General features: G+C 41.1%; 1 protein-coding gene across 1 annotated transcript; it reads left to right on the top strand.

The window, feature by feature from the left end:
• The first annotated feature begins 24199 nt into the window (after nt 1-24199).
• IL17REL (interleukin 17 receptor E like) lies at nt 24200-78800 on the top strand. The gene is made up of 17 exons (XM_068402219.1): nt 24200-24301; nt 47718-47745; nt 53532-53681; nt 54444-54553; nt 56052-56166; nt 57232-57276; nt 58095-58234; nt 58398-58469; nt 63171-63225; nt 67615-67778; nt 70127-70174; nt 70833-70890; nt 71234-71379; nt 73966-74025; nt 75048-75105; nt 77775-77829; nt 78773-78800. The coding sequence occupies exons 1-17, from the start codon at nt 24200-24202 to the stop codon at nt 78798-78800; spliced, it is 1434 nt and encodes a 477-aa protein (XP_068258320.1).
• The last annotated feature ends 38436 nt before the right edge of the window (nt 78801-117236 follow it).

The raw sequence follows: 117236 nt of genomic DNA, 5'->3' as shown, positions 1-117236 counted from the left end.
TCACAATGAGCCAAATTCTGTTGAGAATGAGACACCTGACAAAGAGCAGGTATTTGCCTGAAGGCTAGCAGAAAACAATGCCAGTAAGTAGTTGTTTATGCTGGAAAGAACTTGGCATTGTATAAGTTCAATATGCCATTTTGTGGTAAATCAGTCATGTATAAAGGTAAAAAGGATGTGATGCCCTTGCCGAATCAGGTGTTACATACCAGATTGAATTGTATGGGTAAGTACAGAGCTAGTAATGATGGACAAATTTGCACTTAATTTGCAGCAGTTAAGCAGTGAGCTGATGTTACGTACCATCCAAATCAACATCTGTGGCTCATGCCTTGTCTTATTACATACTTGCAGAAGCCAGTGTCAGTCACCCTGTTGTCTACAATGGGAGATGGAAGTTCTTCGCATATTTTCTAGAAGTGAAGATTCATTCTGCCTGGAGAGTGGGCAGAACCAAGAGAGTTCCTCTGGCAGTACGGAGACTATATAGACAGTACAGTGAACTATATTGTATTATAAAAATTAGATTGATCTTGTTTCGTAGTTACAATATGTAAACATAAACTGCTGCTCAGGTGCAGGTTTTGGGTGAGCTTAAGACCTGAATAGGGAGGAGTAGGAAGGAGAGATGGTTTGAGTCCTCTAGGTATGTTTGGGCCTACACTTAGCCCAGATGTTTGCCACTTTCCATGACTGGCTTTGTGAGAGTATTATGAGGCTTATGATGGCTTGACAAGTGCCTTGGGATCTTTTTTTTAGAGAGCACTCTAATGTTGTATGGCTCAAAGGCAGGTGAGATTTGTGTGTAGCCTAGATTTGGGCTGTCTTTGTAAGTGTGTATCTATATGTGAATAATCTGGGCATCCTGCATCTTCCAAGGTGAACATGTCTTCTCTAGCATTGACTGCTGTGCACTCCTGAGTTAGTGCCCCATGTACCAGAGCTCTTAAGGTGTCTTGTAAAGACAATCTAATATTCCATGGAAAAACATATTCTGACTAAATGATTGCAGTAGTCCATCCTTTCTGTGGCTTTATACAGAAATAGTGTGTAAAACTCTTTTGAGTCTAATAATGGTATACTTAGTAATTTCCAAGGGTTTAAATCTGCATGATGATATTACAAATTCTCTTTTTATATCAGTCTAGGATAGTAAGAAATGAAGATGTCTCTTTGTGCTTGATGGTAAGAAAGGATGCTGGTGACTGCCATACTTGCATTATAACCAGATGTTGAATTATTATGACAAAACTGGCTCCTTCACAGCTAAAGTAGGTAGGTTGCTGAAATCACGTGGTCTCCAAGTTGCAGATGGCAATTACTGGTGCTGCTAGGTTTCATAGAAAAGGATCCAATTTCTTTGTAAACTTGATCACCAGTGAGAAAAGAAGTGACAAGTCCTAAGAGAAATATAAATATATTCAGCTTTACTGTGCAGGACCCCAGTCAGCAGTTGGATCTTTACATCAGTATGGAGCACGTAGAATTATAAATAAGATCTGTGTGAAACTTCACATTTTGCTAAGCTTATGACATACTCATAATTAATCTTTGGAAAGAGGGGAGAGATTGAAAGAAAGTTATCTGCTTATTCTCATTTATAGCTGTAATTGTCAAAGGCACAAGGGTTTTTTTCTAATATTTATATCAGCTTTTTGTATTTGAACATGAATGGAAATATTGCAGAGGTGTCTGAAATGCTCCTAAATTAGATTCCCAATTACATGAAAATGTTCTTGCACAAAGTAAAGTATGTTAATATGTATGGTGAGATTTCAAGTAGCTTATTTGGATTTGGCTTCAGAATTCAAAGTTGACTCTGTTGTTGGCTTCAGATAGAAGACAATAATTTAGGTGCTCGGGAAGTTAATTTGCAATTTTAATATCTCAATAACTGTTTAAGTAACAATGGCAGAGAAGTAAGGACAAGAGGAAGATAGCAGCTATAAATAATGGAATTCTAGGGATTAGATTTTATTTTGCTTTAAATCTTTTCTTGGCTTAGGACCTATTTTTTTGAGAAAGCATGCCAACATTCAGCCAAATTGCTATATGTGCAAAGTGCTTGAAATGATTATTCTGTGCTGTGTGAGTGGCAGTTAGGTGGCAAGAGGCTGAGGCTTCCCAGCTCTGGGACTTGCCTCAGCGCTGCATTATGGCTTTTGGTCATATTGTGAAACTTGTACCCAGGTTTGGAAACTAGGCTCTGCCTCTGGGTGGTGAAATGGGAGAAGAGGACCTTCAGAGGGCTTCAGATTTTATCTTCCTCTGTTCACTAGGAGGGTAGTCAAAGGAGATTGGTTACATACTGAGGCTGTAGTTTCGTGAGATAGTTTGAACCGAGTTAACTGCTGGATGAAAATTTAAAGCTCTGTTCTACCTGATGTGCTCCCCTTCCCCAGCTTCCAAACCGTCTTCCAAACATGTAAGCCCACACATATAGAACTTTTAAAGTGAGTTTTAAAGTTTTTTAAGTGGCATGTGAATAGCATTCTGTCTCTTAAAATGTATTACTTATATATTTATATATATAAATGTTTGATGACATAAGGAAGAGGAATTTGGCACAGTTTTAATTTTAGAGATTGATATAGTTCAGATAAATGCCTCAGAGTAAGGAGGCTGGTTCCAGTCCACTACCCAAACTGAGTATCTTTTTCTATACTAGGTTGAGGGTTAGTCAAAGGATTGATTTACCAGTGTTTCATTTCCAGAGGGCAAGGAAGCAGTGGAGTTCCTTTACATTTATAAATGGATTGATTAGATTTAATGAAACAGAACTTACAATAATGTGATTTATTTTAGAGGACTTCTGGAATACAGCAGCTTCTCCTTGAGTATTCTCCTTCAAATGGGTTGTTTAAATGCCAGCAGTAGAATACCACAGGAGGCTGAAGAAAAAAGCGGCAAGGGAGATGTAGCCACAGATAAAGGTATTTCTTGAGTAATATTATATTTTTGTTTTGTTTTTAAAAGTAGACAAGGATCAGCTTGTAATGAATATGTTTTTTAAGGGACAAATACTGTTGTTTGGGGTTTTTTTTTTTTTCCACTGATGTAACCAAAATTGTTGCAATTTGAATTTATTGTCGTGGCAGCCTCTTACACAGCTGTACACATTTACTTATAATAGTTACAGTATAACTGTAGTGATGGAGGAAAAAGTATTAGAAAAGCATAGTAAGGGTCCTAAATTCCTATTATAATTCAGATCTCATTTTTAAAACAGAAAGGTTGACTATACCATGAAAATGCCTCAGGATATTTTTGAACCAAGGAAGAACAGTTTTGAGTCAAATGGGGCAGATTTTATTCTTGGATAGGACTTTAAGCCATGGGTGACTGAAGCCAACATAAAGTCAACCATATTGCCTTCAGCCTCAGTCACAGCAAAATTATGTAAGCAGGTACAAGAAGATACAAACAAGGTCGTTCTCAATAGTAAAAAAAAAAAAAAAGAAAAAAGCAAGGATCCAGAAAAATTTTAATTTCTCTGGAAATGGGTATGAAGGATATAGCATTATGTTGTGGTCAGGAAGAGCTCATTCTGGAAATTGCTTTAAAGTCTAAGAAATGTTTTATTGCTATAGTACCTTCGGTTTAAAAATTGACTTAAGTCAATTGTATATGACTTGTGTATGTGTTTAAGAGAATATTCCTGTGAGTTCATATGAAACTTGACAGATTCCTTCTTCCAGTATCATACAGGTCTCATGAGAATGATTTGAAACAGTTGGGGTCCCCAGAGCAAGGGATGTTGAAAATACCTTAGACACTTGATTAACATAGATATACAAAACAAAGGGAAGCTTTTACAATTTGAAGAGTGGTAATGGCTGTAAGATAAGGAGGCTCCAGGACAGTCTCACTTCAGATGGCTGGGCCTTGGGATGAGCGGATGCACAGGAAGACAGAGATAAGGGAATTTGCAACCTCAAAGGACGTGGCCTACCTGATCCACCGGCCTTCATCTGAAGACCCCGACGACGACTGCGCATGCGAATGGACATTTGCATATCTCTTGGCTATGTAAATGAGTTCTCGGAAATCCTATGACTATGTATAACTTTATGGTATATAGTCTCTGAAAATTTACCAAACCGGTGGAGCACTCATGGTGGATAATCCCCAGTGCTGCCCAGCGCTGCAATAAAGAATGCCTGCTTAATAACACACTCTGGTGTTATTGAGTTTTCTTTCGGACTCCTTACCCAGCCGCACCTGGCTTCCCACTTTGGTGAGGAAAGTTAGAAAGCAAGGGGGTTTGGAGGTCTCCGATTTTTGTATCAGTTTTGGTGAGCCAGCCAGGAGACTCTCTGTCCGGCTGCAGGACCCCTGGGTTGGAGACTCCCTTGGCCGACCCCAGAGACTTCTCTGGAGGGACTCTCCGATTCAGCCGATCCGTGCGGGGACAGACAAGGACCACTGGTAAGAAAAGGCATTCTTTCTGTGTTTGTTTTGTTTTGTTTTGGTTTTTGTTTCTGTTTTTGGGACTGGTCATTTGGAGCTCCTCATAAGTCGCGGTTCGTGAGAACCCTGCCGGGTGGCATTTGGTTACATATGCGTAGTAATACGTATATGTTTGGTATACGCGTATTTGAACATCTTTGAATAACCTATGTCGACATTTGTCATCTGAGGAGTAGCAGCTGCTGTTGTTAACTTTGTGATCTCTGTACCTTTGTTAGTCTCCCCGAGGTTTTGGCGGGGGGGCGAGTGAATGTTCAGAGGAAAATTTGTTTATTGTAACTTGACTTTGTATCTGAACTTGTGTGATTGTGTGAATGAGACGTACAAATACGTACGAAGCGAGTGCGGAGTCTGGATCCGCGGTTCTGTTATCCCGCGAGGGAAACAGCCGGAGAAGGACAAAGTGATTGATAAATGTGTGAACCTGAAATACTGTCTATAGTAATTGTTAATCGTTGTCTCTGTGTGTGTAAGTGTTCGGGCCCCAGTCCCTGTCTTTGTGTGTTATAAATTTTTGAATGGGAAACCAACAGGGTGGAGTTTTGAAAAAGAGCCTTTTGGGCTGCATTCTGACTCACTGGAAAGATATTGGGGGACCACCTGGAGGAAGTGCGAGTTGTAAGACTCTGATAAAATATTATAATCAGTGGTGGCCTTTATACAAGTTATATGATGGAGAAAAATGGCCTGTTAATGAAACTTTAGATTACAATACTTTGTTACAACTTATGTTATTTTTAAGAAGGGAAAGAAAATGGGATGAAGTGGGTTATGCAGATATGTTCTTGACTCTGTGGAATCACCCAGAGTGGCAAAAGGAATGTGGAATTAATTTAGCACCCCAGGACCCTATGGTCCTGGTGATAGGAAAAAAAAAAAAAAAAAAAAGCAAAATGGGAGGTTAAAAGGATGTTGCTTGGCTTGTAGTATTGTACAAAAGTATTTAAGGGTTGGTGCACAGAATGAAAGATTAGATAGAGAAGGAGATGCTGCTGGGAATTATCAGGATGATCCTGAAAAGGTTGCGAAAGGATCTGAACTAATTGTGAAAACCCAGGAGCCTGACTGGGAGGATGTGGATGCAATGTTGGATACTGCGGGGAATGCGGTGTTTGTGAAAGTGGCCAGAGCCCAGGTGCAGGCTCTGATTCTGGCTGGAATTCTGCAGGGAACAGTGGATCTCTGTTTTTGGGACAATCGGCAGATGATATTAGGAGAAAGCTACAGAAAGTGCAAGGAATGGATGCGAGAGATTTAGAGAGGTTGCTGGAGACTGCATGACAGGCGTGTCGGAATAGGGAGATTCGGAGGGGGAGAGGTGAGGGCGGAGCGGCTGCCGGTGCTGCAGTGGCTGCTCTGCGCACCGCAGGGGCCAGAGACCCTCTCGGAACTTACCGGGAAATAACACTAACGCTGTGAGACAAAGTGCAAGTGCCCCACCGAGGGGAAATACACCCCTTCTGAAAGATCAGTGTGTGTATTGAAAGCAGATGGGGCATTGGAAAAGGATTGTCCGAAACTGAAATTGGTAATGGTTTCTGGTATAGGAGCTGACTGACTGGAACCAGGGGAATCTTCCCTAGCAGAACCCTTGGTAAAAATGCAGCTTGGGAAAGGAGAGAAAACTGTAGAATTTCTAGTAGATACAGGTGCCACCTTTTTCAGTATTGAATCAGACCTTATTGTCAATAAGCAAACAAAGTGTTAACGTTGAGGGAGCAACTAGGCAGGCTGAGAAAGCTTTCTTTTGAAACCATTAGAATTAATTCATAAATTTCTCTACCTGCCTGATGCTCCTAGACCACTTTTGGGACGAGACTTGTTAGAACAAATGAATGCTGAAATAAAAATTTAAAAATGGAGAAATTGAGTTTAAAGTACCAGAAAAGTATCACATTGAAATTTTGTTTGGCTCTCACTGAACCCCAAATTAAGGAAGAAATTATACACAAAATAAAGAACCAGGTATATCCAGGAGTGTGGGCCTCAGGAACGCCTGGAAAAGCTAAAAATGCAGAATGGATTGTTGTTAAACTTAGAGAGAACACAGCCTGTTAGGATGAAATAATATCCCCTGAAACTGGAAGATAGGCGAGGAGTGAAAAGTATTATAGATGACTTGCGTACTCGGCAGGAGCCCTTAAAGCGACAGTGTCGCCCTCCAACCTGCTTTAAACTTCAGCTTGCGCCCTTCGCCTGCTTTAACTTTGGCTTGCGCTTCTAATCTGCTTTAACTTTGCCTCGCTTCTCCTGTGTACCCCGGATAGGTCTGATCTGTATCACGTGTCTGTATTATGTGTTCACCTCTCAGGGACGTACGGGGTGGGAGGTCTTGTGTGTGGAGTTCCGGTTTTCTGTGTGTGCCTCTCAGGGACGATTGGGGTGGGGGTTGTGTGACGAAAATCCCTGTTTAGCCAGAGCCTTGTGAAGATTTACGTGCCGCCTCCCTGAGACGATTACCCCACCCCACCCCCGGCTTGTTGTGTTTGTAGACCAGAACTTCATCAGAACTTTGTGGCTTGTGTGCCTGGATTGTGTAACTGGTGCATCCGAATTCTGTGTGGAAAATTGCTTGGTAACTAGGATCTTGTGTGAAACCTGTTTGTGCATCGTGATTGTCAGGGTCCTATACTTACTTGCAAGTATCCTTGATGATCAAAATAACATTGCTAGACATAAAATACATATCTAAAGAATATATCTGTTAGATCTCATTGCACACGTTTTTCCCCAAACCACGCATGCGCCTTCCAGCCCTTCCGGGAGAAGGTGCTGGAACATTCCTTATAGGGTTGGGGGTGTGGAAATCCATTTTCCTACTGCGTATACAGACCCCAACTCCATCAGACCAGGGCAGCGTGGCCACCAGTCTCTCGGTCGCAACGCAGGCAGCGAACTCATCTGCGAATAGCCAAATGAATCGTAAGAATTAAAAAGGACAGAATGTGGCTGTCACCAGGAGCTGCAATTACGCTTCTGGTTGCACTCTTCCTTTCAACTTTTATTTTAATCATTCTTGGAATACTTAATCTTCTGGCTTTTTATGGTTATGATTTATCCTGTAATTGTCATTGGCCTTGTGTTTGCAATTGTGGACAATCACCTCCTTCTTCTGATCCCCCAGAGCCATAAACCTCCAACATGGCCTGAGATACTTTCTATTATCTTTCAGTTGTTGAGATATTGTTAAGTTTCTGTTCTCTTTAAACTGTTGCTCTTTAGATTGTTAAGATATTGTTAAAAATTTGCCAAGATTGTTAAAATATTGTTAAGATAATTACTATGTACATATCAAGACGGTGGACAAAGCTGTCCACCCGGTATGTAAGTGTGTCCTGTTTTATTTGTTATGTGGAACAATATTTTAAGTTTGCTTTATTGTTAAAATACAAATTTCCATATGAGGGCTCCCTGTTTTTCAATATAACTTTCATGAGAGAGATAAATAATGTTTGCCTACAACTTTCTGTTTGAAAAAGCAATAAGCAGTATTTTAAACTAAGGTCTGAAGACTAATTTTGTTTGAATTTATTTCTGTCTGACAAATTGTTGATTGATATATTTAAGTTGTTAAACGATGAAACAAAGAGGCATTGCCTTTGTGTAGTATTCTTTTCATGACTTCCAAGTGCCCAGTGAATTAAGCACATTCTGTTTTAACATGTTATGTGGTTGTGTAATGTTGTTGTCCTTATTGTGTATTGTCACCGTTAATACTGTACAACTTGTACCTACCTCATCACCAGGTGGCATTGAATACACCAACCAAAGCCATCCGTTGTACAAATTGTTTGAATCTGTTGATTGTTTGCATTTTAGGATTATAGCCAACTGATTGTAAAAAAGTTCAAATGCTCTTTTCCTACTTTACTATCCTTTTCTTCTCCCACCACCACGGGATCCCGAAGACAGCGATCTGGGACAACATAACAAACTTTGAGCCACGGGGTTCTGTGGAGGACCATAAAATGGACTCTTTGGGGCAGACAGCAGGTGCGTTTAGTTATTTTGGGATAAGTGTGCATGTTCTATCTGCCAGCGACAAGCTCTGTTACCGAGGCCTGTGGACACGCATCCATTGGAGGAGACCTCCATGGAGACACATGCCCATTGGACAACACGACTCCATGGGCTAGCCGCAGGATCCTTACAGCCTCCCTGCTTCCCCCCCTGCTGCTGCTGCTGCTGCTGCTGCTCCCTGCCACCGCCTGCCTTCTTCTCCGTGCGGTGCCTACTTCTGCTTCTTCGTCTGTACACCCCCCCGCCACCGAGGAAAGAGGACCGACGGCACACCACTGGATCTGTGGTGGTGACTAACCCTGCTGCTCTCTCCACTCTCCTGCTTAGTTTTCTCCTCTCACTTCCTACCTTTCCTATTGCTTTGTTTTCTCTCTGCCCTCTCGTTCAATAAAGCGGTCTGAGTGGCAGCATCTGATCTCGTTTATGCCTTAATGTCTTTCTCTCTTCAGAGTATAACACACCTATTTTACCTGTTAAAAAACCTGATGGCAAAACTTATTGATGGGTGCAGGATTTGCGAGCAATAAATTAGATAGTTAAGGGTTTGTATCCAGTAGTGGAAAACCCATATACTTTGCTGACCACTTTAAAGGAAACCTATGAATGGTTTATGGTCACCAGTGCATTTGTTTAAACCTGGGAATTGGGTTTACGTTAAAAATATTTCAGGTAACCCTCTCGAAGAGAAATGGAGCAGTCCTTTTCAAGTTTTGCGGTTGTTACGACCTGGTCGCAACTAGTTCATAAATCCCTTGGAGTAAATTAAGGTGAAACGACACCAAATAGCTGGTATGAAATTAAGAACAATTTATTAATACAGGGAAAGTTGCATGGTTGTAAGTGTCTTGGGTTTCTAAAGGCATTGAGAAAAGAGAGAAAAGGAAAAGGGAAAAGAGAAAGAGGATAGAGACTATGAGAGAGAGAAAGAGGATAGAGACTATGAGAGAGAGAAAGAGGATAGAGACTATGAGAGAGAGAAAGAGAGATCACCACCCTTGGATCCAGCAATGTACGTTGTCTGTAGAGTTGGTAAGTTGCTTGCAGAGTTGCTCCTCTGGTAAATCGCTTGCAGGATCGGTCCTCAGGTGGCTGGCGGGAGCGCGCACCAGCATCCCAAGTGAGAAGGTCTAAATACTTTAGGTCATTTGCATGCAAGATAGGAGAGGGTGGTAACATCCCTCTTGTCTCCCCTCTCTGCTCGCTTCCTATGCTAATTGGGACGCCTGTGCTTTGTAGTCTTAGATTGTTCTCGAAATGAGTAGGTGGTCCCCCAAGGGGTGTCTGGTGGTCGTGATCCCCCCTAGTTGTGGTGTCCGCTGTATGACCCCGCTTCGGCACAAGCGTGGTTGAGGCCTTGCAAAGTTGTTGCACATGTAGGCTGGCCCCAAGGAAAAGATACCATCCTGCCTCCGCAGGATTTATCTCTTCCTTCAGCCAGAGTTGTAAATCACAACAATTAAGGCACAGCAGGGGTATTGTTCTGTTCCCAAGGCCCTTATCTCTTGCCAGACTTGCAGGCCTCTGTAGTACACATACCCTCCTCCAGCCAGAGTTGTCAAACAAGTTGTTTAAGGCATACAAACTCTGTCTGTCACAGTGGTCAAGCCTGAGAAGCATGTTGCCTGGATCCACTACTTGAGAATCAAGAAGGCACCCGAAGGACCATGGAAATCCCAGCTCACAGAACCCACATCCGTAAAGTTAACTCGAGACTGCTAATGATTATATTGTGTTTCTGGTTTTGACACCACCTCTGATATTATTAGTGTTTGTCATTATACTAACAGCTTTAAATTGCCTTTTATGGTATAAATTGAAGAAATTAGCTATGGAAATTTGGATCCTACCTAAGGTAATGAAATATGAAAACTTGGAACCTTTGTAAAAGAAATTACAAGTAACAAGTAAAGGGGGGAATGAAACAGTTGGGGTCCCCAGAGCAAGGGATGTTGAAAATACCTTAGACACTTGATTAACATAGATATACAAAACAAAGGGAAGCTTTTACAATTTGAAGAGTGGTAATGGCTGTAAGATAAGGAGGCTCCAGGACAGTCTCACTTCAGATGGCTGGGCCTTGGGATGAGCGGATGCACAGGAAGACAGAGATAAGGGAATTTGCAACCTCAAAGGACGTGGCCTACCTGATCCACCGGCCTTCATCTGAAGACCCCGACGACGACTGCGCATGCGAATGGACATTTGCATATCTCTTGGCTATGTAAATGAGTTCTCGGAAATCCTATGACTATGTATAACTTTATGGTATATAGTCTCTGAAAATTTACCAAACCGGTGGAGCACTCATGGTGGATAATCCCCAGTGCTGCCCAGCGCTGCAATAAAGAATGCCTGCTTAATAACACACTCTGGTGTTATTGAGTTTTCTTTCGGACTCCTTACCCAGCCGCACCTGGCTTCCCACTTCGGTGAGGAAAGTTAGAAAGCAAGGGGGTTTGGAGGTCTCCGATTTTTGTATCAGATTTCAAGTGAATCAGTTATTTCAGAACTCTGTAGTGAGTAGTTCAGTCCAAAAATCTTTGTTACAGTGGAAGACATAAAATATTTTTTCTGTGCTTTGAATCTTACAGAGGATGTTATTAATTGTATTACATTTTTAGTATTTGTTCTATGTCTCCATTCATTTAATTTACTTAAATGTAGAATTTAGTTGTATTCAGTTTGTGCAACTGAGTTACTGTATGGAGACAGGAGTTGTTTTTACTAGTTTCATTACAGTTGTGTTTGGGAAGCTAAATAAAAGATGTAAGTCGCATTGCGCTGGACACACTACCAGACCAATACCAAAGGTAACAACCACTTGCTGAAAACTTACTTACTAGGTGTAGGAAAAGATGCAACAGACAGACAAATATGTCCAGAGGGCTTGGTAGAATTAGTTAGCAAGAAAGCTGATACTTTACAGGGGTTTTTTTGGTCTTATTTTGTGTTTATTATGTACTTATGTTCTTAAGTTTGTAGGTTTTCCATATTGTCTGTCATGCATTTAGAGTTAGTGTATGAGACTGTACAGTGTTTAATATTTTGAATCTAGCACTGATCTGTCTCTTTGTCTCCAGACTATTTTCAATCCACCTTCAATTAATGTTACAGATCTCAAGACAGAAGGCTTTGTCCACCACTAATGTTAACATTACAGAATCAAGGATACCTGAGAGTCTTTCAACCAGCTGCTGAAAGCAAAGACAGTCAATGGTACCTTTAGATTATGACAAACAAAACTGTTGATATGGAAAAAGAAAAAATGTTCATTGTAATGTACAAGATTTCTCAACTAGGGAAAAACGTGAAGTAAAAGATGTGTGCTCAAAGTATTTTGTCTGCACCTATTTCCCCAGCTGTCCTGTACAATCTACAGAGAGTATTCCAGATCCAAAACTTTTCCCATCTATTAATAAAAGCAAAGCAGAAAAAGATGCAAATTTCTGGAAAATAGATCACGTATGTCTTCCCTTTCAAAGAATGCATTCTTTTAACTGGCCTTTACATCAGTTTTCTAAAGTACCAGCTAGTATCCATTTAGCAAATATTTAACTGTAAGTGTCATGAACAGTATTTTTATGAGTGTAATGCTAATAACACAGTATAAGTCTCCAGTTGATTTGTCTACTTTATTGTATGTCTGTATCATATTCACCCTTTTTTGCTTCCTCACTTCTCTGGCTGGCTCCAGTCTTTCCAGCTTTTTCTTTTAAGGCGGTCTGCTAATACTAGCTGAAAGTTACATTTCCTTGAGTCTAGGAAGAACTGGGTGGTGGTCTTCCTAAAAGCCTTGTTCGAAGAGCATGTTTAATGCAGTGTTTTGATCAGGTCCCATTTAAAAAGTGTCTGTGACTGCTTTAAATAAAGTGCTGATGCCCATGTTTTATGTACTAGCCTGGGGGTCAGAGCACTCATGTGAGAGGATGAGCACTTCGAGGCAGTGTTGTTCTCAGCTTGGAGGGGTTTTTAAAACTTGTATCTTCTGTCTCTGAACTGTCAGTTCATAGGCGAATAGGCTGAAATAGATGAATCATGTAAAAGTGGAAGCTACTGTGGATTGTGTATGTATCTAGGCTTTGCTTTGGTATAATTTGTGTGTGATTTGGTTTTAATCCAGTCACTATTAATGCAAAATGCTCTGCTTTATTTTTCTTTCCAAAGTTTAAGTGCCTTAGGAGAAGATATAATTGCCTTTAAGAGAAGAACTGTAGGATTTGCAAAGTGAACAAAGGCGTATCTTTGCAGTCATGAACTCTTGAGGGGGCAAAGGATTTAAGCACACCTTTCTTGTTAGCATTTCCCAATAGTCTAGCACTAGGCAGTTGTGCTTAGAATGCTTGCAATTCTGGACCCTCTTCTCAACCTCTGCACGCTCTCCATGCACTCTATAGAGAGCCCTAGTATCTAACTTGGCTTCAGATTCCTTTCTGAAAAAAAAGTGCCTAAATTTCAGCTTAAGCAGCTAAGGCATTGAAAATCTAAGAGCACTCACTTATATATAGGCCGTCATCATCCAAGTATACTGTGCATCTCTATAACGAGCATTTTCAAGCTGAATTTCAAGTAGAATTCAACTGAAATGAGATTTCATGACTGCTTTTTTCCTCTCTGAAGGTATACAGAATAATAAACAGAATAAATGTATCTGGAAACATTTTAAAGTGGGAGAAAATAAGTAATTGCTGCAGGTCATTTTGCTCAGCTATATTGCAAATAGAGATAAATATAAAAAATATTTATCTATGAATGCCTGGCCCAATCCAGAAAAGATGGACAACAAGGTGATAAGTGATCGAAGTGTTTTCTGTCCATACATCTGAATTCATTAAGAACGCTTTAGTCTTTGAAAAAAATGTGGGGTTTGTTTATTTCTGGGTTGTTTGTGTTTTTTAGATAAATAGAATTATGCAAGACTTGAATAAAATGGTGTTGAAGATGATTTGTCATTCACAACTAACTTGTAATATTTTAAACAGAACTCTTAAATGTTTAGCACCATTATTAGTGCAAAAACTGAGCATTGCTGACTGGCACAGAAGGTGGCAGATCTATGAGTCAGTAATTTGCAGCCAATTTTCTATGTATGGAAAGCTCAGAATACAGGCAGTTGTACTTTTCTGCAGGTTTAAAGAGTTCAGTCATTTTACTGAAGTGTCAGACTAGTGCCGCTGGGAGCCTGCAGAGGAAAAGCAGCACTGCCCCTTCAGCTGCAAGAGTTGCTCAGCTTGTCTTACCCAACCCAACCCAAGGCTGTTTCTATAAACAGATCTAGATGGAAAAGAATGGTAACAGTTCACAGATTCTGTGGGGATAAAAAAACCCCACCAACTGGCAGTCCCTTAGTAAGTCAAAAACTTCATGTAGATAATTGTGTACATATCAATTAAAACTATTGATTGTGCTAAATGTCTGTTAAGGGAAGCGTTATAAGGGGCTGCCCCTCCAGCAGCTCTGGGGATGGGTGTACCTCCTGCCTGGCTGCTGGAACCCAGCCCAGGGTGTCCTGAGGCCTGGAGGTCTCTGTCCCAGGCTGATGGACGCAGCTGCTGCTTTTCTGTTTGTAGGTTCAATCAGCAGCGAGGCTGAGCATGCGTCCCAGAGACACACACACACACACAGAACACTGACACAGCTGGCTACACACACTGCCCTGAGGAGGCACTGCCTTCAACAGCACCCACATATAGTACTGCCAGGACTCAAGCAAGTGCAGACAGCCAAGTCCCCTCGTCCTATTAAGCCTATCAGGATTGAAGCTCACCAGTGGAAGCACACCCACCCACTACTCACACTATTCACAGGGACATTCGCAGATCTCTCGAGCATCAGCACGGCTTTTCTATCCACCACCCCTGCCCAGATCCCAGGCCCTCTTACCTGCTCCACAGGACTCCTACTCACCATCTGTTCCAGCTTGATGTGTGCAAGCAAACACATACACACTCATCTCACAAGCACCCTACACTTATGGGTCCTCTCAAATACCAGCATGGACCCCCTGCCAGTCTGATATCTGTGGTGGGTTAACTTTAGCTAAGGGCCAAACTCCAGCTGCTCACTCCCCTCCTCAGTGGGACAGAGGGGTAAAATAGGACAAGAAAGTTCTTGGGTTGCGATAAAGACAGGGAGGTTGCTTACCGGTTACTGCCTCAGGAAAAACAGACTTGACTTGGAGAAAATTAATTTATTGACAATTAAAATAGATTCAAGTAGTGAGAAACAAACCTTAAAACACCACCTTTCTTCTCCTCCTGTCCCAAGCTCAACTTCACTCTTTCAGCCCCAATTCTTCTACCCAGCCCTGAGTGGTGCAGGGAGGATGGCAGGGGTATCCTGGAGCCAGGCTCTTCTCAGTGACATCCCTTGACAGGACAAGGGGCGATGGGTGCAAGCTGGAACACAGGAGGTTCCACATAAATATGAGGAAAAACTTCTTTACGGTGAGGGTGACCGAACACTGGAACAGGCTGCCCAGAGAGGTTGTGGAGTCTCCTTCTCTGGAGACATTCAAAACCCGCCTGGACGCGTTCCTGTGTGATATGATCTAGGGAATCCTGCTCCGGCAGGGGGATTGGACTAGATGATCTTTCGAGGTCCCTTCCAATCCCTAACATTCTGTGATTCTGAGATTCTGTGATTCTGTATGGTTGGTACGCAGCGGTATCTCTCTCTTTCTCCTTCTTTCTCGCTGGGCTGCAGGAAAATAGCAGTTCCACCATGGTCCTCTCCATGGGCTGCAGTATGGATACCTCCTCTGCTGTGGTCTCTCTCTGGGCTGGCAGGGGAATCTCTGTGCTGGTGCCTGGAGCACCTCCTCCTCTCCGTCTCTGACACTGATGGTCACCGGGCTGCTGTTTTTCACGCTTTTGTCTTACTCCTCACTGCGATGCAGTGTTTTGCCCTTTCTTAAATACATGTTCCCAGAGGTGCCACCACTCATGTCCGTCCCTTCCAGTAGCTGTTTTTCAGGACACACACCATTCCTGCCCCAGGGCTGCAGCCAAGCCCTCCACCTGCTCCAGGTGCTCATGCCACTGGCCAGGGGTGCCTGCACCTTGGGGCTGACTCCAGTTCCTGGCACCAATTGCAGTCCTGCCTTCCTCTCCTAGTGCTGGCACCTCATCCTCACGGTGCTCCCACATATGGGGTAGCATGAGATGATGGAGAGATTATTAAGAAAGGATTCAATAAGAAGATAGGACAGACTAGGCTCACCAAGCTCAGAGCTTGGTCAGGTGTATTGACTGGATACTCTTTAGATGCAACTGGCTCCTTTCTGTGTATTCCCCTTCTGTTCCTCCCTGATATCCTTCACCTGCACATTCTTTACTGAATTTTGTGTAGTCCCATAGGCTCCTCTGAAATGTCTAAAATCCTCATGTTCCTCTTGTTTTCCCCTTCTTACCAACTACTAAGTCCAGGTTTGCCCTCTCGAAAGCTATGTCTACCTATCAAGCAGATGCTCTCACCTTCGGTGTACCTTTGCATTATCCTTTCCTCAAAAAGGGAAGATTCAGAAAAAAATAAAAGGATAAGCATAAACTAAATGCAGTTTTGGTATTAAAACAAGTATCTGAAAAGAAGCAGAGAAACTGGGACAGAAGAAACTAAAACTAAAGTAATCAGACACAGGAAAAAATCCCATGCCAATTAGAGGTCATCATCTTTGAGAATAATCCTGACTGTAATAAGTAAAAAACTGTGTTAGTGAATATGATACTGCTGATACCAGTCCAGAGGAGCAACGAGTCTGTTCAGGTCAGTGCACTTCACTGAAAGTACTTAGCAGATGAGTGTGTTAATGTGGGTATTTGTATTGGAGGAAGAAAGGTGAGGGCAGGGCCAATCTTTCAGCGTGCTTCACCCATTCCTGCCTTTTTCCTGGCACTGTGGGTCGTGAGAGGAGCAGTAGATACAAGGAGGAACTCTTGATTACTCACAGGAAAAACTGGCTTGCTTTGACAGGGAAGCAATATCACTGGACACAATACTATGACTAGTAGTTCTACCTGGAAGTAAATCACTTCTTAACTAGACATTGCTGCCTAGAAACAGTATACATGATTTTAATAGTAGTTGCATACATAAGACTTAATCCCTAGGTGTCTGGTGCACCTGACCTCCCTCTGCTTAAGGCCATATTTTGAAAGTTGCATTTTCCAAAGGGGACCAAATGCAGGATAACTGCAAAAACTGTGTAATCTCATCAACATTGGGTCTAGCTACAAGTGCCTGCTTGTAGTACAGCATAGGCCAGGTGAAATAGCAGCCTTCTGGCATCCCACTGAGCATTTCATTTGCCCCTTGTACTGCAGACTTGCGCATGAATGACTTTTCCAGCCTCTGCCTGCAGTTCTGGGTGTGTTTTGACTGCTTCTACAGGTTGTAGGCAATGCTTCTAAGATGCTACCTACTGTAATGTTTGCCATTGTTGCTGAATACTTGTCACTCTTGTAGGAAAAGGATGGGGGAAGAGAGTGAGGGTCCCCTTGGATCATGTAGATGAAATAAGGAGTGATAGTTTTTGGACAAAGAAGCAGTAACATGCTGGTTACAGGAGCACTTGGGCAGCTGCTGTTTCACCAACCTGTCTTGTGGCTCTGTGGGACTTACATGCCCTGCTGGTACCCTCTGCTGAGTACCTGCCTTGGCTGTGCAGACTCAGTCTGGACGGGAGACATAGGCACACTCCTGGAAAAGTGCAGCTCCCAAGTAGTTCTGAATCATTGTGAATATTTTGTTGTGATGACAGTAGCACCCCACACGGCTCCGCTCCAGAGCTTGCCCAACGTGACAAGAAGCTGTTCAGTTATAAACATTCAGCTGTCCTGTGGTTGATGTGAGTGGCCCTAAGGCAAGATTTCTGTTGCCTGGTGCAGGCAGTACAACTGCACACTAAGTTAAAAGAAGAGCCGTGGGACTGTGCTGGCCATGGCCCTTCACCTCAACACAGCTGGAATTATAATAAGATATATGGGCCTGTCTTGATGAGACATGAAAGTATGTAGTGCTGTACCACAGGATACTCTTGCAAAATGTAGTGTGAATGTGGCTATTGTGCTCCAAAGAAGGCTGGGACTTCTCCAGTATGGATGTGTCAAGGACATGCCTTCCAGCCTAGGCATTGACATATTCAGCTTGACAAAGTCCGTAAATATTTAGCCAAGGTAGAAATCTATGTGAAGTTCTGTGCCTAAACTCCTACACAACAAGTCACCAAAATGCATGTCTAGCTGCTTAGGTATACATGGTGATACACCTGTCTTAACTTTTATTTCCACGTAATGCTCCTTGGACACACTTGAACAATGGTGGAATTATATTAGTGGTCTCTCTTGAAATGGGCCAAGTGTGTAGCCAAGCATGCAGAATTTGAGAAGCCAGAGAGCAATTAAGAAGAAGGGACCTGGACTGATGGTTCAGAGATCAGGCTTGACCCAAGAGAAAATGGAGAATGGAAAGTACTGGATTTTGCTCTGTACTCTAGGGTCTACCTCTGCATTTTATTACAAAAACCTGAGCAGCCAGGCTGCCGTCCTGAAACGTGTAAGATTTAGACTCAAACCTTCTTGGACTGAGAAATGTTTAGATTTTGTTTTTTCTATATCCTTGACCAGTGCTCTAATAAAGCTTTAGGGCACAAAGTGTCTATATTACCAAAGTGCAAAATGAAGCACTTCCTATTAAGTTTTTTTTTAAGAGTCTGTATTCTTAAGATGGAGGGAATGTTGGTAGAAGCAGGGTAGCATATAATTTGCTATCATCATCTGTTCTTCAGGGGTGAAGTAATAAAAACTTAACATCAAACATGAGACAAATGTTGATTAAAATATAGGTAAGGTGTAGTGAGGAACAAGGAATAAAAGAAATCTGTTATCAAGAAATTATTATTAAGAATTGTTATCAAGAATTAGAGTCCTGTTTGAGTAGGGAGCCTGAGAGCTAGTGCCCATATAAATTTCACATGCAGAGATGCTTGTACCTAAATGACAGTTTTAAAAAAACATAGCATGCGTCTATTATACTGCCCTACTGTTAGAGCAGTGCTACTAACCACTTTATTCTGAAGGTGACAGAGGTGTGCTAAGAAATACCAGAAACAGTAAGAGAGAAGAAAACTTAATAAGTGAGCGACATAAGTCATTTCTATGGAAATTGGAGGAGTGTTACCTCAGGGCTTGAGGCAGAAACTAAATTTGTAAACACTACAAATGACTGTTGCTTGGATCAAGTAATCACAGACCCCACAGGAAGAGAAAGAACTCTTGGTCCCTTTCCAAGCAGCCACTCAAAAATCTGCTCTTTAGTAGTGGCATAAGTTTAACATCCAAAAAAATGTGCTATCTTAATGTATCAGACTAATATCTGAAACCGTATTCTACAGGATCCCATAAATTGCAATTGAAATTGAAGTTGCAAAGCTACTAATTGTGGTGTGTGCTGAACTGATTTGCTTGCAGTAAACATACTGGTAAAGGATACACTAAGAAAAGTCAAAATGGCTTTTTGGTAGAGGGACATCATGCTTCTGATGGTTCAGTCAACATTATGCTATTGTGTAAACAATCCTTGATCTGCTTGCTCCTGAAGAGTGTGTACGGGACCCCCTATCTTACAAAACAATGTAGTAAAAATAAAGAGGTATATTCTTAATATTAAAAAAAATAGGGGAGATATGCTAGAAATCAATAAAATTGTGACTGTTTTGGCAAAGGTGAGATGAGAATGCATATTTTCCATTTTTTCTAAAGCAAGAACAAGGGGGGAACCCAACTGAACAATTTGGAAGCAGTTTTAAAATCGAAACAAAGCAAATAAACGTAATTTAGTTGTGTAACTCATTGCCACAAGAAGCTTTGAAAATCTAAAGGATAAATAGATGCAAAGAGTTGTTGTTCAAATTCATGTATGAAAGGTCCAGAAACAGCTATTAAAAATAGTGATGTGCAGATGCCATTCAGTTCAGGAAATCCATAAGATCCAGGTCATTGGTATTTGGTGGCATAGAGGTTAAAATAATCCATAGAAGTAGCATATTTAACTTCTTTATTATTTTTCCTAAGCATCTGCTACTCATCCTGTTAGGAACAGAGAGTGGACTGGGCTCATCTTTGATCTGGTGTATTTTTATGTATAGAGGACAAAATTTAATTGTTGTTGTTTTTTAACCAAAATAATTCAATAACAATTTGTTCAGTACTGTGGTTGGTACTGCTCTTTATCTTCCAAAAATAAAGTCTCATTGGAAAATTCACAAATTGGACCCACATGAAAGTATCTAAAATGCAAGTATATTAGATAGTATATTCCAGACAGGTGGGGAAGAAGCTGCATCCCGTAGTCTGAGGGGGATGAAGAAAGACTACAAGGCCCTAGGATGGTTGGTGAAAGAGTCTGGGGCACAAGTTGTTTTCTCCTCCCTCCTTCCATTTTCAGGTGATGACGTGGGATGGAATAGTAGGATTCTTTCTATTAATGCCTGGCTACGAGACTGGTGCTACAGGCAGGGCTTTGGGTTCTTTGATAATGGCTGGTTTTATAAGACAACAGGCGTGACTGTAATACATGGGAAAGGCTTATGTCGTAGGGGCAAAAGGGTTCTGGGACAGGAATTAGCAGGGCTCATTCGGAGAGCTTTAAACTAGATTCGAAGGGGGATGGGGTAGTAGCTGGGCTTGCACCACTGGGGCAACGCTCTAGTGTTGAGGTAGACCAGGAGGCCTCCCATCCCCCTGGGGTGAAATCGGTGTGCTCAACTCGCTCCCTGAAATGCCTGTACACCAATGCACGCAGCATGGGGAATAAACAGGAGGAGTTGGAAATCCGTGTTCGGTCGGGGGGCTATGATCTAGTGGCAATTACAGAGACTTGGTGGGAAGCCTCGCATGACTGGAATGTGGTCATGGATGGCTATGTCTTGTTCAGGAAAGACAGGCCGCTAAGGAGAGGTGGTGGAGTTGCTCTTTATGTGAGTGAGCAGCTAGAATGTATTGAGTTCTGTCCAGGGGTGGTTCAGGAGCGAGTTGAGAGATTGTGGGTGCGAATTAAGGGGCAGGCTGGCACGGATGATACTGTTGTGGGTGTCTATTACAGGCCACCGGATCAGGATGAGGAGGGTGATGAGGCCTTCTACAGGCAGCTGAGAGCAGTCTCACAATTACAGGGCCTGGTTGTCGTGGGGGATTTCAACTACACTGATATTTGCTGGGAGGCCTACTCAGCCAGCCATCCTCAGTCCAGGAGGTTCCTCCAGTGCATTGGTGATAACTTTCTGATGCAAATGGTGGATGAGCCAACTAGGAGAGGAGCGCTGCTGGATTTTATCCTCACTAACAAGGAGGGTCTGGTTGAAGAGGTGAAGGTTGAGGGCAGCCTTGGTTGTAGTGACCATGAGATGGTAGAGTTCAGGATCTCATGTGGCAGGACCAGAATAGCTAGCAGAATCGCAACCCTGAACTTCAGGAGGGCTAACTTTGGCCTTTTCAAGCAATTGCTAGGGGAAATCCCATGGGACAGGGTACTAGAAGGTAAGGGGGCCCAAGATAGTTGGTTAGCATTCAAGGACTGCTTCTTCCGAGCTCAAGATCAGAGCATCCCAACAGGTAGGAAGTCAAGGAAGGGTACCAGGAGACCTGCATGGTTAAACAGGGAACTGCTGGGCAAACTCAAGTGGAAGAAGAGGGTGTACAGATCATGGAAGGAGGGGCTGGCCACTTGGGAGGAATATAAGTCTGTTGTCAGAGGATGTAGGGAGGCAACTAGGAAAGCTAAGGCCTCCTTGGAATTAAACCTTGCAAGAGAGGTCAAGGACAACAGAAAGGCTTCTTCAAATGCATTGCAGGTAAAGCCAACACTAGAGGCAATGTAGGCCCACTGATGAATGAGGTGGGGGCCCTGGAGACAGAGGATAAAAAGAAGGCGGAGTTACTGAATGCCTTCTTTGCCTCTGTGTATACTGCTGGAGGCTGTCCTGAGGAGCCCCGGACCCCTGAGGCCTCAGAAGAAGTCAGGATAGAGGAGGAATCTGTCTTGGTTGATGAGGGCTGGGTCAGGGACCAATTAAGCAACCTGGACGTCCATAAATCCATGGGCCCTGATGGGATGCACCCGCGGGTGCTGAGGGAGCTGGCGGAAGTCATTGCTAGGCCACTCTCCATCATCTTTGCTAAGTCGTGGGCAACGGGAGAGGTGCCTGAGGACTGGAGGGAAGCGAATGTCACTCCAGTCTTCAAAAAGGGCAAGAAGGAGGACCCGGGTAACTATAGACCGGTCAGCCTCACCTCCATCCCCGGAAAGGTGATGGAACAACTTGTCCTTGGTGCTGTCTCTAGGCACATCAAGGATAGGGGGATCATTAGGGGCACTCAGCATGGCTTCACCAAGGGGAAGTCATGCTCAACCAACTTGATAGCCTTTTATGAGGATGTTACCCAGTGGATAGATGATGGTAAAGCTGTGGATGTGGTCTATCTTGATTTCAGTAAAGCGTTTGACACGGTCTCCCACAGCATCCTCGCAGCTAAACTGAGGAAGCGTGGTCTGGATGATCGGGTAGTGAGGTGGATTGTGAACTGGCTGAAGGAAAGAAGCCAGAGAGTGGTGGTCAATGGGACAGAGTCCAGTTGGAGGTCTGTGTCTAGCAGAGTCCCGCAAGGGTTGGTACTGGGACCAGTACTATTCAATATATTCATTAATGACTTGGATGAGGAATTAGAGTGCACTGTCAGCAAGTTCGCTGATGACACAAAACTGGGAGGAGCGGCTGACGCGCCGGAAGGCTGCGCAGCCATTCAGAGAGACCTGGACAGGCTGGAGAGTTGGGCGGGGAGAAATTTAATGAACTATAACAAGGGCAAGTGTAGAGTCCTGCATCTGGGCAAGAACAACCCCATGTACCAGTACAAGTTGGGGACAGAGCTGTTGGAGAGCAGCGTAGGGGAAAGGGACCTGGGGGTCCTAGTGGACAGCAGGATGACCATGAGCCAGCAGTGTGCCCTTGTGGCCAAGAAGGCCAATGGCATCCTGGGGTGTATTAGAAGGGGTGTGGTCAGCAGGTCAAGAGAGGTTCTCCTCCCCCTCTACTCTGCTCTGGTGAGGCCGCATCTGGAGTATTGTGTCCAGTTCTGGGCCCCTCCGTTCAAGAAGGACAGGGAACTGCTAGAGAGAGTCCAGCGCAGAGCCACGAAGACGATTAAGGGAGTGGAACATCTCCCTTATGAGGAGAGGCTGAGGGAGCTGGGTGTCTTTAGCTTAGAGAAGAGGAGACTGAGGGGTGACCTCATTAATGTTTATAAATATGTAAAGGGCAAGTGTCAAGAGGATGGAGCCAGGCTCTTCTCAGTGACATCCCTTGACAGGACAAGGGGCAATGGGTGCAAGCTGGAGCACAGGAGGTTCCACATAAATATGAGGAAAAACTTCTTTACGGTGAGGGTGACCGAACACTGGAACAGGCTGCCCAGAGAGGTTGTGGAGTCTCCTTCTCTGGAGACATTCAAAACCCGCCTGGACGCGTTCCTGTGTGATATGGTCTAGGCAATCCTGCCCCGGCAGGGGGATTGGACTAGATGATCTTTCGAGGTCCCTTCCAATCCCTAACATTCTGTGATTCTGTGATTCTGTGATTCTGTGATAAATTTGCGGAGTAGACATTGGCTTTTACGTGTTTATTAAAAAAAAATATTGGTAAAGCCAGATCCTAGCAAATGGTGTTAATTGTGTATGCCCTGCTCATGTAAAAGGTATTGCAGGAGCACTGAGACTTGGGTTCTGGCACTGTCCTACTGAAAGATGTCTCTCTCACTTGTGTGCAAGCCCTCTCTATGGAGGAATAACTCCCTATTCTGCCTATGGGCATAGCACACCACATATAGCCTCCATATCAACCATAGCCTCCATAAGAACCAGAAAGTGTTTTTTTGGAATGCTTGTTCCTCGTGATAGGTAGCGGGACTATGCGAGGTAGCACCCAGAAAGGCATTCCTGGGCATTGTGTTATGCTAACAGGCATTTAGGTGTTGTGACTCACTTGCACCCTGCTTTCAGAGCTGATGGTGTTCATCTTTTTCTTTGGCAAAGCGTGCGTACTTCCCAAGTGTGTTGAAAATACAAAACCTGGAGATATGCTATAGAACAAGAGGCTTCTGTTGATACAGTTAAATAATAAGTGAAATTAGTTAAAGGCACAGATTTCTAGAGTAAAAGAATCTGGTTTTCCTGCTGATGAAAAAGCAGAAACCAGTCTTCCAAGACTACCCACCTCAGCAAAGCTGTTTTTCATTTTATTCAATACATTAGAAAACCAGGAAAATAAGTAGACATAAGAATGCACTTGGATTCCAGTGAACCTGTCTGGTACATCACTCTAGAAACAAAATTCCCATTTATACATAGAATTTACAGAAAATAAATTTGCTAAAACTGATCTAAAGCTGACATGATGAAATCCAGAAGGAAAAGGCTTTTACTGTGATTGTCAAAAATTCACGTTTCCCATTTTTCACTATGGAACATAAGAAAGGAGTTGAACATGCTTTATATTTCCCACAAGTAGCAATTTTCTGTCTTTGGAAAGTTTTAGAGGGAGGAGCTCCGAGGTGCTGTGGGAGGGACTAAAATTCATATTAAAGTTTAGGCATGAGAGGGAGAATTGTCAGAGTAGAAAGTTTCTTCTGAGGTTTTGCTTTTTTTTTTTATTTAATTTAGGATGATAAGTGTTCATGTTCAGATTCTTCTAATAATTCTTTTTTGGAATTCTGATTGTCAGATTATTCCCAGGATTGAAGAATGTGGACTTTCGTGTTCTCAGGTAATCTCTTACTTGTTCCTATTTGCTATCTATTAATATAGTAGTTTTATGCTGCCAAAATAATTGTAAGTGAAGTAAGAAAGCAAAAATAGAAAAATATTTCAGCTGTCCTGAACATTCACTTTATATTGCTGTCATTCTGAATTAAGTATCCAAAGTGGCAAAGATGACTGTTAGGGAGGGAATAAGAAAATGCATCTTACACTATTTCCAACTGCTGTTGTTAGTACCTTTTAAAATGTCTTTTGTATTTGAAAAAAAAGATTTAGTTCATATTCATTACTTTGGAGAGTCAGTTTTTACAACAGCGGTGCCAAAGAGATGAGGGAGGGAGGAAGAGAAGGTTTCAGAAATTGCTAATTATGTTAGGAATATACAAAACGCTGACTTTGCTGTGAATAAATGAATTAAACTTGAGAAAGAGTAAAACCTGCTTTTCATTTTGTGTGATGAATGTAACTGTAGTATTAAATTTAATGACTTATATATGTGCATAAACGTGGAGTGTGAACCATACCATCTCTTTAACAGCTTTGAATTTTGTATGTTTCCAAATATCCCCACAAAGGGGCAGTGTGGAGATACTCTGCTTCTGTTGGCATTCTGAAACTTTAAGAATCAATTGAAAGATAAATTAAAAAAGGATAAAATAATAGGGTATCTGACTGTCAGTCACAGTAGAGGATGATAACTATGTGCTTTCTATAGAGAACTGGAATTGATGGCATGAAAGAATTTGGCTGTCTGTACAGACTTCAGCTTGAAGATGTCAGTGTTTAGGACAGGCAATGAGACATAATAAAGATTGTCTAAATGTGGTGGTACTACCCAGATATTAAGTTAGTACATGTTACAACAATTTATTCTATATTTTATACGTGTATTCTAGAAAAGACCAGGAATGAAGATGCTTATAAAATACTAGATTGAGGGAAAAAAACACCTCCATGTTTAAAGTTGTTTAATATTCCTTCATTCAAATTCTATAGTCTCTACCCACTTAGATAATATTTTTAGAATAATAAAATACAGTCATAAGAGATTGATCTCTAGACGTACCTGAGCACTCTTCAAGAATTTGTATGTACTTATGTTTATGAATGCAAAGGCACATGCATTTTAAATAATTTATGCTCTTTGGTCTGCTGCAATGAGTTTAAACCAGAAATGATTTACCGTTCTAATTTATTCCTCCAAAGAGTGTATGACAATCAGACTTAGAGTGTAAAAATGAATAGCAACCTTTTTTGGTGGGATTCAGTCTAGGGGACAGGATTTACCTCTGGGGACCTTAAAGGGCATCTTTCTCTGTCATACCTTAGATATGTACAGTATGAAGACTGATTCACTAGATGCCTAAGATACAGACACCACCCTGAGGTTTAGTAGGCTGGATCCCTTTCCTTGCATTCAAGAGTTTGTCTTATAACTTTTCCAATACTGAAGGTTGGACAACTGAGAAAGGTGTACTTTTTTTAATTTACAGGGGAAATACATTGTTTCCAGTATAAAGGAATCCATCAATCATTTGTAATGTTAAAGATAGCATTCAGTTCATGTTCTCTATGTAATGTGTAATGTTTCTGCTAGTTGTATTCAGTAGAATCTTGAATGCATTAATGACTTTTTAAGACAAAAATGTTTTCTCACTGGGAACAATAATGATCTCAACAGGATAAATTACTGCCAGCGTAGCATATTCAATGTAGTGCAAAGCATTTTAGCTACATGAACTTTAGAGTTTCATGACTAGCTTGTTAGAGAAAACTCCTTCTTCCTTTTCCTTTGGAAGTAACTTCAATTTCCCTACATAACCGACCACAATTTGTGGCCTCAATCCCATTCCTACCTGAGTTACTTTAAAAGGGAGCAGTTTATCTTCATAATTTATAACTGAATGGTCTTTATAGGGACACTAACCAGGGGTTACAGTTTGTCTTTGTCTATGTGCAATATATATGTGCTGCCTTCTGCTATAGCACATCAGGTCATGAAGTAGAGAATCAATACCTTTTTTCCTAGCAATTTGCTTAATGTGATAATGAGATACTGTAATTTTAAAACTATTGGAAGTTTTCTGTAGCTGCCATTGCTACAAGTGAGTATTACAGAAATTTTTTTTTCTTTATGAAGTTTTTCCCATAGGTTTTTATAGCGGATTTCTCTTCTGCAGAGTCAACCCTGAGGTTGTGTGGTTCTTCATAAAGCAATAGGGGAATGAAAAGCAATTAACTTGCATTTTTCTGCGTTTTTCAAACTGTGGGTATTGTCAGAAGGTTTTGAGTAGGTTTAATAACAGAAACTGTTGAGTTTGACCAGCAGACTACATTTTAAGGTGGCAGTGGCCCTTTAATATTTGTAAGCAGTTTTGACCTCCTTGGGTACTCCTTATCAGAGTAAAGCATTGGTTGTACTTAAGAGGGAAATGGTGACATAACTGTTTTCAGGTATGTAACCTAAAACCCCTTCACACTGAACTGTTTAGATTTTGGATCTTATTACAAATTTATGAATTGTTCTTAGTTTACCGTGAGTATTCAGCAAGACATCCTTGCATTGCCTTGTATAAGGCAATATCCAGGTTTCATTACTATACCACAAACTCTACTTCTATCCAGTACAGGAAAGGGAAAAACAAAAGAATATTGGATGTTTATGCAAGTATTACATGAAAATTTAAACAGCATGAAAATATACAATTGTGGGTTGCGTGATGGCAAAGGAACAACCAAGCTTTTATTATGTGTTATGATTTATTTCTCCTTCCTTATTTTAATGGCTTGGCTTTAGAGCTCACATGATATTCTGGTATTCAAAGGTTAAATATGATGGACTTGGTCTCCATGCCTCACCCGATAGCAAACACAGTTATCATCAACCAAGTTCCCCTGTAAAAGCATAGGGAAATCCCAGTCTGCAATTGAAATTGGGTTTGTGCCCTACTCATTTTACAATCCACATTGTTTGCAGGCTGTACACAAAGAAACAGGCTTACGCCAAATTTGACTCAACAGCTGGTAGAGATCAAGAGCACTACTTTAAAAAAAACTCTTCAGAAAACTATGAAATAGTATTTGTATTGTCCGCCATTAAATGCAGTAATGTTTCCAAAGTTCATAGATAAGGAAGGAAACCCTAAACTGAATCTGGGATTTCCCTGCAATTATAAAGGTTATTGGCAGCAAATTCTTGATATAGCTGCTGTTTGTTCATGCTATTCATAGTCGAAGTATTTGGTGTTTCTTTACTGGATATTTATGCCATGGATCAGACCATTCTGGCTGAATACTACACACTGCAAAACCACTGATATAATACAGCCCTTGGGCCACTAACTCAGCTGACATAAGCTGGCATTCTTTGTTCATTATTAAGGTAAGCAATTTGTATTTTAAAAGTGAACCCAAGCCTCTAAAAAATGGACATGATAATCTAGATGACATAATTCAGTTGTTCTCTAAAACGTGTTTGAAAAACTAGTTTTAGACATAGAAAATATCTAAAGAGACTGATCAGAGACCTGGCTTCCTCAGACTGAGAGAGAGAGATATACAGTGTGAAATCCCAACACAGGAAGATAACTCACCACAGACTTTTTTGTGTATGCATCTATATACCTGATGACTGGAGGAGATGCATAAAAATAAGAAACATAACCTCTGCTAATATTTGCTGAGATGCAGTACAATCCACAAGAGCATGCCCTAGATAGAGAGCCTGGGTTTTGCATCCCTGCCTGTCATTGACTCACTTGTGTGGCCCTATTCAAGTTATTTCCTTTCTCCAGTTTTCACAGTTACAAAATAGTGCTGACCTTCTTGTGTGGTGTATCTTAATTATGTATTTTAATTAACTGCTTTGAATACTATAATTAAGTATTAAGTACTCATTAGTCAAAGCAGTCATACTTAAGGGGCTCAATCATGTGGAGTCACTGTATTAGAGTGACTGCTGCTTGCTTTTTCTGCTGTAGTCAGGAGAGCTGCAGTTTAGCAAGTTTAGGTGGCTTATCTCTTGGACTGTGTTTTACGTTTGCTCTTAGGGTCAAAAATATCTTGACAATGACATGAGACACTTAGCTTCCATGTTTCTTGCTGTGTCTTATGCCACAGGTTGGGTGCCATACCATTTCCTCACCCCCTGAGAAGAAAACAGCCAGTGACAGGTACAATCAGGGACTTAGAAAACTCCCCAGTTGGAGCATTTACCACCACTTCTTTCAGGAGAGGTGGAAATGGAGAAAGCTCTGCAATTCAGAACTTGCAAAAATGCAACAGCAGCTCTTGTTCTTTTCTTTCTCACTTCTCCCTTCCTCAAGAGGTCTGGAAAAAGGTTACAAGGTCTGGAAAGAGATAAACCACGGGAGTAGCAAGAGCAGAGGCACTACAGATAGTCATGAAAGTCGGGGACGCAAAATTAACAGATGTAGGAACTGGATGTAACAAAGTGTCCTGAAACTGGAACACAAGGCAGTGCTAGAAGCTTCACCACCATGAGATGTCAACATAAGTATGTGCAATCAGTACACGTAGCAGGAGGTAGATATTAAAAAAAAAAAGGACATATAAGCAAGCTCAGCACGAGGTGGGAGCAGCTGATCTTTATCGTTGGCAGCGAATTTTAGCTCACAAGTCTCTCGCAGCCCTGATCTTAGGGAGGGAAGATATCCTTCAGTTCCATTTAGACCCAAAGCTTAGTGGTGAACATTGAGATTTGGGAGTAGGTGCTTTCCACAGCTGCAGAATATTCCTGTCTGACTGCTTTGCAGTTGAAAAGCTACTTGTAATTTGATCAAATCTGGTCAGAACAATATTTTTAGGAGAGGTAATAACTTTAATGAGACTGTGTGGTGTGACCTAACTGGAATTGTTGCAATAAAGTCTAGGATTAGCTTAATTTGTGTGCTGGAGCTGGCAATGCTGTAGCTGTTATTTTGTCATTTGTCTATACTGTCCTGTTCTTTCTCTCTTGCCAGAATGCCTGTGCATGGGAGAGAACCAGGGATGACAAAAATGAGAAGGACCAAAAAGAGATTTTAAAAGACTTCTTTCTGAGAATAGCTTTGGATAGTCTTCTGGCTTTTTGGCTCAGCATTGAGAAGCTAGGCTTCACTCCCAGATAGGTAGGTAATTTGGACCTAAGGAAGGAGTTTCCTCCTATCATTGACTGAAAATTGTTTAATTTCTGGGAACCATGAATTCCTATGTGCAATGCTGTGGCTACTAGGCTGTTCAAACCAGGAACCCACGTTTGAAGTTCTATGCATTGCGTTACTATCACCCCCACAAGAGATCCCTGGGGTTTATATATCAGCTTTGTCACAGATGTTTTCATAGTAGTTTTTGTACTCTCGGGAAAATATTTTTCCTTGTAAAACTGTTTTTCTGATTTTGTTAACATTTATTGGCTGTTTTTTGAATACCAGGAAATTACTTGCCATCTTAAAAACACACAACAGAAAATATGCCCCGAATAGCACTGTGTGGCTGAGTAAATTCCAGACCAGCTCTGAACTACTTGGCTAGGAATGATCACAGAACGGGTAAATTCATGTATACAGATGTGATACAGACACATCACAGCCCTGACCCTGCCTTCACAACTGTAGGAATTCACTGGGCCAGAATTTTCTGAGATCATGAATAAGCTGGAAAGTCACAGTACCTAATGATGCTGAGCACTGGAATAGATTGTCTGTGGAACTCATAGAGGTCTCTGCACCTGCTAAACAAATATCTCTCAGATATGTCTCAGATAAAGATCATTCTTCCTAAGGCAGAAGTGTAGAGTAGATGGCGTCTTGAGTTCTTTTCTAACCCTACTGTCTCTGCTTTCATGCATCATTTTCTCTTTTGTGGAATCTAAACATGTTTTTTCAAGTCATATTTAACTTATTTCTTTGGAACAGTCAACAGAGCCAAAGAACTGTCATGCGATATTGCATATCCTGCCCTTTCAGCACACAAAAAATGGGGGTCACTGTGAAAACTGTATGGGACATACAATCTTATTCAGGACGTGTCTATGCAAAAATGAAGAGACTTTTAGTTTTACTTTGCAAATTACGTGTGGCTCATTCTCTTGCAAGAAAATATGTCAGCATAGTTGTTTTGAATATGTGTGGTAAATTTCAATAATTTCTGGAGAACTGATTGTCTTGGAGTTGCCTCTACTTGCCTACATATTTTCAGAAAGTATGAATCATATAAACAACATTGTACAGTACTAGATGTGCATTCATTGTCTTTTCTTGGAAAAACTTTGAGGAAATAGAATTTATTGCAGTTAATACATTTCACTGTCTCCAGTTTTATTTTTCCCTTTCATCCCTACATATGCAAACTTCCTTGATCTTTTTCCCACTTCCTCATCTCCCTGACCTGTTGTTCTTCCTTCCATGACTGCAATGCTAGATTTCTCCATTACTTTTCAAATTTTGATATCTTTGTATTATAATTTTTTCCCATTTGTGGTTTGGGTTTTTTAAATTTATTTTTGCAATTCTCATTATAGTATCATGCTTCATGCTTAGTTTTGGTCAGTAGTATGTGTTCTTTTAATTTTTTCCCTCATTTTCAATATATTACATTTATGTATGCTATAATAGAATAATTTTTAGAGCATGGTCACATCTGTGTTACCATTCAGTCTGCCTTTGTAGTTTATTTTCTCTTCCACTTAGGGGGGAAAAAAACACATACGCTTTTTAGGCGAATGTGTGACATAGGTGTTTTTCAGTGAGTAAGGGCTGTCATTAAAAATGAGACATAGGGTGAAGCAACATATGAAGGTACTGAACACTGATGGATTTATTAAGCTGAGGCCATGCCCAGGAATTATTGCTGCCTCTGGGGACAACAGCGTGATCAGGAGAGCCAGGTGAAACAATGCTGCTGTTGTAAAGTTGGTTGAATCCTGCCTCTTTGGAAGCCTTTCTTTTGGACCTCTGCCTCCTTTCATTGGACTGTGCTAACTTTAGCAACTACAGTACATGGAAAATACACAAGATAAAGCCAAAGTATTTGATTATTCCATAGTCTGGTTTTTTTTTTTCCTTTTTTTCATGCCCTAAAACCCCCCCAAAATTATGAGTTAACAGTAAAAAGAGAAATAGACTATGTAATGACTTTTCGAGTAATTATTTTTTATTTTGTATTTTATGATTTATTCTTCCATAGAATTTCCAAATTTACTCATAACTAGCTTCTATATCAGTTATCTCACACTGCAAATGTTTCAGCTGGAATGTACAGTATAGCTATTTTCAGTAGGGCTTTTCTACATGGCAAATTTTGAATGTTTTTTAATTTTTCATGTTCTTACACTCTTTCAGGGAAAGGTGTTTTTGGCTTTTGTTGGTCTTGATAGGAGAGGAAAGGCATGTATGCAGGGATTGTGGTATAAGATTTGTGATTGACTTTCAGATGCCATAATAATACAAATATGAATAGTTAGGAAATAATCCTCTCTCCAAAATTTTCAAGTATACAGCTGTAAAAAAAAGTTTTTCACCTACGTGTACTAAGATTTTCCTCATTTTGCTGGGGCTAGAGTGTTTCTGTAACTGAAGCAAGCACAATTAGAGCTAGTAGGCATCTTTATCATTAAGTCTTTAATGGAAGCAGTTCCTTGACTGTTACTGTGGCACCAGGAAGGAATGCAGTGGCCTCTCAGGATTGCCATCCGAGACTACTCTACCACTGCTTCTAGCATGGCCTGAGGGATCATTTGTACGGCCTTACATCCTTACACAACAACATAACAAGCTAAGGATAGAATAAAAGCAAAGTCAACATTTAAAAATATTTTTCAGCAGGAAGAGCTATAATCAGGGGTAGTTCCAAGTTTATTTAAGTTTGAGATTTTTCTCTGTTTAAGAAGACGGATAAACACAATTTTTATGGGAGCTACAAAACCCAGAAACATGTGCTCCTGCTTTTCTCTCCATGGCTTTGAAGGGTGTCTCAGCCCTGACACATGGCCTCCAAAGTCTTGAAACTGTTATAAGAAATTATTGCCAAGTGTGCTTTGTTGTTCTAAATTTTAGTATGACACTGTGATCCATACTGGTAGAGTTGGGATTAGCAAGTTCATTTTTGTTTTTCAAGCCCCTCTGCCACCAACATTTCAGGATAGTATCGGTGCAACATTCACTGATTCTATGACCCTGGTCCTTTCCTATGGTTCCAGGTTGTTAAATACAGATTAAATGGAGATCATGAGAAAGCATTAGTGACTTGTCAGGGCAGTATGAGAAACCTGCATGCTCAGCATGTTGCTGCCTCAAGTTAGGCAAGGGAAAAAATTAAGCACTGGGTTCGTCTGAACTCCACTCTCTAGAGCCCAGGCACCTGAGTTATGAGCCAGAGTTTGACGTTCTCTCTTCAGAGTAGCTGCTGAGAGCCACTCTTCCAAAGTTTCAGTTTCTGTTTTTTTTTTCTGATGACTGCTTAAAATAAAATGTAAATGGCCTTTGAAGTAGGAAACAGATGTCCCATTTGAATGTTGAAAGACTCAACTTTAAAAATTACACTGCATTTTGCCTGTCCTTCTTTCAGGCCATCATCCTTTCTACACAATATCACTGCTTTGACATGAGGCCTGGGAAGCCCTCTTATTTACTGGGCACCATGGCAAACAGACAACTTAGGGTTAGAACTGCTTCAGGTTAAGGAGGATGTTGAACCTCTCTGTCCCTTGAGGTAGGGACTTGAAAGCTGGAGTATAAAAGCTGGAACATGCCTGTATTCTGCTTTTCTCTTCTAATATTTCCAGTTCGAAAGAAGCTAGGCTTGAGCTTTGTTAGTTTGACCTCTGTTATTATTAAATCTCCTCCAGCCACCTGCTACACTGGAGGAGGTGGGTGTCTCACAAGTGAGTGTATGTTATCCCAAAGAGCTTTGGCACGAGCTAGGTGTTATTCCAGCTTCAGTCTGGTCATGAACTACATGCATCCAGGGAGCTTTCAGATCAGAAAGGGGGGTGCCTAATAAGCTTACATGTCTCTAGTGTTAGGTGTCAATTAATAGCGCATTATGGATCACAGTGTTCGGCTGATATTACCACAATTTGCTTAAATCATGTTTCAGGTACATAAATTCTTTTTTAGATTTGGCTGACTTAATCTTATTTTGCAAATAACTGCAAACTTTGGCTTCATTTCACTACCAGTAATAATGCAAAATCTACACAGAGAAATTGCCTTACTTGGAAATGATGTGACACTTTTCTCATGGGCAAAGCTGAAGTTTGTATAGGCGAAAAATTTTTCCCCACTTGGGTCAGAATCAAAGTTCATTCAAATCAGTGGGAAGAGTTTCATTCATCTACAGTCCTCCACAATTTGTGAATGTGAGCAGGATGGCATGTGAAAGAGCTTTAAACTAGATTTGAAGGGGGAAAGGGATAAAACCAGGCTCGCTAGAGATAAGCCTGGGGGCAGCATGCCAATGTTTGTGGGACGGTGTGCTAGCGAGGTCCTTTGGTCTGCTGTCTCAGTGGAGGTAGAGGATGGAGATCCATGTGGCAGCAAACACGCAAGTGTTATTGATGTATTAGAAACCATGTAAGTGCCTGAGAATGATCATGTAGGAATTAGAGCTTCACACTTCAAAAAGGTGGTGGGATCAGTAGCCCAACTGAAGTGCATCTACATCAATGCACACAGCATGGGCAACAAACAGAAGGAGCTGGAAGCCATTGTGCAGCAGGAAAACTGTGATATAGTTGCAATCACAGAAACATGGTGGGATGACTCGCACAACTGGAGTGCTGCAATGAGTGGCTATAAACTCTTCAGAAGGGACAGGCAAAGAAGGAGAGGCGGTGGGGTTGGCCCTGTATGTTAGGGAGTGTTTTGATTGTCTAGAGCTTGATGATGGTAATGATGATAGGGTCGAGTGTTTATGGGTAAGAATCAGAGGGAAGACAACAAGTCAGATGTCATGGTTGGAGTCTGTTGTAGACCACCCAACCAGGATGAAGAGGCGGATGAAATATTCTATAAGCAGCTGGGAGAAGTCTCACGATCAGTAGCCCTTATTCTCGTGGGGGACTTTAACTTACCAGATGTCTGCTGGAAATACAATACAGTAGAGAGGAAACAGTCTCGGAGGTTCCTGGAGTGTGTGGGAGATAGCTTCCTGACACAGTTGATGAGTGAGCCAACTAGGGAAGGTGCCCTGCTGGAGCTGTTGTTTGAAAACAGAGAAGGACTTGTGGGTGACGTGATGGTTGGAGGCCGTCTTAGGCATAGCAATCATGAAATGATAAGAGTTTTCGATTCTTGGAGTAGTGAGGAGAGGAGTCAACTGAACTGCTACCTTGGACTTCCGGAGGGTAGACTTTGGCCTGTTTAGGAGCCTGGTTGACAGTGTCCCTTGGGAGGCAGTCCTGAAGGGCAAAGGAGCCTAGGAAGGCTGGACACTCTTCAAGAAGGAAATCTTAAAGGCGCAGGAGCAGGCCGTCCCCATGTGCCAGAAGACGAGCCGGTGGGGAAGAAGACCGGCCTGGCTGAACAGAGAGCCTTGGCTGGAACTTGGGAAAAAAAGGAGAGTTTATGAGCTTTGGAAGAAGGGGCAGGCCACTCAGGAGGACTACAAGCATGTTGTGAGGCTATGCAGGGAAAAAATTAGAAGGGCCAAAGCCCAGCTAGAACTTAATCTGCTACTGCTGTAAAAGACAATTAAAAATGTTTCTGTAAATACATTGGCAACAAGAGGAGGGCTAAGGAAGATCTCCATCCTTTATTGGTTGGAGGGCGAAGCATAGTGACAAAGGATGAGGAAAAGGCTGAGATGCTTAATGCCTACTTTGCCTCAGTCTTTAACTGTAAGACCAGTTGTCCAGCCCTCTGAGCTGGAAGACAGGAAAGGGGAACAGAATGAAGTCCCTATAATCTAAGGGGAAATGATTAGCGACCTGCTACACCACTTAGACACAGAAGTCTATGGGGCTGGATGGGATCCCCCCAAGGGTACTGAGGGACTGTGGTGGGTTAACCCTGGCTGGATGCACATGGGTAGGGGCAATCCCAAGCACAAATACAGCCTGGGCGGAGAATGGATTGAGAGCAGCCCTGAGGAGAAGGACTTGGGGGTGATGGTTGATGAGAAGCTCAACATGAGCTGGCAATGTGCACTTGCAGCCCAGAAAGCCAACTGTATCCTGGGTTGTATCAAAAGAAGCGTGGCCAGAAGGTCGAGGGAGGTAATTCTGCCCCTTTATTCCGCTCTCGTGAGACCCCACCTGGAGTACTGTGTCCAGATCTGGGGCCCCCAACATAAGAAGGACATGGAGCTGCTGGAGTGAGTCCAGAGAAGGGCCATGAAGATGATCAGAGGGCTGGAGCACCTCTCCTATGAAGACAGGCTGAGACAGTTGGGCTTGTTCAGCTTGGAGAAGAGAAGGCTCCAGGGAGACCTTATAGCAGCCTTCCAGTACCTGAAGGGGGCCTACAGGAAAGCAGGAGAGGGGCTTTTTACAAGGGCAAGTAGTGATAGGACGAGGGGTAATGGTGTTAAACTGAAAGAGGGTAGATTTAGATTAGATATGAGGAAGAAATTCTTGACTGTGAGGATGGTGAGACACTGGAACAGGTTGCCCAGAGAAGTTGTGGCTGCTCCCTCCCTGGCAGTGTTCAAGGCCAGGTTGGATGTGCCTTTGTGCAACTTTGTCTACTGAAAGTTGTCCCTGCCCATGGCAGGGGGGTTGGAAGTAGATGACGCTTTAAGGTCCAATGCAAATTGTTCTGTGATTCTGTGGTTCTATGCCAGGTGCCCACCAAAGCTGTTCTGTCACTCCCCTCCTCAGCTGGGCAGGGGAGGCAAAATATAATGGAAGGCTTGTGGGTCAAGATAAGGACAGGGGGCGATCACTCAGCAATTCATGTCATGGGCACAACAGACTCAATTTGGGGAAAATTAATTTAATTTATTACCAATCAAATCAGAGTAGGATAATGAGAAACAAAAACTAAATCTTAAAACACCTTCTCCCCCACCCCTCCCTTCTTCCTAGGCTTAACTTTACTCCCTATTTCTCTACCTTCTCCTCCGAGTGGCGCAGGGGGACGGGGAATGGGTGTTTGGTCAGTTCATCACATGTTGTCTCTTCTATTCCTTCCTCCTCAGAGGGAGGACTCCTTGCACACTTTCCCTGCTCCAGAGTGTGGTCCCTCCCACGGGACGAAGTCCTCCGTGAACTTCTCCAACTTGAGTCCTTCCCATGGGCTGCACTTCTTCACAAACTGCTCAAGCCTGGGTCCTTTCCATGCGGTGCAGTCCTTCAGGAACAGACTGCTCCAGTGTGGGTCCCCACGGGGTCACAAGTCCTAACAGCAAACCTGCTCCAGTGTGAGCTCCTCTCTCCATGGGTTCACGGGTCCTGCCAGGAGCCTGCTCCAGCGTTGGCTTCCCATAGGGTCACAGCCTCCTTCGGGCATCCACCTGCTCTGGTGTGGGGTCCTCCATGGGCTGCAGGTGGATATCTGCTCCACCGTTAACCTCCATGGGCTGCAGGGGCACAGCCTGCCTCACCATGGTCTACACCATGGGCTGTAGGGGAATCTCTGCTCCGGTGCCTGGAGCACCTCCTCCTCCTCCTTCTTCATTGACCTTGGTGTCTGCAGACCTGTTGCTCTCACATATTCTCACTCCTCTCTCTGGCTGCAGGTACCCTCACGTTTTTTCCCCCTTCTTATATATGTTATCCCAGAGTCACTACCACTGTCACTGATTGGCTCAGCCTTGGCCAGGAGCGGGTCTGTCTTGGAGCCAGCTGTCATTGGCTCTGTCAGGCATGGGGGAAGCTTCTAGCAGCTTCTCACAGAAGCCACCCCAGTAGCCCTGCCCTTGCTACCAAAAACTTGCCACGCAAACCCAATACAGGGAGATAGAGGACGCGCTCACCAAGCCGCTTTCCATCAGTAAAGCCTTTGACACCATCTCCCGGAGCATTCTCCTGGAGAAGCTGACTGCTCATGGCTTGGATGGGCGTACGCTTCACTGGGTAAAAAACTGTCTGGATGGCCGGGCCCAAAGAGTTGTGATGAATGGAGTTAAATTCAGTTGGTGGCCAGTCACAAGTGTTGTTCCCCAGGGGTCTGTATTGAGGCCAGTTCTGTTTAATATCCTTATCAATGATCTGGACAAGGGGATAGAGTGCACCCTCAGTAGGTTTGCAGATGACACCAAGTTGGGTGGGAGTGTTGATCTGCTTGAAGCTAGGAAGGCTCTGCAGAGGGATCTGGACAGGCTGGATCGATGGTCAGAGGCCAACTGTACGAGGTTCAACAAGTCCAAGTGTCAGGTCCTGCACTTGGGTCACAACAACCCCATGCACCGCTACAGGCTTGGGGAAGAGTAGCTGGAAAGCTGCCTGGTGGAAAAGGACCTGGGGGTGTTGATCAACAGCTGAATATGAGCCAGCAGTGTGCCCAGGTGGCCAAGAAGGCCAACAGCATCCTGGCTTGTATCAGAAATAGTGTGGCCACGAGGACTAGGGAAGTGATCATCCCCCTGTACTTGGCACTGGTGAGGCCGCACCTTGAATACTGTGTTCAGTTTTGGGCCCCTCACTACAAGAAAGACATTGAGGTTCTGGGACAAGTCCAAAGAAGGGCAATGAAGCTGGTGAAGGGTCTAGAGCACAAGTCTTATGAGGAGCAGCTGAGGGAACTGGGGTTGTTTAGCCTGAAGGAGGCCGAGGGGAGACCTTATCACTCTCTAAAACTACCTGAAATGAGGTTGTAGCAAGGTGGGTGTTGGTCTCTTCTCCCAAGTAACAAGTGATAGAATGAGAGGAAACTGCCTCAAGTTGTGTCAGAGAAGGTTTAGATTGGATATCAGGAAAAAATTCTTAACCACAAGGGTTGTCAAGCATTGGAACAGGCTGCCCAGGGAGTGGGCAGGGATGATGGAGTCACCATCCCTGGAGTTATTTAAAAGACATGTAGGCATGGTGCTTAGGGCCATGGTTTAGTGGTGGACTTGGCAATGCTAGGGTAATGGTTGGACTTGATGATCTTAAAGGTCCTTTCCAACCTAAATGATTCTATGATTCTACCATGTATAAAGATCACAGTGTGCAGCAGAGCACTGTTCTGCTCCTGGGACTGACTCTAAGCATAAGCAAAATGAGTAGTTGCCTAGAGCAAAACAGTGAGGGCTTCACTGTGTGTACTAGAGCACTGTAAAGCCAGGCTTGCAACATATGTTCCCTCTTTTGCTAAGCAATAGTGTTAGGATATATGAGAAGACAGTAACTGGAACAGAAAAAGATCTTCAGGCCAAAAGAAAAATGAGTATTTCCAAAAGTAATAATCACTGCCTCCAGCAGCAGCAAGAGGAGCAATTCTATCCTGAAGAGTCTCTTCTCATAATCTTCACTTCAATTCTTGCTTTTTTTCCCCCCCTTTTCCTTTTCTGTGGCAGTCTCATGGTCCACTGGTTCCAGTCACTTCTGAGGCTGCAAGTCTCAGTGCTGTCAGTGCTGCTGAGGGATCTTGACTAAGTTTTTCTTGTAACTTCTTCTGTGCTTCAGAGATCATTATACCATCCTAACTTCAAAGCATGAGATACTCATGGCTGTCTGGAGAGTTTACAGAATCTATGTCCTCCATTTTTTCAAGAAATGGCCAAAGAAATGGCTGACTTGATCTGATGTTGGTGACAGTACTGCTTCTAGCAGGAGGCTGGACTTGGCAACCTCTAGAGACCCATTCCGCCTAAATCTTTGATTCCATTTTATCATTCTCTGTATGAGATCTCCAGTCGTTCATTGAAATAACCATTAATGCTGTGTTAGAATGTCTCTGTCTCATTGTTAGACTGGAAGTGCTGATTTGGTAGATTAGTTGTCCTTTCACGTAGCTGAGTGGTCTGAAATTTTTGACAATCTATGTATGGGATGGTGCTGATTTATACCAGCTGAGGGTATGGCATTCAAAGTGCATTTTAATTTTACTTTGTCTATTGTACACAATTCTGTTTTGTTAACAACTTGTATTAATATTTTAGGAAACATGACATCAAAATGATTGACAATTTTATTTTATTTTATTTTTTTTTTTATTTCTTAAAAAAAAAGCAAGAGCATGCTGTTGCTTCAAGCAAATTCTGCTTCTAGTCCTGGAATTGAAGCATACAATAGAACAGGCAGCTTTTATTTCAGACTGTCATAGCTCCCTTTGGTCCAATAAATTTAAAAGCAAGTGGTTTCTATGTACGCCTTCTTTGTATCACAGCATTATTTTTACATACAATTCACTTAAAAAAAATACAAGGGGGGAATATTCTTCCCAGTTGTGAAACCTCAAAGCAATATTGTTTTGACTGGACATTCACTTATTGGATAAATGGATGTCACTGCAAAGAGTTCCCAGAAATATAATTATGGTGCTGCCAACTATTTCACATGTTCTGCTCTGTAAAAGGGATACAGCCATGCAGCCACAGCAATGGTCAGAAGATGTTATATGCCACATGCAGTCCAGCTAAAGTATGGGATAGGTCAGTTAAAATATGGGAACAGGATTCCTCTGCGTCGATACAGTGCAGGAGGAAGTACCTACTGACTTGAAGATGGAAATCTCTGTTATACCTGAATAGTAGCAGGTAAACAGAAGGACAAAAATCCAAGGGGCCTGAGGGTCTTGTGTTAGTCATGTGCTTCTGCTAGACTGCTAGACTGTAATGGAAGTGTTGGCCTTGTGACAAACAGCAGGTTTGAAGACCAGGGTCCATACATTTGCATATACATGTGAGATGGCAAATGGTGCAGGAAACAAAAATTGGTAAAAGGCTGTGCTTTAGACCACTGTGAAGCCTTACTGAAGATTGTCCAATAATCTTCAATGAACCCAATAATCTATTCTCTCTTTGTTCATTGTCAGTTCACTGTTAAGTTGAGAGCACATCAACATGGCTTTAACACAGTTCAGCTCTCATCCAAAAAGTATGTGACCTCGTTAACACTGTACTGAGCCAGAGCTTAATGTCCCACTTCTCAGTAGCACTCTTCCTCTCAGGTTCAGCACTGCGCTAATGTGATGGGATTATTTTTGTTCAGCTTGGAACGCATGCAGAGAGGCTTGGAGCTGGATAATGCACAGGCATGACTCAGATGTTTTGTTTTTAGCATTCTGTAAAAAAATCTAGCAACATCCAGACGGTCTTGTAGAAGCAGCAGTTCAAAGTAGTCCAAAATAATGCTTTGCCATAAGTTCAGGTGCCTATTTCTTTTCTGCATGGATAACAGTCTAAATGTTTCCTTCTACGATTGCTTAGCTGATCCCATTGCACACTGTTCACGTGTATCTGATTACTACATTGTCAGTAAAAGTTGAAGAACAACCTTGTGGTTTGCCAAAAATTAAAAAGGATCATCAGTAAGATAGTTTTACCTTGGCAATGAAAGTAATTACATATCACATCAAAACAAATACAGATTCTCCTTTTGAGAAAAGGTCTTCTGGGGACATTGTATCAGCAGTACTAACTATGAATTTTTAACAGTTCTAAATTTTCATATTATGTGTATTACTGATTATAATTCCTCTGGTTCTCACTAAATATAACCACAATTTTATTCAATTGCCAAGTGTATTCTGTAGGCCTATTATTTTTTCTTCTCACTCATTTCCAATAACATGCTTTTTTGTATAAGTACTTGACCTTGATATAGTTAAGACTTTTTTTAGTGGGACAGGAATCATTATATTATTTCTGTGCTTTCTCTTACTATAAAGAATTCTGTTTCCTTGTGTTTGGTAAGATAAATACAGGGGTGACCTTTATAAGAATAGAATGAGAAAAGTCCTGTGAGGTTCCAATCCCCACCAGCATCAAGAACATGTAAAGTGCAAAGCCATTATCTCCATCACCTATGAAAACAGCTCTGGAAAAAGCTAAAGCATACTCAGTTGTTTCCATTTGTGAAGTTCTCCCTAGATATTTTCTGGGGCTGAATGTCTCTATGAAAGAAATTACAGTGATTTGTTGATAGTCTGAGGAGCTTATAATACAGCTCTGAATCCTCTCTGTTTCCATCCAAAGTTCTTAAATTGTATAGATCCATAGCACATTGACTGTGGCTATCCACTGCTCAAAGACCTTTTTCTTTATGGAGGTGGTTGAGATCACATTAGCATTGTCAGGTTTTTCACTAGAGGCCATGAGAAATCATTTAGGACTTTTATGGCCCAGCATCTGTAGGCTCTTTCCTCTGTGAATTGAATGGGGTGAGCAGATGGAGAAAAGAAGGCTGCTGGTGGATTGCCTGCACTGAAAGGGGTAAGTAGCTCCCTCTCTGTATTGGAGGATAACTACTGATTTGACATGGTTGTGGTGCTCCCAGTTGAGACAAAGAATATTCCCACTTCACAAGGCACCAAATAAACCCTAGTGGGAAACTCTTCAGAACTGTGTGTGGTTCTGGTCACTCCATTTGGAAAGATGCATTAAAGTAGAAATAGCTGCTGAGAAGGGTGATGGTAAGAAGGAAAGCCTGTTTTATTAGAGAGGAATAAAAGAGCCTGGCTTTTATAGGCTTGCAAAAAAACTGAGAAAAGGTATATTACTGGCTGTAGCTAAGTGGAAAGTAAATTCCAGAGTGGAAAGCATCTATTTAAGTGAAAAGATAATGGGCACAATCAGAAGTCAACACAAGCTAACCATTATCCTGTTTACGTTAGAAATTAAAGATTTAGTGCTATCAGAGAACAGGGCTTTGGTCCAATAGCCTTGGCTATTGGAGCAGTACACATGAAAGCCTGACTGATTTTAAAATGAAGCTTCACTAGTTTTTGAAAGGAATTAGATGATTTGGCACCTGTGGTTATCAGGAGACTAGACCCAGTGATCTGGGAGATCCTTTCTAATTGTGTGCAGAAGAAGATGGATTTGTGCAGAGCATTCCCTCTCAACTGGAAATCAAAAAGAACATGATTAGATTGATCATTTTTATCAGGCTTTTGGCTACAATTTGTGCATCGGTTATTGCAAGACCACACCACATTAAGACAATACTTTCCCTGTGTTGTAAGACTATGTACAGTCCCATGCTTGCTTTTAATGGTGGTCAAAGAACAGAAATTGCTGGAATAGAGGGAAACATCAGAAGATGATCATGTTCCTTTTTCTCTGCCCTCTCTGACAGTTGAACCTAAAGTAGGAAAGTAGGTAATAGCTTTGCTACTGAGGATCTTTCAAAAGGGGGGGAAGACTGTTCACTGTACATTCACTGACTTTAATGTAGGCATCTTAATGAATGAATGTTAAGTGTCTGACAACCTAGTCCCAATTAAAGAATACATTTTAAGACATTTTCAGGCGTATTATTATTCCTTATGGAATCGAGGAAAAGCTGCCACCAACTCTTCTATGAACGAGGTACAACAGAGCTAACAGGTAGACTGTGAAACCAAATTTGCCTCAGACTCTTTCCTGCATGACAGGACATTCAGGGAAGAATTTCCACACTTCGGCACTTGATTCAGTGCCTGGAGATATGAGAGGAAATGGGAAGCAGGTCTAATCTTTGTTTCTTGGCAGTTTTAATTCATGGAAATATTCTCTGTGCCCCCAAATCCAGGTCTTCCTCTGCTGATCTCACTTTCTTCTCTACAGTCTTTAAACAAAACAATGTGATATTACAATTGGCTTAGATTGAGGAGAAGTTGCTGTGCTAGCTAAAAAGTTGGCACCACACCTTCTATTCAGAATGCTGCACGTTGGTGGTGTCTGTTCAGATAACCTCTAGCTACAGTTGAGTAATACCACAAATGGGGAAAACCCTAGAGAAATAGGAAAATCCCTAACTGTTTATGCATTGTGTAAGTATATTTTGCTTAGGCTCTTTGCCAAAGCAGATATGAGTCAAAGATACTCTCTGTATAGGAGTAAAATGTACTATCATGTGCAGGATCTTATTTTTGCATAAAAAACACCCACAGCGTTTGTGAAAGGGGAAGAAAATTTCCATTCTGGTTTTAGTGTGTTATGTTTTTCTATTGCATTCATCTCTGAAAATTCCTGAAAACAAAAGATATAGAAAGTGGGAGGGGAACTTGGTTAATTTATTTGAGTTCTTCTTTGAGACAAATGGCCTCTTTTGACTATTCTGCAAAATGAATATAAAAGAAAATACCACCCCATTTGGCATTGTACAATAAAAGGAAACACTTATTAAAAAAAGGGAATTGAGCTATGACCAAATGCTCGCTGTAACTGGCAAGTGTTTGTGCAAATGTTTGATTATTTATGTAAACCTTCCCAACAGCTCCTCACCCAGAACAAAACCAAGTGCTCAAGAATGACAAAACATCTCCCTACCCTAACAAAAATCACTGACAGATATGTTTCTTTTTCCCCATGGAGAAGATGAGAAAAGAAAAGAAATGCAAGATGGTACTGGAAAGTGCTCAGATGGTAGGATTCATTTGAGCAATAGTGGAAAACAAGATTTAATTAGGATAGACTAGAAGATATAGGAGGATTTCTGCATTGTCCCACAGCCCCACAGAAGTGGGTGGGTTTTTTTCATGTTTATAACTTAAGATAATTTATTTACATATGATTTGCATTTTTAAGGTGTCATAACAGAGACTCCAAAGCACTGGCCTTCTTCAAGTAAAAGGCTGAATCCTCTGGGTTTTGTGAGATTTTTATTGTTTATTTCAATGGGATCTTGATTTTTTTCTAATGTATTTTTACACCATGATTGTAACCAGAAAGAATGGTTAGAGAAGTTTAAAAATTATGTTCTAAGAAATTTTGACTGGCAATTGGGAACTTTCTCAAGCCACCTAACCAAAATATTTTCAATAGTCTGGCTGCAGAATGGGAAGTTAAAAATCCAGAAGTAATTTGCTAAATTATCAACCACACGAGATATTAATTTCTTCCAGTAAGCAGTAGCTCAGCATTTACTTGATCCAACAGTTAGATTTTCTCACCATGAAACTAGCTCACTAACTCATTCGCTCACTGTTTTTCAGTCATTTTCTATTTTTGTCTATTCTACTGCCTAAGGCCATGGAGAACCTCAAGTAAAGAAACTGGATTCAAATTGTCCTTCTGCATGCTCCTGCAGGGTTTGATTAGAAATAATTCAAAATTAGGACTTTGAAACAGCAGTTAAAATTCCAGTGCATTTTTATATGAGCTGGCATGTTCCACTTTTATTGGTTTAGAGTTGCACTGAATTATTCAGAAAGCTATAGTCTTCTCCTTTCTATTGATGAATCTGCATTGGGAGAATCAGCAAACTACCAATGAAGCTTTTTTTGGGGGGGGGGCGGGGCAGAAATAATTCATAAATGACAAACATTTCTATGAACACGTTGCAACAGAAATGAGGTCACATCAGTTACATTTTTAAATCCTTCAGGGGGATTTGAGGAATTTATGAAACCACTGAAATACAAGTACCCCAGTTATAGAACAGTTATGTAAAGAAGTTTGATTTCCTATAGATTTCCTTTGAGTGTTGATGTAGTATTGTCTAAGAAGCAGCCAAAGTAATATCTTTAACAATGTCACAAAAAATTTTTATAATCTTCAGTCTGTGAAAGTATATGACCATCTCTGTCTTATTATAAAAATTGGTTTAAAATACGACCTTTTATGCATCTACACTTTTATGAGTCATAGTGACAAACTGCCAATTGTAAAATATGACAACTTATCTCCAGAAGTTATTACTAAAAATAAAAGTGCCAAACGGACAAAGTAATGAGAACTAATACAGGTTAGATACTGGTGACTGCTTTTCTAAAGGCCTTCTTCACACGATAACCAGGCGATCAAGCCCAGTCAGCATGGGTTTATGAAAGGCAGGTCCTGCATGACTAACCTCATCTCCTCCTATGACAAGGTGACCTGCTTATTGGATGAGGGAAAGGCTGTGGATGTTGTCTACCTAGACTTCAGTAAAGCCTTTGACACCATCTCCCGGAGCATTCTCCTGGAGAAGCTGACTGCTCATGGCTTGGATGGGCGTACGCTTCACTGGGTAAAAAACTGTCTGGATGGCCGGGCCCAAAGAGTTGTGATGAATGGAGTTAAATTCAGTTGGTGGCCAGTCACAAGTGTTGTTCCCCAGGGGTCTGTATTGAGGCCAGTTCTGTTTAATATCCTTATCAATGATCTGGACAAGGGGATAGAGTGCACCCTCAGTAGGTTTGCAGATGACACCAAGTTGGGTGGGAGTGTTGATCTGCTTGAAGCTAGGAAGGCTCTGCAGAGGGATCTGGACAGGCTGGATCGATGGTCAGAGGCCAACTGTACGAGGTTCAACAAGTCCAAGTGTCAGGTCCTGCACTTGGGTCACAACAACCCCATGCACCGCTACAGGCTTGGGGAAGAGTAGCTGGAAAGCTGCCTGGTGGAAAAGGACCTGGGGGTGTTGATCAACAGCTGAATATGAGCCAGCAGTGTGCCCAGGTGGCCAAGAAGGCCAACAGCATCCTGGCTTGTATCAGAAATAGTGTGGCCAGCAGGATAGGGAAGTGATCATCCCCCTGTACTTGGCACTGGTGGGGCATCACCTTGAATACTGTGTTCAGTTTTGGGCCCCTCACTACAGAAAGACATTGAGGTGCTGGAACAAGTCCAAAGAAGGGCAATGAAGCTGGTGAAGGGTCTAGAGCACAAGTCTTATGAGGAGCAGCTGAGGGAACTGGGGTTGTTTAGCCTGAAGGAGGCCGAGGGGAGACCTTATCACTCTCTAAAACTACCTGAAATGAGGTTGTAGCAAGGTGGGTGTTGGTCTCTTCTCCCAAGTAACAAGTGATAGAACGAGAGGAAACTGCCTCAAGTTGTGTCAGAGAAGGTTTAGATTGGTTATTAGGAAAAAATTCTTAACCACAAGGGTTGTCAAGTATTGGAACAGGCTGCCCAGGGAAGTGGTGAAGTCACCATCCCTGGAGGTATTTAAAAGATGTGTAGATGTGGTGCTTAGGGATACTGTTTAGTGGTTGACGTGGCAGAGTCCAATGGTTGGACTTGATGATCTTAAAGGTCCTTTCCAACCAAAACGATTCTATGATTATATGATTCTTTAAAAAAAAGCTTATCTAGCTAAAAGCTTAAAAGCAGTGATGAAGGACAGAAAACACAGTTCTCAGGTACTCTAGGCAGCTGCCACAGGGTAGCTAACATGCTGTCGTTTCTCACCTGCTGCAATAATATGATTATGCTTTACAGCTGTGTTTATGAAGAGGACAGAATTACCTGTGGATGAAAGCCTCATGGAAGACCAAGCAATAGTTATTTTATGATGTGCTAATGCTTACCCAGGCTGCAGCCTCTGTGTTTGTCTACAACTTGAAAACTTCCAAATGTCCACTGAGACACACTTGCTCGCTCTAAAACTTGCATATTGTTGGCTTATTGACAAGATCATAAAATGTTTTAAAAGGACTGAGAGATGCCAGTCCATTTGAGAGTAGAGGATGGTGCCTGCTTCTTTTGTGGGTGTGACAAAAGTCTCTCTGTGAATGAGACACTGATTTTAAAGGAAAGCCCAGGGGAACATATATGCCATATGCAAAGGAATACTGGTATAAGTGCTATGTCAGAAACTTGAATGCCAGAACAGCAGAAAACACTATTTGCTGGCTAAATAATAGCCTTTCTTTAGAATGTCATGCATAGTGGTCAAAATAAGATACTCTACAGAATTTTAGTGTGTAGTTAAGTGTTTATTTTACTGGGAAAATGGATGTAGTCTGTCGGAAAGATAGCTGGAAACTTGTTAAAATCTCAGGGTCAGGTTCACTTTTACAAAAGTGTTTCTCTTACAAAAACACTTTCCCACTTGAACATGGTACATACTGTGCCTGAGTAATTTCATTTGCAGGATTCTGAGCCAGATAGTTCTCAGAAATAAAAAGGCAAGTCCTATTTCTTAACTTCATTTGCAATTACTGTAATAATTCCTTCCATTTGCCTAGTGTGATCTTCTAAAAATCATATAATATTCAATAGTGTTTTAGATATCTTCCATTAAAAAATCGCTTGGTTTCTTTACCCTGCTATGAAGCAGTCCATTGTAAAGTTTGACAAAACAATAAATAAGGTATTGGTCAGTGTGAGTGGCAGTACCTGATAAAGTGATGTCTGTATTTGATGGAGCTGTTAAACTTGTTACAACAATTACACCTCAGTAGAAATACATGATAATAAGGATAATGCTGATCTTGTGTCCCCATATGTGTCAGGCTGTCATAGGCAGTAGTGATGTGCATTTTCACTGTATTTGAAAATCTTTTTTTTTAATCTTGAAACTGATTTCTGTTGTGGACTGTGAATATGTTTACTCGTTTAAGGTATGTTTATATTTGTGTACAATGATTAAGGATTATTTATTTTTATTGTTACCTAAGTTTTTGTAATATTTTTTTTTCTGTTTGCAGGGGATTCATTGTAAAAGCAAACCTTACAGTGAGTATACACCATTCACATTTTTGCTACATTTGTTTTTGAAAGATAAAGATAATTTGTTGCAGATAATAAATCCACTTTCCTGGTGACATCAGGTCACTGTCATTTGACGGGGTATTTACCACCACTTTCCTTGTACAAAACACTGGAAATTAGTAAGCTCTGATAAATAACAGGTTAATAATGATTGTGCATTATTGCTTTATAATTTTCCTTGCCATAGATTGTCATTGGGAGAATTTGCTTAGTCATTTCACATGTTTTTATTGCTTCTACTTATTATTATTGCCTACAGTAGTAATACAGTCTCTTGAATTACCTGAACCCTGAAGCCTCCATCAATCACTCCTCCAGTGCACACAGTCACTTGACAGGGAAGTACGAGGCAGCTGCCTTGCAGGCAGCCCCCTCTGAGAGGACAGTCCTAGCCGGAGGCCCAGCTCTGAGCGCTGCTTGTCTCCACGGTGCCTGGATCTGTGTGGCAGTGCATCCACGGACAGGGAGAAGCTGCAGCACTGAGCAGCAAGCGTGTGAGTTGCTGATGCTATGGTGTGGGGCATGAGCCGAACATCAGCTGCCACGAGTCTTACTCTGAAAACATGGCATTTATGGGGCATGTGTTGAGGTGAAGAGAAAGAAAACGGCTGTGGAAGTGATGCAATTAAAAGTCCCACCTGAAAAAGCCTCTAGACTTCTACCGGTGAGCAGAGTGAACCATCGGTGGCTGGTGCAAGGACTGTGAGTGAATCTTTTTAAGATTAGGCAGCTGAGCTGCTAGTTACACAAACTACATGGAAGAAATTGTAGAAGAGGAAACGGGGTGTTGACGTTTGCTCTGCCTAGCTGAAGCGTGCCTTCATGCCCTTGGGCAGCACAGGGTGAGGAAACCAAACCCTTCAACCCTGGTCTCAAAAGGAAGGACACCTGCAATACTGTTGGTTATGAGTTAAAATCTGTGCTGGCTATTACACAAATGCAGATCTAGATAGTGCAGACTCACTACATGTACCATGAGGTGGTGATTCATTCCACCCATCTTAGGACAAGGTGAATTATGTGCTGGAAGGGAGATGAGAGGGGTTCTCCCTCTCTGTTGACTGGCAGAGGTATTTAGATGATGCACATAAGCTTAAACCTAGATGTTTAGCTCTTAGCTGGATATAGACTTTGGGCACTGAAGAGTTTGTAAACTAAAGATCCTTATCTTTCAAGATGATATACATGAAACAGAGGTGGTTGTAGGTTTTCAGTGCTGCCTGAAAATGACTTATCAGCTATCTACAAGTAATATGTAGGATGACTCAGCTTTATAGGGGTGATGAAAAAACGTTTTTTTAGTCTTCATCCTAATTCACTTGTGCAACAGTGGGTGTATACTCATTTCCATACTTCCTTTTCTATAGATGTTCTTTTAATTATTTATTATTTACTTTAAATATTTATTATTTCCCTTCCTAGTTATTAATTACCTTAAAAGACCTTAACTCTATAATAGAGCACCTTTGCAGTAGTCACTGCTTTTAGCTGCAACAAAAAGATGTCTTATTTCCTAGAGTTTGCAGCTACCAGCTCAGTAGTATTTGGCAGCATAGCTTTGACTCTGCCTTCTCCCTCCTGCTCTTCTAGACTATTAGTAGTAGAAAAGGGCTACTGTAGTATTTGAAATTCACTGTAATATATCCACACATTGATATCAATATATCATTGATTTTAAAAAAGCCTTAGATTCTTAGAAAATGTGTTTGGCACAGTATATCACCATGTTGTCCATTATCCTTGAACGTTTGAAATACTTTCTGACTGTACAACTGTGAAATCCTTCTAATTTACTGTGCATTGAAATCTGTTGTGAAAGAGAGGCTGTCATCCTGAAATTTAATCAATTACATAATTGGTGTAAGTACTTTTAAGTCGCAAATTTTGGTATTTATTAACTGAAATGCACCATGTGGTTATCTTAGGAGAGCATATCTAGTTTGTTTATGAATTTTGTTGAATCATCATAATCACAGATGCAGCAGCTACTGTGGTAAATCATATGCAAATAGGTTTGAAATGCTACTGTAATTTATACTCATGGAATGCTGCTCCAGTGAAGCAATTTTAGCGTGCTTTAAATATGCTCACAGATTTAGCACTGTCAATATCCTAAGTAGCTCAGATTCTTACAGTTCTTGTAGGGAAGAAATATCAGACAAAAAACCAGTTAGGATTTTCTATAGGGTGTTGGCCTGGGTCTGTTATTGATGGGTTTTCTCTGCTTTTTTTTTTTTTTTCTGTTCTCCAATTTAATCTTCTTGCCTAAGCCTTCAAATTATCCATCTAATCATTTCTATTGCATATTCATTGCTCAGCTCTGGCTTCTATTATCCAAGTGTACATAAGGTGTGTTTTGCTGTCATGACAGTTCTGGGTTGATTGCTGCATCATCAGATAAAAAAAATAATCTGCTGTGGTTGAGCTGATGGCAAAGTACAAGGAAAGTGTCTACATGCTGAATAATAAGCCTTGGCTTCTTTATGGCTGGGCTTATACGTGTCCATAATTAAGGAATCTTCTATTACAGCAACAATCCCTCTCTCATGTAGGGCTAATTACAGTTTTAATTCATAAACATAAAATTTAGGCAAGATTTACTCAGCAGATGGTTTGTGTAGCAAGATGTATCTTTATGCCTTCTGGGGTATAGATCAAACTACTCGTGAGAAAAGGGAAGACGTGTATGTTCCAGAGGAAACTATATAAGGCGGGGATTAGAGGATGATAAGGTAAGAGTTTACTGAAGAATTAGTCAGAAATGAGTCTCATACTGTGATGGTTTATAGAATGAAAATTATTTTCTATCAGCTCTTCCTTGTATCATATATTTATTGTGATCCAAAACTAATATCCTCATGCATGATATCCATTTAAATTATTATTAGTGAGTTCTGCAGAATCTTTTGCAATTCTCAAAATGTATAATAAAATTAGTGGAAAAAATCCAAAGTGGAAGAGTCATTTCATTTTATCCAGTGTATTATTTATTTGTTCTCATTTTGAAGATAGAAACTGTGATCAAGGAAGACAGTGTCCCTGCTTATGGACAGATAGTAGTCCCTAAAACTGTGTTTGTGCATCTGCGTGATAAAGATCTAATGTCAGTAATGCACATAGGTATGACTTAGGATTCTCCTGAGATAGTTCCAGGCCTGTGACATCTGGTAATTCCATACCTCAGGCAGTAATACCTAAGGACCAAATTCAATTAAGTTATAACAATCTCTCCTAAAAATAAGTAGGGTCAAATAATATGGTCAAATTCATCCAAAGAGAATACTTTGTGAAGGACTGTCAGCTTTGACAATGTATATATATATATATATATATATACATTGCTCTTCCCTTAAATCATTTCTACGTAGACATGGGAATAGGCAAGATTAGGCCTCGATCAAGAAATGTACACCAACAACCAAGGAATTAAGCAGAAAGTGGATACCATTTGGTACCCACAACTGCATGTCATATGATGCAGTCAAGAAAATATCTTTTTGAGCAAAGAGTCAGAGCTAAAACTAATAATCACTTATCACATTATTAGTAATAACTATCAGGTAGTTCTGCAATATAATAACCTCCCAATTAACTGTGGGTGGATTGTTTGGGTGTTGTGCACTAACTCTCCATCCTGAGATACCTTCAGGATTGTTACACCACCCATTCTTGGAACAAGGAATGTAGTGTTCACATCTGGCTGCTGTGCACTGTACTTCTGAGGGCTGCCTCATCTCTGTGGAAACACGTTTACAAATTCTTCAAAAGTCAATGTACTCCACTGCTCTTAAAGCCTAATTTGCATATTCTGATTGATCTGTGTTTTTTATTTGGTTTGCACAAATTGTGTTCTCTCTTTGCCAATATTGCCTTGGATAATTGAGAGTTGACACTACTGTCAGCTGAGGTAAAGTGTACTTGTTTTTCCATTCTTTTCCACTTAGTTCATATCAGCATATCCTGCTGCCTCTAAAAGGTGCTTAATGGCACAAAACCAGGATAATGGAGTGGAGGTTCAGGTCTGAAGGGTTTGTCTTTTCTGACTTTTGATATATATCACACAGGATTTATTTCTCCTGATACCAAGTGTGAAGGCAGATTGATTCTGCCCTGACAGACTCAAGCCAAGGTAGCACATTTATGTCAGCCTGTCTTCATGTCCTGCATATATCAATATCCGATCCCTGACAATGGGCTTCAGCTGCAACTGGACACTGTGAAAATGACGATCTCATAATATAGAAAGAGGTCCTGTACAGGTTAATACACTTTCAGTCTTTAAATTTAGAGCACCTTCCTTCACTGGAGGGGTTGGAGGAGTAAAGAAGGGTAAGTTTGCCTTTCCTCGTCCTCCACATCCTGCCTTTTCTCTGTGAGAACTGTGGATGTGTCTTCCATGTGAGTCAATGGGCATCCATGCTTGACAACAATTCTTGGCTAGACATTGAGGGATGCACCTTTCCCTGATGATTTAAGAGTGTTATCATGTATTTTATGGCAAGCACTGTATTGTGGCACTGCTGTTTCGTACTATGCTCTTTGCCATACTAGTTAAACTCCTCCTAGGAGTATGTTCAGCAGTATGACTAAGAGTCAAATTTTTTTTTGTTCTTCCAGCCTCTCCCCAGGGGGAGGAGAATGTGCAATGAGATACTCTATTTTACTTGAGTGTCTTAAATTTCACACAATGTACTGAAGTGAGAAGGGTAAGAAATATTTCAAAGAAATTGTTATGCTGTAGTTACAGCTAAAAACGAGGTGTGCTTCATTGTACACCACAAAGCCAAGGGACAAAACCCAATTCCCTGGCTATTTGTTCGGATAGTTTCTTGAACTCTTAGTTTTTGGAACTGCAAACAATGTATGTGAGGTAGAGAAGCCCAAGGAATTCATTGGCGATTAAATCTACCCTACCAAAATAAATTCATAAATAAATAACCAATTTCTGTGCAGGGCAGTCTGAGAAGTAGAAAGAGATGAAATATGGCTAACTGATGAGATTTAGGGCCTTAAGACTGTTTTTTTCTTTTACATTAGCCTACAGAAAGTATCTGTGCAAACCTAAGGCTTTGGGATGACTAAATTTGCATAGGAAAATAAGATGAGACATAGTAGCTGTGTTCTATGCCTACTGGCCTACTGTTTACACATGTAAGAAGGCCTGGATAATATTTTTATGTTCTTGCTGTTCTGGTCTAAAGGAGAAGGCAATCCTGTAGGTGTGAGGGATTTTTCCATGACTGAGAATGCAATGGTGCCCTCTTGTGTGAAAATGATATTTTAACAGCAATTGAGGCCATCAGCCAATCATAAAATTAAAATACTACCTATGAGAGTGCTTGCAATATACAGGTAATGGTTTTGAAGAAAAGTTTAAATAAACTATTAGTCTAGCCACGATCTAGCAGATCTGATTATTTAAAAACATTATTAGTCTAGGTGTGCTCTGCTAGCCTTAACTGTTAGAAGTGTGATTCCTTCCTCTCGTGGGTTAACACTTCCCTAAGCCAGGAAATTTATTATCAAACCCCATCTGTAATGTAGTTCTTTACAACCCCTCTGCGTTGCTTGTGAAGCCAACTAACTCTCTTGGCCATGTGAAAGTCTTAGGTAAAGTACTGGCTTTGCTGAAGTCAGTGGTGACTTTCCTACTGATTTCAGTAGAACTGGAGCTTCACCTTTGGTGCTTTCTCTCCCCCAGATATCCTGTGCACAATGAGATTTCTCTGTCTTTGTATTTGCGTTTGCAGGTGGCATTTTTAACAGCTTCTGCTATGATCCTCCTGCATCTTTATCTTCTATGGTACTGAAAAGCATGAAGATCTCAACAGTGATGAAATGTGTCCAAGGAAGCCCATGCTCTCTTCATTTAAACGTTAAAGCAACTCTGAGTTTGGATGGTAGGAAGCAGATTTGCTACTGAATTATTTCTGCTTGCTTTTTGTTTATAACTGTTCAGCCCAATTTTGTTCCATATTGCAGTATTTGTGTCCAAGCTGTTTTCATGTAATCATATCAGAAAGATATTTTTTGTGAAACCGTTTTACTACAAACCAGGATAAAGCCCTGGCCCTTCTCAAGGAAATGAGAACTAAGATAATTAACTCAAGACAACTAAATTTTTATTTCCAACATAATACACTTAACTTGTCCTCTACCAGTGCCCCAAGCATCCTGCCGCCCTTTTCTTTCTTGCTCTGACACATGTGCATGCACACACACGCTAATTCTGTCTGCCCTGGTAACTCAGACATGAGCAACTGCCCCAACAGAAGGAAAAACAGTTTATGTGTCTGAAGTTACAATTCTGCACTAAAATAAAGTGAAAGCACTCAAACTTTTTGGGCATCGATTATTTTTACTAACACCCTGCCATTCATGTGCTTAGTGTGTTACCATTTAGGTATTTCCTGGTGTGCTATTTAAAAATTTACATAAAAATTTGCATAATTAAATCTTTAATTTATAGCAATCTGTATTAAATCCTTGCTCCTACCCCCATGTGTGTGTTATATATAATGCCCCCTTTTTTAACAGAGACAAAATACATGTGCCTTTCACTTAGAAGGAAAGCTTACGATATGGTATATTTTAATTTATTTTTTGTTTTTCTTAAAGATGCTCAAATGATATTTTTGAAATCTATTCCTAACTAATTTCAGAAAATATCCGTGGGCTGGAAATATGTTCTCTTTCGCTGGACACACAGCAATCACAGTGCACAAATGTGAGATTTGCTAGGAAAAAAAGCAAGATGCTTAATGGAAAGAAGGTAGACTCCTTTTTTTGTGTTTTTTCTTTCTATTTAAATGTTTATGAGCCTTTGGAAAAAATATTTTTTGTATCTCTCTCATTTTCTTCTCTCTCTGACTTTGTGGAAAACTGCAATGAAATGTATGCTTCAACATTGTTGAATGAAACTCCATAACAAAATGTCTTTTTATAATGTATAAATTCAAATCTCCACCATTTTTGTACTTCTTCCACTTACCTTTTTGCAAGAGAAGCTGCACTAGAAAGCCTAATTTTCATATCAATCTTGCTAGCTTTCTTTTTGTGCCCACCAAATTGTGGGGAAACTTTTGTAACTCTAATTATTAGGAAGCAGATTGCCACAGGGATTTTAAGTGCATACGTATGATTTATTTAAGTCCAGCCATGTCAATGGAATTTACACATCTAGAAGACAGCCAAGCGCCTAAGCACTTGTGCACATCTATCCTAAACTCATGGTAATAATTGCAACAGCAGAGTACAATTTTTTACTAAACTAAACCCAGAAGTATTTGTTATTAAAATTTGCAGCTGGGAAAAAGAAGAAAAAGAACCATCCTTGACCAACTGTTTGAAAGAGATGAATTTTTGCTTTCAGTTACTGGTGGATAACTGTTATTAATCCCATACAAAATGTGTTACTTCATGTGCTTTGTAAATGTTATATTGATTGCACATATGAAACAAAGTTCTCCCAAACTGCTATTGCAATTTGTGCTCTGTATCACTTGATGATCAAATGTCCCTATAGGCAATGCAAGGCCAGCAAAGAACAATTGGTAGCTTTTAGAGTAAGGTAAGTTTATAGGCAAGACTCAACAAACATATTTAATGAAATTTTCTTAGTTTCAGTTCAGTGACTAGAATGGTGGCGTAAGATGACCTTTATCCTCCAAATGCCTTGTACCAAATAGGAGTATATCCAACAAGAAAACCTGTATGGAATTTAATAATTACTGCTATCAGCGAGGGAATGACCTGGTATAACTGGACCTCAACTTTGTCTCCTAAATTACTTTCTCTCTCACAGACTGTCACTGAAATGAATAAATTTGCTGAAGTTGCCATTAAATGTTTAAAGAGACCTTTTTTTTTCCTATTCTGCAAGTGTTTGTGGTTTTAAAATGTCTACAAACTGGGACTTTTGGTGGTATGAAAGCAAAAACCTTTTTGCTTTTGAAATTCAATGAGCATTGGGTACTTGTATTTCTGTACTTTTAGGATTATTTGATAGCTTGTAGATATTTGGATTTCTAGAAGTGAAGAAGATAGCAACATCCTGGATTAGAAGTAATGATACTCTTTGAAATCCTTTCATTAAGTGGTATCTGCTTCTTTTACATTCTTAATGCTACAATATCTGAGACTGCTTAATGCTCCTTGTAAATATAAATAAATCTGAACAAAGAATATTGCTTGCTTAACTCTGATAACCAGTGGTTTTCATGTATTCTGGAAGTCATGCACAAACTTGATTTTATAAATGTTTTGAACAGGTACAGGTACAATTCAATTGCATTGAAGTCAATGTAGCACAACTCATCTATGTGACCATGAAAACAGTTCCAAATTACTGTGAAGTCAAGCTGAGTCAGGAATACTATGTTGAAGGTAGGAAAACATCTTAAACCAGATGTTTTTCAAGAAACATCTTTTCAAAGAAAAAAAACCAAACCAAACAAGCCCAAATGCAAAACCAAATCACGTTCTGGGATACACTGATGGTAGATCATGTATGCCAGCACCAGTCTTACTCTACATTTCGATGATTTATTTTGTGCATATAAATGTATGACTTGCTATAAAAAACAGAGACTAGAGTTTACATCTAAAAGTAGATGGAAAACTGAACTACACTATGCATTTGTCCTAATTGGCCTTCTTGTGATTGGCTTGTGCTCGTTCTCTGCCTGCAGGTTCAGTCCTGGGTGCTCTCTGTGCATAGATGGGGCCTCTGCTTCTCTACATAGTTAGGCCACAGGTTGTTTCAGAGACTGAGGAAAGCTGAGTAAGAAAGTGTAAAGAATTTTCTTTTTGCTTTCATTAGCTAGCTGTTCTGTTGGCTGTTTTCATGTAACTGGATAAGATTGCATTTTTTCATGGTTTTGGGGTAAAGCGCCTACCACATCCATATAAAAATAGATTCAGCACTGTGGTCCAGCCAAGATACAGTGTGGCTAGTGGAGACAAGTGCACCAAATGGTGGTGCAAAAAATGAAATGTTTCTTTGTAAGCCCAGAGTAGAGTTAGAATAGCAAAAATATACAGTTGTTTATAACAGAGGGATACGCCTGGTAGACAACAGGAGTAGTTTTCAAAGAAAGAATAATGTAAATTATTAGTATTTTTATTTATTATTACTTAAATTATTGTTAGGTACTAGGTAAAGAAGTGCAGTGTCATGTCCTATATTGCCACCTTAAACTGCTGATGAGGTTTTCCAGTAGAAACCCCACACTGATGAGAGAGCTCCTTAAGGCAAATTGTGATATAAACTCTGTGGTAAAGATACTTTTATTTTTTGCTGATTATGTAGAAGTGAATGTAAATCTGCCTTTAAAAAGGGATATAAGATATAGGTTTCCTGTTGGGAAGCCATTGGATAATTTGACAGTTTATTTACACAGTTGTATAAATAAAGCAGCCCTGAAGAAAGCTCTGGCTTCTATCTTGCAGATTGCAGAAACAGTGATGTGGGAAAATATATTCCAGCTTGTTTGGGTGAGCTGATCTTCTATATAACTTAAAGCTGTGAGATGTTTCTGGTGACCTGTACAATTATATGCTTCCATAGCTGAATAAGCAGGGAAAAAAATGATAATTCACAGTTACCACTACTTGTAATTACCATGTAATTGATAGGTAATGCCCTGGAAAATGTGTTCCTCTGTATTGACTTGGAAATGCTAGATAGCAGATAAAGATATTGACAACTTATTTAATATTAAAACTTTTGGAAATAGATTTGTGTCCTTTTTGTGCACTTCAGATTGCTGGTTTTATGTTTTTTTCTATAGGCAGACCTCATAAATAGATTGAAATTAATTTGCCAAACTGCTATCCTGATTTTGGCATACCCATGATTATAAAAAAATCCCCCCACATGTTGTATGGCTAACATAGTTGCACGTATTCTCTGTGTAATGAAATTGCAACCTTGGGATAATCAGCTTTCACAATAGTATTAGTGTGTATATTTCAAGTATTTGTACATGAACTACATCAGATTTCAAGTACTAAGGTTGAGGTACAATCGGTAGGTGTCCTGGCCTCTCAGTATTGCCAGTGCTAATTTAAAACTGAATAATATTGAAATTTATTCTCACAAATTATTATATCTCATAAAATAAGCATACCTTTAGGAATATTAGGATATGAAAATAATTAATTCAAATATCCTAGGTAAGAATCTATAGATGTTGAATTTCATCTCCAGCAAGTTATGAAATACATTCTGTACTTTTATAAAGAAGTAACAAAATCAGAAATAATAAAGTAATAAAGAAACAGATGAGATGTTTTCATGCTTTCTTTTTCAGCTGGGAAGTTTGATTATAATGTAGACAGGGCAAGGAAAATTATATCAGTGAATGTATCCAACTTTCTTCGAGATCAAGATTATTATGTTCGCCTGTGCCACAAATGGTTTACCTGTGAAGATGTAGGGGCATTTGCTATGGTGAGTTAAAGCTCAAAGCAGTTTGTGGAACTGGTGGAGGGTGACTCATAGGTGGAAATGCTCATTGAGGTCATAGTTATAGGAAATGCACTTCTGTATCTTTATTTAGCTTTATTAAAAGTCATTTGCTGTCCTGGATTCATGACCCTCTTTTTCATTTCAGATAAAAGGGAAGGAATCTTTAAAATCAGTTTCTCTGAAATATTCTCAGCTACTCCCTTGTCTTTGCATTGAGGTAATACAGTCTGGAATTTTGTATATACTTGTGTTTCTGATTAAAGAAATTTTATCTGGGCTTTGTGCTAAGAAAGGAGGAAAAATCTCTAGACCTAAGTTTTTTACTAAGGCTTGTCTGACCTTATGATTATGTAAATGTAGAAGAGATTTTTTAGGAAACACTAATTAAAAAATAGAGCTAAGAAAATGGGATACAATTTACATTAATTTATGGAAAGTATTGTGTAAGATTAATTTGACTGATTTTTTTATAAGCAATGAAAAGACAGAAAATTTAATTGGACTGAATTTCAGCATAGCATATGATATAGTATTGCATGAGAAACTAAAAGAGGAATTGAGGAAGTTGGGGGTGAAAGCAAGATTTCTATGGTAGATAATACCTAGCTGGAGGGCTAACTCGACTACTCCTGTTGAATGGGGCTGTGCTAGTAGGAAAGTTATTTAAGGACCGCGCTTAGAATATTTCTTATATAAATGTTTTCATGACATGGGCACAAAAGGTGGGAACATGTTAATGAGGTTTGCTGATAATACAGTTCAGAAGTGTAATCAAAATGGAAGAGGGTCAGGATAATTGGAAGAGAGTAGAGATCTTCACATGTGAAATAACTAAAGGAGGATGAAGTGTAATGTATGAAGTGCAAGTTCACACGCTTGCTCTAAGAAAAAGAATTCTTGCTGTAAGATGCGAGTCCTCATTTAGAAATAACAGTGGAGGAAAAAAGATCTGAGTGTAATAGTTCATTGCAGGATGATTAAGCTAACATGCTTATATGATGTAAATGTAAACAAAGGTCTAGTGGGTAAGATTATTGCAAGTTAACAGGAAAGTATGGGCAAGGCCTTCTTTGAAATATTGTGGGCAATTCTTGTATCCATATTCAAGAAAGATTACACAGAATCACAGAATCACAGAATCACAGAATGTTAGGGGTTGGAAGGGACCTCGAAAGATCATCTAGTCCAATCCCCCTGCCGGGGCAGGATTGCCTAGACCATATCACACAGGAACGCGTCCAGGCGGGTTTTGAATGTCTCCAGAGAAGGAGACTCCACAACCTCTCTGGGCAGCCTGTTCCAGTGTTCAGTCACCCTTACCGTAAAGAAGTTTTTCCTCATATTTAAGTGGAACCTCCTGTGTTCCAGCTTGCACTTGTTGCCCCTTGTCCTGTCAAGGGATGTCACTGAGAAGAGCCTGGCTCCATCCTCTTGACACTTGCCCTTTCCATATTTATAAACATTAATGAGGTCACCCCTCAGTCTCCTCTTCTCCAAGCTAAAGAGACCCAGCTCCCTCAGCCTCTCCTCATAAGGGAGATGTTCCACTCCCTTAATCATCTTCGTGGCTCTGCGCTGGACTCTCTCTAGCAGTTCCCTGTCCTTCTTGAACTGAGGGGCCCCGAACTGGACACAATACTCCAGATGCGGCCTCACCAGGGCAGAGTAGAGGGGGAGGAGAACCTCTCTCGACCTGCTGACCACACCCCTTCTAATACAGCCCAGGATGCCATTGGCCTTCTTGGCCACAAGGGCACACTGCTGGCTCATGGTCATCCTATTGTCCACTAGGACCCCCAGGTCCCTTTCCCCTACGCTGCTCTCCAACAGCTCTGTCCCCAACTTGTACTGGTACATGGGGTTGTTCTTGCCCAGATGCAGGACTCTACACTTGCCCTTGTAATATTTCATTAAATTTCTCCCCGCCCAACTCTCCAGCCTGTCCAGGTCCCTCTGAATGGCTGCGCAGCCTTCCGGCATCTCAGCCACTCCTCCCAGTTTTGTGTCATCAGCGAACTTGCTGACAGTGCACTCTAATTCCTCATCCAAGTCATTAATGAATATATTGAATAGAACTGGTCCCAGAACCGACCCTTGCGGGACTCCGCTAGACACAGGCCTCCAACTGGACTCAGTCCCATTGACCACCACTCTCTGGCTTCTTTCCTTCAGCCAGTTCACAATCCACCTCACTACCCGATCATCCAGACCACGCTTCCCCAGTTTAGCTGCGAGGATGCTGTGGGAGACCGTGTCAAACGCTTTACTGAAATCGAGATAGACCACATCCACAGCTTTACCATCATCTATCCACCGGGTAACATCCTCATAAAAGGCTATCAAGTTGGTTGAGCATGACTTCCCCTTGGTGAAGCCATGCTGAGTGCCCCTAATGATCCCCCTATCCTTGATGTGCCTAGAGACAGCACCAAGAACAAGTTGTTCCATCACCTTTCCGGGGATGGAGGTGAGGCTGACCGGTCTATAGTTACCCGGGTCCTCCTTCTTGCCCTTTTTGAAGACTGGAGTGACATTCGCTTCCCTCCAGTCCTCAGGCACCTCTCCTGTTGCCCACGACTTAGCAAAGATGATGGAGGGTGGTCTAGCAATGACTTCCGCCAGCTCCCTCAGCACCCGCGGGTGCATCCCATCAGGGCCCATGGATTTATGGATGTCCAGGTTGCTTAATTGGTCCCTGACCCAGCCCTCATCAACCAAGACAGATTCCTCCTCTATCCTGACTTCTTCTGGGGCCTCAGGGGTCCGGGGCTCCTCAGGACAGCCTCCAGCAGTATAGACAGAGGCAAAGAAGGCATTCAGTAACTCCGCCTTCTTTTTATCCTCTGTCTCTAGGGCCCCCACCTCATTCATCAGTGGGCCTACATTGCCTCTAGTGTTGGCTTTACCTGCAATGTATTTGAAGAAGCCCTTTCTGTTGTCCTTGACCTCTCTTGCAAGGTTTAATTCCAAGGAGGCCTTAGCTTTCCTAGTTGCCTCCCTACATCCTCTGACAACAGACTTATATTCCTCCCAAGTGGCCAGCCCCTCCTTCCATGATCTGTACACCCTCTTCTTCCACTTGAGTTTGCCCAGCAGTTCCCTGTTTAACCATGCAGGTCTCCTGGTACCCTTCCTTGACTTCCTACCTGTTGGGATGCTCTGATCTTGAGCTCGGAAGAAGCAGTCCTTGAATGCTAACCAACTATCTTGAGCCCCCTTACCTTCTAGTACCCTGTCCCATGGGATTTCCCCTAGCAATTGCTTGAAAAGGCCAAAGTTGGCCCTCCTGAAGTTCAGGGTTGCGATTCTGCTAGCTATTCTGGTCCTGCCACATGAGATCCTGAACTCTACCATCTCATGGTCACTACAACCAAGGCTGCCCTCAACCTTCACCTCTTCAACCAGACCCTCCTTGTTAGTGAGGATAAGATCCAGTTAGTGAGGATTAATTCAAATGGAAGATGTACGTAAAACATCTAGAATGGTTGGGGAATGGAGAGACCATCTTATACAGGAGATTCGAAGAATATGTTTTCATTAGCCTGGTAAAACACATGCAAAGAGAAAATACATTTGTTGTCTAAATACACATCAGAAGAGTCACTTATAAGGAAAAATAACACATTTTTTAAGCTAAAGGCATTCTTTCCACAAGAATGAAGGGGGATAAACTTCATTGCATGAATATATTCAGGATAGCTACAGATTTTTTTCTGATACTCTGAGAAGTGAGATTTTCGAATATCTTTCATAAAAAGGAATAAAAAGTCACCAAACCAATTTAAAATGATCCTGCTAGGATATAAAGATACTATGTGACCTAGTTTCTCAGTGAATTTTGGGGTATGATTTACCTTGTGGATTAAGATACCTAAATGCAGATGTCCAGATGTAGATCACAGAATCACAGAATCACAGAATCACAGAATGTTAGGGATTGGAAGGGACCTCGAAAGATCATCTAGTCCAATCCCCCTGCCGGGGCAGGATTGCCTAGACCATATCACACAGGAACGCGTCCAGGCGGATAACTACATTTGAATTAGATGTCCAAACTCTTATAGTCAATGGAGATCTAGTTAATGCAGTCACTCAGCTGACCAAATGGAGATGGCTATTTTGGGATGAGCTGGATAGCACTGTAGACTCCATTGACTGCATTGGCTAGATCTTCATATGGCTACTGTAGAAGTAATTTGGGCACTTTAGTCACACTCAGATGTGTATGTTGTAGGCACTTAAAATCATAGCTTAATATGCGAGTTGAACCACAATGTCTCTTCCAAGCCAAGGGATTTTTTTTTATTCCACTCTCAAAGGTATGAGGTCACTGGCAAGATATTATTCCTCTCAGCATATGCACAGAGAATTCCACAATATGATTGCTGAGCAAACAGGCGGGAACTGTGGGTAACAGAAACAACTGGACATGAATCTAAATAATTAGGGTATACTAACAGCCATGCACATATACTTAACCCAGTGCAAGATTGGGTTAAGTGTTAGTTCTCAGATTTTAAGGCTACATCTTTTACCATAAGAAAGGCCAGGAGATCTGATGTTATGATTCTTGAATGTCTTTTGATACCCCTAGAAAGTAATGACACTGTAAAAAAGTTAATGAAAATCAAACTGGAAGACTTTCTAAATGAAATTGGGCTAAATATATGACTCAGAAATAGTAGGAATATAGTGCTAAAAGGGATCACCTTAGTTCATCAGCTCGAATTTCCCTAATGATGAACAATAAAATAGATATCCAGTGCAAAACATCCCTTTTGAATACTCATTCCAAAGCTTTGTAATAAACACAGCATCTTTATCTTCGGTGGAAAGGTTTTTTGTCATGTTCTGTCTGAAATGGTAAAAACTGGTGTATCTGAGAATCTATAGCTAATGGCTACTTTTTGGGTTGTAGGGTTGGCTGGCAATTCCAGATGCAAGGAGGATACAACTTTGCCCCTTTGAAAATGGCAAGTATTATGCGATTACTCTTTGTATGAGTGATTTTTCAGCAGCTCCAGTAGTACGTCACAATTTGAAATTCATCTAAGGTGAAAACCATACATTGCAAAACTTCAAGGAAATTGTCATGTTAGTTTGTTATGCTGTGGGTAGATGAAATAACTTACTTTCAGACCAAATTGTTCACAAAGTTTATGCCAACAAACACTAACTTTCTAGTCCTTTCCCATATTTTCTTAAGTCACACGCAAAGTGGCCAGAAAGAAGAAAATCCAGAGGTCAGCTTTGAAATACTGATGTGAGAAGAGGGCTTCAAGGAGAGATTTGAAGAAGGTGTCCGACACCCAATTCAAAGGAGGGAACAGGGAGTTGAAAAAGACGACCGTTAACTGCATATGGGAGTTCCCATACTTAACGGGAAATTATTCACACAAAGTGTTCCAGCAAAGTCAGTTTGGTCTGAGATAACAGCTGAAAAAGAAATTGTCATACTATATAGGTCTTTAGTGAAAGTTTTAGCAGGCAGATAGAAAAAAGCGTAGCCTGAAAAGTGCTTTATTGTGTTGAGTCCAACATAAGTTCAACAATATTTTTCCACAGACTACACTAAGAAGGGATTTTAGTATTTGATTTAAAAAAAAAAACCATGAGAGAGAATAAAAACACCAACACATAACAGCACATCCGAACTCCATTAAACTGCATAGACATTCACTTCAATTCTTTTACATTCTTGCAGGGCTGATACATTTGCGTTAAAACAGAAGAAATTTCCTCTTTAGTTATCCCAGCCTTCATTTCTGATTTGTTTTATTGTGGTTGAATATAGTGTTTGTGACATTACAATTCCTTTGTAGCAATGGAGTGCAGTTTGACTAAATAAAGAGATTTTTTTTTCCTCTATTTGTGCAATAATCACTTATAGGAGTGCTCAAGCTCTGTCTGTAGCTGTCATTATGACATATAGTCAGATCTGGCTTCAAGGCCATCGAAGCAAAGCCTATTGGCCATCTGCAGTATGTAAGTCCTAACCTCTGTTATTAGTAGCTGTTCAGCCTGAGGCTGGATCTCATGGGGCACAGGTTTTCTTCCAAATTTTCTCCTATCTCTACCTGTTTCCTGTGCATGGAATGATTATGCTTTGCAAGTGCAGGAAATTGGGCTCATGAATCCCATGATTACTTCCTTCCTTTCTATTCTGCTTCTTTTCCTTCCCCTCCTACTGCAGTTATTCTTGTTTCTGATGCCATTGAATCAGGACTACCGGGATAGCTGAAGCATAGGTTACAAAGCTTTATGTAGTCAGAGGAAGGGCAGTATGTGCGTTGGAATGCTGAAGCTCTTGAAGCTTATTTCTGTCCATTTAGGAAGTTCTAATGGACAATTACGATTGAAAATGTAACTTATAGCTTTGATAAGGAAGCGAATATGGGAAATACTGTTTTACACCTATACTTTTCATTTACTCAACTATCCTCCTTGCAGGAATCTCAAGCAATTTTTCAGGCTCTAGCACCCAGCTATTTAAGTATATAAGGAGTTCCAGCTTTTGAGCCAAATTGTTTTCTTTTGAAATCTTACTTTTTCCTAACTGACAGATCTGTTTGCTGGAATATCCAAAGTAGATTGGTTCTTTTTTTTGGTTCATTTATCATTGATGTAATAGAGTTGAGATTATAGAGTTAGCTCTGTGGCAGGAGTTAACTAACAGTTGTGTATCAGAAAGAAGTTATTCTATGTAATAACTCTTTTGGGTTAATGTAGCTAACAGAAGAAAAAAAGGAAAAAATGTCTATTGGTTACTAAACAATGTAATTATATAAGATTGAAGACGAATGCACATCTTTATTATGATGTAAATAAGTAGATACCACAAAGGAGTAAAACAGAAGGAAACTCAAGCGATAAGTTAATGAGGAGGCCTGGAAACAAACCTGAGAAGACTTATCATAGATTCATAGAATCATAGAATGGCTTGGGTTGGAAGGGACCTTAAAGATTATCTAGTTCCAACCCCCCTGCCATGGCCAAGGGCACCTTCCACTAGACTAGGCTGCTCAAAGCCCCATCCAACCTGGCCTTGAACACTGCCAGGGAGGGGGCATCCACAACTTCTCTGGGCAACCTGTTCCAGTGTCTCACCATCCTCACAGTAAATAATTTCTTCCTCATATCTAATCTAAATCTACCCTCTTTCAGTTTCGAACCGTTACCCCTTGTCCTGTCACTACATGCCCTTGTAAAAAGCCCCTCTCCTGCTTTCCTGTAGGCCCCCTTCAGGTATTGGAAGGCTGCTATAAGGTCTCACCGGAGCCTTCTCTTCTCCAAGCTGAACAACCCCAACTCTCTCAGCCTGTCTTCATAGGAGAGGTGCTCCAGCCCTCTGATCATCTTCATGGCCCTTCTCTGGACTCGCTTCAACAGCTCCATGTTTTTCTTATGTTGGGGGCCCCAGAGCTGAACGCAGTACTCCAGGTGGGATCTCACGAGAGCAGAGTAGAGGGGAAGAATCACCTCCCTCGACCTGCTGGCCACGCTTTTTTTGATGCAGCACAGGATATGGTTGGCTTTCTGGGCTGCAAGCGCACGCTGCCAGCTCCTGTTGAGCTTCTCATCAACCATCACCCCCAAGTCCTTCTCCTCAGGGCTGCTCTCAATCCATTATCTGCCCAGCCTGTATTTGTGCTAGGGATTGCCCCAACCCATGTGCAGGACCTTGTACTTGGCCTTGTTGAACTTCATGTGGTTTGCATGGGCCCACCTCTCAAGCCTGTCAAGGTCCCTCTGGATGGCAGCCCTTCCCTCCAGCGTGTCAACCGCACCACACAGCTTGGTGTCGCCGGCAGACTTGCTGAGGGTGCACTCAATCCCACTCTCCTTGTTGCCAACAAAGAAGTTAAACAGCGCTGGTCCCAATACCGACCCCTGAGGAACACCCCTCATCTTAATTGTGGTGCTATTCTCTTAACTATTAGGATTACACTTACATTATATCTACATTATTACCGACTCCTAGAGCATTCAAAACATAGCTGTGAAAACTGTCAGAACTGTTGGGACCCAGGACTTTGCAGTCAGGTTAAATATTCTCTAAACATTGGCCTTATAGTACATGTCCATTTATTACAAACAGCGTTTTTTTAAAATGAATCAAAATTTCCAGCAGTTTTTTTAAAACTGAATAAAAATGTCTGCTTCATAGAAACTTTCAGTATTTTGATGTCTACGCATTGGGACACAAAGTTAAGACAGCAAGAGGCTTGGCAGAATTAAAGGGTCTGGAAGATTCCTATTACAAAATATCAAAAGGTTTTCTTTCAGGACATTTCTGAGAGTAGTAATCCCAACAGAAATTGTTGTTATACTTGATGGGAGTTGAATTTGGACACCTGGTGTTTCCACTCTTTGATGTAGACTGTGCAGCTTCACTTTGCTACATTTTCTAGTCATGGGTGTTGTTTGTTCACTCCTCTTGAACATCCAAATGGCCAGGTTTTCAAGTTTTTGCTTCACAAATAGTTGCAAAAATATATTTTTCTCCTACTTCTGACTATTAGACAAATGTAAAACTTTCCAAATTACTTCTTGAAGTATGAACTGAAATATCAGTTTGAATTTCATGCTGGAAATTCTCTCATCCATGTGCAGCTAAATGGAAAAGAAAGTCAGTACAAAGTGAGTAATTTGACCAATCAAATAAAGAGACAGCTTTCATTTTATAATAGTGCCTATTTAAGATATCCCCAAATACATGTTGACTAGGTCTGAAATTACAGTGTGCCCAGTGTACACAGAAAAGATTTATATAAATGCTGTAGAAAAATTATTTATTGTGAATTATTTGCACAGCTTTGTTTACTATTGGAGTTTTTGATATTCAGCTAAAGGCTTGAATTTATCCTCTTCCATACACGTTGTATGCATATAAGTCCTACACGCAGAATCTGAGTAATAAAATACCGTGACCTCAAGTTGCTAATGTATGGATTAATTCCAATTTACCACACACAGTTAACTGAAGGTTCTTGGTTAGGAATTTACTTGCATTACACTCTCCCTGTGATTGATGGTCACAGAATGCTCTTCCAGGAGCCTGTGCAACCTGCTTAACAGCAGAGGCATCATTCCCTGATGATGCCTACTTATCACCATAGTGAGAGACTGGTAAGACTAAGCTCTCAGGTTGAATACCTCTCGTAAATGCCAACACTTTGGTGGGATGAATTAAAGTTTTACACTGTTAGAGTGTGAAACACTGCAGTTCTGATTGGTGAAAAAGACAAGGAAATGGAAAAGTAATGTTTTTGGTTTTAAGCACATGTATCGGTAACAGATGTATGAACAATTTTGATTCATTTTTAGACATCTTGAATAATGTTTCCACTCTTTGTGCACAGATACGAAGGCGCTATGGGATAATATTGTTTATAACCCAGCGACACAGACCCTAGCTTGGGAGCCAGCCTGTCCTGTGCTTGTCATGGTTAACCTATGCAGGTTAACGAAGCCTAACAACCACTGTGAAGATATACAAAACTCTTCCAAAAATTCTCCTGAGAAAGTAAGAGCTATGCAGATCTATTCAAACTGTGAGACTGAAAGCCGTGACCAAAGGCATAATGTGAAGAACTAGACTTTGGAATAAGAGCAGTTGCAAATTCCTCTTTTCTCCTCTGATGCTTAAAACTATTCATAATCACAGTCTGTTCTTGTACACTAACCACATGATTTATTCAAAGAGCTCACTGACTCAGTATTAAGAAACAAAAAATGGAGATGATTGTGAAGCTAGTAATGTTTGCTAAATTCTTTGGGGTGAGTAGGGTCTGCTTTCATTTACAGTAAAGGCATGATTCATCTGCCCCGACTTTGCTGTCTATAAGATAGGTGTTCAAGTCTACACTATTCTTGTCAGATTCCATTTAAAGTAAATAAGTGAAACAGACATATTGAGAGGACAACTGTTGTCATCTGAAGACAGGCATATAAGAAAGGTGGGAGGGTTTTGTCTCTGAAGGTATCTCTTTCTTTCACTGACTATCACAATAGTCTATTGTGATTAGATCAGATTTGGATATTTAACATTTAGACACCTAAAATGTAAGTGAGATGAAGCTAAATCTCTTTAAAACTTAGTGGAGACATAATACTTTGGTAGCGCACAATTTTTTTGTACTCTATTAAGGTCTCTTTGAAGTGCCTTCCTCAACCTGGTCCCATGTCTTGAAATTGTTGAAATATTGGGTTCCTCAGTTCTTCCAGCACTTATAATATAAAGTTGAAAAGGGTTTTCATTGCATGTATCTTGAACTGCTTAATACTTCAATCTGAAGTCTCATGATGCTGAATGCACTGGTTTTATGAGGTTGGTTAGAATTCTGGCTTTCATCTTGAAAAGCAGGTTCCAGGCTTTCCTGATTATGGAGATAAGCCAGTAAACTCGAGGTAACAACTGAAAAGGCAAATAAAATCAAATACAAATTCTTATTTTTTAAAACTTTATGAGTATTATTCTGATGACATGATTTGGGGGGTGGGCTGACTCAAGACTCTTGAATGCTTTTTTGATTAGGAACTCCTGTCCAAGTGTTTAGTATTTGTTCAGATTCACCACTTTATGGGTTTCAACAAAGCTTTGATCTTGCAAAACCAAATATATTTAATTTCATACATGTGAGTGATCCCGGTGGGATTCATCATCTGTTGACAACAAGCACAACTCATTATTTGCAGGAAAGAAAAAGAAAAGAAAAAATAAAAAAAAAAAAAAAAAAGAAAGAAGCCTAAAATGAGGTTTGGCTGGTAACGGTCGTATCTATTACCTAGAACAAAATCCAAGATTAGTTTATTACAGATGACGAATGTTTTCCTGTATTTATTAATATTCATGGATACGATGAATTTTTCCTTTTTTTTTTAAATCTTCTTAAAAGATTTGATATTCAATTTGGTCCATTTCTTGTACTGTAACCCTGAAGAACATCTCTATATTGTGCTGGAGACTACTGCAGAGATTACTCACCTAGTGCCAACTCCCCCAGTAAATCCACACAATGCCTCGCACTCTAATGTCATGCACACGGACTGACTTAGGCTCAAGCACTACATAACTCTTCTCTCTAATTAGGGTGGGGCTTTCTCTGTCGATGGCAATGCTGTCTCCGTATCTGAGTGGACTTTGACAGAGTTATCTTCTGTAACCCTATTGTAGACATGCCCAAGGACATCCATTATGTTCTTCTCAAAAGAGCTACAGGAAAGAGGTGTTACTTTCGTCATGATGCCGTGTGTTGTGTGTAGGGTCCATTATGCTCAGTCACTTGAGCGATGGTGTTTATTTAAGTAAGATCACTTACATAGGTAGTAATTGTTTATGTGAGACAAGGCTTTTTATGGTGAAGCCTTTGGTGGGTAAACAGCTGTTAAGAAAGCAACATTTTGTAGGTCACTTAAATGGATGTCTAAAATTCAGTCTACATTTAAGTCTTTTCTGGAATACGGATAGAGAAAATTGAAAATTTTCTGAACTGAAGGTGGAAAAACAACTTTTGGTGTATGTGTAAATGTTCTGCTGAGTTGTTGGTGAATGGTAAATAAGGGACTGAAACAAGATGACTGTGTAATCGGAATTTTGCACACGAGCCACCATAGAATCAATTAATTTAGCTCTAATGAGTCAGACTGACTATAAAAAATGCTACATGTTACTGAGAAAAAGAGGAAATTATTCAGTAATCCAAAGAAGCGGTTGTTTCTATCCTTCCTATTTTATGTGATTAACTTCCTGGGATGTTTATAAAGTAAACAAACCAGTTCCTTTCTCAGTAATCAAGCCATGAAAATTTTGGGTAATTGACTTTGTGAAACTCGTTAATGGAACTAGCTAATGCTGAGTGCTCTCTTTTCAAGCAGGTTAAATATTCTCGTGTGGACACTCACCCAAGACTTTGCATGAAGGTAAAGGGATTTCTTTGTAAAACACCTATTAACACTCTGTCAGCTCTGAAAAAACGAGTTACTAGTGTTCTTTAGGATCAATATTTTGTTTCATAGCGCTGATGAATGGGAAGTAAGAATGAAGGAAATGTGAAAGGCTAGATTAAAAGGAATTTTTTGGGAAGTGCAGCAGGAATGATAGATAGGACACAGGTCAGATTGTGCCCTTTGTTTTCTCTGCTTAAGAATACCGGGGAAAAAATGTTTTAGGTCAATGCAAACTCTGAAGCATGCACTAAATTTAACGTATAAAGTTTTCCATATTAAATATTTGGTAAGAAAAATGTTTGATACACTACATTTATTGGACTACCTTTTATTATTCTAGTTGAGAAAAGAATGCCACATAAGGTTAATATAGGCATATTATTGTTTTCTTTTAGATTACTTTTGAGTCAGTGGAACTACATGTTTCTGTAAAATAAGTATGTGCATAAATATCTGAAAAATTCGGGGACCTAATTTAAATCAAAGGTTGGAAGATACCATACCATTCACAGGAAAGCCATGAATTCACCTTCTACAACTTTCTGGAATGCACTGATCATCTCTAGTTGGATCTGTAGCCACAGATTGAACCTGAAAAATCAGTTTTCCTAACAGATTTCTCTGCTTTCAGTTTACAACCAAGCAAGGCTCTTGGGTTAAATGTCCATTTGCTCATGGAGAATTTCCAGGTAAATATATTTTTTTAATTACATAATATTAAATTGTGAAAAATATTTAAATCATTCAGTAGATATGCGCCTTCTTCAGTAAGCACGTGAGGTGTATTCACATCACTGTAGCTTGTAAATTATGGCAAAGAGATTTGTCAGCTTGCTGCTTTTAGGTATCCTCAGTAGATCAAATGTATATCAGTATAAAAAGTAACTTGTGGGAATCAAAATAATTACTTGCATATCATTTGATGGTACTTAACTAATTAAAAGGAATTTATTTTAAATATAAGAATTTAGAATATAATACATTTAGAATATATATATACATCTAAAAGTAAGTCTTTTCCCCTAATATCAGCTTGGAAAATGAGAACTGCTGCAGCTGCAGAACAAATACAAGTTTTCTTCACATCCCAAACCAAGGCACGGTTCTCAGTGCTTGTGTGTAACAGGACACAGCTGGCCTCGTGTGAATCTGTTGGGGTGCACCATTCAGTCTCCGTGGTTTGTATATATTGTTTCTTAAACATTGTAAGACTTTTAAACATATCTAACTGCATTCATTTATTATTCCATTTATCGCTCTGCAGCTTGAAAACATTAATAAACCCATGCATGCACATATTGGAACAATTACTGGAACGTTTTTAAAGCATGTAGTTCTAATTCTGATCTCACACCGAAGCAAGAAATAAATAAGTATTCTGAAGTCAAATGAGTCACATCAAAGGAAGTGACTGTAGAGTGGAATCTTAATATTCTTTTAACATGATTTTTGTGGTGTAGAGTTTCTATTATGTATATAGCAAATGTTAGTGTTAGTATTTCGTATATGGGTCACTGATACAGCTGACCTGGCAAATCTCACATCATGAAATGTAAGACTTGAGGCATAAATCCACAATGATCTTGAGCCACTCTAAATCTCACATCTGCCAAAACAAACTCAACACACAAAAAAAGGTAAGTTTTCAGCCAAATTAGATTTTTGAGCTGGCTGACTGTGTGACTACACAACTGCTTCTTCCAGCAAAGCAGGGGAGAGAGGGAAAAGATTATGGGAGGGTGAGATTTCTGTTTCAGGCAGCAGCCATTCAGGAAATGGGAGCCTCATTCCTCTCTTGCAACTAAGCCTGTATCTCATACATTTTCAGTGCAGCACTGTGGCTTACCCTTGCCCTTCAACCCTGCCTACCAGAGTTACCTTGTTGGCCTGACCTGTGATCTACTGAGAGGTACATCTGGAAAGCGGGGTCAAAGAGCAGAAGAGTGGCCATAGCATTATTTTTCAAATAGAATATTAGCAGGATAGGTCCTAGGAGCTACTAGGACCACCATGCTGAAAAGCATCCTACTGGCTCAGCAGCCAGCTCCTCGGTAGTCTTATGTCCACCCCTAAATGTGTGCTCCTGCTTTCTGCTCCACTGACCAGGTATATGAGATGTCATATGATGGATTTTGAGAAAGTTGAGAGATCCAGATGTTGTGATTTCTACTGTTATTCCTGACTGTGCTGATTGACGTCGCTCCGCTGTAGGGGGATGTGCTTTAGAAGACACAAGCATGCTGTAGCTCCTGCACCTGCACTCTTTTTAGCTTATATTCCAGCTGTACTTCTTTCTTTGCCACTGTATGCAGGTACATGTTGCAACTGTGACTTTTACAAGTACCTCTGATGCTTTCAGTGTGCAGAGTGCACATATCAAGGAGTAGTTGACAAGCAGGCAGCTAGGAATAAGGACTTCTTAAGCTCAAAGGGGCGGACACTGAAAGCTGAATTTATTTTCTAATGAATCAGTTTCGGTCTTTATTACATCTCTGGTACTGAATGTAACAGAGCAGCTGTTAAAAGCAGAGTTTCCCAACTCAGCTTCGTTGCTCAAGCTGAGGACATGCTTAAGTGGAACACGATAACTGCTCCTGCAGGAGATCCCAGAGCTTAATAATGATGGGGAAAGGCCTGGGAAAAAACAGCTATCGTAATCAACACAGACCACAGAGTGCATTGGTGGTGCTATCAAGAGTCTGTCCTAATGGGGCAAGATATCTGGGGAAATGCTGTATTACTGGCAGAGATGGAGATCTGTACAGTAGAAGAGTTGTCAAACACTATGTTCAGTGAACACTGACAGTGGCATTTCCCTTCAACCAGCTTATTTAACATGAAATCTGTAGAATTTTGATTTTCTCGTTTTAAAGGTTTCGTGTGTGAATTGCTAAGTGAGTAGGGTAATGGTGGAGCACTAATAAATCATAGCTAGGTATTAAAGTGTGTGTTTCATGACGGGCATGTTTTCTTCCCTCCGGTACAAAGCTTTTATGTCCTCTGCTCCTGTGACAGAATGGGAGCCCACATAAATGACATACAGTTCTTATCTCAACACCGTGAGCAATATACACAAAGTTTTCGTCAAGACTTAGCTCTGTGTTCCCAGAAACCACTGTTCATTCTCTACCTAGTAATCCCTGTTCAGTCATGCTCAAAAAAGAACATATTCACCTAATATGCCTCAAATTATTTTAGGAGTTTGCCACAGTGAAGAGAGCAGTGCAGGATTCATAGCTATTAGTGGAGAAACTGACATTATTTTGAGGACAAACCATAAACAATCAAATGTTAAGTGTCAGAACAGTCATTTAGGACAATTTTACCCTAAGGCTGAACTTTTTCTCTGCATACAATGTGATGGGAAATCCAAAAGAACTGTAAAGAAAGGGTCATTCCTTCAACTCCTGTACACCAGGGAAAAGAAGTGAAGATGCTCATTGGCTAATGTGGTGTGAGCAGCCACGGCGAGGAGGGTGTCCTGCCTTATGATGCTTCATAAAATGCAGGAACATTAGCCCTCTTCCTGTTCTGCCCAAATTGTGCTTGGCCAAACTACACCAGCTGCTTATCGTCATTGAGATCTGGGAATATCTCTGAATATAAATAATCTTCCATAATGAATACATACTTTATTAATTTTCTGGCACAGTAGAACATGTAGCATTATTGGCAAATGAACCAAAGAGCTGGAGAGACACAATACATTTTCATTGTTCCAGAGTATGGAAAATAATATTTTTCAATTTTTTTCTTCTCATTAGGGAGATTCTGTATCAATCACTATGTCACGGGAAATGTGTGGCTCAACAATATGCATTCAGGTATGTGTCTTCATTTTGCCAGATAGTCTGTACAAAATAAACAAATCTTCACTCTCTCTGCTTTCTCCTTCCAGCCAAATCTGATTACTGTGCAAATGGAGTTGGCAAAGAGCATTATTTATAGCTTGATGTGCTGCCACCACCTCTTGTTGAGATGACATTAATTAACAGAGAAGTTGCTCTCCATGATCTTACTCCTTTGTCAGTGGCAGATAAAGGGATATAATCAGGAAATTGTTTATCCTGTCTCTATATGTTCCTTTGTAATAAAAAGTTCCAAGGTATCAAAAGATTCAAGTAAATTATAGATTAATTTTTCAAAAATTGACATTAGCTGGAAAAGGTTACGCATATAGCAAAGAGCACAGTAAGTGCATAGTACGCTAGAATTAGCACTCCTGAAAGCAGAGCTAAGCAAATTATTTCTGACATTTTTGCACACTATTTCCGTAGCTGAACTTTATTAAGACAACATTAATAGAAAATGAGCATGAAGCTGATTGATTGATAGGTTTATTCCTCTCTGGAATTAATGTTCTCAGCAGACACCAGGACAAGAGAGAGTGACAGCTGGAGCTGTGAGGCTCCAGCAGCTGCCCTGGAAGGTCCTTGTCAGCTTCACTTTCTGCTGCTAGGAAGAAAGGGGCAAGATGAAAGTGAGATTGGCAAGAGCCTTCTGGGTAATGAGAGTTGTTCTTTGTTCCCTGGTAAAAATCAGATTTGGTGGTAAAACTGATGTTTTCCTGTGTAAATCGTTTATTTTGTAAATATTATCTGTCAGAATACAGTTCTCCCCTTCCCCCCCCCCAAATCTGATTCACTTTATCGTTTAGAAGCCTAAAAGTGATTGCAACTCACTAAATACACACTAGACCAGCAGTCTCTGTATGCATTTGTTTAAAAACAGATATAAAAATGCAGTCACTTGAGTAAACTAATAAAGCGATCTCATTTTGTCAACACAATTGTTTACTAACAATTCTGCTGAAAAGGGAAGACGACTCAATTCTTTCTTTTAAAAGGGCTGGAGGACAGATGTAGATTATTCAGTTCCACTGCAGATCTGTGATATCCACTGTGGTAAGTAAGAATGTCAACAAAAGAAGAATCAGGTCTTGACTGTATAGAAGAAAGCATCTCAGGTGAAGTGTGTTTTCATTGGGAAACTGAGGTGGGATTCACCTGACAATGTGGATGTCTGCGTGTGAGCTAGATATGCTCAGCTTCCTTTATAGACAATGGACTCATATACCTCAACTAGCTTTTAATTAGACATTGGAATGGGCTGCCCAGGGAGGTGGTTGGGTCACCATCTCTGGATGTATTTAAGAAAAGACTGGACATGGCACTTAGTGCCATGGTCTAGTTGACAGGGTGGTGTCAGGGCAACGGTTGGACTCGATGATCCCTGAGGTCTCTTCCAACCTGGTTGATTCTGTGATTCTGTAATTAGCTACTGCAAGGGCAACTTGTGTGGCTGGCTGTTTTCTCTGCTTCCTGGGTGAATTTTCCATCCTGTGCCAAGATCTGCATGCCACACCTATGTTTACCTTGCTGTCAGTACATGAGGTAACTAATTAAAAACAATCCTTGGCAAGTAGGCACACAGTGCTGTCATTGTAGTGATTGCAGCACAGCCCTACTGTTAATTCCCCACCTCTGCAAATGGGACAGTAGAACTTCCCTCCACTGCAGAAGTGTGGTGAGGATATTATTATGATTTGAGGTACACTCAAATATGCTCACAGAGTCAGAATATTCCGAAATCTCCAAGCCATGAAAGTAAGGTGTTGAAGTTAGTGAGTTCAGAGTGAACAAAGGCTGTGGGGTTTACGGCAAAGAGTGCAGGAGTAGATTTAATAGTTTAGAACTAAAAAGTCTAAAAGGAGTCAAAGTGACAGAAGCCTCAGTCAGAGCATTGCCAAAAACACCTCCCCAAACCCACCCAAACAACCAACCTCCCCTCCCAGTTCATTGTAAAATATAGTGACTCCTATGACAGATTTTCTCTGTTGTCTAACAATACCTGTCAGTTAACTATAGCTTCAGATTTGGAAGCGTGATACTAAAAAGGAGGGGGCTCGAATTTGTAGTCTAAATGTAGTTCTCTCTGCAAGCACTTGCATAATGCTAGTTCAGGTTTCTTCTCTGCTTAAAAACTCGTAACAAGCCCACTCAAGGTGAATCAATTAAATAGTGTTGTGATTCATATAGTCTGGACGCATTTTCCTTATTATATTTTCCTTTTAACAAGTGTGTGTGGTATGGTGAAAGCATGTAAAATAATGAAAGACTCCAGAGATGTCAGTCTGGGCATTCCCCTCTGCCTTATTGTAGGACCGAATGGATCTGCATATTAAATGAAAATGGTGGAACACCAAAAACTGAGTAAAGAACTTTTGGGGCACAGTATTTGATTTAAATGTGGAACTTTTTGTCACAAGTTTTTGTTCTGATAAAGAATTTAGGGACATTCAGAAAAAAATCTGAAAAACTGTGCACATGTCAAGAATATCAGAACTGTAGTACGTGATCACTGTGTTTGTTGTATGGAGGATATTAACTTCTATAATAAGGATATTAACCATGCTTCATGTATTCTGCCATACTTTATATTTTTGGGATAACGTGGTCCACATTAGCAGGTGGATAACTCCGTCTCTGCCAGCTGACCAGGAGGGGGTTCCTGAAACCTCCCTCTGAGACAGGTGGTACAAGTCAGTGTCAAAGATGGGACACTGAACTAGGTGGGTCTGACTCGTTGCTGTAATTCATGTGTTCTTAATGACTCATCAGGAGCCATCAACCACTTGTCATGTGTAAGATTTTGAATGTAACAGTAATAGCATTACTACTAAGGGCTTTTGTGTTCTTAAATGCTTATTTTCTATAACAAAGATATTTTTCCAAGCGCTAGTTTTTCAAAATCAGGAGATTATGAAATTTTCTCAAAGACAATGTTACCAAGGGTGATAATTCTTACACTGGCATGCTATTGTGTTTGAACCTGAGAAGCTAAGAAAAGCAATCCACATAAAGGTGAAGGGAATATTAAACCTAAGATTTGTCCATAATTTGTGACAATTTGGATTACACAAAATGTTAAAGTAAGTAAGAAATAATCTTATAAAGGCATAGTGAAAATAGTGAAAATATTTACTGCATACATCTTTGTAAAATAGAAATTTACACTGTTGAGTATCACTGTTAAAGATACCAAGCAGCATCAGCGTGTCCAAAAGAGCCATGATGTAATTAACATGTATTTTTTTACTCAAAACCAGAATTCCAGTGATGACAGTATCTATTATAAAAAAAACAGTGTAGCTAGCCATCAGGAAGGCTACTTTCTTTACAAATGCAACAAGAGTCTTCTGACACGTAGAATACATTATACTGCAACAGACTGCATTTTTCTGTCAGTAGCTGTGCTTTGTAATTAGTATGGCTTAGCCTTATTTGCTCTACAGAGGATGGAAATGAGAAAATTTTTTTTTTTTTTTTTCATTTAATAGCATTGACTTAGAGGCAAAACTTTGTATTCTTTTTAAATTTTATTTTTCCTTTGGCCACTTTTCTCTATTCCATTTAATGTAGCCAAACATTTTTGAGACATTATTTCAGGTACTGAAAAGGAAACTTATCTATTCTGAATGGAACAATAGCCCAAATCAGTTAATGTGAAAATAAATATATGTGAACCATAATGAAAACAAAATGGCAACCTACCCTTGAACTTGTTTCTTCAGGTTTTCGTGGTCAGACATACGATGATGGAAACCCAGCAAAAGCTTTGACACACAGGTATCCATCCAATGTATAGTTTAAAACACCTTTGAGAGTTGAGAGATTTGTTAATCCTGAAAACATACCATTGGCCTCTCTGAAGAACAGAAGCAATGTCTGAGTGAATAGTGAGTGCGTACTAGCCAGAAGGAATATCAGGTTCTTACCTCTCCCCTTTCCTTGTCCCCACTGAAGACATTTCTTGCTCCTGTGCTCGCTCTCCTCTTGCTCTCTCTATTGCACCACAGCGTAGTCTGGCATCACAGGTAGCTGCCTTGCTGCCCAAGAGAGGGGACAAAGGGAGTCAAATAACTAGGGGAAGTGCGAAGTTTGTAAAGTAACAAGACAACCTTCAGGAGGCCTGGAACAATCTCAGATTTGCTGAGCATGACATTCTCATTATTAGCACCTGCCCCCTGCTTTCTCCCTGACATCTGCAGGCAGATCAGTCCCCTCTGTGCTCTCACCCATTAGACATATCTGCTCAGCTGTTCCAGTGCTTCTTTTCATTCCCACAGCCCTTTGTAAAACACCTGTTCCTAGGTTGTAAACAAATCAGTACTTAATGCAGCCCAGGGATGTATGATTTGGTAGACCCTGAGCTCTTCAAAAAGCTCTTCCTTTAAGGATACCCTTTCAGCAACAGCCCTTGTGCAAAGATGGAAAAAATAAGCAGCCTTGCAGAAGTTATGCAAGTCATGTGGTTGAGAAGGGGCTACCATCTTTGCTTTGATGCAGTCTTTGGTTTTTCCCTTGTCAGAAGATACCACTGAGAATAAAGTATCTTGATTTTGTTCATTTGTTCATATGAGTGCTGTTTGGACTGTGAGAGTCAACTCCACAAGCTGTAGACAAATGGTTAGATTTGTTATTTAACTCCAACCATATATGAATGCAATGAACTCTCTCACACTTCAGAGAAAATAAGCTAATCTTCTTTCCTTTTCTGTTTTTCCCCTAGAATGAAGAGTGTGCATTCCTTGCATTGAATTTAACAACACATTTTCAAGGTCCTTCTCAACATCAAGTTATATTTTGGTGTAACTTGTAAATCTTGTCTAACTGGTCATCTCTCATGTTAGTAGTTTCTGCTAATTACTGTGAAATTATTCTCATGAGTGAAGAATTTAGCAAGTTAAGCCTATCCTAACATGTCCAATAGAAGGTGGATTATGATTCTTCATTTCCCAGTATTACAAAACAAAAAATGTCTCAGATCACTTAGTTAGAGAATCATGTTCACATTTTCCTTCTAAATTAATATTTTATATATAATATGTTATAAATGAGTATTTTCATAGTACCTTGTCTACCTACAGAACAAGTATTTAATATTTTCTTATTTGTAACCTTCATTTTTAAACCATAAGCAAAAGTTTTTGAGAAATTAACAATGGAGGATGTTTTCTCAACTTTGTTACATTATCCTTCTTTGTAATTTCCTTTGTTTTCTGATGCCATTCTGATGATCTCACCATGACAGGCCATATTTGTTAAATGTGTCTAAGAAAGAACTGCCTTCTGTGTTTGCATTTGTATTTGACTTGGAGATAACTTTCCTATTTGTCTGAGGAGGTACGTGTCTTTGGTTTGATAGCTATTGAAAACTGTCATGTGGAAATCCAGCCTAGTGGAAAGAACTGAATTATTTTTTTCCATTATAGCAGTATTTATTGAGAATAATATTACACACTGTACTGATTATCAAACACTTGGCCTTTATTTCACTGAATACTCCTGTCAAACATCTTTACTTCCCGTTGTGTAACAAGGAAATAAAGTCAACTAAAAGACGATTAATAGAAAATCCTGAAACCATGTGGAATTGCTTAAGTGGGATCAGGAATATGAGTGGGAAGTGTGGGTCTGGAATAAGAAGTTGATCAATAAAAAAATATTTTCCATCTAAATGTGTTTTTTGCTTCAAGACTTTCAAAGAGCAATTTACAGAAGATAAATACGGTGTAAGAGACATATCTGCTGTGTTGAAACACAAGGTTTTTGAGGTGCCCTGAAGAGGACAAATTCTGTTCGGCTCCTTTATCAAAGTTTAATTGTATAGAGTGCACATCTATTAGATATATTCTTATTCCAAACAGTGCTACAGCTCTGAAAGCAGAGGCGGCAAGGCAGCTTGCCTAAAGCATTTAGTTACATGCTTTGGCTGTGAAATAGCAGCAGTGATCTACTCAGACATCTGCTTTTCCTTTAATACGCTCCAGACTGCAGCCAGAAACAAGACATTCAGCCATTCAACTGAGAGAGCATCATAACATTTCTCTCTTCAATTTCCTCCACTGCAAAAGTCCTTTCTGTAGGAAAGCTTGATTTGTACATTGTGCTTTTTATTGCAGCAAAATCTTAAGATCAACTTTTTGAATATGTCCTCAGACTGAAAACGAGTTAAAATTATACAGGTGTGGCAGGATCTGAAAACCTAAGTGTAGCTAAGACAAAACAACACCTCCAATGACAAGTTCAGATGAGGTCCTGAGGCAACAATAGCTGTACTGAAGCTGGATGCTTTCAATGTGTGGTGGTTTGACCCTGGCTGGACACCAGGTGCCCACCAAAGCTGTTCTGTCACTCCCCTCCTCAGCTGGACAGGGGAGGCAAAATATAATGAAAGGCTTGTGGGTCAAGATAAAGACAGGAAGAGATCACTCAGCAATTACTGTCATGGACAAAACGGACTCAATTTGGAGAAAATTAATTTAATTTATTACCAATCAAATCAGAGTAGGATAATGAGAAACAAAAACTAAATCTTAAAACACCTTCCCCCCACCCCTCCCTTCCTCCTAGGCTTAACTTTACTCCCTATTTCTCTACCTTCTTCTCCTGAGCGGCGCAGGGGGCGGGGAATGGAGGTTGCGGTCAGTTCATCACACACTGTCTCTGCCATTCCTTTCTCCTCAGAGGGAGGACTCCTCGCACTGTTTCCCTGCTCCAGTGTGAGGTCCCTCCCACAGGACAAAGTCCTCCACGAACTTCTCCAACGTGAGTCCTTCCCATGGGCTGCTGTTCTATATGAACTGCTCCAGCGTGGGTCCCTTCCATGGGTTGCGGCCCTTCAGGAACAGACTGCTCCAGTGTGGGTCCCCCATGGGATCACAAGTCCTGCCAGCAAACCTGCTCCAGTGTGGGCTTCTCTCTCCACGGGTCCACAGGTCCTTCCAGGAGCCTGCTCTAGTGCGGGCATCCCACGGGGTCACAGCCTCCTTTGGGCATATCCACCTGCTCTGGCATAGGGTCCTCCATGGGCTGCAGGTGGATATCTACTCCACCATGGACCTCCATGGGCTGCAGGGACAGAGCCTGCCTCACCGTGGTCTTCACCATGGGCTGCAAGGGAATCTCTGCTCTGGTGCCTGAAGTACCTCCTCCCCCTCCTTCTTCACTGACCTTGGTGTCTGCAGAGTTGTTGCTGTTTCTCTCACATATTCTCACTCCTCTCTCTGGCTGCAGTTGTGCAGGTTTTTTTGCCCTTCTTAAATATGTTATCACAGAGGTGTTACCACTGTGGCTGATGGCTCAGCCTTGGCCAGCAGCGGGTCCATCTTGGAGCCAGCTGTCATTGGCTTCGTTGGACATAGAGGAAGCTTCTAACAGCTTCTCACAGAAGCCACCCCTGTAGCCCCCTCAGGCTACCAAAACCTTGCCATGCAAACCCCATACACAATGATAAGATCCTGTTTTAGCTGCACGGACTCTAAACCTCTTGCAGTATATCTTCTCATGTTGGCTGCAGTGATGGAAATACCAAAGAGAATGTGACCAGCCATGGTCTTGATCACTTTGGTGCCATTTTACAGGAAAGCTTGAGCGGTGGACACAGCAGACATGCCACTTAAATTAACTGTCTAAAACTAAAGTGTTCATTCAAAGGTAGTGGTCTAGGCTCCCATGATGGCCACTGCAGAGAGACAGGTACTTCCCGAGCATATTTCATTCTGCTTGGATATTTGTTTTAGAGGGAACCTAGACAACTTAGCCTAAATGCTTACCGTTAAGACATTCCTGCTTAAGGCAATGTTTGCAAATAATCCCTAATAGTATTTCCATACTTTGACTCAGGTCTGCCTGTTTGCATTTGTGTAGTGAGAAAATTGCTGGTAGCTTTTCTGATTTACACCCAAGCTGATCTTTAAGAGTCCTGTTTCGAATACACTACTTCAGGTAAACATTGTCTCTTCTGATTACAAAATTCCTGCTCCACCTGAGACCAGCTCTTCCCACTCTCTCAAATAGTGACTGGACCACCCTACACATGTAATGCTCTGGAAGGAGTTCCACTCAGGTGGTGCCTTTTCTAGAGAAGTTACAGTTCTGCATTACTAAGCTACCGGACACTACTGTCCTTGTGACATAACAGCTGCAAAAGTAAAGGTGTTTTTTTTCTTTTTCACAAGGCATTTTAAACATTGGTAGGTCAGTCCTGAAAGAAGAAGGTATGACAATCTTTCTCAGCTCTAAAACTATTCATTTCACTCTGCTGACCACTGAAATGTTTTCTTTTTCTCACCCAAAGTATGCAATAGTTTTGCAATATTGACCAACGCACAAGAAAAACGTGCTGTAATAACAGCCAAATGCAAAAATCCCCTATGTGATTGCCTATAGACTTGACTAGTTCTGTAGAGCCTCCATTCTTTTGTTGAAGGAAATTCCCTTCTTGCTTATTGTGGGCCCAGTACAATCACCCTATTTTTAGACAACCCACTGATACTTGATTTTCATTTCACATGTACATGCTTACTGTTATCACAGAGCATCAATGTCCCAGTTCTTCTGAGATATTAGCATATATCAGAATATCATTGAGGTATAGCAAAAGCACTGATAGATGCTTTGTAGTAATCTCTTCGAAAGACTTTCAGTTGTGTCTAGTGCATTGCACAAACCTGAAGCTAACATTTAAAGTTACCACATAAATTAAAGCAGTTTACCTCCACTTATTTAGGGACTTATTTTCACTTGCCACACCCAGCCTAGGTCTGGTGTGGGAAACCAGACTGATGCTGCTGCAGTATTTTGCATGTCTTTATTTGCAGTAGTGGATCCGTTTCCTTGATAGCAAGTTATAGCTGAGTGCCATGCTTGAATTGCCACATCCTAATGAGTAGTTGTGTATTCACTAAGCCATAATAACAGGCACAGCAGATCTAGTCCACTGCTGTGCAGGCTGTGTTCCTGACCCCTCTCTTTTCTGGACTTCCGATAAACTACTTCAGAGAAATAAATGGGAAGAGAAATAATGACTACTTCTGTAGGGTTAGTTTACTGCTGATTTCACTCCCTGTAGTCAGGCATGTGTGAGCCAGCAGAAGGGTAGCAGCCCAGCTCCAGGGGAGTGGAAACAGTGCTGCTCCTGTTAGTTCCTTAGATAGCAGATTGACTGAACTGTAATGTAACACTGCAACATGATCATGTACCTGTGCTTAGCAAATAGAAGAAAATATATTTGCTTCAATTTACTGTCAAAATTTGCAATGAACAAATTCCCCTTGCTCGTATCCTGTAACAGCTGGCCTTAAAAAATGGTGACTTCATCTTATATCTCATATGCCCTGTAAGTTTTTTATTGTACACAGAAATATCTTTCCTAGATTAAGAAAACAATTGATCTCTCTTATCCAGAAAGCCCTTTAATGCAAACATGTAATGTTGCTGTGTTTAGTGCAGTACTGGAACAAGTCCAGTAGCAATGGTGGGAGCTATTACTCCCATCCCTCTTCTCGTTTTCTACTGCTTCAAGCCATTGTCAGTATCACTGGCTCACATTTTGCAGGAATAGGCCCTTTTATGTGGCACCAAGTGCCACTTTTAAAAAACTAACTAAATGAGCAAGGGTAAGTCCCTGTATTGGATTCACAAGAACCCTAGAAATTATGCTTTCCTGAGAACTATCAGTATCAAGACAGATCTCATCTACTCTCCATCTTCCATTGGACTAAATGACTCCTTAATATATATTGCTGATACAATAAAAACAGGACAAGTTATCTACTGAAAAGCAGATGATCATTTCTCTAGACCGCGTCTTTCAACAGGTGGAATTTGTAAGATATATTTCATAGAATCATAGAATGGTTTGGGTTGAAAGGGACCTTGAAGATCATCTAGTTCCAACCCCCCTGCCATGGGCAGGGACACCTTTCCACTAGACCAGGTTGCTCAAAGCCTCATCCAATCTGGCCTTAAACACTGCCAGGGAGGGGGCATCCACAACTTCTCCGGGTAACTTGTTCCAGTGTCTCACCACCCTCACAGGAAAGAATTTCTTCCTAAAATGTAATCCAAATCTACCTTCTTTCAGTTGAAAACCGTTACCCCTCATCCTATCACTACATGCCCTTGTAAAAAGTCCCTCTCCAGCTTTCCTGTAGACCCCCTTCAGGTACTGGAAGGCTGCTATAAGGTCTCCCTGGAGCCTTCTCTTCAGGCTGAACAGCCCCAACTCTCTCAGCCTGTCTTCATAGGAGAGGTGCTCCAGCCCTCTGGTCATCCTCGTGACCCTCCTCTGGACCCGCTTCAACAGCTCCATGTCCTTCTTATGTTGGGGGCCCCAGAGCTGGACGCAGTACTCCAGGTGGGATCTCATGAGAGCAGAGCAGAGGGGGAGAATCACCTCCCTCGACCTGCTGGCCACGCTTCTTTTGATGCAGCCCAGGATACGGTTGGCTTTCTGGGCTGCAAGTGCACGTTTCTGGCTCATGTTGAGCACATTTCCTGCCATGGACTACATACTGACTAATGAAACCTAAACCATCCTCTTTTTTTAAGCTGTGTGAATTCCTATCTAACTTCTGAAGGTCCAGTTTTCAAAATCAGCTTGGGATGGGCTCATGATGCACATTGCTGTCTCCACATGAGTGCTGTAAGGTTTTAGACCTTTTCATATCGTAGCCAATATAGTAAAAAATCTTTACCTTTGACTCAATAGCTTCTAGTACATGCTCAGTGGCTGAACACCTACTGCAGATGTTTCCAAGCTTTGCTCTCATAACTTACATGTATTCTGAATCCAGATTTGTGCTTGGCCAACAGTTTTTGCATGAGAGGTTGTCTGATGGGATGTGTCTGGAAGAAGAAAGGATCCAAGGCAAAAGAAGGCCCAGAGATAGGATGACTAGATAAAAGATAGGGAGAATGTACTTTAAGCCATCTATGGTTACAGGTAGGGAGAAGCACTCAGCAGGAAACAGTGTATATGTGTCCTGGGTTGGCCCAAACCAGGCCAATTAGTCTTAGAGGAACCAAGGTCACTGCTAAATTCCTCACTGCTTACAAGTGAAGAGCCGAAGGGGGGTCGCACCTGCAGGGAGGAGCAGACAGGGCAGGTGACCCAAAATTGACCAACAAGGTATTCCATCCCATACACGTCATTCTCACTTTCCTATTTATCACTAACCCACTGCCTCCTGGAGGTGGGGCCCAGGAGGGACCGGCCCTCCTCTCTCCCACTGATTGGTACTAGCTTTGCCAATTCTCCAGTTAAAAGCCTGCAGGTGTGATGGCAGGGGAGCTACTGCATTTTCCCCTCTGCCTGTGCTGGGGGGAGCAACTCTGCCTGAGGAGGATTTCCAAGCTCTCGATCTTGGTTTTGTATATATTTGTATATATTTGATTATTTCTATTATTCTTATTATACTCTTTTTCATTACTATAGTTTATTAAAACTGTTTTAACTTTCCAACCTGTAAGTCTCTCTCCCTTTTCCCTTTCCCTTGGGGGGGGGAGAGGGTTAACAGAGAGCGTCTGCCACCTGATTAATAGCCGGCCCAGCTTTAAACCGTGACAATATGAAGCCTTTGGAAGGAAACCCATAAAGGGTGAAGGATGAAGTGGACATGCAGAAGTAGAGGCAGTGATGATTAGAGGTGGGGCAGGGGAGATGGATTGGAGGGGACAAAGACCGTGAAGCAGGAGAGGGAAGGGGGAGGTGAAGCCAGCCAGCCCAGGAGTGATTCACAGTGCTGGCTCAGATCTACTCCTCAGTCAGAACCTCCAGGTAAAATGGGACTGTGAGTGGAAAGGAACTAGGCATGTACTGCTCTGCATCCGGTGCATATATTTGCCCTAACTGGTTGCTTCTCACTTTCATCCCTGCTCTATGCTATCTTGTCCCCTCCTTCATGGAGCACAACACCACGGTGAGCGGGAGGCAAACAGACCCTGAACCTCCTTGTCTGACAGGGAGTCCTCTTCAGTGTGCCTATGGGCTTCTTACCTATAGGACTTCCCAGTTTGTTGTGTCCTCAGCACGTCGTCTTACGCCTCAGCTTCTAAATGCAGAGCATGAGTTAGAAGTGGGGTGGAAACAGCCTGTCATTTTTTTTTCTTCTTCAATAGTAACAGTCCTAATAGTGGGGAGAGAAAGCAAAGGTGTGATTCAAATAAGTGGAGAAACACTGAGTTACACAACAGCCGTATATGTTTAATAGTCCCTTCATGACCATATTCCACCTTAAAAGTACTGGCACTTGACAGGGCTGTTTCTTTCATTTTTTGCATTACTGTCAGGTTCCCTTTATTTTTAGAAGTAGAACTTTCACTTTCTCTAGTTACTTAATATTATCATTAATTTCTTCCTCTCTTGCAGTGTTGGACTTCCATGGCAGTCAGCTCCCACTCTGGTGGCTCTTCCTCTTCTGCTCTCAATTCACATTCTTTGTGAAATCCAGAATCTCTTCCTACATCTGTAGTTTCTGCTCATTGATTTTTTTATCTGCAAGACCCTGGCCAGCTGAGTGCCTTCAGATAGGGCTGTTGCCAGCTCACCCTGGAAGACACGGTTCTCTGTATGCCTGCACATACCAGTATCAATAACCTTTAAATGTTCTGCTTGTTCCATTGATGTGTCCTTTTATCTACCCAGTTTCTTATCTGTGTCCTACCCAGGTTACACTGATGAACCTTGCAACCATGAGTGTCTGAATATCTCAATATTTCTAGATCATGAAAGCTTTTTCTGCCTGTGCACTAACATGGTTGTGTATCTGAGTCCTGGAAGTCACTTAACTGCAGTTGTGTGGGAATATGCCTAAACTAATAACATTTACTGAAAGGCAGGATAGATCATTTTGACCACAGCACTAGTGTGGTTTCCAGATTGAGGATAACTTGCTCTGGCCAAGTCAGAGCACAGACAGCAATCTGGTATCTGGCCTCACCTTGCCATATAAACAAAACTTCAGGCTTTTTTTTCCTGGATATATGTTCTGCAGTGTTATTTGAGCTGCCTTTCCCAAATTTGCTCTTTCTGTCTTGGCTTGTTTAAGGTATGAGACTGAGCTAAGCCAAATGAGCTAGCTCATTTGGGGTCCCTTCCTCGAAAGATTGTGTTTTTTTTTAATGATTCAAGCTGAGGCATCCTTCCTATGTGCCTTCAAGTTTCTGTGAGTTAATGATGAGCAGGAAACTGTCGTAAGTGTCTAGCCTGACTCAACTCCTTTGGTCTGTTTTCAGGCAGCTGACTTCTGTGGTGTTTTGTGACCCTCAAGTTTCTTTCTAGAGGCAAATTTCTAGCTTTTTAAGGGTGTGCTACACATCACCTTTATTTGTAAGCTCCAAGGTGATCAGACTTCATCTGCTTCTACTGCCAGGAGAATATTCACCAAATATCTAGCTGTTGCTGGCCAGCTCACCAGACATCATCCCCACTTCCAAAAAGAAGTGCTGCAACAGGGCTTCCCAGGCTGCCAGTAAAAACCGTAGTCAAATCCAACCAACATTTTTCTTCTGCTTGACTTTATGTCCTTCAATTGTTGCTGCAAAACCTTCATATGCTGTCTTATTGCATTGTTTTTTAATTTTGTTGGCTAATTTTCCTTCCTGGGAGCTGCTCCACTGCAGCTCCATCTGGCCTCCACATGAAAATGAGCTCACAAGTTCTTGAATTAGATACCCTGGGGGAGGTTAAGGCCTTTGTGGCATGCCCAAAGTCCAACAAAGGCCAGGGGCAAATCAAGAACCTATGCCTTCACAGCTGAAACATGCGTTAGTTCCTCGTTGACAAGCAATCTTCTGACTTTTCTTCTGTGAGCAGAGCTCTTGAAGTTCAGAGTAAGAGCTTTGTTCCTCTGCCTTTCGCTAGTCCAGAAATGGCTTTGGAGATCTGTTCTTGCATGAATGAAATTATTAATGAGTTTATCTCTTTCTCTCTTGTCCTCCTATTTTTCCTTGTGTCCCACGAGGTGGGATGCCTCTGAGGAGGCAGCCCTTTCAATCACAGCCAGCTGGACCTAACTTAGAGGAACACTTTGGAGAGACAAACACCAACAGGATGCTGAGGTAAATGTGTTCCATTTGCTACAAAGGTCTTTTCAGGCACTTAAAAGTGATACAGGGCCAACTTTCAGGAAACTGGGTCTGAAGGGGCATTGCGAAATGACCCTCAGTCTTTGGAGAATACAAAACTCTCTGATATTTTGTTATTTTCTTTGTCTAAGAAACATTTTGTAGTCCCTAGGGTGAGACTTTATTGTTCCAGTTTACTTCAGGGTTCTGATCATCCACATTACATACATATTAGTTCACTCCAGGGCTTTCATTTGTAGCAAACCAACTTTTCCCATCTGAGACAAAGCATGGGCACAGCTTGGGCTCCAGGGTATTTTCCCTCCCTTTGGGGGATGTGGATATAGCCAGTCTGCTCTTGAAAGAGCCCTGGAACAGTGTATATATACAACCTAGTCTGCACAAGCTGATATTGCAGACTGAGATCTACTCCATGGAAAAGATCACAAAGATAATGTAAATGTACTTGTGAGGGCTGTTTATCACTTGCCATTATCTGCTTGCTGCAGAGACATTGGCTGTGATGGGAAATAGCTGTACAAAAATTGCTGCCGTTGTGTCAGTGCCTCAGATGCAAGAGAACTCTCTGATTCCTGAATGGATGCTCTACTGCAGTCCAGCTTAGCAATGCTCTGTCATCACTACAAGAGAAAAGTAATGACTGTGTTTGAAGAATGTAAGCTACCATCTATGTTTCTGCTATTTTATAAGACTCAAACACTACAGGCTAGTTTGGTTTAGATTCTCACAAGGTTTCATTCTCTTTCTCCATTAAATACTCTGATATTTTGGTCCCAGCTCACAGAAATGAAGAACTGTTGAATCAGGTCTTTCCTAGAGGTAGGCTTGTGTAAGGCTCAGCATACAGGGTAGCAGCATTCCTTTATCTATATCTTAAGGTCTGCAAAGAAACTACTTTTAAATTTAATAGGCAATTTTATGAAATTCTGAAAAACTCCAGCAAGGTGGGAGGGGCACTTAAAGAATGTTCATTGTAATATAGTTCACAACCACAATTCCCATCCCATGTCTAATCTGGCAATTGTGAATTTTTGTGAAGGGGGTGTGTGTGTACATGTATGTGAAGTGTGAGACAACGAGAGAGAGAAAGAATGGACTTCATTGCAAGAAACTTTCTCTTGTGTATTATCTGCCCTGTGAATGACTGCTTGACAGCAGCAATTGCCTGCCAAAACCAATATTGTTTGCTGCGCATTTAGTATTGTCACGAAGAAAATAGACTTTGTCCTGCCCAAGGAAAGTACGCCTCTGATCTATAAGTCATCTGTAGTAACTAGTAGTCAATCCCAGTCATCTATGCATTTCATTTGTCTTTTGTCCTATTTTTTGCTTGGCAATATATGCACACTACTGAGTTCCATTTCCCAGAAGCACAAAAGCCCTTAATTCTCCTGTGAAGTCCAGTGATTCATTTACAGGTAAGTGGAAATCAAGTTTTTAGACTATGAGACATACAGACAGCTTTTGAAATGTAGGTAATTACAGGTTTTTCCAGAGAGTACTAATGATATATATGGTATAGAAGCATGAGAAATCAAAGTCTTTTCCTCACTAGACAAATTTTGATGGTCTCTGGATCAGGTCATTATGAGCTTCCATGCTTTTGCTGTCATCCTTGCTAGTCCCCCTGAAGACTTGACTTTAGGTCCCCATCTGCCCCCATATATGTCAGGGCAGGATGCAGTCATGGTATTTTGTGGGGGTAGCTACTTTTTCACAGTTGCCAGGACTGTATCCTGTGACAAAGATGCTCCTCCTTCAACCACATTGTATCACATAATGAGACAAGCCCCTTCCCTCTATGCCGTCTCCAAAGCAAGTCTAACTTGCGGGAGGATTTTGGGTCTGGAGCTAGAAGCACACATTCCCTTTTTGCCATACAACACTGCATTTTCTCTCCTGTTCTTGGAGAACAGGTGGCTGCCATCGGGGAAACTGGGGCTGAGGAGCCAGAAGAAGAAAAAAGTACTGCCTGGGGAATGTAGGGAATGACAGACAGGGGTACAAAAAGTTAAATCTTTTCCCCTGTAAATCCCATCCTTCCTTACCTGTTGCAGAGCACCTCAAAACCAATCTTGACAAGTTAGCTGTGATTTCAATGCACACTGTCAGTAGAGCTTCTCTGCACCATTACCTTGTTCACATTTCTATCCAGTCACCTCAGGCTTCCCTGACTCTGTATAAGGACATATGAGAGTTTATACTGAGTCAAATTATGAGAGTTTATACTGAGTCAAATCAAAGGTTCATTTGGCTTGTACTCTGTCTTCAACAGCTACACCTGCAGATAGCCAAGACAAGCATAGGGTGATATTCCCCAACCTCAATGCCCATGTCTTAAGAACTCGATAAATTATTTTTGGGTTTTTTTTTTGTGTTTAATATCTCCAGAAGGGTTTTTCTTATATGAATTTGCCTAAGTCTTTTTTTTGAACTCATATAAAAATCTCAAATTTTCTATTTCTTGTGGCAAGGGACTCCAAAGTTTAAGCGGGTGACGTGTGAAATATCTGTCTTTACTTTAAACCTGTCACCACCCACTATGTCATTCACTTAGCTCTAGCTGTCCTCTACTCTTGTGTTGTATGGGACAATGAACAGTGTCTCTGTACTTATTTTCTCACAGTCCTTATGCTTTATTGACCTCTACGTTATTCCCTCTTGATCTTTTTTTTCAGTCCGAAGAATTCAGGTCTATTTAATCATTCTTTATATGGAAATCACATGAACTGTGTACAGTATTGAAAATATGAGTGCTTCATGAATTCATACAGTGGTGTAGTGACGTTCTGTCCTGTTCTCTGTTCCCTACCTAATAATTCTAACAACTACATGCCCGTTTTTAACCTGTACTGCTAAGGTCTGAACTGTTGACAACATGGAACTGTTAGAAATCTGAGATCGCATTCCTTAGTGCTTATGGCTAAATCAGAGTTTAGCACTATATTACAAAAAAAATGCAGCTTTATGCTCTGTGCAGACCCTGCTTCTTGTGGACTGGACAGAAGAGAGAGAGGATTCGTTATTACTTCTTTAACTAAGCAAAATCAGGAGGAAATAAAAGACAAGCCCTGGCACTTCCCTGGTATTAGACAGCTTTTGGTAACACTTCCATGCATGTCAATATGCCTCTGTGCCAAACTGCAGGGAAGACTCAGCCGGAGGATATTCAGTCCGTACCTGGAATTTTATGCAGTAAGTAGGTTGTCATATATGGAGGCAACCATGTACTGTTATAACTCTGTGCTCTTTATATAGTCAGGTTTTAAGGGAAAATGGCCCTGATCCTCCAGTCCAAATCACTGCTATCTAGAGCAGGCTGTATGTGACTATATCATAAATGGACTGTAATATTTTTCTGCAAGATAAGTAGCTTTAGAAAAGTTTGTAACCTACTCATAATGGTAGCTTTTGTCTTCACAAGTCTACCGAGTTACTGTGAGCCAGCACAGAATGCATTCTACATGTAGTTAAGGTTTCACGGTAGGGGTGGTAACAGTGGTGATGGGATCAGTGGTGTTTTCTGTAGCTGTGACGTTAGGTTTGTTTTTTCCCACGCACATCACTTTATTTATCAGCATTGAATATCACCTACCATTTTATCACCAGCTGCTCACTGTTGCAAAACCCATTTGTAATTTGTCATATTCAGCTTGAATACCTTAGGATCATCAGCAAATGGTTTATATCAGTACCTAGATAATTTATAAACGTGTTGAAAGGTTGAGAAACCAACATGTGCTCCCTCTACAGCAGTAAAAATTTACATCAATATTTCTTCTGAAATTGCTGGATACCATTGCGAAGCCCTCTATCTCATCCTCAGTTTTTTGTCACTAGAAGACATCATTGTCTTCAGATAGATTGCTTAATAGCACAGCTGGGGCCAAAAATGAAATCTGTGGAACGAAATTCCACTGACTTACAGTTAGCCATGGAGTGCTCCAAAGGGAAGTGCTCTGCAATGAATAATATGTCTCCCTGTATTTATTTCTTAATTTATGCAAAGTACTGTGTGCTTTGGATTAGTCATTCTCCTTTACCTTCTCAGCTGTGATTTTTATCAAGCATTTCTTAACAGCTGTGTAGGTTGAGCATTTATTTGATTGATTGTGAAAAACTGAACACAGCATTCAAACTGTAATGACTGGTAAGGAGAGAAGAGACTACCTGTTGGGCCTAGGCTCAAGTCTTACTGCATTTGGGAGTCTGACAGGGAATTTCAACCTGTGTTGAAATGTAGTTCCACAATTGCATGGTTCCTCTGAAACTGCATAGCCAAATTCTCCATGCAATATCCAGGACGCTTAGTTATCTGCTTGTTTATTTTTTCATTTGTTTGTTTATTCATTCCTTGACATCTGTCAGTCTCTTTGATCTTCAAGACAGGCCATTTGGAAAACTCTCTGGACACCATTGCTCTGTGTGTTTTCAAGGCCCAGTGGGACTCCTCAGCAGCAACTCAGACTCCCTTTCCTCTTAAAAGTGGCACAGAGAAGAAACAGAAGCCTTCCTTCTCTTGGTGCACTTGAGTACTGAAGGTTACGGTATGATGGTTTGGAAGTTAGATTATCCAGCAGCTTATTCAGTAGGATGTGAAGCCAGGTGATTGCTAACGCCATGTGTGTCCAAGCTCTGGTATTGACTTTTTGTACTGCACCATCTTGAGGATTTGGGAATTGCACAAAGCACCTTTTGACAGAAAATAGGAGCGGAAAGAGGGACTTCCATCCACCTATGCAATAATAAGTGCAAAGTAGGGGCTTGAGGTACAGTGAGAAGAACAAACAAGGCTGGAAATTCCCTCCGGGGACTGATGAGACTGAACTTCAATGCAGACTTGTTATGACCAACACCCAAACACTGATGTGTCTGAGCTGCCTTTGTCTGACACCTCAATAACATGGGAAGGGACGGGAGTATCTCGGTCAGAACCCAAGAGCTGGCCCCTGAATGTATGGCTGTGCTGTGGTACCTGTAAGGGCTTTGGTGGGAGTGACTCTTGGGCAGGTGGGGAGTGCTGAAAATAGACTGCAAAACCTGGGGCCTGGGCCAGCTTGCAGACAGAGAGAACCTACCATGGGCCAGGAAAAAGTTTCCGAAGCATTTATTTGGAAAAGAGGATAGATAACAGGTGCATGAAATGCTCTGCCTTCCTGTTCTAACACGCATTTCATAAAGCAAACACATGTGTATACAATGTCGATTAACACATGAGGTACAGGGAGCAGGCCCAGATGAGGCTCTGTTTGGGCTGTTGCTCATTCCAGAGGAGAGCTGTTCATCCTGAGGTGGAGGGATTACTCTGGGGGTGACTTCCCTGCTGCTTCACTGGAAAAGAAATACAGGTTCATCAAAGCAAATGAAAGCTAAGTACAGGTTAATCAGTTATATCATGGTGCTTCATGATATTATTTACTGGGAATTATTTTCCTCATGAAAAGCAGTGGTGGCTTTGCCGTGATGGCTGCGGGGCTTGGTTGCACTTTCCATAGATGTGGCTCGTTTGGTTTCCCTAGAGTTACTCCCTGTATATCTTTCAGAGGAAAAATGGGCACATGGTCATGAATCATCATAAAAGTTTTTGCAAAGCTGGAAATCCACAGTTCCCTAATATTTTTTCTGTCAAGGTAACTAAATAAATTTTTCAGATCCCTTTTGTTTCTCATCTCTCTTCAGACACCCATTTTCTACCCACTTCTATCTACTGTAGATCACTCTCAGTAGTTTCCTTTTCATGATGCTTCTGTTTCAGCTCCAGGGTTCCTAAAACATTCTTCCAATATGAACATGAAACCACAGTCAGAACAGCAAGTACTGCCATTTTTACCTCACAGCTTTTTAACTCTGACTTTTTTAATAACTTTACTTTACTTTACTTTACTTTACTTTACTTTACTTTACTTTACTTTACTTTACTTTACTTTACTTTACTTTACTTTACTTCACTTTACTTCACTTTACTTCACTTTACTTCACTTTACTTCACTTTACTTATGAATATAGCAACATCAGACCCTGCAGGGGGTCCTTCATTTTGCAAAGACAAGAATGGGGAAGTGAATGCAAGTTTGCAAATGCTTTTTTTCCCTATAAAAAATCTGAATTCCACTTAGATGCAAGGGGAACAATAGGAGAAGAATGCTAACGATATATAGAAGAGAGGAATGTGCATGAGAGGAATGTGCTTTACTTTATTTTACTTTTTATTTTACTTTTTATTTTACTTTTTATTTTACTTTTTATTTTACTTTTTATTTTACTTTTTATTTTACTTTTTATTTTACTTTTTATTTTACTTTTTATTTTACTTTTTATTTTACTTTTTATTTTACTTTTTATTTTACTTTATTTTACTTTATTTTACTTTATTTTACTTTATTTTACTTTATTTTACTTTATTTTACTTTATTTTACTTTATTTTACTTTATTTTACTTTATTTTACTTATGAATATAGCAACATCAGACCCTGCAGGGGGTCCTTCACTTTGCAAAGACAAGAATGGGGAAGTGAATGCAAGTGTGCAAATGCTTTTTTTCCCTATAAAAAATCTGAATTCCACTTAGATGCAAGGGGAACAACAGGAGAAGAATGCTAACGATATATAAAAGAGAGGAATGTGCATGAGAGGAATGTGCAACCTATGACTAATGTGGTACCTTTTGAAACAAAATACAAAGGATATATCTGCTGTCAAATTATCCCTTCCTATGAGGTAATGACTGAGGTATGAATTGCAGAGCCAGGTCTTCAGGGCCCACACGTGCACATGCTAAGAGGTAATTTCTAAGGAGGGGGAATTACTTGATTGTGAATCCTGACTTTGAAAGTGACTTGGCTTTACTGCCTTGGTTTTTCTTATTACAGAGGTATTAGTTGGTGTTAATACTTCTCCCAGTATTGCACTAAGAATTATCTCCTGTTCTGTTCACAGTGTCCTTGGATCCAGCCATGCAGACTGAAGATTTGTTTCCACCTCTGCACCTTCTCTAACCCTTCTCTTAGCTGTCATTGGGGAAAAAAAAGCAAGCCCATAGACATAGTATTGTTTTATTGCACTGTGATTACACACTCTTTTTCCTAGTTCATTTTACCAGAGATATTCAAATGTTTATTTTGCTCTACGCATTCCTTGTGGTGAGAAACTGGCTTCAGAAGTAGTTTTTACATTTTCTTATCAGTTATCTATTTTACTTTAGTAGTTTGTTATCTGTTTTTCTTTAGTCATCTGCATCCTCCAGCTGTTTATGTGGGAAGACATAATTTGTCATTGGGTAGGAAGACGGACATAGTATCAGTGTCTGTTTTTCAGGTGAATTTTAATTTATTCAAAGTTGTCTTTCAGAATTGCTTCACTATCAGGCAGGAATCTAAAGGCTGAAATCAGTCATCTTTTCTTATCTCCTTCATTATCTCTTTCCTCATTAATTTTTTTTAGGCCTTTCTGAAAATTGTTCCAAACTTAAACTGTGCTAACTTCAGGCTGAATTCGTGGACTGATTTTTAACTAGAGCTTCACCACCAATAACAACCATTTCGAAGTAAATTCTCATTCCAGAATTTGATTTTTAGCTTCAGCTGATTGCATAAGAGGATGCTTTGGGATGATTCCAGCTGCTCTTTCAAGCAGACAATGTGGGCAAGAAAATTGTGCCAGAGATTTTAGAAGGAGAATTCATATAATCAATGCCTGTGCCATGGTGGCTGTGCCACCACAGGGAACAGCCTACTACTGTGTCCAGGTAATTACATTGCTTCCTTGGCTTCAATGGCTGCATGCTATTGTAGGGGAGCTGAGCCTCGGCACGGAAATGACAATAACCAAGGTTGTGATCTGACATGCAACCCATTACAAAACTGCTGATTCTTGGCTGCTTTCCCGTTACAACACAGCTTATTTTCATTTTCAGAGGAGGGTAACTCAGGGAACGTAAACCAGCTAATTCTAAAAGCACAACCTGTCCCCAGTTTCCTATAAGGAAACTAGGCAAATATAATATAGACTGTAATCTGTGTAAGTTTGTTCAAAGTTGGGAATTTCCACTTGACAAGCACTTCTGAAAACTGGTGCAATAATCATGAATGATGAATCCTGTAAAGAATAACAACAGGAACGACAGTTTCCAGTAAGACTGTCATGATAAGACCAAGTCAGCCAGTGCTGGGAACCCCTGACAGAACTAGAGAGCACCATGATGTGACAAAGGGTGAAACTACCGCAATCCAGCCAATGCCATTACTGTCAATCATCTTTCATGTGGGTGTGTGAGGAAGTGTGACTTCCTCTTCTCTGCTGGTTATGGGTTATTTTGGATGAGAAAACATCTCGGAATTTGCGTAGATAACACCGAGCAAACTCTGGCTTTTGCAGGCTGGGATCTTTCTGTGCTCCCTGAGGGAGGACCAGAGGGACTGCTGGTGTTCAGGCTGCACTCACTGGAATGGACTTAACTGGTTTGTTGTAGAACTGAACACTCCACCTAAGGAGGGCATAGGTCACTCAGGAAGGTCTAAGTCACTGTTTTTTTTTGCCATGCTAACCAATCCTGTTCTCAGTCAGTTAGCAGCTACTCAAATGGCAAGGTAAATGAAATTAAATTAAAAACCATTAAAACCCTCTACAGATTTTATTTTTCTTAATACTATCCCATGAAGAGAGAAAGATAAGGAACCTCCAGAGGAGGTCAAGGATATAGTATCCCAACTCCCTGGATATTTGGGAGATCTGGAAAAAGAGGAAGAGGCTTTAAACATAGCACCATCTAGCCTGTACCTTGCTGTTGGAAACTATCCCTTCCAGTAGGCTGCTTTCTGCAGGAGGTAGGTGGAAGGCTTTGCAGTGGCCGGGCTGATGGTTACCCACTCGCATTTTACACTGGTGGGATTTTGAATTGGAAATTTGGGGTTTGCCAGGGGATCAGTAACACACAGAGCTGCTGCTCTTAAGCTGCAGTTAGGAGATATTGTAATAGTTTCGTTTTCCGTATTGCTCCAGGGGTCTCAGAGATCTGGGCTGCTGAGGACAGGCAGGCTGAACTCCAAGCTGTATGGTTTATCACATCTCCTCTCCACATGGATGTTGAGGGAATGAACCAGCATTTTCACTTTTAATGAGGCATATTAAGCATGAAAGTTAAGAAAGAAATCGATCGCAGACTGGGTATGCTCCATTTGCTGCAGATGTTTGCTGTCTTGCAGGCTAGCTCATGCCAGATTGTTGGATGATGACACACTGCTCTGAATTATGGAAATACTTAACAGGAATTTATTGCTGATATGTAGTAAGCCACAGGAGTGTAAGCAAATCAAAGGTGATAATGGCTGCTTCCTCTTTTGGGTGAACTTCTCAGCTTTCACGTGTGTGCTGAACTAATTATGCAGTCCTAGGCACTGAAATGTTATTCCTTGGCTAATGTACTGTGTAATGACTTTTTGGGAATATAATTACCTATGACTACATCTGTCTGATCAGACCTATCTGAAATATCAGTAACAAATTTATGCTGAACAGGAAAGGGTAGCAATTTTTTTCCAGCTTTTGAATCCTGACAGAGTTGATCACAGTTATAATAAAGATTTCAAATTTGGTATAGAAAGGGAAAATAATAGGATTTTTTTCCCAACTAAAAACTCATTTGGGGTGTACTTTCTGATCAGCTGTTCTGGTCAAGAGTCTTCTCTGAGCCAAAAACATTTATAGTAGGTCTTTTCATAAAGGACCGTGCCCCTTAAGGTAATTTGCTATATAGGGTAGGAGTAAGTGTCTTGTGAGTTTCTTTTTTCAAGCAGCAGCAGACCCAGCTCAGCAGCAGAAGAAACTTTACAATTTCTGTGCAGACACAAGCATTGAAAAGTCCTCTGGGGACCAGGAAATAAAAATAGAGGATAAGGCCATATTCACGTAAGTTACCGAGCTCTTTAAGATCTAAGTACAACATGCTGGTATTGTGGTACAGCTAGAAGTGCCCGTGAAGCAAGGAAACACATGCCTCTCTGAAAAGGCTTCTGTAGAGTGAACGTGGGTTTATTAAGCAGGGATAGACAGGCACAGGCTTGGGGACCGGAGTACGGGTATCACTGCACTGTCACCCCAGGGAATGTTCCCTTCTGGCAACACCAGCCATGTGCTGTCCAAAGGAGTTTTAAGGGATGGCCTCAGGCAGCCAGTTGTTTGGCGCGTTATATCTGTGCTCTGCGGTCGTGTCTCTCCCTATAGCTAATTCCAGTAAGGAGCTGCCTCCTGCAGCTGGCATTTTCTCACCAAATGACAGGGTTATTTACAGAAATTCTTCCTTCTGCTCTCTCAGGAGCATAATATCTCCACTTCCTTGTTTATTTTTACTCCCTTCCCTTCCATGGAGTAAAAGGAAATATGATCAATTTTTGCCTTCTATCAAGACCAAAACTGACATTTTTTTTAAGCCTGTCTTTATTAAAAAAAAAAAAAAGAGAAAACTATTTTCATTCTGAAAACTCTGAATTGCAGGAAAACCTGAGACATTTCAAGCCATTCTAGCTAGTAACTGTGATTTAGTTTAAATAATAAGAGTGGAAGATATGCGGACTCGGAGGTGATAAAACTGAATTAGAGACACAGTCTTGTGGAATTGGTAAAAATTTGCATGTACAGGGATTATGGCGATGAGGAAGAGATGAAGGCAAGTTATTTGACAGCATGCTTGTTACCTATACAATATAATGAACAGGTCTTACAGCCTGTGTTTAGCCATATGCCTCTCATGTTTGGTTTCCTGTAGCTCACGGTTGCTGCCATGCCAGCAGAGCTACAACTTAGTCAGTCACTTTCCTTTCTTATTCGCTTTTTAAAAACGCCTAGATTCAATTCCTTTTCAGTAGTGCATGGATGATCTAGCCTACGAGCTCATATGGGTGACTCATAGTTTTACCTTCCTCACAATATTTTTGCAATATCACTTCTTCCTAGAAACCAAAGTACTTCTGTGTTACCTAATTCCTAGCATGAGCTTTCCCAAGCTTGTTTTCGGTTATATCATCAAGTCAGTGCACCTCTTGAAGCTTCTTTCTGTGTATTTCTTTCTGGTTGCCCTCTTTGCCATGCCACACTGACCAAAAAGCGGCCCTCGAGGTCAAAACACACAGAGTGTAGCCACAATGGCCAACATATGGCCAGTGGTTGTCCTGGGGTGGCCTTTCTGCACAGCTCCTTGTTGGCTCTACAGCCCTGTGGCTCTGTAGCTAGCAATCATACGACTTTGCTGATAAGTGCCCCACATCTGGCAGCAGATAAGGGATTTACAATGAAGGATTACACATGGGACTAAGCATTGAGACAGTCAATGATGGGTGGGAGGCAATGTCTGTGTTGCTGAGTAGAGCTGGCAGTGGGAGGGCCCAGGATTCATAGGTGTTTTGCGTGATGCATAAGAGAGCATGATGCACTGGTACACTGGGGATTTTGGAGGTAGGCTGCAGGTGCAGCTATTGGGTATTGAAGCAGTCTGGGGAAATAGAGGCTTGTTGCTGGAGGTGAACATCCACGTGTGCCTGGCCTGACAGGTAAAGTCCCTGCCCCACCAGCTCCCAGCCCAGAAGACTGGGCTAGGTCCTGCTGTGCATGAAAAAAAGAACAACTCTTCTTCATTTAATTGATGGAAGATGCTATCACACAGATCTGAAATGATTTCACGTTTATTACGTCGTTTATTGCTATTGCTCTGAACCATGGCTCTCTGTGAGGAGTCACCAGTCAGGCTAAGCTTTAAACATAAAAGTGCATTAAAAAAAGTGATTCCTCAGGGTGTTTCCCAGTAGATTACAAACCTGTATCTACAAGATTTTGTACAGAGTCTTGGTTATAGTAATTAGTGTTTCTACAAAGACAATGAAAATAACATGCTTGTACAGAGCTGGAATTTGGCTGTGAAACACCAGTCCCTCTCACAGATTTATTGGTCCATAAAAATTACAGACATAAAACCAGCCTTCTTTTGGGTTTTTATGAAATCTGTTAAAAAATATCTAACGCTATGAAAATGTGATACTATTGGTAACATCCCAAGAAAAGACTGAACCAGGGCAAATGAACTCAAATTTAAATATACCGTCTACACTACAGCCAAAAATATGAAATCATGCTTGAGTGCCATAGTCTTATTTTATAGTACGTGCCTGAAGATAAATGTTATGGTTCAGATAAGGCCTTTTGAAAATAGACATCTATGAATCTTTTATTATAGGGGACTCTTCACTGGGCACCACTGTAATAAAATCATATCTCTACAAAACAGATCATAGTGTCACTTTGACTGTTACCATGCCACAGAGTGCTGTTTCAAAGCCTGGCCACAAACCATATGCAAAAATGCTCCAGTTTAGAGCAGCAAAGTTTAAGTTATCCTTTCTGTAGAAATTGTACATTCCCTTCAAGTCCACTTGTTCTAAAATGGAAATTGAGATTTTTATTTTGACATTGGAAAGTTTTGGCTTTAGAGAACATGAGTGCTAAGCATGGTTTGACTCTAGAGTCCAATTCTCCAGTCCACAGGGAGTTCCCAAAAGTGGTGACGGACCATTGTTAAATGTTTTATTAGAACCTGAAGGTGCTACTGCTGCTAAATGCACAAGGGCAGAGGAGAGAGACTTTGATCACCCACTCTGTTTAGTTGTAGTTTCACTCCATGGCTCTGGTTTGGCCCTCTCCAGTTTGCTTTAGCTAGGACAAAGCCCAGGCATAGTTCTGGGGACAGTTCACTCCAGGCTCTTTTTCCAAAAGACAGCATGTATGACAGTACCCTGGCTTTGGCTCTCTTCCCCTGTACAGTCTTTCCACAATGTGTCAGTATCTTTTGCCCTCTCACACACCTCCACACACTCCTACAGCATATCTCTGGGCATGCAATATACACCCTACATCGCTCGCTATGAGAACATCCTGATGGACTGCAAACCACTTTTTTTTTAGACACTTTGAACTGAAAGCAGCAGACAGAATAGTTGCAGTTTCTTAGAACCACTGGTGTACCACATGAGGCTTGAGAAGATGTACTCTGAAGGGTGCTAACCTTAAGAGGTGTGGGCATGAGCCAGCCTAAGCTACTTAGTGTCTTTTATTTAGCAGTAGTAAACTAACAGCAAACAGCAAGCAAGCTAAACAGGGCCAAGACACTGGCTTGAGAACTAGCATCTATCATTCGTGCTGTCTGGTGCTTACTCTCCCTGGCCCAGTTCTGGCCCCTGACCATTAACTAGCACTCCCTCAGAGGATGGCCAGGAGCAGCTTGAGGGATAACATGAGGCCAGAGTCTGATTGCAATACATGGTATGGAGAAGGCCATGCTGTGGAAAGAGTCTAGCTATGCTGAAACAAGCAAGCCAGGCTGTCCCATTCCTTTGCATGGTCAGAAAACATACCCCAGTTGTCCAGCTTGCTTATATAAATGTGGCCAGTATTTCATAGCAATGAGCATTATGGTTTGCTACAGCAAATGTAAAAGGAAAACACTTTGAAACTGTTTAAATGTGGTAGGTTCTTCTTCGCTGTAATATCCTTTTGTAACTTTGTGACCTAATTGGCTTGAACTTGGTTTGTTTTAAGTGCAGTTAAACAGAACCCAGTTTCAATCCCAAGCAAAATTCCAACATTTCAACATTTGTTCTCGTTACACATGAAGAAAAAACGTGAGCATGTAGTTATGCACAGAACAGATGTTCCCACAAAAGTTTAATTAAAAATCTAAAAGTTTTTCTGCTGTTTTAAAAGCCTAAATGAAATGTTATCATAGTCCACAATCAAAAGAATCCACTTTGGTTTGCTGAAATGAGCCTAAATGATTAATTTTCAGGTCTTCACCTCCCATCATACACCCAGCATAATGAAGTAATACGACTCTGCAGAGCAATCAAAAGGAAACATGTATTCACAGTGAAAAATGTAGGGATTGAGAAGCCTCTAATCTAGTAGCTGGGGCAACAATTTGGCTGACGATGGGATTCATCTGATCAGGTGTAGACATCTACTGCTGAGCTGGTTGTCTGCTCTCTTATTACAGTCACTGGAAAGAAACAGGCACTGTTTGGAAAGGGAACAAGGTTCAGTTTCTGAATGTAACTTAACAACACAGACTGAGCTAATGATCTAATTCTAGGTAATTTTAATGAGCAGAAACAGATCTTTTGGGGTGAAATCCTTTGCCAATATTTACTTCAGAGAGAGACAGAAAAGGACCCAGAGGCAGGCACAAAACATATTCAACTTGCATGTTGTATTTTATCGCACTCGAGTAAATTTCTGTCAGGTATTTTACTGCCCGTATTGCCTGAGAGACAATCATTGTCTGGGAACTTCTCCAGCAGTGGAGTCTGAAGCAGCCCAGAAAGCCGGTGAATGATCTCTAGCATATCTCAGGATAATCAGTATAAGTAATGATAGACAATGACAATGAAGTGAGAAGCAGTAAGATCTTTTCGGAATGCCAGAAGGTAATCAAGCTTTTGAACTCAGGCATCTGGCATCAGATCACACTGTGCTGCAGTTAGTAGTACAGTCTGGTGGATAACTTAATCAGGCATGTCTTTAAACACCACAAGTGAACAGTCATAGATTCTGAATTACAAGGATTTTTTTTTTTTGTACTTACTGCAGGTTTGACTTGTTTACAGGACTAACCAAAAAGAAATGTAAATGTTTCTATTTTTTAAGAGCTCTGAGTTAGGAATGTCTTCACAGTGTTTCCTGGACAACGGGGGAATTGCTGTAGGTTTGCTCTCAGCTCCTTCTGATTGCTACAGCTCTTTCCAAAATCAGAGGGGAATTCTGTGACTCCACCCAACCCGAACCTTCTGTACCCCGTTCTGTTGTCACAGAATGGAGGTGGGAGGAAAAGCACCCCATCAGCCCTCAGCCTAAAGCTAGTTCGTTGCTGTGATAAGTGAAAATCTCTTCTCTACTAATCTTTGCTACCTTAATTGTCATCAGCAAAGCCTTGATAGGCAGAATTAATAGACTTTACAGTGAGCTTTCCCATCTGAAAGAGACTATCTAACACTGTGTGACATGTTGCAACTCTCCACCCCAAACTGCTCTTTGGAGATGTAAGAAGCACTGAAGCAGCCTCTTCCTAAATTTGATCATGTTATCCTGACTACATTATTTCTACCTGGACAAGGTAGAAACCAGCAGGTTTCCAGCAGGTCGAGGGAGGTGATTCTGCCCCTCTGCTCCGTTCTCGTGAGACCCCACCTGGAGTACTGCGTCCAGCTCTGGGGCCCCCAACATAAGAAGTACATGGAGCTGTTGGAGCGAGTCCAGAGGAGGGCCACAAAGACGATCAGAGGGCTGGAGCACCTCTCCTATGAAGACAGGCTGAGAGAGTTGGGGCTGTTCAGCCTGGAGAAGAGAAGGCTCCAGGGAGACCTTACAGCAGCCTTCCAGTACCTGAAGGGGGCCTACAGTAAAGCTGGAGAGGGGCTTTTTACAAGGGCATGTAGTGACAGGACGAGGGGTAATGGTGTTAAACTGAAAGAGGGTAAATTGAGATTAGATATTAGGAAGAAATTCTTGACTGTGAGGGTGGTGAGACACTGGCACAGGTTGCCCAGAGAAGTTGTGGCTGCCCCCTCCCTGGCAGTGTTCAAGGCCAGGTTGGATGGGGCTCTGAGCAAACCGGTCCAGTGGAAAGGTGTCCCTGCCCATGGCAGGGGCTTGGAACTAGATGATCTTTAAGGTCCCTTCCAACCCAAACCATTCTATGATTCTATGATTCTATTTCTTAAAAATCCACTCTGCTGAAAGTGACTGGAAAATCTTTGCTAACCTAAAAATGTTCAATTATGTTCTTCCCCAGAGCTCACAAATCCCATATAGCAATAATGGCCTAAAATCTATGTGTCAGACTGTATCCAATGCTTTGTCTTTTGGATCATATATTTTGGCTGTCTCCTTGGGTGTTGCTGTGGCCATAATGGAGGTAGAGGATATGCCAATCTCCAACCATTTAGGAACTCTCCAAAAGGATGGTAGGTTGCATAAAGAGCTCTTACAAGATGGTCAAGATGGACTTAGCTGTGAAGGCAAGAGTATTTTTAGCATTTTTAATGGACCATTTTCTGTCGATGTTATGCTATTTACATTTTTTTCATATGCAGCAAAATAGAACATCAGACATGTTTCAGCAGTGTCAGTGAAAAAAAGACATTTGAAAGAGCAAACCTAGATCTCTGATGACCCATTAATTTACCGAAGTCTCTGGATTTAATAGCTGGCAAAGTACTCCTGTAATCACTGTTCTCTTTCACTTCTGCATACTATGAGTTTGGTGTTGCCCACAGCAAAAAAAACCCTTAAAGGGCTTCCCTTTTGAGGGATTTTTTGCAAGGTAACTTATGTTACAGTAACTGGGGTTTTTCAGACTCTGCTGCCTACTCTTATCTGCCTTGTTTTCCTCAGCAAGGGAACTGCTACATTACAGGCACAGGCTGTCCTTTGTGCCCCCATCGTGAAGCGTGAACCACCACAGAGGGCATAGCCACTATGTACCTATATAGGCAGGTATAGATACATAAATATTCACACTGTTGTCTCTCGAATATACACAACAATGAGACTGCAAGGCCAGGTACAAGCACCATGCATACGCCAAGAACTCTTACACAGTTCCACACACTCACAGCTAAAACAACTTCTCACTTCTAAAACTGCTTTCCTTTCATAATCTCATTGCTGTCTCGCGGCCCGGGGTGATGGCAGCTCTGGTATCTTCACTCATGTAACTTTTCTGCCAGGGACTGACTGGCAGAAATGAAGGCACGGTTCAGTCTCTTGGCCAAGATCAGCCCCTGGGGATCCCTAATAAATAAGCACAGGCACACACTGTTTTGCACTCCTGTGTAGAACTGTAGGGAAATTAAATTAAATTGAGGAAATTTAACCAAGCTCTCTAGGCTTTGGAGAAAAGGATTTTCCTCAGTCATAAGCAATGCACTGTACAAATGGGTGTAAACAAAGAGAACATGGGGGGAGAGAAACAAAATACAAGTCATGAATATTCTCGAAGGCAAACTACCACACCCAGAATATGCTAGTGCCAGGCTAAATCCAAGTTTTTCCTCTGTGAGGGTGGAAGCAGGATGCAGTGGCTCACCTCAGACAACCATAACAGCCGTCACCTTGGGGGTTCACTGACTGGAAGCTTGTCACCTCTGCTCTTGAAGCTTATTTTTCAGGTCATGGTTGAAAACAAAGGTCTGGAATTTCTTGGAGAACTGCCTGAAATTCTTTTTCTCTAAGCCAGCTGCCAGTGGATAAGGAAAGCCATCCTCACCTGTAGCTGTGCTGGGTGACACAACACTTGAATGGAAGGCAAGTCAATTGAGGAAATTATTAATATTTTATATAACAAAGACGATGAAAGAAAATAATGCAACAAGAAGAGCAAAAAGATATGTTTGATGTATGAACCAGCTTCCCAATCCAACTTTTTCCACTGCAAATGACAAAAGATAACCCCCTTCGTATGAGCTATTAACCAGTGATTTTTCCATGGTAAAGGTTTTGTAATGTTGCTGGTGTTGTCTGTCCAATATAGAAGCAATGGGGCATCTTTGCTGGGCTCCCAGGAACAAGGAATTAATTTAAACTGTGGCTGTCTTACCTCATGTACAGGAATTTTAGTGGTAGGGGAACCCTCTTCCAGAGTTCTCATTTTACATGATGACTAGAAATTACCTGGCTGACTTCATAATCAACTGAGAAAGGATTTAAACTTGGGAGTTCCTCTTTTGCATTTTGGTGGCAGCAGCAGTTTCTCTCTGTACCTTCCCACATAGGGGACGTTTTGAAATGTCTTGTGCATCACGAGTTGCTCATGTGGTTTGGGAATCCCTGACCAGAGGCCAGTCTGAGCTTCCTCCTCCACTTCTCCCAGCCTCTCACATGTATTCCAAGGCTCTGCTTGGAACAGATATTTTTGGCTATTTCAGAAATCCATGTTATTTATTCCAAGAACTTGTCTGAAGAATTTACACATCAAAGTCCATGCTACCAACGACATGGAAATTACAACTGCAATACAAAGGATGTTTTATAAAACCGAGTCACAATCCTAACGAAATAAATGCTTATTGTGTCCACTGTAGCAAGAAGGGGATCTTAACGTGTGTGAAGACAGAGGACAAAAATTCTTGCTGCTCAAAACAGTGGTATAATTATTTTAATAGGAAAATAAGTAGGTGAAGACACATTCAGGTCATGTCAATGAGATCTATCTTTTACGTGCAGAAGTGCAGAAATTGCACCTGTGAGTGGGAAGACAATGTCTCTGTGACATGTCCATAAACCGTGGATGTGGTCCCACAGCAGCTGAAGGGCAGGCACCTGCACTTTCCTCTCTGCTGGTATCATCTATTGCTCATCTGAGCCGAGATGTGCCTGAACTAGCTGCCTTTGCTCTTCAGCCTGCATTGCCAATAGTTCCACTGTTTCTGCAGATCCCCTCTGAGTGGTTGATATTGCCTTTTTAAGCATATGTCAGATCTCGATGAACAGTTAGTGTCTTGACAAATGATAGTCCCATGTGCAGTCATACAGCAATGCAGAAGCAAAGTGTCCTTCTCCTCTTGGTGCCTGATTGGCACTGCTGTTGAAGCAAATGGAAATGTCACCCAAGCAGGTGTCCTTGTGTGTGGGGAGCATGGCACTGAGCAAGACTGTTGCTCTTCTGGATCATGAGACTCCACAGCATTGCCAAACATACTACTGTCCTCCAGTGAGGCATGAGAAACTTTTGGTAGAAACCCGAAGGATTTCTCAAGAATGGTTAAGAAAAAAGTAAAGTCAATAGCAGGAGTGGTATGTGCTGCCCTTACTGTGCAAGTACAATTCTGAGGAACTGGGAAAAAAGCAAAAATAGGAAGTTACATTGCAACACAGGGCTACTTCATCCAGGAGAAGTTAGTGCTTCCATTTTTTTTGAGAAGATGGTTCAATCAACACTGTTTTGCCACCAAGTTAGGGGGAAGAATGTGTGCTTAAAGTCAGGATAATTTCATGTGCTTGGGACACAGGGAGGTTTTATTTGCGCATGAACTTTGTCTTTTAATAGAACTTGTTGAGAAAAGCCCCCGTGAAAGGACTGAAAGCTATATTCTCTCTCTCTCTTTTTTTTTTTTTTTTTTTTTTTTCTGGCAACAACATGCATACTTTTAGGCTAAGGTCACCTACAGAAGGAAAGGAGTCTAGATGTGACAAGCTCCAAAGCTAATCTTCACTCAGGGAGGAGGGGTTGGTGTATACAGTTTTTCAGCTACTGGTGGTGAAGTTGATGGCTTAAGATGGCTAGGGCTAGTCATCACAGCTGAAGGAGTGAGGTCCTTCATCCTATATTTGTCTCTCCTTGCTCTCAGTTGCATGATTTCCCTATTCATCTTGCACCAATTTGCACTCGACAGACCCTGAGCTGATTTAACCCACTTACTTGGCAGAAAACTGATCCAGGGAAAAAAAGGTCTTCTGCTTGATTAGAGATAGGTTCGGGCTTCATGGAGAGAGATGTAGAGATAGCAGGAAGAACACCTCTTGTAGACATCATATCTCTTTAGCCATTCTGTTTAAATTTAACCCTGACTTCAGAGGGGGTTTGATCCCTGCACTGAGAAAAGGATCTAGTCCCAGTGGTACTGAACTAAATGTTTTAATGCTCTTAGTGTTTCACACAGAGAATGAATTCCTCCCCCCTCTGAAATGGCAGGAACTGACTTTCATGGAACCATGGTACTACCTCTGTTTGTGGAAATTTGTTGAGACTGAAAATAAGAATTAGTATCCCAAGCTGATAATAGTTGTTTTCTGCCTCTGCAAGACATGTTTTCAGGGTTGACATCTTGTCGAAGTTGCTATGAAATTAGAGCTGTGCAAGAGTAGTACAATTAAAAGCATCAAACTATATGATGCGTAAGGGTGTGAATCACTGCAGAAGTATGGTACTAGCGTTTCATGTTGGGTTGGAAGGTGGACTGGAATTCGGAGAACCAGAATTCTGGCCTGTGTGTTACCTCATGTACAAATGACACCAAATTGATGTTCAGTTCTTGCTTTGACATCAAGGAATAAAAAAACCCACTTAATGTAAATGATAAGTAGTAAAGTTTCACAACACAGGACGCTCCTGATGATGGTGTCTTACAAGAAAATGTACCCCTTTGTAAGTTAGCTGCTTTACCAAACCCACCCCTCCTTTTTTTAAACCACAGAAATTCTGTTTACTGAAACCTACAAACTCTTGCAGAGTTTTGTCCTGGAGACAACCCTTTACCATTGCAACTCATTACCACATTTTGATTTGCTCAGTATCATTTGGCAACAATCTGAAATGGCATTTCTGGGATTTCATCTACTCTTGCCCGGGAAAATAAACAGAGGAGGCTCACTGCCTTTCCCTCCTCCCCTCTCCAGCTACCGCTTTTTATTTGAAGGAACAGGGCTCTGACTGTCACAGAATCACAGAATGGTTAGGATTGGAAGGGACCTCTGGAGATCATCCAGTCCAACCCCCTGCCAAAGCAGGTTCCCCTACAGCAGGTTGCACAGGGTCACGTCCAGGTGGGTTTTGAGCATCTCCAGAGGAGACGCCACACCCTCCCTGGGCAGCCTGTTCCAGTGCTGTCACCCTCAAGGTAAAGAAGTTGATCCTCACATTGAGATGGAACTTCCATGTTTCAGTTTGTGCCCATTGCCCCTTGTCACCGCAGCTACACGAACTCCTTTCCCCAGTGACATCCATCCCGTTACGGAGCCCGGACCGCTCAGGAGCCGGCCTTTCGTGGGGCCCGCGGACCCGCCGGGGAGCGGGGGGCGGCTGAGACCGGCGCCGGCCCCGCCGCTGCCCGCGCCGCAGCCCTAGGGCGCCCCCTGGCGGCGGCGAGGCTGCTCCCGGGTGGCGGTGGAGGGAGCGGGGGAGGCGGTGGCCGCCCCGCCCGGGGTACTCGGGCACCCGGCCCGCATCAAGTACCCGGGCACGAAGGCACCCGAGCACAATCCGCTGTAGCCAGCCGTGTGGGCAGCGGTGCTACAGAGGAGCTGCTGCGGGCCGGCGCGAAGGGCCGTCGGTCTCACGCCTGCTGCCGGCAGTTGCTGTCCCTCCTCGCACCCCCGGGGGACCCTCTGCCCGCAGGGATGGCGCTGCCTTCCCTCCACAGCCCGGGCGAGACATGTGGTAAGCAACTGCGGGGAATGAGGAGGGATCGCTGAATGCATGCCATCCCTTGCAGGTTTATCATGAATTAACCGAGACTGAACAGAAAGTACTCAGAAAGTCTCACAGTGTTCAGCAGAGAATTTTATTTTCTATGAATTGTTAAATAAAGTGGAGCTGTATGACAGGAATATAGCACCTTTCCTACATATTCTGACATTGCGTGCGTCTTTCATGGCGCAGGACAGGCTGGTGGCTCCCATGGGCTGGTGGCTGGGAGTGGTGAGGGCTACCCATGGTGTCTGTCAGGACAGGACCTGACTCCTAAAAAAACCAGAAGAAATGTCCATGCTGGACTTTCAAGTGATTACTGGCTACCTTGGTCTATCTTGGTGGTGATAAGGGACAGCAACATGAAAACGTCTGTGAGGCCCTAGTCAGACAGTGGGAGAAAACTTTGGTGGCAGAATTTTTGCCTGCCACGTGGGACAGCCAGGTCCCCCTGCACCTGTGCATCCTGGGGGTTGACTGGCTGGGTGGCAGTGCTGCCAAAAAGGACCTGGGATACAACAAAAATTATTAGCCAGAAATGCGCCCTTGTGCAAAGGTGTCCAGCAGCATCCTGGGCTGCATCAGGCAGTGGGAGCAGCAGGTTGAGGGACGTGAATCTTCCTCCCCATCTCAGCCCTAGTGAGACCACAGCTGGAGTGGAAGAATAAGAGGGAATTGGCACAAACTGAAGTGTGGGAATTCCCATTTGAACATAAGGAAACCTTTTTTTTACAGTGAGAGTGGTCAAACAGAGGCACAGGATGCCCAGGGAGGCTGTGAAGTCTCTGTCCTTGCAGATATGCAAAACCCAGCTGGACGTGATCCACAGGAACCTGCTCTAGGTGACCCTACTTTGAGCAGGGAGGTTGGACTAGATGATCTCCAGAGGTCCCTGCCAACCTCAGCCATGTTGAACCTGTGATTCCAGGAAAATTGTTTTTAAAGCAAGAGATGTGTCCTCTTTTTAAAAGAAATGTGAAGAAGAAAAAGGTAGTGGGAGAGGAGATTTCTGTTGCTTTCTGGGTCCTAAAGAGTGAAACAGATAATTTTTTTTCTTTTCTTTTTCTCCTTTGTTGTTGAATTGAGTTGGGTGGGAATATGAATAAGGATGGGAAGGGCACTGTCAGACATAATACCTCTGTTATTACTCAGTCAAAAGGATTGCAAGCCTGAGATGGGGATTTTTTTTGCTGGCCTGTAAATCTCTTGGGAATAGCCTTGTGTTTTGGCTGGCTGCCTTTTCAGCAATGAGATTAGCAGTAGGTTCATTTGTCATCTTCAGGCTGGTATAACCCACCTTCACCAGTTGAACAGTTTGCGTGGGCTTGTCCACTGCAACCTTTTAGAAATTAATTTTAACTATGTATTTTGAATGCCACAGAAATGAAAATTAACTCTTAAACTGTAGGTCTGGACTTTGATTTAGAACATCTAGCGATACAGAGTGCAGCAATTTGCTCCTGCAGTCCAAATGCCCAGATGGATGCTCCATGAAATTAACTGGGACATAGCAATCAGCCTCTCTCTGTTAAACTGTGTGTTGCAAGATCCAAAGAAAGCCTCAGCTTCAGTTTTTGTGTAACTATTAGTCCTCTTCATAACTTTTCCATAAATACTATGTAGCTAGTAAATGCACAGAGCTGATTTTTGATCCTGTCTAGTTTTCAGGAGGTGTCGTTTATATGATCTAATTAGAGAATCCATTGGCCAAGTGCTGGTGTTATTCCCCATTCCTATGCCTATCCATGAAAACACTGTGAGATGGGAAAAAAATCTAACACTAGGGTGGCGGAAAGAAAGATATTTTGTTTCTGTTCGTGACAGGCATTATTAGTCCATTCAGGGCAAAATGTGAAAAAAAAATGTGAGAAAAAGATACGAATCGAAATCTGGCCAGTTTTCTCTTTTTTTGTGTTTTTTTTTTTTTTTTCCCAATGAGATGATTGTTTTCAGTTTTATGTGCGTCTTTCAGAACCTTTGCATTTGTGTTTGGATTCAAGCAAATCTAGGAACCTAGAAGAGAATTTAATCAAAATATTGATGAAAGCAAGTGTCTTGTTCAATAATCTGTATTTGCATCTCGGAGCTTGCTGTGGATGGATGCTGTCTCCTTATGAAACCATACTTTCTACACTCTTGTAGTCTATAAAATGTTGGCCCATATTAGGCAACACGGCAGTCAAAGTTGCAATGTTCCTGTGTTGGTGCAACTGGAAGTGTATGTTTCTTTTATGGGTTGTGCAGACTTCTGTTTCAGAAAGGCAATCTTCTGAAGATTTTGCTTTCTTCTTGTACAGAGTTTACACATTATAGATGAGCTTTGCCTAGGGATGCGTGTTGAGCCAGCTGAGAGCTTAAGGGTTAGGGTTATTGGGCAACGAACATGGGTGTTGTGGCAGATGTCTGCTACAGACAGGAAGAAGAAGTAGATTAGGTCTCCTGACTAAAAAACATAATAAAGAAACATAGAAGAGGTAGAAGCAGGGTCAGGTCATTCCACCAAACCTTGGAAGAAGACAGACACTATCTGAGTGTGCCGGGATTTGATTAGGAAATTGAAAGCCCACCTGGAGTTGATTCTATCAAGGGATGTGAAGGGCATTATGTGCATTAGGATGTATAGCAACATGTGCTTGGATTACAAATGTCATATTATTAATGCATGGCAAAATAACCTGAAATGAGCATTTTTTATCAGGAACATATTCAAACAGAAAGAGTGTACTTTCTTGAAGGAGGGTATCTTCTTTGACATGTGAATTCACAATTACTCGAAGATTAGATTGCTCACAGCCTCCTATTTGTGTACAACACATTCACTATTTGTACTCCTATACCACATCAATGTTATGGTACCAAATATTTATTATGTATGAAACAACCAACAATGCAGTAAAATTTCCAAGTGTGATTTTCCTGTTTGCATGTCTGCCTTCTGTCACATTGATTCTATTCACTTATCACTTTGTAGCCAAAATATATGATTCTAGAAAAGGAGAAAATTCCCTTTGCAAGATCAGAAAATTCTGAGAGAGATCCTAGTGACAGTTTTTACAAAGCCAACACCAAATACTCTGGGCCACAGGGTGGAGTGAAAAGTGCAGATGTTGGAAAAACTAATTGTTTTCTAAAAGTAACATTTTTCATTGTATTTTCACTAATGTGATGAAAAATTACCATTATTCAGATAAATATCTTTTGATCTTGCTTGTGGCATGTGCTGCTATGACAGGACAGACTGTTGCTTTAGACACTGATCAGAGTCTGGTCAGCCTCTGACCCGAGGTCTGGCCCTTCAGTCACAGCATTTTGGGTCTCCTGGCTTTGCCTCCCAGCACAGAGTTGGGACAGCCAGCTGGAAGTTAGCCTATGTGAAGTGAATTTTACGCTCAGACTAGGTCAAGAGTAATATCTTTGATCACTGGATGCAGGCAGCTCTCCCTCTTCTGGGCAGCATCATGAACACTTGGGAGACGCCAGACCTAAGCCTGTGACAACCGGAGGAAAGGAAAGATTTCCCACCGGGGACTGTAGTTTAAGCAGACACTTGTAGAGCTTTTTATTACTCAGTGTAGGGATGCTGTGCTTCTAGCTCACCTTCCAGACTGAAATATAGGTGTGGATATTGAGCAAGCCACTCACAACAGATTTAAGGCACACAGGTTGCCGTGAAATGCATAAACAAAATAGGATCTCTTGAATCCCATCTGTGTCGAGATGACTATATTTCAGCTGTTGAGTTGCATCTGAAGGACCACCATCTTGACGCAGATTCCTGAAGTCCTCACAGGCTGCCTGGACAAAACTTGCAGATGGAAACCAATGACAAATCTGAGAACTCAAATGGATGATAGCTCGGTTTCCAGGCAGTTCCAGGTTGTTCCTGTAGGCCCTTCATTGTCAGGGACTGAAGAGCCATCTGCTAAGTTCCAGAAAAATCATGAGAGAGACACATGAGGGTTTTTCTTTTAATTTTAAATAAAGATTTCTTCTTCCCCGTTACTTATTTCACTCCTAGTCTTTGTTTCTGTTGCCCCGAGACTTTCATGCTTTTCAAGAGCTGTGGTTTTAGTATAACTCTGCATATTGGGAAGGCTCAGTATATTAAGCAGTTTATACCTGAGAGAAGTTGGTCTTTTCCCTTCAGCTGTTAGCTTCTTTGGCCTAGTTTGATATTGGCTCATTTCACATTAATCAAAACAGACCATAGAATGAAATAACTTTTAAATTTGAAAGCTGAAAAAGTTACTGAAATTCATGGTTTGGAGGACTTTTCTGTTTCCATAGTTTCAACTATAGAGAACTATAAAGGGAAAACTATAGAGAGAGAAAAGCTGAGACTCAGCTTTTTGCTCGGGTGGAGAGAAGAGGGCAATGGTTTTTGCCTGATTCTCCTTCAGTTGCTTCTTGAACCAGAATATTTTAAGAGTTCAGTTAAACATAAAATTGATTTCCCATGTCTGGAACAAAGCTGAACACATTTGCAGATCAAGAAGCTCAAATTAAAATTTGTGGGAATTGCCAGATTACCTAAAGATATTCTTAAATATACAGATGTTAAGCTGATGAACTATTTTGGAATACATCTGTTTGACTTAGGCACTAAAAATGTTTAGACTGTCAAATGTAGTGTTTTTTGGATTTTTCAAAGGTACTTGAAATTGGTAGGATTACTTCCTGGAATCAGAGCATTCCCCAACTCTGCTCTGTCCATTTCCCTAAATCATAGAATCATAGAATAATAGAATCATAGAACGGTTTGGGTTGGAAGCGACCTTAAAGATCATCTAGTTCCAATCCCCTTGCCATGGGCAGGGACACCTTCCACTAGACCAGTTTGCTCATCCAACCTGACCTTGAACACTGCCAGGGAGTGGAAGTGTAAGTACACTTGTAACTCCATTCCTAAGAAGCTTGGAAATGTTCAGGTGTATTACTGAGCAAGTGGAAGTAAATATTCATAGCTTGGATAAGAATAAAGTCTGTATGAAATACATGTTGCTGAATGTCTCATTCTGCTTTCCAAAATCCATTACTCCTCTTGAAGCCAATAAGATTAAGGTAAAGTTGGAAGATAGTTCTCTGTTACTCTTAAAGAAGATATTTAAAATAGAATAATCTCTTGCATGCAGCCTGTAAAGGAATTTTCATAGGTGTTAAACCATAAACACCTTTTGGAAGACTGACACGATGTGCACGTACATATTTATAGTTAAAATGCCTCAGGTCTTTATTTTAAACAGGTAATTCTGATCTAGTAGTGTTAGTAAGCTGTAGATTGGCTTTAAATTTTATCTCGGTTTGGATATGAGAATTGGGCTACAGATCTAGAGTTGATGACAGTATGTTTTATGGCTGGCTGTCTGTTTTGCATGGCATGGATTTTAGTACTGTTCTAGCATTTCATACGCCCATTTATTGGAAAGACCAACATTAGCACCTCTGATGTGGAGCAGCGCAGTAAAATGATAGCACAAGGGCCTTTCTACTTGTAAACAAGTCCACTAGATGTCCCTCCAGCTCTTTGTGACGATAATGCCAGGCTGATTTACTCAGACCAAAAGGATCTAAGATGAAGAGCACTGCATTTTATGTCCCGTATCTTGCATACGTATCTCTTCCTGGGTTGGTATAGAAGTTATGAGTCCAACATAAACCCAGTTTCAGAGGTGAAGGTAGGCATCTTCCTTCCATATGTGTACACATGTGGTTTTGATTTTTCAAATTCTTTTTGTCCTTCTAACTTTCCTTTTTAATAGGATTTTTGAACAATTCAAATGGAAGGAAAATGCAGTCTCTCACTGTATGGATAGTAGGTAGATAGAACACCGGAGTGAAAAAATGAATGCATTTGTAGGTTTTGGTTGGCTTTTTACAGGAAAAAGACAATTTATCTCCATTTCTACTCTGCAGGTGAAGACTAGTCTAGGAGTTAATCTAACATGGCAATCTAGTTAGGTGGCCTGACCAGCCATTCAGTCTTATTCTGAAAGTGGCCAGCTCAGATACCTCAGAAAAGTTACGACACTTTTTTACTACACCCTGAAACATGAAGATTAATCTCCTCTGAAATGCTGTTAGCTCTGCTCAATATTTTCTTCTGCTACCTCTGAACATGTAATCTCCTTTTCCATATTGCTACTTTTCTGATGCTTGTGACACCTGGAAATGTAGTTCTAGAATTTGAGTAAATATCATGGGAGATTATATTCTATTTTGATTGAATATCCTCTTACTTTTGTGCTTTGACACAGAACAAATGAATCTCAGTCTTGTTCTTTGTATTTTTTAATCCCATAGCCTCTTATTTACCTGCTTTCTAATGAAAATAATCCTCATATTTTTATGATTTCTATTGATATCCCTACTCTTTCTCATCACATTCTCCTTGAAATTTCTCTGTCAATTTCTCTATGTTATGTTTTTCTTGGTGAGGTGACTAGTGTGGCATAAATTTCTTTAGATGACAAAACCACAGGAGATGGGGCTAATATATCGCCAACTTCTTAACAAGGTCACCAATTCATACATAGCTGTATGCAACAGTATGTTTATATTTCTATTGGCAAGATAATATACTAGAAATATTAGATGTAGGCAAAATAAATTAGTTAAGATATAGAAGGTAGCCCTTTGGGTAGCTTCATCTGCAGCACTACGCATATAATGTTTACACAGACTGATAGTTATTTTTAATAGAGATAAAATTGTGTTGAAAATAAGGGATATTGCTTTATAATTAGGAGGTGATATTGTTGTTAAATTTAATGTAACCATTCCATTATCTTCTGCTTGCTGTGCATCCTGTCTTTCGAAGCACATGTCCTGTACAGTGACATAGCAGGTGTATCTAGATACAGAGTTAACAGGGAGTTAGTAAGTGCTCTGTAGAAACCTGTGCTAGATGTCAAGCATGTAGAACCAGAGCAACAGTTCCTCAGCTCCTCTAGGTTCCTTCTGCTCCAGCTGTGATCAGCATAGACCAGCTGTGAAATTTATTATTATTGAGCTGAAGCTGTGGACAAGACATGGTGGAAAGAATTACTTTCTCTGCATGGAGATGCCAAATGCCTTGAACATATCTAGCAATACCAGTGGGTTGGAGTGAGGATGGGGGGAAAGAGAGTATACAAAGAGGCAGCAATCTTGCTGTACTGATTTAGATTAGTAGATCAGACCACTGGAATCTGAATCAGCTCTGGCACAGAAGTGCACTACTTCAAGCCCTTATCAATAAAACAGGCTAACCTATATCCAAAACAGAAGGTGGTAACACTACATCTCTATTAAAAGCAAAGATCAAATTCTGTTTTTCTCTGTTGAGAATTTGACACAAATCAAGTAAGACATTTTTCTCTCACCACAGGGACACAGGAAGTTTAGAAAACTGCAAGTTAATTCACTGTGGGAAAAATATTCCCAGTTATCATAGAGTCATAGAAAGGTTTTAGTTGTAAGGGACCTTAAAGATCACCTAGTTCCAAGCCCCCTGCCACAGGCAGGGACACCTTTCCACTAGACCAGGTTGCTCAAAGCCCCATCCAATCTGGCCTTAAACACTGCCAGGGAGGGGGCAGCCACAACTTCTCTGGGCAACCTGTTCCGGTGTCTCACTACCCTCACAGTAAAGAATTTCTTCCTAATATCTAATATAAATCTACCCTCTTTCAGTTTAAAACTGTCCCCCCTCGTCCTATAGCTACATGACCTTGTAAAAAGTCCCTCTCCAGCTTTCCTGTAGGCCCCCTTCAGGTACTGGAAGGCTGCTATAAGGTCTCCCCGGAGCCTTCTCTTCTCCAGGCTGAACAACCCCAACTCTCTCAGCCTGTCTTCATAGGAGAGGTGCTCCAGCCAAATGTACACAAAAAAAAAGAAAAAAAA

Source organism: Nyctibius grandis, chromosome 5, assembly GCF_013368605.1.
Source record: "Nyctibius grandis isolate bNycGra1 chromosome 5, bNycGra1.pri, whole genome shotgun sequence".
Classification (NCBI taxonomy): Eukaryota; Metazoa; Chordata; class Aves; order Nyctibiiformes; family Nyctibiidae; genus Nyctibius; species Nyctibius grandis.
This window is presented reverse-complemented; position numbering and strand designations above follow the sequence as displayed.

Coding starts and splice junctions, on each gene's coding strand:
- IL17REL (XM_068402219.1), top strand. CDS start 24,200: ATGATAAGTGTTCATGTTCAGATTCTTCTAATAATTCTTTTTTGGAAT. Junction 56,167..57,231: donor TCAGGAATACTATGTTGAAG/GTAGGAAAACAT, acceptor TCTATCTTGCAG/ATTGCAGAAACAGTGATGTG. Junction 57,277..58,094: donor ATATATTCCAGCTTGTTTGG/GTGAGCTGATCT, acceptor TTTCTTTTTCAG/CTGGGAAGTTTGATTATAAT.